General features: G+C 27.2%; 1 protein-coding gene across 4 annotated transcripts; it reads left to right on the top strand.

Annotated features, from left to right (window-relative positions):
• The first annotated feature begins 8,998 nt into the window (after positions 1-8,998).
• LOC119602258 (protein held out wings) lies at positions 8,999-102,985 on the top strand. 4 transcript variants are annotated; one of them, XR_005231327.1, is made up of 9 exons: positions 8,999-9,196; positions 10,493-11,076; positions 59,301-59,434; positions 78,367-78,483; positions 87,093-87,233; positions 88,466-88,568; positions 88,869-89,183; positions 96,057-96,634; positions 102,782-102,985. XR_005231327.1 is itself a non-coding variant. In XM_037953673.1 (8 exons), the coding sequence occupies exons 2-8, from the start codon at positions 10,845-10,847 to the stop codon at positions 96,158-96,160; spliced, it is 1,143 nt and encodes a 380-aa protein (XP_037809601.1). In that variant the 5' UTR covers positions 8,999-9,196; positions 10,493-10,844; the 3' UTR covers positions 96,161-96,530. The 4 variants fall into 4 exon arrangements, 2 of the variants coding, with proteins under 2 accessions (XP_037809601.1, XP_037809602.1); XR_005231326.1 differs by having other exon boundaries at positions 102,778-102,985; XM_037953673.1 differs by lacking the exon at positions 102,782-102,985 and having other exon boundaries at positions 96,060-96,530.
• The last annotated feature ends 7,860 nt before the right edge of the window (positions 102,986-110,845 follow it).

Genomic DNA, 110,845 nt, shown 5'->3' with positions numbered 1-110,845 from the left:
ACAAATGACGTTATAATAATGTACGTTTGTATGAATACATTTGTATGACACATTGTTAACACCATTTCACATACATATGCCGTTTGTGGCCACATTTTCCAAAACAATTAAAAACAATTTCAAATTTTTTCAAAATGTATTATAGAAAACAAAAACGAAATACAACAGTGTGTTTTCTATCGTTCGACTGAAATTAAACAAAAAAGTGTGTAACAACTTGTTGAGTGAATTATACGAATTCTTAACAAATGTTATATATTTTATATATTTTTAATAGAGAAAGTCTAGTAATGTAACCCACGCACTAATTAAATAAATGAAAAACTTGTAAAAAAACAACAAACTCCCTAAATAACTTAGGTAAATGTACCAGACTGTCTTGGGTACGGGTTTTAATACATAAAATCAAGTTCAAAACTTTTGTAAGAACTACCCAACACTCACACAAAATAAACAACCAGTCTATCTGTCATTTAGGTAGGTGTTAGATCTCGCATTAGACCACAGTCACTCACATACACATACACACTTGGATGTACAACCCACTTGCATTTTTTTCCTTAGAATCTCTTACATTTTATCTAAATATAAAACTAGAGACAAAGCGAGAAACAGAGATAGACATATTGATGTCATGACATATTTTTAACTATAAATCTTGGGTGATTAACGAAAATATAGAAGAAAAAAAAAAAAAAAAACAATACAACTGATGATTATATTTTCAAAATTGTTCATTCACTTTTATAACTTGTCTTAATTTTCATGATCTTTTATTCAACCAGGCTTTTTTTGTCTCATTTTTGTGAAATAAATTTTTCATGTGGGCTTTCCTTTTGTGTTGTTACAATTATCACAAAACCTTTAACAACAACATTTGTTTTTATCAGTTAAAATTTTTTAAGTTTAAAATTAAATTCAACTTACTTGTACCCACTTTCCACATGCATAGTTGCTTATTTTTTCTTAGTTTTATATTGTAGTTTTTGTAAATATCTAAGTACTTACTAGTATTTAATAATGTAAGTTGTTTAAGTATTTTTTTTGTGGTGATTATAGCCATTCCTGATTAGATGAACTGTACGAGTGTGTTTGTGTGTGTCTGTGTGAAGACAACTAACATGACGGTATGCCATAATAAATAGGCTTTAATGAAATTCCAATGGGGGTGTTTTATGGTCACAAAACTTCACAATCCAGTTGTGGTATGTTTGCAATATGTTGCCAATCAAATTAAATATAAATTACACTGAAAAAATATATTTGGATTTCAAAATTGTTAGTTTTATGTTAATTTCTTTTAAAGGAAGCCAAATTCTATCCAAAGCAATTTATTGAAGGGTTCATAAATCGAATTTCCCAGAGTCTCAATTTAAAAACAATAATTTTAAAATATTTGAATTCATTGTATTCAAACTAAAGGACCATCCATCGTTACCAGTAACTCTTCATTCGATCTACGTTTTTAATATTGGCGGGCGGATAGCTTAAATATTGAACATTTTGGAGGATTCGCCTTGATATTACTTTAGTAACTGACAAAATAATAGTTAGCAGCACATTTATTAGGGTATCTTGTTACAAGTTGTTAAGTGATCTTGGTTGCCTCAAAGTTGTATTACTAACAGATTGAAGTTCTCCTGAATCCCCACAATTATATTGTGATTCTTATTAAAATTTTGCATTTTGCATTAATGGTAGATAATCTTATATCGATTCTTTGTCGACATTCATTAAATTTGGTTTTGATTTTTATGTGCAGATCATTATTATCGTATTACGAAAGATCCAATATCAACTACAGTGCGAATAAAGATGCTATTTATCAGCTGTTTGATTCTAATTCGGAAGTTTTACACAAGTACGAAATTTTATTTGATCGTAAAATTCTGAAAAATAATCATATTTTAAATGAAAAAGAGTTTAAAATTCCCATAGCATTTATATCAAGTTACAATTATATTTATTTTAATAAAATCGATTTATTTTAATAAAATCGATTTACTCTCGTTTTTAAACGAGAAATTTACTCGGATTCGGTTTACAGAACAGACAGGAATTTTCAATTTATGAAATTTTATTGCATAGAATCGATTACTACAAATCGAAATCCACATCTAATACTTAAATCTTAAGAGTATGATCGAAAAACTTGTGGATTCAGATAGAGCGAAGACCCAATTGTCTTATGGAAAGATATAAGGTTATATGAACATTAATGCTGACTATTTCACTATTGTGATCAATTTTAGAATCTGTAGCAGAATCTTAAATTATATTTTTGTAAACTTTAGAAACACTGTGAGAGTGAGACTTGGTACGTTCCGAAGTGAAGAATCACAAGTTTAGAGAATGAGTTTAAGGTCACTCACTCTTTTGAAAAATAATGTTTTATTTTAACAATTATAAGTATACATTCTGGTGCTAAAGATTGATTTCTTACTTTCATTTTATAGAACTTAAGGGAATTTTAACATAATTTAGATCAACTAAATTGTTTCCAATTAATTTCTTTCTGTGCATTTACCACATTACTTGCTTCTTTTTTGTCCACTTTGCCATTTTAAAGAAGAAATACAAATAAAAAGTAAAAGTTGATCGAACATTTTTGGCATAATGAGTGTTGGTAATCATTTGTAAACGAAAACAAAATTATTTGTTGAAAACCTAATGAAACAACAGCAACAACAACAAAAACCTCATCAGCAACAGCAGCAACATATAAAAACATTATTAAATTAAATGGAAATAGCCAAGAAACAATTTTCCCACATACATTTCAACAACTCCAACATAATGGGCAAATGTTATGAAAACTAAAGAGAAAAAACAAAAACGAACAAATAATAAATATGTTTGGCATTTTCATTAAATATTGAAAAACTTAAATAAAACAAAAAAATAAATAATATTTTACACATGCTGGCGACGCACGCACTCAGTGTATGCGAGGGTACAAACTAGGAGAGCAACTATGAAAACTCCAAAAAAATAACGTTGAAAAATATTTGAAAATTTACTCAACATGGTTGCAATTTTCTAACAATGCGAATGAATACAAACGTTTTAACTAAAATAATTTTTTATATAAAAATAATACATCGAAAAAAAAAGAAAATTTCAAGTTAACACCTTATTTTAGTTCCACTATAATAAAATCTTTGTATATTTGTGTAACAGAAATGATCATATTTGTACAATTTATATTTCACTAGCACCTCGTACTTGTAGTTTTGGAATTAAAACTGAATTTTTTTGTTTGTTTTTGTTATAACAAATTATGTGTGTTGGTGGTTGGTGGCTCAACTGCTGACAAACTATCAATTTCCTTTGATGGCATTACAATGACAACCACATTTAATACGATCAGCAGTAACCAACAACTACACAAAGACAAATAAAATTTTGAATTGTACGTGTACTTTATATTCTCGCCTGCCATTGGGCCGACCTGGTCTGGCTGTCTATCTTAGTTCAGTTTTCGGTGGTGAAAAGAAGGTTGAAGGATCGTTTTTACACATAAAACAGGCGTTGTTGTTGTTGTTTGTTTCTCAACTTAAACATGCGTTTGTATGCAAATTTCGTTTATATTGCAATACGTTTTATTATTTTATTCATAAATTTTATTTTTAAAACAATAAACAAACAAATCTTTCATTCGATTATTCAAAATTGATTTATGGCAAATAGCATTTGCATGCAATTGGGTTAAATAGCATTTATTTATATGTTTACGAGAGTAGATTTCCTGTGTAAGGTGGGTACTTGACATCAGGTATGGAGAATGTGAGAGAAACTACTTGCATTCATACATACATTTGTAGGAAATAATAAGTTTTAAAGGAAATATGATACTTTTTTCAAAACGATTTTTAATAGTTTCTGTACAAAGATATGAACTAAGATATGAACTAGAACTTAACTAGATTTGAACTAGAACTGAACTAGAACTGAACTAGAACTGAACTAGGACTGAACTAGAACTGAACTAGAACTGAACTAGAACTGAACTAGATTTGAACTAGAACTGAACTTGAACTGAACTTGAACTGAACTAGAACTGAACTAGAACTGAACTAGAACTGAACTAGAACTGAACTAGAACTGAACTAGAACTGAACTAGAACTGAACTAGAACTGAACTAGAACTGAACTAGAACTGAACTAGAACTGAACTAGAACTGAACTAGAACTGAACTAGAACTGAACTGAACTAGAACTGAACTAGAACTGAACTAGAAACTGAACTAGAACTGACTAGAACTGAACTAGAACTGAACTAGAAACTGAACTAGAACTGAAACTAGAACTGAACTAGAACTGAACTAGAACTGAACTAGAACTGAACTAGAACTGAACTAGAACTGAACTAGAACTGAACTAGAACTGAACTAGAACTGAACTAGAACTGAACTAGAACTGAACTAGAACTGAACTAGAACTGAACTAGAACTGAACTAGAACTGAACTAGAACTGAACTAGAACTGAACTAGAAACTGAACTAGATTTGAAACTAGAAGAACTGAACTTGAACTGAACTTGAACTGAACTAGAACTGAACTAGAACTGAACTAGAACTGAACTAGAACCTGAACTAGAACTGAACTAGAACTGAACTAGAACTGACTAGAACTGAACTAGAACTGAACTAGAACTGAACTAGAACTGAACTAGAACTGAACTAGAACTGAACTAGAACTGACTAGAACTGAACTAGAACTGAACTAGAACTGACTAGAACTGAACTAGAACTGAACTAGAACTGAACTAGAACGGAACTAGAACTGAACTAGAACTGAACTAGAACTGAACTAGAACTGAACTAGACTGAACTAGAACTGAACTAGAACTGAACTAGAAACTGAACTAGAACTGAACTAGAACTGAACTAGAACTGAACTAGAACTGAACTAGAACTGAACTAGAACTGAACTAGAACTGAACTAGAACTGAACTAGAAACTGAACTAGAACCTGAACTAGAAACTGAACTAGAACTGAACTAGAACTGAACTAGAACTGAACTAGAAACTGAACTAGACACTGAACTAGAACTGAACTAGAACTGAACTAGAACTGAACTAGAACTGAACTAGAACTGAACTAGAACTGAACTAGAACTGAACTAGAACTGAACTAGAACTGAACTAGAACTGAACTAGAACTGAACTAGAACTGAACTAGAACTGAACTAGAACTGAACTAGAACTGAACTAGAACTGAACTAGAACTGAACTAGAACTGAACTAGAACTGAACTAGAACTGAACTAGAACTGAACTAGAACTGAACTAGAACTGAACTAGAACTGAACTAGAACTGAACTAGAACTGAACTAGAACTGAACTAGAACTGAACTAGAACTGAACTAGAACTGAACTAGAACTGAACTAGAACTGAACTAGAACTGAACTAGAACTGAACTAGAACTGAACTAGAACTGAACTAGAACTGAACTAGAACTGAACTAGAACTGAACTAGAACTGAACTAGAACTGAACTAGAACTGAACTAGAACTGAACTAGAACTGAACTAGAACTGAACTAGAACTGAACTAGAACTGAACTAGAACTGAACTAGAACTGAACTAGAACTGAACTAGAACTGAACTAGAACTGAACTAGAACTGAACTAGAACTGAACTAGAACTGAACTAGAACTGAACTAGAACTGAAACTAGAACTGAACTAGAAACTGAACTAGAACTAACTGAACTAGAACTGAACTCGAACTGAACTAGAACTGAACTAGAACTGAACTAGAACTGAACTAGAACTGAACTAGAACTGAACTAGAACTGAACTAGAACTGAACTAGAATACTGAACTAGAACTGAACTAGAACTGAACTAGAACTGAACTAGAACTGACTAGAACGAACTAGAACTGAACTAGAACTGAACTAGAACTGAACTAGAACTGAACTAGAACTGACTACTACGAATACTGAACTAGAACTGAACTAGAACTGAACTAGGAACTGAACTGAACTGAACTAGAAACTGAACTAGAACTGAACTAGAACTGAACTAGAACTGAACTAGAACTGAACTAGAACTGAACTAGAACTGAACTGAACTAGAACTGAACTAGAACTGAACTAGAACTGAACTAGAACTGAACTAGAACTGAATTAGAACTGAACTAGAACTGAACTAGAACTGAACTAGAACTGAACTAGAACTGAACTAGAACTGAACTAGAACTGAACTAGAACTGAACTAGAACTGAACTAGAACTGAACTAGAACTAGAACTGAACTAGAACTGAACTAGAACTAGAACTGAACTAGAACTGAACTAGAACTGAACTAGAACTGAACTAGAACTGAACTAGAACTGAACTAGAACTGAACTAGAACTGAACTAGAACTGAACTAGAACTAAACTAGAACTGAACTAGAACTGAACTAGAACTGAACTAGAACTGAACTAGAACTGAACTAGAACTGAACTAGAACTGAACTAGAACTGAACTAGAACTGAACTAGAACTGAACTAGAACTGAACTAGAACTGAACTAGAACTGAACTAGAACTGAACTAGAACTGAACTAGAACTGAACTAGAACTGAACTAGAACTGAACTAGAACTGAACTAGAACTGAACTAGAACTGAACTAGAACTGAACTAGAACTGAACTAGAACTGAACTAGAACTGAACTAGAACTGAACTAGAACTGAACTAGAACTGAACTAGAACTGAACTAGAACTGAACTAGAACTGAACTAGAACTGAACTAGAACTAGAACTGAACTAGAACTGAACTAGAACTGAACTAGAACTGAACTAGAACTGAACTAGAACTGAACTAGAACTGAACTAGAACTGAACTAGAACTGAACTAGAACTGAACTAGAACTGAACTAGAACTGAACTAGAACTGAACTAGAACTGAACTAGAACTGAACTAGAACTGAACTAGAACTGAACTAGAACTGAACTAGAACTGAACTAGAACTGAACTAGAACTGAACTAGAACTGAACTAGAACTGAACTAGAACTGAACTAGAACTGAACTAGAACTGAACTAGAACTGAACTAGAACTGAACTAGAACTGAACTAGAACTGAACTAGAACTGAACTAGAACTGAACTAGAACTGAACTAGAACTGAACTAGAACTGAACTAGAACTGAACTAGAACTGAACTAGAACTGAACTAGAACTGAACTAGAACTGTAACGTAATCATTAAAATGGCGGGCGGGCGATAGTGCAATTTATGATCGCGAAATTTCTGATATTTCACAAGTTACGAAAATTTTACTTATTTGTTCTTTCATTAAAGTAGAAATCATATTCTTGGCTAATACAATTTTTTTTATGCATAACCCTATTAAATACCGAACAAAACAGTATTTGAACCCAATGAAAACTTCGAATCTCGACTTATACCCAGATTTTTGCTCTGTATGGCAATTGAAATAAAACTGTTTCGCTTTGGTCTTTTATGGAAGGAAATGTCAATGTAAAATAAGATTTCAAACTATGGCTTAAGATAAATATTTTTTAAAAACATTTTGATTGGGTTCGAGTCGCTAATAAGTAAAAAATAAAATAAAATGAGATAATTAAAAAACTTTTAAGACTTCATGACAACTTAGTTGTTCAAGTATTTTTTTTATATAAAAGCAAAAAAAGAAAATACTTATTATAATACATGAGTAAAAATAAGCTTTTAATTTAATTTCATTAAGTTATTTTTTTTTTGTTCGAGAAAGTAGTAAAACTTTACGGTGTGTGACAAATCATTTTCCTTATTGGGTGAATTTGTTTTTGTGCTGTTTCTGTGTATTTTTTTAGTTTTAATTTGTTCATTGCTTTTTGCCTAAGTACAATTAACATAAATTTTAGGTAAAACATCTAATGAATCTCAGTCAATACTTTATCGAAGTATGGTGATTATTTTATGGACTGGTTAGTTTTTTTTTTTTTTCAAAATGTGTTTGTTTGGTAATACAACCATCCTACGCATTAATTTCAACAAAAAGTTAAATAAAAATATGTATAACAATGTTAATGATTGAATTCAATTTTAATCGTATTTAAGCTGTGATATTCCTTTTTAATATCCTTGCTGTTTTTTAAAGCATTATTAACAGTTACCATGATTTTACTATACAATAAGCATTTAGGAAAGGGATTTAATTACTGTTTTACCTTTGAAACCGTTTTACCATTGAGTTGTAGCTTAATCTAGCAGTAATGCCAACTATATGAATTTAAGTAGAAAATTATTTATTATATATAGAAAATTAATTATTATATTCCACTTTAAACTAAAAATAATTTTTTATTAAAAATTATTTTTTTATTTTATATAACTATCCTGCCGGTTCTGGACGAAATTCCTCACATTTCCTTATCGGGTCAATAGAAATAAATAATTCACTTTTAGTCCAATATTAAAGAACTTTCGAAAATTGTAGAAGTTTTCTTTCCTTTTAATATCTTCCTGGATCAATATTTTTACTAACTACGATTTGTAGTTCATTCGAGCAAAATACCTCAATGTAGAACTTAGTTCAGAACAATCAGTTCTCAGATGATCTCACCTATTTCAATTGATTAGGTGAAATTGCTTTAAAGCTGTCGGACGTAAACAGGAAACTCAAACACTTCTCACGAATTCATATGCGCATTCTGAACTTTTCCAAAAATTGTGTCTAGTTTTTCATAATTTTGTGAAAAATAAACACATTTTAATTAAAACTAAAATTTTCCATTTATTCAAAAACGCATTTTTATAATTCAAAAGTACCTATTTAATCTTTCAAAAACATTTCTATCAACACAAATTTCCGCTACATTGACAGCACTGCTAGTAACACACTACCAAATTTAGTGGCTTCTTTCTAACCCCTAATTTCAAGCTGTGCGAAAGAGACAACACTACTAGACTTACGAAATACAAGAAGCAAAGCATATGACGAAGAAGACGAAGAAAAAAATAACTGATCGTACATGAAAGCGAAATTTTTAGCTCACATCTTTTCAGTTTTATTTTTCAACTCTCTGGGATCGGTTATCGTAACGTAAATACGAATAAAAGTAGAAAAATCAAAGCAAAACTGATTTAACTAAAAAGGAATGAATTAAAGAAACAAAAAACAATTTATGAATTTTAAATACACCTTCAATTAAAAAAGAAATTTTCAATAAATTAAATAAGAATTTTAAAAAATAGCAAAAATGTAAGAAGAAATTGTGGAATTGTGTGGATGGATAAAAATATAGAGAAAGAAAAGAAGACAAAGTTTTTTTTTCTTTATTGTGAAGTGAAATAAATACAGCAACAACATTAAAAGTAGTACAACTAAAAATATGAAATTAGAAAAAAAACACCCACAAAGTGCAAAAATAATAAAAAAGAAATGTTTCTACAGCAAACACACCTTTAAGAATTTGAATGTTAAAAATACTTTGTGCTTTTTGTTGTTGGAAGTATTAAAAATTTTATAGAAAGAAACTGTAGTGAAATTCTTTTGACAATTTTTTTTCTTAGTTTCTTTTTCATACATTTTTCACTTTCGTAATCCGTTTTAGGCTTGTTGTTTGTATTCGTAGTAATACGTACCGTATCGTACCGAAACGTGTGAACGTAAAAACGCTGAAACAAACACACACGCTTGTGATGTTGCAATGAATTTTTAAGATGAAATTGAAAATTTAGAATATGTTCGTTCTAAGGGAAATTTTCCAAAACAAAGAAAGTCCTTTTTGTTTAAATTGTTTTAAAAATAGCATTCTATTTATAGTAAAATTTTTATGGAAATGTTTTTTAAAAAAAAAACAGCATCCTTTTTCGGTTTTTTTATTCCTTTTTTGCTGTAAATTCGTTGTAACAGCAAGAATTTTGTTTTGATTCTTTTTTACATGCACATCTTATTTTCTCTTTCTTTTCCCATTCTCTCCCTCTCATTATTATCATTACTTGTTCTCTTTTTCTCCAATGTTCTGTTACAAATTTGTTGTTGTGTTGTGTGTATGTGTTGTTTTTTCATCTTATTTTTGTTGTTGCTTTCTGTGTGTATTTATAAAGTGGATTAATCATTTATTTTACAATTTATTTTCTTCAATATTAAATCAATTTTTATTTTTAGATCGCGTTTCTTATTTATTTCTCTTTCGATTTTCTTCTTAATAAAATTTAAAGAAAAATTCAAAAAGAAAACACAGAATCCCTTTGAAACATTCCAATTCATTTTGAATGTTTTTTTTTTTAACTTTTTTTCTTTAAGCAAATGATCTTTGTTGTTGTTGAATAGAGTGTATGCATATGGGAGAGAAAAAAAGTTAGTGATTTTGGTGGGTGTATTTCTTGTTATTGTTGTTCTGTCAGTTTGCTGTGTTGGTTTCACTTACAAATTCTTAAAAAAAAAAAAACTTTGTATTCTTCTTTAATCATTCTCTAGACAAGTTTATAAACTGAATTAATAAAACAATTAATTAAAAAAACATTTTACTAATTAATTTATTTCAAATTCCAGCATTTAAAAATCTACAAATTTAACTTCCAAAAAGGAAAAGCAGAAAACAAAGTGTGTTAAATATTGAAACTTAATAAATCATTTAAAAGGAATTCTTTTGCCAACTTACAAAAAGAATTAAAAATAAAATATTTGTGCAATAATTACAAATCAAAAATTATTTGTTAAACAACTTAAGAAAAACGAAACTAAATATTAGTTTCAATAAATTTTTCTTGTAAAATTTAACAAAGTTTAAGTAAAAAACGCAACTTTTCGCCACTACTACTAAAATCGTTTAACGATACAAAAAAAATAATAAATTTTTCTTTCTAAAACTGTTAATAAAAACAATACCAAAATTTTTGTCACAATGAGTGTGTGTGAAAATAGCAACTCAGTTGTTCAACAACATCAGCAGCAAGTTCCGCCACAGCATCTGCAAGCGGCTCAACAACAGCAGCCCCAGCTGCAGCAACAGCAGCAAACCCAACAGCAAAGTACACAAAGTATTGCTGATTATTTGGCTCAGCTACTTAAGGATCGTAAACAGTTGGCTGCATTCCCAAATGTTTTCAATCATGTCGAACGTCTACTTGACGAAGGTAAGTTGTGGACTTTTAAACATATTGCAATTATTTTTAATAGAAAATTAGAAAAAAATATGTATATTAATGGCAAATAGCCAATGTTGGAACAAATATTTCGCTAGTAGATTGGAAATTTTACTATTTGAAGGAAACTTTTAGAATGTCTTTGAGAATTTCAAAATAATTAGTATACTTTAAACCCTTTTTTCTTCGGCTTTACCTTCCAACTTTTACGGAGGAGAAACTTTTAAGTTCTAACATTTCATTTGATGTCGACTTTAAAATGGCGATGTGCTAAGTATATGAAATTGATATTTGCGTTTATTCTGTGATAGATCACTGATCTATACTAAAAAAAACAGTGGTCAAACATAATTGTTTTACTTTATATAAAATTTGTGAAGTTTATTAGTTTAGTTTCGTCCAAAATGTTGTAAATATTCAAAAATTTGCCAAAAACCGATTTGTAATCGATTTGTATGTAATCTGTTCGACAAAACATTATCCAAAACTTTTCAATTATCAATATTTTTGTCTAATTTCGAAATAAAAACCAAATTTCACCACAATACGAAATGCAAAAGCAAATATTCAATTGAATTTTAAGATTTTACAATGTTTTTTATATAAAATTTACATCTTGATTTCTTTTAAAACATTCGATTATTAAACATTTTATGGTTTTTAAAAGATCTTAACATTAAAAAGAATCATTGTTTCTTATTATTTTTCTAATTTTAAAATTATATTTATGTTTAAAAATATTATAAAAATTAAATTTACAATGTAATTGTTGAACACAAGTAGTAATTTTTGTAAATAAATTAAATTTAACTATAAAAGTTTATGGGTTTTCAATGAACTGCAACTGCTATTCTTGATGTTTGTCTGTGGTAATATAAATTTATTACTTTTTTCTATAAATTGTTAACATTTTATTTTTGTTTTTTAAACATAAAATCTTTTAACAACTGTTTTTGTTTTACACATATAGATTTTAAAAGTATGTAGTTATTGTTTAGGTTTTGCTTTATTTTATGATAAACTTTTTAAATTAGTATAAAAAGTTTGTGGCAAAATTTTAAAAGTAAGATTAATATTTAATAAATCTTGATAAGAATTTTTTAGATCCAATCTTCTTTAATTTAAAAAATATACATATCTTTTAAGTTCATTAGCGTTTTTTCTGTGTTTTGTGTCACAATTTCAAAATTGATTGTAATGCAATTTATTTTATTCTTAATCCACCATTTTTTATTAAATATTTCTTACTCTTTTTGGTTAGAAATTATTTGTTGTTTTTGTTTTATTTCAATTTCAATATCAATTACTAATTAGTATGCAAGACCATGCTAGAAAACCATATTGTAGTCGTATGCTACGTTAATAATACTAATAAAATATTAAAAAAAAAAGAAAAAATAATAATAAAATAATATCAATAATAAAAGAACATCATCATTTACCATTTAGTATAAATATTTATTTAACAATACAAGTACTTACGCACTCATACATTCACCTACAAAAATTGTATTTTGTTAAATTCCTCTGCATGCCGCCTACTAACTGATCTAACTGAATGACTACTCATTACACACAGCCATACTTTGTCTTGTATACATTCAGCTAACTTACACATATATTGAATATTTATTAGAGGCAACAGCAGCAGTAGAGAAACAGAGATATAAAGAATTTATATTTAAATACATTAAAGAAAAAAACTTTGTCTCGTTGCATATGTGTGAAATACCTACATTTGTTGATATTTATTCAAATTAAATATCTTTTTTTCTTAAACGACATATCATATGAAAATGTACAACAACAATGCAAGTATATTGTAGTAATATCAAATATATAAAAAATTCTTAAACAGCTAAAAAATAACGCAAAGGAAAACCGTGTTTTTCTTCTGCTATTGTTATTCTGACCGTCCGTCTGTACGTTGTGTCTTTTTGTCTGTTTGTTGTTTTGTTTGTATTTTATGATGATCACAAATAAAAACAACAATTTTCAGTTCATTCCACCTTCTCTTTTAACACGATAGAATGAGAGAGTTTCTTAATGTAAGTTTATATTTGGATTATTGTACGTGCGTATTTTTTGAAGTTTTTTCTTTCTTATTTTCATTTACAGAACTTTAAGAGTTTTCTTTCTACATTCCAAGTTTTTAAAATTTAAGATTCCATTTCTACATATAAGGTATTTTAACATGTCAGATCTTAAGATAGATCCTTTTTCCTTAATACTCTCAAAGTGTTTTTCAAGTTGTTTTTACTTATCTACAATTACTTTGCCTATCGGTTTCCATTTCTAAGTTTTTATTGTACTTTTGTGAGTGAGAGAAAGAACGGATTCTTTACTCCCTATGATATCTCAACATTTTTGTCAAAATCTAAGCAATTATAGTTTTAAAACAATTTTATCGCACCAATGAACTATAAATATGTCCAAATTTAAATATAAATATGTCTGAAGTTGCCAACGAAATATACCTATATAGAGATATCGATCTTTATTTAATGTTCTAATAAAAGGATTGTTTTTGCCATAACAGACTTATCGACTTTGCTTGCAAAACCCTGGGACCGAATTGTCTCTTATGTAAATGATCGGGTGATATTGACAGTAATTTTAATAGTTCAGTTCTATTTCATTTCCAGTTCAGCTCTAATTCAGTTCAATTCAAAGCAATTATTTTTAAATGTTTAATTGGAATGTAAATTAAAAAAGATTTGTTTCTTTCAAAACCCTGTCCTTGGGTATTTACTTAAAATAAACGAATAATCTACTTGGTACATTATTACTTTATTTTCTTTTCTTTTAAAACTATGATGGTCTTTTACATCCTCTATTTTTGCTTTTTGATTTAAGGGCTGGCTGGTTGGCTGCTTGACTATTGGACTAGACACAAAAAGACAAACAGACAGACAGAGAAATACACCTTACGTTTTGATAATATATTTCAACTTTTGTTGTTTTTTTCTAGATCAACTTTGTCTCAATGAATTCTTGGGTTTTATAACGTTCAATGTATTCTAGTGATGCTCATAATGATGTTTATTAAACGCGTCTGTTTGTTTATTTTTTCCTCTTCCTACTCCCTTTCCAAATATTTAAATAAGACAAAAAAAATCTCTGAGCATGGGGTAGCTTCTTTTGTTTTTATTTTACTGCTTTACATTTTCCGGCTTTTTAAGGTTTATTGTATTTAATTTTTTATCTTAAAATATATTTTTTTAATACTGTTTATTTTACGATAAATTGTTGAGAAGAAAAAAAATGAACGTCTTGAAACAATTGAACAACAACGGCTGCTATTTGAAGAGTAGAGTGGGGGTCACATATACATAAACTGGAGGGTTAGGTATTTCTTGTTGTCTTCTATTACTAGACTAAAATAGAAATAGAATTATTAAATTATACGGACAGCAACAGCAGAGTTTGGCTGCTGCATTCATAAACAATCTTATTAAGTACTGAGAATAAATAGTTTAGGAGTAGGTATGTATGTATGTGTTTTACGTAGGTAACCAGAGTATTAAGTGGATGCCTGTTAGGCTTTTGTTGTAGTTGTGTGTGTGTTTTCTTGGTTTCTGTAGGAATATCACATTTTTTTGTTATATTTATATTTTGATAATCTTTTAATGGTATTTAAAGTGCCACAAACTTTTTTGTTTTAATTTAAAAATAATTTCATGTTTTTTATTATTAATTTCCTTTAGGTATTCAAAATAAGAATTTTTTTTAGGATTGAAAATCCTCTGATCTGCGACTTGTTGTTCCATGATTTGAAGCTTGTAAAGTGTCTTGCTTTTATTTTTTTAATTTTTGTTAGTTTTTCTGTTAATTTTTACTTTTTTTAAGAGAACTATCAAAATCTTGTTTTAAAAAATAAAAACTTTAAAAGTCATTCAAACTCTTGAAGCCACTAAGTAAATATATCTAGTAAAGCAAGTTTCTAATATTTGCAAAAAATAAGAAAAAACTCAAACACTTTGAAACTTAAAAGTTAAAAAACTGGATTTATTTTTCTATTTTGTTTTATTATAAAACTTATTAATGACATTTATATAACACAAAAATTAAGAATAAATAAAAATAAAAATTAAATCACGTTTAAATTGATTTAAAATTAAATATTTTTTTATTTTTTGTTAAAATTTTCAAAATCTTAAGAATTGCATATGAACAACAGATGTGTGTTTTTTCAAATATTTACTAATGATATTCCTAAAATATTTTCAAATCTAAATTCTTTTATTGTGTTGTTGTTTAGAGGGCTCAGGTAGTAGTTTATTTTGTATAGAGCCTTGCAATGCCTTTAACACCCGCACACCCGCCTGTGGTTTTGTTTTCATACCTTTTTTTCTTGAAAACGTCTCTTAATACGGCGCCTTTTTATGTGTTTTCCCATATTTTTGTCATAATGAAATACATATTTTCTGTATTTTTTGTTTCAAAACAATAAGTGTTTATTTGTGCACGCCTCTTGACAAAATGTTGTATTTTACTGTCATACAAACTAAGCGGTCAGTCAAATAAGTTGCTACAACAGATGAGTTTAGAATGTTAAGTAAATATAATAGAAATAAATAAATATTTCAATGACATTTTGGAATTTCCGCTAAATACATTTAATAGCTTAAAACGGCCTTAAATGTAACACAAAAAGATGATAACAATTTACTTCACTCGCGAATGAATAGAGAAATATAAAATTAAAGAAATTCTAAGAATATTCTTCGAGTTTTTTAATTTGCATTAAAAATGATTTAATTAATAATCTCAAATTGAAAGAAAACTTTAAAAAATTTTTTATAATAAACTTTTTAAACAATTAAATTTATTGTTACAATTAAATCATATACAAACATATACAAGTGATTGCTTAAGTAGCTCATTTTTTTAAATCTAATTTAATTTATTTAATGTCGCAATCACAACAAAAATACATTAGACTACAAACATGACCGGTTCTTTAAATTTTATTTGAAATCCCGTCATAATATCTTAATCAATCAGTCAGCAGTTAGTCAGTCAGTTGGTCATTCATTCAGTCATCAATATAACTACAAAACAACTGGTTTTTTGGTTTGGTTCGAAAAATATTTATTACTTTCAGCACCATATTTTATTGTTTTAAAGTTAACAACAATTGATTATTTCCTACAAAATAATCTTTCTTTCACGTCAAGACTTCTTCTTCATGCATTCTTTTTTTGTCCATACCCCGGCAAGTATTAAATTCATAGAAACTTTTTTTCTTTTGTTTTTAAACAAAACTTTCTCTTTTCAATTGCTGTGGCAGATTTGTTGTTGTTGATGGCGGCTTGGTTGATGATTTTGATGTTGCTGTTGATAGTTGATTGTTTGCAAAAAGATTTTGTTACTTGTGTTTTTTTCTCTCCCATCTAATGGGTTTTTCTGTTAAGAAAATAACCCAAAAAAAAAAAATGTTTGTTAAAAAATAAATAAATACTTTAAGCAAAATGTTTGTTAAATATTGACCATGATATAATTCATGTTTCTTTTAAATATCGTTTCTTCTCTTAAACATCTCCTTTGTTGTTATTGCTGGTTTTTTATTTATTTATAATTTATTTTTTTTATTTTCTAACTTTAAATACTGACACATAAAACGACGTCTGGCTTCTACTTGAGAGAGAGAAAAAAGCGTCAATGCGCTGGTGTTGACGATCACTACTCTACCTTCACTACTGATCTACATAATTTATCATTAACCCATGAATGACGTTCTAGTTCAGTTCTAGTTCAGTTCTAGTTCAGTTCTAGTTCTAGTTCAGTTCTAGTTCAGTTTCTAGTTCAGTTCTAGTTCAGTTCTAGTTCAGTTCTAGTTCAGTTCTAGTTCAGTTCTAGTTCAGTTCTAGTTCAGTTCTAGTTCAGTTCTAGTTCAGTTCTAGTTCAGTTCTAGTTCAGTTCTAGTTCAGTTCTAGTTCAGTTCTAGTTCAGTTCTAGTTCAGTTCTAGTTCAGTTCTAGTTCAGTTCTAGTTCAGTTCTAGTTCAGTTCTAGTTCAGTTCTAGTTCAGTTCTAGTCAGTTCTAGTTCAGTTCTAGTTCAGTTCTAGTTCAGTTCTAGTCAGTTCTAGTTCAGTTCTAGTTCAGTTCTAGTTCAGTTCTAGTTCAGTTTTCTAGTTCAGTTCTAGTTCAGTTCTAGTTCAGGTTCTAGTTCAGTTCTAGTTCAGTTCTAGTTCAGTTCTAGTTCAGTTCTAGTTCAGTTTCTAGTTCAGTTCTAGTTCAGTTCTAGTTCAGTTCTAGTTCAGTTCTAGTTCAGTTCTAGTTCAGTTCTAGTTCAGTTTCTAGTTCAGTTCTAGTTCAGTTATAGTTCAGTTCTAGTTCAGTCTAGTTCAGTTCTAGTTCAGTTCTAGTTCAGTTTCTAGTTCGTTCTAGTTCAGTTCTAGTTCAGTTCTAGTTCAGTTCTAGTTCAGTTCTAGTTCAGTTCTAGTCAGTTCTAGTTCAGTTCTATAGTTCAGTTCAGTTCTAGTTCAGTTCTAGTTCAGTTCTAGTTCAGTTCTAGTTCAGTTCTAGTTCAGTTCTAGTTCAGTTCTAGTTCAGTTCTAGTTCAGTTCTAGTTCAGTTCTAGTTCAGTTCTAGTTCAGTTCTAGTTCAGTTCTAGTTCAGTTCTAGTTCAGTTCTAGTTCAGTTCTAGTTCAGTTCTAGTTCAGTTCTAGTTCAGTTCTAGTTCAGTTCTAGTTCAGTTCTAGTTCAGTTCTAGTTCAGTTCTAGTTCAGTTCTAGTTCAGTTCTAGTTCAGTTCTAGTTCAGTTCTAGTTCAGTTCTAGTTCAGTTCTAGTTCAGTTCTAGTTCAGTTCTAGTTCAGTTCTAGTTCAGTTCTAGTTCAGTTCTAGTTCAGTTCTAGTTCAGTTCTAGTTCAGTTCTAGTTCAGTTCTAGTTCAGTTCTAGTTCAGTTCTAGTTCAGTTCTAGTTCAGTTCTAGTTCAGTTCTAGTTCAGTTCTAGTTCAGTTCTAGTTCAGTTCTAGTTCAGTTCTAGTTCAGTTCTAGTTCAGTTCTAGTTCAGTTCTAGTTCAGTTCTAGTTCAGTTCTAGTTCAGTTCTAGTTCAGTTCTAGTTCAGTTCTAGTTCAGTTCTAGTTCAGTTCTAGTTCAGTTCTAGTTCAGTTCTAGTTCAGTTCTAGTTCAGTTCTAGTTCAGTTCTAGTTCAGTTCTAGTTCAGTTCTAGTTCAGTTCTAGTTCAGTTCTAGTTCAGTTCTAGTTCAGTTCTAGTTCAGTTCTAGTTCAGTTCTAGTTCAGTTCTAGTTCAGTTCTAGTTCAGTTCTAGTTCAATTTATTAAATTGGTTTAAATTCAAAAACATCGGCTTATTTACCTAAAGGGTTAATCTGACTCATTAGATTTCGCACAGACGATAGAGGCGACGCCAAGTACAACTCGCATATTTTAACGAAATGTTTGTTATTTTTCTGAAACTTTTTTAACATATAATATTAATCGCATTTCTGTTATACTTCTTACCTTTCTTGAATATAAACAACAAATAAAATTTAACAAAATAATATAAAATTAAAGAAAAGAAAAAAAAAAAACTTAAATAAAATCAAAACTTGAAATACAAACATTTAATCACGTTACGTGTATGATGTGTTTATGATAAAAAGTATTTTTGTGATTTTCTACTTCTGCTCAGCTCAGCTAAGCTCCACTCTGCTCTGCTCTAAGTGGCCAAACAAACGAATGTGACTAAATCTCAAACATCTCAGATTTCATAAGTGTAGGAACTGACAACTGCTGCTGTTGCTATTCATGATTGTTGGTCGTCGGTCTTACGTATTCGTAAACAATTCTCGATACAATACAATGAGTTTTTATTGTTCCAAATTTGTACATTTTGTTGGCGTTTTGTTAATTTTTTTGTTTTTATTTCATTTTAACTACTATTTTTTATATTTGTTTTAGTTTTGTGTTTTTATTTTTTATTAAATAAAATAAAATGAAAATGATTATGATGAGATGGTTGTTGTATAATTATTTATTACTTATAAAAATGTTTATGATGGATGTGTTGTTAATGCTGTGGAACATTTTTCACCGGTTGTTCTATAAATTTTTGGTATTTTTTGTGAGGGGATTTGAAAGAAATTTAAGATCTTTCGGTTTCTTCTAATTATCGTAGAAAAGTCTGATGTCATGTTTAAGTAACGTGATTTTCGTTAAAAATTCGTTTAGGTGTCATACATAAGAGCGTGAGGTCCACGCTCTTATGTTTTTGATAGATATAAAGTGGAAACTGCAATCGCAGTTATTAAAACTTTAGAGTCTAAAATCTGTTAAGTTCTTTTGGTGTAAGGTAATGCAGAGAGTAGTTAGTAAGATCATTAAGTACATTGTTGTTGATTTCATAATTAAAACTTAAAATTTTGTTCATTTTTCATTTAAGATATTTCCTTTTAACAACCATTTTTTCTTGTCATCAACTCAACAATTTAAATTATTATTTTAAAATTATGAATTTTTGACCTAAAAATATCTAAATAAATACCAAAGCAATTGTAAAAAAAAAGAAAATTCAAAAATACCGGAAATAATAAATCTTCGTTGAAATTAGCGTTTCCAAAATAAGTTTTCATTTCAAATAAGAACATGTAATTTAAAGTAATTATAGCGTTTTCACTCTTGAATCTCTTTTTATACAAATCATTTGTAATTTCAAGAAAATACGCAAATTCACAAAATTAAATTTAAAACAATATCAAAGTACACATTTGAACATTTTTCAATATTCATCTAAAGCGAAAATAAAATAACAACAATTAATAAAAAAAAAATTAAAAAGAAAATGAAATGAAAATGAGTGTGAGTGAGTGTATATCTTTGAAGATTTCTGACACATTCACCACCGATTTTTACGATCTTGAAGACGACAACATTCATATGGATTTGAAAATAATAAAACCGGCAAAAAACAAATACAACCAACAGAAACTACTCTACAAGATAAATAAAATAAATAAAAACAAATTCAAATATATATAATTTTTAAAGAAAAATAATGATTCAACCAAAAATTAAACCCATCAACCACCCCCTTCTCCCTCATTCTCTGACACTTCGAAAAATGTAAATTGTTTACGAGTGAATTTCAAATGTGTTGTTGAGTGAACAGAAAAGTTTTGAAAATCCTAATTTTTTTTCTTAGAGAATTTAGTTTAAATTTTATTTTCCATGTTGAGAATTAGTTGATTTTTCTTTGTTTTAAAAATGGCGTAGCAATATGTTTTAGAAATAAAAATTTTTGGATTTGAAAAATGTGGTTTTATTTTTCTTATTTGGAAGATTGTAGTTAAAACAACATTATTTTTCGCCATATACTTTTTTATTGCATGTTTTATTGTGTTAAACTTTTGTGAATAAAAATAATTTGAACAATATTTTATATTGAGGGTAAAATTTAAGAAAACTGGGGGTCAAATTTTAAGATAAAGATATTTAAACGGACAATAAACTTTTCAGATATCAAATCTCTTCTCTATTGCAGTTTCCATTTGGAATTATAAGTTCAGTTTTAGTTCTATTAGTTTCAATTGGAATTACATATAAGATCAGTTTTAGTTCTAATTATGTTCTAGTTCAGTTCTAGTACAGTTCTAGTTCAGTTCTAGTTCAGTTCTAGTTCAGTTCTAGTTCAGTTCTAGTTCAGTTCTAGTTCAGTTCTAGTTCAGTTCTAGTTCAGTTCTAGTTCAGTTCTAGTTCAGTTCTAGTTCAGTTCTAGTTCAGTTCTAGTTCAGTTCTAGTTCAGTTCTAGTTCAGTTCTAGTTCAGTTCTAGTTCAGTTCTAGTTCAGTTCTAGTTCAGTTCTAGTTCTGTTCTAATTATGTTCTAGTTCAGTTCTAGTACAGTTCTAGTTCAGTTCTAGTTCAGTTCTAGTTCAGTTCTAGTTCTGTTCTAGTTCTGTTCTAGTTCTGTTCTAGTTCTGTTCTAATTCTGTTCTAGTTCTGTTCTAGTTCTGTTCTAGTTCTGTTCTAGTTCTGTTCTAGTTCTGTTCTAGTTCTGTTCTAGTTCTGTTCTAGTTCTGTTCTAGTTCTGTTCTAGTTCTGTTCTAGTTCTGTTCTAGTTCTGTTCTAGTTCTGTTCTAGTTCTGTTCTAGTTCTGTTCTAGTTCTGTTCTAGTTCTGTTCTAGTTCTGTTCTACTTCTTCTCTAGTTCTAGTTATATGTTCAGTTCCAGTGAACTTTTAAACTCTGTTTCCTAAATCTTTTGTCCATTTCCTTAACATTTTACTGTACATTTCAATTTTGTTTTTTTTTTATTCATTTATTTTTAAAAAATGTGCATATTTGTTCTACATATTGATATTTTAAGACGAACTGAAAAGAACAACAAAAACAAAAAAACATTTCATGTCTTCGTTTTGAGTGGACTTTTTTCTGTTTTCGATTTTTTTCTGAAAATTTCAACGAAAAGGCGAGAATACTTGTGCGTGGGTGTATATTTTAAAAATATTTCATTTTATTGTAGTTGTTGTTGCTTTAAATGTAGAATTTTTATGTTCATATGGAGATGTCTGATTGTTACGGGCTCTCTCACATACAACAATGTTTTAAAAGATTTCTATTATGCTCAAGTTGCAAATGAATTTGCTTTCATTCCTTTTAAGATTTTTAAGATATTTTATGTTTTTGTTTTTCTACTTGTAAATATTTTTCCCTAAACAATATGAAATATTGAATAGAGAGTGTAGAAAGAAAACATGTTTATTTTCTTTTATTTTTCTTCTAATTTATGTGATTATTTGACATTAATTTAATATGCATCAAGGGGGTCGATCAACGTTATTTGTTTTTTTTTTGTTTATGATCTTTTTCTACATGATGATGATGGTGGGACTTTCTAATTAAGTAAGATTTTGAAAATTTATTTAAATAAAGAAAAGAGACAACAAATTTTGAAATGTGTGTAGGTAGAAAATTTTGTCAATTTTTTCAATAATATTTTATTGAAAATTATTATGATGTGTGGTGATGTCTACAATGTTGTTTTTAAGTTAGTTTTTGCTTTTTTTGTGGAAACCTTTAAAAAAATCAATAAATAAATGTGTTAGTGTTCATAATATAAATCTTAAAATTTTAATTATAATTGACATTTTAAATTTTAATAAGCGGTTAATATTTAGATACACTTTAGGTGGCCAAGGGAATGTTTTTTTTTTTTTTTTTTTTTAATTTTTATATATTATTTCGATTATGAAATTAAGGTGTTTCAAATGTATTTTTTGGCATTTAAAAAAATTATATTAATTTTGTAAAAATAAGTAAATTTCTTAATATTGATTTTAGAAATTAAAAATTTTTTTATATTTTGCCTTTATACAATGAAATGGGTTTATTTGACAGTTTAATTTTACATTTTATTTGTTTATTTGCATAATTTGTCTAAAGGAATTTTCATTTCATCTGTTGAAGGCATTATTGCACTTGATTATTATGCCATGAATAGAATTTATTTGTTTAATTAAATATTTTATTAGAAATAATAAAATTTATTGTGAAAATAAATATTGAAAACCTATATTAATTGTTAAACACTTGCTTTGAATATTAAATGCAAATAAATGTGATGAAATAAAAAAAGTTATTGTTTAAACTAAAAAAATATTTAAATATTTTGTTTAAAATATAATTTTTTTGAAATAACTTAATTACTTATTTTAAAAGAATATAAAGATTTTCTTAAATTGCAAATCTGTTCTAAAACTTTTGTCATTTGCAACTCTGTAAAGTTATAAGGTTGCCATATTTATGAAATGCAAGATTGCACATTAAAGTAGCTTTCATTTAATTTAAAATTTGTTTTACTTTTCTTCTTTATAACAATTACTTAAAATAATGTGTAATAAAAGTAAGTATGACTAATTGTTTATAAATAATCGTGTATTTGTTTTATTTGTAATTCAAGTGGTCATCACAATTGAGTAATTAAATGGTGGGGTCATGTAAATAAATTTAAAAGAATTTAAATAAAATTGAAAAAAAGCTAATTTCTTTTATTTTATTTTACACATGACATAAAACAGATACAAATTGTTTTCTATGCTTTAACGATCAATGGCCTTTTTTTCTCTGGTTTATTTTAAAAAGAAAATTTTGTTAAATTTATTTTTTTTAAACTAAATTTTCATTAATGAACATTTTCACTAAACGAACGCTTGATTGGTTTTGGAAGAGGGTTGGTTGGTTAATTTTGTTGTCTTCCAAATAAGCTAAAATAACCTTTTAGGGAATTTTATTTTTGTTTTTAAACAATAAAATCTAGTCATTATAAAGTGGGTGGAGATCGTTGCCATAAAAAATACAAATAAATCCATAAAAATCAAGTCAAGCTTATGACGCGTATCATAAATTTATTTCCCCCTCTGAGTTTTGTTTTTTTTTTGCTTTTCAGTTTATTTGTTAACTGTCATTGTTTGATTTTTGTTTGCCTCAAAACCACATCAATTGAATTTCAAAATTCATTTACAATTTAATACAAATGCGGCTTGTTATTTAAATATTTATGTATATCGATGTTTTAGCCATTAAACATTGAATTTATGTTTAATTTAAAAAAAAATATAAAAAAATCTTTTATAGAAAATATTAACCAAGAGATAAGGTAAGACAGGAAGAAGTATAATAATGAAAATTACCTCAAATAATCATCGCTCGATTAATCGATCAATGATCGTTGTAAAGTTTTCATTGTTTTCTACAACAAACTAGAAAAAAAAAACACAGATGGTTTGATAGGTTGATTGTTACCAAACTAAAGCATTTTTACCTTTGTTAAAAACATGGTGTTTTAACTAAAGGTGTCTTTTTTCAATACGCATGAACTTTTAACTAAGTTTAAAGTTGTTAGGTTTCAAAAATTTATCACTATGTAAATCTGTTGCTGCAAACAACATTTTTAGTTATGTTAACATAACTTCTGTTATATTAACAAAAACGCGTTTAAATTGATTTTGTTAATAAACTTTCTGAAGCCGAAATATAATTTATTTTATTAAACTCTTACTGCTTCAATTTATTAGAATTATTTCCCTTTGGGTGACTTAATACTTTTAGCATTATTATTAAATACTTATTCTCTGCCTTTGAGAATATCAAAATTGTTTGTTTGTTTGCATGCATGTGACAGCGTGACAGTTTGACACTTTCAAAATATTTTTAGAATTCAGTTTTTTTTTATCAAATGTCATTGCTATTTCGTAACACCCGTTTTGTTATTATTAGTTTTTTCCACTTGTTGCTGTTGTTGCACTTTTTTTGCCCCATATTGCACACTTCAAAAAAAGAAGAGGGGTTTCTGGTCTTGGTCTCACAACAACATCTCTCAAACATTCCCTAGTTTATAATCACTCAGGCATATAATTGCGTCATGTCAAGTTTGTGTTAACAATTTATTGTTATACGACCGCGTTAAACAAAATGCGCTTAGATGGACCAGCAAGCAATTGGGAATGCAAATCCTGAATCAGACTAAGACCATATTTTTTAGGCCAAAAAGGTATTCAAAAATTATTACTAAATCTATTTTCTTCCAAATTCCAATTTTATTTTAAAAATTCTCTAAAATTTCCTTTTAATAAAACATCATTTAGTCATGGTGTAAAATTCCTTGAAAAGAATTGCAGCACCCAATTCAAATAACTATTTTGAAATCTTCTTGCAAATGTTTGCTGGGTTCTCTCTATGTTTATTAGTATTTGCATGATGTTGCTCCCATAATAATTTGATATACATTTTGCTTCAGTTTGTTTTTGCATTATTATTGCTGCTGCTGTTGTTGTAGTTGTTTCTCTTTTGATGATTCCATTCTTAAAATTTTTTTGCCATAGTAATTGTTGTTGCAGTGCTGCTGCAAAATGTGTATCAATTGCAAACGTAATCCAAATGATATGATACTATTAAAATAGTTGTTTAGTTTATGTGTTGTTGTTGTTGTTACTGCTGCTTTTTTATCTAGTTTAAAATTTGTTGCAGATGTATTTGTATCTTATATTAATATTTGATTACACAATAAAATTACTATATGTTTTGTTTAGTTTTCGGTACCCTATAGTAGGGCTAGTCTATAGATCATTCCTTTGATAAGTCTATTAACTATGTTTATGGACTAGTTTAATGACTAGTCTATGGACTACTCATGGACTAGTCTATAGACTAATCTAAAGAGTAGTATTTAGACAAGTCTATTGACTAGTTTATGGTCTAGTCTAGGGTCTAAAAGCTATTCTATGTAGTAGTCTATGAAACCGTCTATTGACTGTTCTATAGACTAGTCCATTGTCTTGTCTATGGACTAGTATAAGGACTAGTCTATCGACTGGTTTAGGGATTTTCCTGATAACTAGTCTATTGATTAGTTTCTGGTCTAGTCTGTAGCAAACTTTATTGACAAGTCTTTGGACTAGTCTATTGACTACTTTATGGACTGCTCTATTCACTGGTCAATAGGCTAATCTATGGATTAGTCTATGAACTGGCCTATGAACCAGTCTCTTGATTGTTCTCTTGACTAGTCTATTGTCTGTTCCATGGACTAATTTATTGACTAGTGTATGGAATTGTACAAGGACTAGTGTATGGTCTAGTCAGAGAATAAGCCTGTTGATGGACAACATTATTGATTAGTCCTTGAATTGGTTATATACTAGTTTATGTAGAAGTATATGGATCTATTCACTAGATCCATATAATATATAGACAACTTTATCGCCTGCTCATTGGGCTGTTATTTAGCGTGTGGACTAGTTTAAGTAGCGTATGGACTAGTTTATGAACCCCTGTTATAGGGTTTTACTTAGTCGAGCTTAATCGTTTATAGTTTCTTACTTGTTTCTTCAGAACCTAATTCAAACATTGCAAACATCTGTGTTTACTGCAGCATGCACTCTAATACTCAAAGCTCTAGCACTAGAATACATTTTGTTGGTATTTTTACTAAACTTGTAGTAAATACTACTTTTCTGCTATTCCATTCTATGTAAATTTTCTTTCTCTACTCTCACTCTTGATAAAAAGAAAACCTAAAATTTTTTTAATTTTCAACACTTAAAGAAATTTTATTTTATTTCAGTATATTTTCAAAATAATATTTTTAAATGTTTTTCTTTACTCAACATATTGATAAAACTATAAAAATGACAATGAACAATTCCTAAAACATGAAATTAATTAAATAATTTAAATATAAAATATAATAAATTAAAAAAAAAACTAGGTCATTTTATATACATATATTTTTTAACAATATACATAAATATTGTTTCTTTCATAATTTGCACCTTTCCTTAATGTTTAACTAAAAATAAAAATAAGTTTAAATATTTTTGTTAGAGATAAATCATTAAGAGAATTTTCGTTCTTATAAACAAATCTGAAATTATTTTCACAAAAAAATATATATTTTGTTTACTTCTGTCATGACAAATTTTAAAAATAAACATACATATAGATATTTTTTTAAAAGAAAACTAAAACAATGACTAATACAAAGGTATAAAAATAAATAAAATAATAATTTATGTTTTTTATTGAAATTAAAATAAATAGTGGTGAAGTGTAGAAAAAAAATACCCGCATTTCTCAGAACTCTTCACTAAAACCACTATAGAAAATAACCACCGCAGTTGCTTTTAATTATAAAATTTGTAAAGAATTATAAACCACCCTTTGCATATTTACAACACCCTTTGGAAAATGCACAAGTATTGTCTACTGCTTGCTAATCAATTTTAATGATTATAAAAATTTGTAATAAATAATTGAGTAGAATAGTTGCACTATACATACCCGATTTTAATTGCCGCCATTGCCTTTTTGTTGGTGTTGCATATATTACGCGTGCCACTTGGAAAACTCTGCTGGTTGAAATCTAACGAGTTTTTTTTATTTTTTAAATAAATAAAAATAGCAGGAGCTCTTAATAAATTGAAGCATGCCATATATAAATCTCTACTACAAACACCGTCAGTTTTGACCCGTCTGTCCCTGGCATTTTTTGTTCCATGATTCCATATAAAAGTAAAAAAACAAAACTCAACTGAAGATGATGCCATAATAAAAATTTCTTTAAAAAATAAACAAAACATATGGCTGAGTCTGTCTACTGGTTATAGTTTGAAAAGTATTTTTGTATATCTTTGGTTTATTTATAGGTTGTCTTAGTATAGAGACCGATCAACTAACCGACCTCTTCTTCAACGTAATCATTCATCTTCCTACATCATCAATTGAATTCTTTTTGAGTATTTTTTATTTTTGTCTTAAACTTAAGTTTCAATTTTAATTAAACTTAAACAAAAACAAACACTAATGCATAAAATAAGCACAAAATTGAAATTACTTAGAGTAAACAATTTTTGAAAAATTTGTATAGATATAGACAGATGTGCAGAAACACTGAAAGAAATTTTTTTTAAGATTTTTTAATTAAAGTTAGTACATAGTTGTATTTAAGAACTTTTTTAGAGTAATTTTTACTTTTTTAATTATTAATAATTTTTTAAATTTTTTCCTTATCTTTTTAGGTAAGTTTCTATTTACGGTTTGAAAAAATCTTCTTGCTTTGCGGTAAAGTATACAATTGTATTATTTAAGATTAAGTGTGAAATTGTTATGAAAAGCATATATATATACAAAAATCGGGTAATATCGACAACATAATACTCTACATCGATATTAATGGGTCGATTATGTATTTCGGTTGCCACTTCAGTTGCGTTGCAAGTAGCCGAAATGATGTGGATACTGGACGTTTTCAAGCTATAGCTTGGAAACTTTGTTCATAATGAATGTTTTATTCATTAATAATATTGGTCCAATGTGTTTTTCCTTGACTTGAAGCATTTCTGGATTGCCATCATTCTCTTATTGTGAAGCTGGCAACGCAACTGAAGTGTGGTTGCCATACATAATCGACCCATAAGTGAATTTCGGAGAAGTTACTTTTTTTAAAACTTTTCAACATCCCAAAGCTTCCCTATGACGCATTAAATACTATATCCCTTTTGTCCCTTTCCTAGCTAGTATACTAGTCATTATTTGAGTTCATATACTAGTTAATGTCTTAGTCTAGACAAGTTATAGACTAATATTTAGATTAGTAGATCTATAAATTAGCATATATACTAGTAAAGAGATCAGATAATAGATTAGTCAATGGAATAGTACATAGGGAACAGAATAGACTAGCCCATATATTACTGGGCATATCAATACTATATGACTATACTAGTAAATAGATTAGTCAATTTACTAGCCTCTATTCAATAGACTAATCCATAGACTTCTGTATAGATAATCCAGTCTAGTTGACAAGACCATTAACATAATATCTAATAATCACTTATCACTTAGTAGATCATTTCACAGACAAGAAATACCCTACACAATTTTATATTATTACGCACATCCCTGTAAAGAGTACTCCGCAAATGAGTAGGTCTAATCCGAATATATGAAAATATTATTGTCATGTCCTAAGTGAGGACCACGTAATCCACACATGAATTACATGGGATTACATAATCCACAAGATGATGCTATGTATGCAGTCTTGTTGTCATGAACAAAATTAACATGGTCCATATCTGCATTATATTAAACTATTAAATCATATACATATTTTAATAATATTTGCAGGGTAGACATAGTAAACTGGTGTACTGTTCCATAGATTAGGACAAATACCAATAGAATAGTCCATAGACAATGTATATGACCAAAAAACTTTGAATACATTAAATTATTATTTTTTTTTTATTTCAAGGCTTTTTTTCAAAATTTGCGACCAGTAATTAGTCGATCATGAGTTAACATTTAAAGCGTTACAAACTTTCCCACAATCTCATTATAACCTCCCTACTATATATATGGATGTATACACTATTAAGATCACAAGTACGTGTTAAAACTAAAATAAAAAATGTGCGATTTTATTTTTTGAAAAAAAGCAAATAAATCTGGAAAACAAAAAAAGTTATCTTAAACTTTTTACGGAATAAAACCATAAATTGCTGATTAACACAGAATATTTTGAAAAGTACTTCATCTGGATCAATAAGAACACTTGGACATAAATTTAGTCTCCAGAAGTCCATTTAAAACTAAGTTCACACGAGTGTTACACATTTTCTGAAATTTTTCAACGTTGTAAGATCTGGCAGCCATGTATCATAGCTTTAAGAAATATTTAGTAAAATTCTTGAAATAAACTTAAGAATAGAAATTTAGATTCTTAATCCTGTATTAAAAAAGTTACTAACGGCTTATATAAGGTTTATTACACGCTTTTTCATACAAAACCATCTATAACTTTGTTAATCATATATGGTTTATAATATTACATCGAGATCGAACTTCTTCAGAATCAAATAATTAACAATAATGACTAAGAAAGTACCGGCATTGTGGAAAAGTTCAAAGATTTCGAAGATAGCGTTAACACGTTAAATAAAAAACTTCTCACGTTCTTCTTTTTAGCTCCAACTTGTATTCACGTTTAAACAGCTAAAATACAAATAAAAAAATCATTGATTAAATTGCAACAATTTTCATATAAAATATAGCAAATTTTCTATATTTTGGCTTTTAACCGATTAAACTTTAAATAAAAATTCTCACCTTTTTAACACTTTTTTTCTACTACTTTAACTCAAAATTGTATACCTCTATAAACTGCACTGTTGCTATACAAAACAACAACAATTTATTATTGATTTCATTTATTAGTTGGCGCTCTTTTTTTGGGGGCTTTGCTCTCTCATATACACTATCAATTTGAGAGAGTAAAAAATAAATTTGTGTGAATTTGTTTTTGGGGGGATTTTTGCAAAATCAATTGAGTAGTAGTGGGTTGTTTAATATTACTAACGTTGTTATTGTTGTTGCTGTGTTATTGCCTTTTTTATTTTACTTCACAGCTACTGTTGCTTTTAGTTATATAGTTATTGTTGTTGTATTGAAATATATGTATTTATGACACACAAAACAAAACTACAAACATACATTTAATTAAGTCCCGTTTTACAGAGTGTGTGCTTTTTTTTTGGTTTTGCGCTTTTTTTTCATACATAAATGTATATAAAAGCAATAACAACAATAACAAAAGTAGGTATTATAAACAAAAAAAACTTATATCTCAAGAATAAAATGTATATATGAGTATATGATGTAGTTTGTTGTTTAGCGTGACAGACAGAAAGGCAGGCAGACGTAATGTAGGAGGGGAAGCTTTTTAACGACCGACCACCCGTTTATGTTTAGATAAATATTCCCTAAAATTCGTTGACCATTTGACTTGTTGTTTTAAAAATTTAAGTATTTATTATAAAATAATTCAACAACTTGAATTCTTTTATAAGATTTTCAAATGAAAGCCACTCAAATTAACAAACATAAATACAGATGGGAACGTTTCTTTCTTTTTTTTCAAGATTTGTTTTTACTGCTTGATTCATGTGGGGAGTACTACTTAAAAAAAACAACAACAACAACGCGCACACATACACCTTTTATACAGTATATTGTTGTTGTAATATTAAGATTATTTTTATAAGCTGAAAAGGTTTGGTTATATAGGAGAACACATGTTTGTAATTTTATTTGGGAGAGAGAATAGGCCCCTTTATTTGATAAGGTATGATAGTTTAGAAAATGTATTCATTTGAGGTTAGGGTGAATAGATGTCTTTTTTAATAAGCATTTTTTTAAAATGTAGGTCAGTGTGGCTTTTTAAAGTAATATCTGAATAGGTTAGGAGGGAATATATCTAGACCCTATGATTCATTCCTGTTGTGCGGTCCTTTACATGGAAAATTTGGAAGGCTCTTCGTCGTAATTTCGTTTGTACCGCATATGGTTTCAACCACAGCTTCTTTATTCCAAATGACCTTATGGTCAGAGCGAAAGAAACGCTCACGTTTTCAATTCAGCCCTCAGTTTTGTATTCGCCTCATTAACTTACTAGAGTACATTTCTTTATGAATGAAATTACTTATTGCCGATTATTCTCGAGTGGCGATCAGTACTATTTTTAACTTTTTATAAACAGTTTTGTTAAAAAAATCCCTTAAAACTACAACTAAGTACTTATTTATGTATTCTTTTGTTAACAGTTTAAACAATCTAAAAATAATTTTCAAGTGTCCTGATCTTCTTAATTATTATATAGATTTTATATTTCCTTAAACATTTATTTATGTTGACTTAAAGTCAATTGACAATTTGCTCCATTTTTTTTGATAACCAGGAAAACAAAAGAACACTTGAGAAATGTATACAAAACAAAAAAGGGACTTTGTTAAACATAAAACAACATTAAAAAAGAAAATAACAAGAAAAGGTTCGTTATCCTCTTGACTTTTATATACAAAAAAATTTAAATAAAAAAACAAATTTAAATCTATAAAGGAAGTATAAATTTCCAAATTGTTTATTTTATTATGATAATATAAACAGTTATGCAAACATCTTATGTAGTTAAGGTTGACCCGATTTAAATTTACATTAGCAAAGAACCTTAAAAGAGATTTCTACTTCCAAAAAAAAAAAAGACCCAAAATTTAACGAATGTTATTTAATTTATAATTATGCAAATTATTATCAAATTAGCTAAACAAATAAAATTTATGGCTTAACTAATTTTTGAAATAAATTAAAGAAAATGGAATTAATTACTAAAAATTTTATGAAATTTTGAGATAAAAATTTAACGAATGCTCCTTTCTCTAAAGAGTGAAGAACAATTTCATTAGAATTTAGAAATACATTTGTATGTATGTGTAATTTTTGACGATTTTTACAATTTAACCAAATTTTGTATTCTTAATGAATAATATTTTCAAGTATTAACTTAAATTTAGTAAACTTTTGAATTTTGTTAAATTTTTAAAACCTAACGAAACTTGATTTTCTTTAGGAAAAGTGCTTCTATAAAATGTTTGTTAAATTTTTTAATAATAAATAAATTTAAACTTACATTTAGGAAAATTTCGAATTTTGGTGAATTTTTTAAATTTAAAGAAACTTTATTTTCTTAATGAAAAGTATTTTAACAAATTTGTTTGCTATATTTGCTTAAAATATAAAAATCTCAACTTAAATTAAATAAACATTTTAATTTTGATCCAATTTAAAAACTTAACGAAACTTTATTTTTTTATCCAAAACCATTTTAGTGAAACTTTTACTACCTATATTTACTTAACATAGTTCAGTATAAACATAAATTTGAAAGAAATGTTAATTTCGTCCACTTTTTAAGACTTAACGAAACTTTATTTTCTTAACGAAAAGTATTTTAACAGAATTTTTGCAATAACTGCTTAAAATATTGATTTCTAAACTTAAATCAAGTAAAAATTTCAATTTTGATCCAGTTATAAAACTTAACGAAACTTTATTTTCTTAGCGAAAACCATTTTAGTAAAACTTTTTCTATATTTGCTTAACATAGTTCAGTAAAAATATAAATTTAATAAAAATTTTAATTTCGTGCAATTTTTAAAATTTAACGAAAGTTTTTTTTCTTAATGAAAAGTATTTTAACAGATTTTTTTAGCTACATTTGCTTTAAATATAAAAGTCTCAACTTATATCAAGTAAAAATTTCAATTTTGATTTAATCTTAAAACTTAACGAAACTTGATTTTCTTAACGAAAACTATTTTAGAAAAAAGTTTACTATATTTGCTTAACATATTTAAGTATAAATATAAATTTGATAAAAATTTAAATTTTAACCAATTTTTAAAACTTAACGAAACTTTATTTTCTTAACGAAAAATATTTTAACAGATTTCTTGCTATATTTGCTTAAAATAGTTATTTCTAAACTTATATCAAGTAAAAGTTTTAATTTTGTTTTAATTTTAAAACTTAACGAAAGTTTATTTTCTTAACGAAAAAGGTTTAAATAAAATGTTTATTATATTTGTTTTATGTAGTTAAGTTTAAACGAAAATTTATAAAAAATTTAAATTTTGATGCATTTTTAAAACTTAACGAATTTTTTTTTTCTTAACGAAAAGAGTTTTTATCAATGTCTTTCCATATTAATTTAAGTCCTTTAAGCTTAGACTTAAATTTATACATAATATAAAATTTTAATACATTTGTAAAACTTAACGAAACTTTATTTTTGTAATAAAATTTAAAACTTAACGAAATTTAATTTTCTTAACGAAAGAGAATTAAACGTTTTTCCATATTTGTTTTCCTCATTTGAATTTATAAAGAAATTTAAATTTTTGTTGCAGTTTAAAACTTATTATTTCTATGACACAATTTTCCAACCCTGACTAGAATACTTGTTGTTATTGTTGCTCTTTTTATCTTTACTTCTTTCTTTCCTTATGATTTCCATAGTTATTTAAAGATAAGAATAATAATTGCTGTTTTCGTTAAAAAAAAACACAATACCCCAAAATAATAACAACAAAATTTTAAACATTTTGTAAACATTATAACAATATTGTTGAGTTTGTTAATAACATAACAACAACAATATGACAAGTCTAAAATAACAATGTTTACAGTTAAACTACCGAAATCTTGTCTTTAACTTCCGTTACTCTCACACCCTTTCCCGCTTCCTCCCTAACGTTTTCGTTAACAATCATAATACAATTGTATTGTTAATGGTGTTAATGATGTTTGTTAGTTGTTGTTGCTGGGGGAGGTGAATATTGAAAAGGAAATGTTTATTTGTTTCAAATGAAAGAACAGGATTCAGTTTTTTTTTTAAATTCAAATTTTGTTTATTTAGTTTAAAAATCATTGATTGTTGCCATATTGACGTTGGAAGTACGGACGGACTGCTTTAAATTTTTTTATTTTTTTTTTTTGGAAATTTAAAAATTTTTGTTTATAAAATTGTTTATGCATTTATAAACAAAAAAACGTATGTACATTCCTTGATTATAGCTAGATTTTAAATCAGAAATGTTTATTTTAATTTTTGTCTTGTTTTTTATTTTTTGTTTGCATTTCAATTTGAAATTTATTTTAGGGTTTAAAGCATTTTTCCTAAAAATTGGGTCAAATAAACATACAGAGTTTATAGTTTCTTTTGGAAAAAGTATTAATGCTGAAAGACAGAGTTTTGCCAGGAAAAATAAATGCATTTTGGTTGCTACTCTGTTGATTTTCAAAACATAATGGCTGCAGGAATTGTTTATAATTTTAATATGATTTCTTGTTAGTTGTTTTGTTGAAAAGCAGTTTAAGAATCTAGAGGAAAATTTTAATTTTTAATAAAACGGAAGATAAATATTACCACTTTCATATTTAAACGGATATAACTTAACGGCTTTTTTGTAATATCCAAACTTTTTTTTAAAAATTTCTTTAGAAATTTTTTGATTTAACAAAGTTTTTTTTTATTTGGTTTAGCCGAATATATTACGTGACAACATTTCTACAAGCAAGTAACTAAATTGTTTATAGTAAAAACCATACAAAACTAATTTGAATAATAATTTTCATAAGTTTATTTGATGTTGTTGTTTTAGAGGGGGGAAGAACAAAATTTGTTTAATAAAAAATTACTTGCATGAACATGAACGTGTCCGTAATGGTTTATGACAAATTATGAAGGTATTTTATTACACAATTGAAAATTAACAAAAAATAATAAAAAAAAACAGAAAAAGACATTAAAAGGAAACTAAAGTAACTCTGAAGTATACTCGGAAGTATTTTTGTAAAAATTTTTTTAAGTGTAAACGAATATTTATTTAATATTCTTTACTTTTTACTTTTTTATTTAAACACCTAAGGTTTGTTAATTATTTAAAACTCAAAATATTTTTTTTTTAACTCATAAGAAAACAATAACCCTTTAAACCAAAATTGTATAATTTTGTTAAGTTTCTTTTCAATATTGTTTTGAGATTAAGTATTAAAACCCACGTTAAAAATATTTTTTTTATAAATTTTTTTATTTTAATATATTGTTGTTATAACTTTAAAGTACTTTTTAACTTCACAAAAATATATAAAAAAAAGTTTTGTTATAAAATAAATCAAGTCAATTGGTTGGTTTGTGTAACACCTACCTATAAATTTGTTTTTAAAAATTTAAAAGCAAAAAAGTACTCTCTATAAATATTTATTACTAGAAATTTCAATAATTTTTTTTTGTCGAAACCACGCAACATTTTTTTTTTAGAATTATTTAAGACAGTCAAGTCAGTCTGCCGGTTTTAACTTCCAGAGTTATTTTAATAAAAAAACTCCCAGTTTTAGTTTTATTGTCACTAATCAACATGATGTTTGTTTTTTTTTTTTTTTTTTTGCCTTAAACCAAAAGTATTTTTAAATTTAAAAAATATAAAAAAAAACTATTTTATTGGCGCCTACTTAAAATTTATTTATTTCAGTAAAAATCATTCATTGTATTACCATACATCACTGGTCAATTGCTATTTTTGTGGTTTATTTTTGCCACAATTTTATTCTGTACTTGAAAATTGAAACCATTTTGAGTTTTTTGTTTTTTTTTTTTTTGCAGTGGGTTTTTTAAAGTTAAATAAATAGTTTTCAATGCCATCTATAGTTGTAATCATGTTTTTTTTTCTTTTAATAAAAATGTCTTTTTAATGATAACGAAATTATTTAAACATTGAGAAAATCCCACTGGACTTACAAACCCAAACCATTTTCTTTTCCACAACGACCTTAACTCTTATTTAATTTTTGTAGCCAACACATTTCTTAAATCTGTGGTAGTTTTTTTCTTCTTTGTAGTAAAGAAACTTGTCTTTTTTTAAATTTTAAATTGAAAGTAAAATTTGAGGTTTGTTATGCATTATTTAATAATTATTCAGGAGTTTTAATACATCACAGGATTGGAAAGGTCAGTACTATTGTAAACGTTAAGTACTTTTTGTTATCTAAAAGCACCGCAGTTCCCTCACGACAGTTTTGTTCTTTTTCTAGACTAATCCATAGACTAGATCATAGACTAATCGATAGACTAATCCATAGACTAGATCATATACTTGTCTAAAGTCTTGTTCATAGTCTAGTCAATAGATTGACTGTGAACTTGACTATTGCCTAGGCTATGGACAAGTCTTTGACTAGTCTATGGATTAATCTACTCTATGTACCAATCTATTGACTAGGCTATGAACTAGTCCACAGATTAGTCCATAGACTAGTTCATTGGCTAGTCAATAGATTGGCTTTGAACTTGACTACTGCCTATGATTAATCTGAGCTAGTCCATGGACTAGTTCGTAGATTACTTCATAGATTAGACCATAAAATTGTACATATACTAGCCCATAGACTAGATCATACACAGAGGGAAAAGCAAATATACACGCCTGGTACCAAATTGACAACAAAGAGTCTGTTATTTTTCAATAACATCCGTTGTCAAAGTATATACATACGTATGACAACACTATGTAATGTTGACAACGCAACGTTGTCAACATTGCAACAATTCGTTGTTGCAATATAAATTTTATACACATCCGTTGTCTAAATGTTAACAAACGTGGTAAGCTCCCTATTGGCAACGAATTGTTTGTCAATATTGAATAGTAGACAACGGATGTGTATAAAATTTAGATTTTGACAACGAATTGTTCCAATGTTGTCAACATTACATAGTGTTGTCGTACGTATGTATATACTTTGACAATGGATGGTATTGAAAAATTATAAACAGTTTGGTGTCAATTTGGTACCAGGCGTGTATATTTCATTTTCCCTCTCTGTAGACTAGTCCATAGACATGTTCATAGAATAGTCAATAGATTAACTAGTAGACTGTTTAATAGTTAATAAACTGTTTCATGGTCGGTGTACTTGTCCATAGACTAGACAAAAAAGTGGTCCATAGACTAGTTAAAGACTAGTCCATAGCCTAAGCGGTAGTCAAGTTCATACCCTAATCAATAGACTAGACAATATACTAAACCATATGATAGACAATAGACTAGACAATAGACCAGTTCATACACTGGTTCATACATTAGTCAATAGACTGGACTAATCAAAACACTAGTTCATAGACTAATTCATAGATTAGACAATAGACTAGTTTACTGCTTAGTTAATAGACTGTTTCGTGGACTAAATAGTCCATGGATTAATTTATATATTAGTACAGTTTAGTTGCTTTTTTAAATAATTTCATTTCTTTAAACACGTTTTATTTAAAAATACATTTAACATTTTATTTTAGCACGATTTTTATATTAATGTTTCGTATTTTTTTTTTAACAAAATTTCATAAAAAACGCATTTTTTGTTCGAAACGAATAACAATTTATTTTTAAAATAGACATTGTTTTCTGTGTTAAAAAGTAAATAAATAAAATAATCTGACTTTTGTTTATGGTATATTATGGCGGACCTAAAGACGCCATTTATTATTCCTTAATGTTGTTGCTGCTGCCATCATCTACAATGAAATTTAATGGCCGACAACAGCAAACAAAAATAAAAAAATTGTTTACTACAGATTATAAGGAAACATGGCCAGTGGGTGAATAACAAGAACTATACAAGAGAGATTCCCTTCAACTTTTTGGAGAAAGTAATCTAGGAATATGAACATTTTCAATTGCACATTTTCTATTAAAAAAGAATTGGAAATTTCAAAATTATTAGTCAATATTTCTAAAACATTCAATTTTGCTTTTTTTCTAACTCTTGGTCTTTCAAAAAAAAAAAAAAGACTCCTCAAAAAACACTTGGTCTATCTGCCAGCCTGCCTGCCCAGTCATCAATTAATAAAGATTCATTGATTCACCATGGTTTCGTGGGATTTAATTGCAAATTGTTGTCACTGGTCTCAAGTCAATTTATTTAGACAGTCAAAGAGTGAAAGTCGTTTATACCATTTATAGAATCTGACAAACGCAAACTGAAAAACAACAACAAAAAAACTATAAATAAAGTGGTACAAATTTGTGGTAATTATTTGGTGTTGTTGCTGTCTTTTAATGTCATTTCATTACGTGTATTGAAAACACTAAATATTTGCTAAAGAGAGAGAGAGATAGAAAAAAATGTCATAAAACTTCATTCCTTTAAGTCGGCAAAATTTAGTTTACTTTAATAGATATTTAATTATTTAAATATGGTTAGAAAAATGGTATTAAAATGTTAGGCGAGAAAATGCTGACAACGCCCAAATGGATCAAAACTGTTTAATCAGTAACGGAATTAAGGAAAAAAAACTTAAATCTTTGACATCCTTAAATCAATCTTATATTCATATCATGTCATGTATGCATTTGAAATAGAAATTATATAGAATTAATCTAGAACTGAACTTCAACTGGTCTATACTTGAACTTCATCTAGAATTGAGTTCAAGATCAAGTGTAGAATTAGAACTGATTTAGATCTGATTTAGAACTAATTTAAAACTGATATAGAGCTAAACTAAAATTGATCTTGAACTAAAGTAGAACTGATCTCGAATTGATTTAGAACCTTTCTAGACTTGATCTAGAAACCATACAAAACTGATCAAGATTTCAACTAAAATTTAAATAGAAATGAACTGATCCAGACTTGAACTAGAGCTGATTTGGAATTAATACAGAAGTGATCAGGAAATTATCTAGAACTGATCTTGTCTTGATCTAGAGCTAATATGGAACTGATCTGGAACTTATATATAACTGATCTAAACTTGATATAGAACTGGTATGGAATTGATCTAGAAGTGATCTGGAACTTATCTACAACTGATCTAGAACTGGTTTAGACTTGACGTAGGACTGATCTAGACTTGATTTAAAACTAATATAGAACCGTTTTAAAACTGAACTTGAACTGATTTGGTCTTGATCTAGGACTTAAATATTCTTTATCTAGAACTAAATATATTAAAATTGAAATAGAAATGAACTATAACAGATCTAGACATGATCGGTAACTGAACTAGTACTGAAATAGAATGTAAATATAACTACATTCTAAAAATATCAGTTTTTATTTTTAAAATTTATTTAATTTTGTTTTTCATAATTTTTAATTGATTTTCTTTCTCTTTTTCTCTTTGCAGGTAAGAATGATTGATATTTAGCCACCATTTTAACAATAATCTTATCAAACCAAAAAAACCTTTCTGATTGGTTGAGTATAAAATAAAATTTTTAAATTTCTTAATTTATCACTCTGTATAGAAACAAAAACAAAATAATTCAAACAATATTTATAATCTAATCGTGTTAATAATTTTCATTTACTTGAAGTTTTTTATTACAAAATTTCTACCTCAACCAGTGATGCCAGGAGATTTTTTTCAGAAATCCCTACGCTTATGAGAAAAAATCCCTTTTTCCCTACACCCACTTTTTATTTTCCCTACATTTTTCCCTACACTACTTTTTTCCATTTTTTTCAAAGTTTATCTTAAAAAAATACAAAAATAACATCAAAAACTAAAATATTAGCTCCGTTTTATAATATACATATATGTATGTATTTTTTTTTAATTTTTAGGAATGAAATTTCTAGAATTTAAATTTTAATTTTTTTTTCTTTCAATTTTACATCATACAAATCTTCTAACCCTGACTCTTCAGTTAAGATTAAAAAAAAAACAATTGAAAGATTTATGGCAGTATATCGAATCGTGATAAAAATTTATTTTATGTGCCTCCAACAAAAAAATTTTCATAAAATAATTATTTTAAATAAGGTTTACTTTTGCGTTTACTTTTTGCGGTTTACTTTTATAAATTTTCAGAACATTAAATTCATTTTTTCAATCCTGAGTTACTGCATTAAGCCCCCGACTACTCTATCTATAAGGAGTCAGAATATATCGCCCTACAGGATTGGCATAATCCAAAAAGTCGTTTCAAGAAAAATGGATATGAATATTTAATGACATTTAACTATTTTTTTAATAACTTTTAAACAAATCAAGGGGTTTTAAAAATCCAGATTCAGATAGTTGAGGTTAATATGTTAATATAAATTAAATTTTTAGTTGTCTAATATTCACAAAAACGTGGGTTTTAGTTTTTACGTTTACAAAAAATCGATTTCACATCAAAAATAATAGACATATTTGAAATTTCATAAATCTATATGAAAGATTTTAGTATGTCGCATGTTTTGAAGACCTTAGTTCAAGAAAGCCGAATTTTGGATTATGCCAGTCTTGTAGCGATATGTAGGTACATATATTGTAGAAATTACAAGCGGAATTTTTACTAACGATACACTTAAAACTGATTTCATTTTTAATTTAAAAGTTTAATACATGAAAGAGTATATTTTTAGTTGCTAAAAACTATGAAATTGAAAAATCCCTACAATTTGACAATAGTAAGAAATCTTTCCCTTTTTCCCTACACGTGAAATTTTTGAAAAAAATCCCTACAAAAAGGGAAAAATCCCTACACTTGGCATCACTGACCTCAACTACTGATGACAATAAAAAACAACAACAAACTAGAAAAGTCAACTAAAAAAGTAGATAAACACTATTATAATAATAATTTGTTTGATTTTACTTATTTTACATTGTCTACACTCGAGAGTATAAATGTGTTTACATACATATGAGGGTATAAAAGCAGGCATAGGATTGTAAACATGTGAGTGAGTGTGTGATTTGTTTTTATGATAATTATTTGAAGTGATAATAAATAAATACAAGCTGATTTTTATTGGCGCAATAAATGTGTAGTAATTTTTTTACAAAGAAATTAATTAAACAATTAGAAATTCTAAACAGAAAAAAATTAAGCCCTGCAGTTGTTGTTTCTTTACAATACTCATACTCATACCCCTATAAGGAATAGTTGAAAGGTTTTTATTTGTTGCAAATTGCAAAGGGGTTGAGAAGAGTCACAAAAAGATTTTTATCGAAATATTTTCAAATGATCTTTTTTCCCACTTGTAGTTTTTCAAAACGAGAGTATGACAACATGTTCGTTTGCTGTTAATAAATAAATAAATTAAATTCATTTAATTTTTAAAAATAAAATTAATTGCATCAATAACAATTTGAATTTGCAAAAAAAAAGGTTTAAACGAATACAAAAGAGAGGGTGTGGTTTCCTTAAATTTTTGTTGTTGTTTTAAAAATAACATTGTTTAGTTTTGTTTTAAATTCTTTCCTTTTTTTCAAATAACAATTTGTTTTTTTAATTTAATTTACAATTTATCAGGCTATTGAAATGAAAAAAGGCGAAAAACGTTAAATGTTAATTACAGTTTTAATATAAAGCTTAAAAGTCTGCGAAAAATTAATTTATTTGTGGTTTCAAACAGTTCTTTAAAGAAGTGTATTCATTCACTCAAACCATCCTAAATGTCACGACTACAGGTTGATCTATAGTCAAGCCTATTGAGTAATACTCAAGACTATAGAGTGATCTATAGTCAAGACTATAAAGTGATCTAAGGTCTATAGTCTGGACTATAGTCTATAGTCTGAACTACAGTCTATAATCATGACTATACTCTATAGTCTGGACTATAGTCTATATAGACTATAGTCTGGACTATAGTCTATAGTCTGGACAATAAAGTCAAGACTATAAAGTTATTTATAGTCAAGACTATAGTCTGGACTATAGTCTATAGTCTGGACAATAGTCTATAGTCTGGACTATAGTCTATAGTCTGGACAATAGTCTATAGTCTGGACTATAGTCTATAGTCTGGACTATAGTCTATAGTCTGGACTATTGTCTATAGTCTGGACTATAGTCTATAGTCTGGACTATAGTCTATAGTCTGGACTATAGTCAAGACTATATAGTGATCTATAGTCAAGACTATAAAGTTATTTATAGTCAAGACTATATAGTGATCTATACTCAAGACTATGGAGTGATCTATAGTCAAGATTATAGAGTGATCTATAGTCAAGATTATAGAGTGATCTATAGTCAAGACTATAGAGTGATCTCTAGTCAAAACTATAGAGTGATCTATAGTCAAGTAGCAAAGTAGCCAGATTATTTTAAAGAAAAATATTAAAATTTAGAAAGCAGAAATTCATATTTGCAATAATTGCCTTTAGCTGCTTTGACGCCTTAAAATGTGGCAGGTCCTCTCCGCATTTCGATGACGATATAAATGAAGTGAATAAACCATCTTACAAACATCCATTAATATTAAATACATTTCAACTGCATTCGTACTTGTAGTCAGACATTTATTAAATATTTTTTTTTTGTTTTTGGGTTTTCGAAGTTGTTCAATACAAGTTTATGTGAACATTAGACTGACCCACAAAAAAATGTAATTGAGTTAAATCTCGCGAAATGTACCCTGTTTATTCATATGATTTTAACCAAATCATTTTGTGAAACATCAAAAGATATTATATTTTTTCTGCGAATCCGTCTAATGTTTATAATTATGTATTTTATTTTTGTTGCTGCTGTTGTTGTTTTATTTGTTGCAAAACGACCATATGTTGTTTCTATTTTTATTATTTATTCTATTTTTAGGGTCATTTTGAGTTTTTTCTTAATTTTTTTCGTATTTTCGCTTCAACACATTAAGCTTCCAAAACGTATAGTTTTGTGTGAAAAACATATTTCTGCAAATAATAAACTCTAGTGTGTTCACATTAAAAAAAAAAAACATGATTTAGTTTCATCTATTATTTGTTTTCAACATAAACTTTTTGATTTCTTTATTTTTTTATTTTGCTTTATAAGGAAATATACTTTAAAATTATTAATACGATTGTGCAATATGAAATAGAAAAAAAATTGAACTAAATTTAGAAATATGGTATTTAGTATTTATGTTTATTATGAGTAGTTTTGATTGAATATTTACGTGTTTTTTATCATTAAATATCAAAAAAATGGTGACTACATAAGGGTATGAATTGTTATTAATAAAATTTAGTTTTAAATTAAAAGAAACGGACCAAAATTAAATGAAATCATAATTAAATCAAATAAAATGCATTTAAATTAAAACCCAAGGTTACAGATATTTTATAATTTAATGTTGAAAATTTATGAAAATATATAAAATTGAAGTAATGACTATGCTTTTAAAAAAGTAGCTCTGATTCTAAGAAACATACAGTTTACCATATATTAGAGTCTGGACTATATATTGACTAGTCTATTGTATGGGCTGTAGTTTTTACTATAGTTTTTTCTAGTTTTTTCTAGAGAATATTGTCAAGATTATAGTCTTATCAAAACTATAGACTATAGTATATAGCCGTGATCCAGATATAGGGCATGTTCGTTAGGATTTTTGCTGATTTTTATCTCTTCTGGACAATAGTCTAATCTATAGACTTTAGAGTATAGCATGGACTAGACTCTAGTTTACATTCTGGACTATAGTCTAGTTTATAGTCTAGACTATAGTTTAGTTAATAGTCTAGACTATAGTCTGGACTATGGTCTATAGTCTGGACTATAGTCTAGTCTTTTATAGTCCAGACTATAGTTTAGTTAATAGTCTAGACTATAGTCTGGACTATAGTCTAGTATATAGTATGGACTATAGTCTAGACTATAATTTGGACTATAGTCCAGTCTGTAGTGTGAACTGTATTCAAATCTATGGTGTGAACTGTAGTCTAGTCTATAGTCTGAACTATAGTGTGAATTGTAGTCTAGTTTGGGCTATAGTCTATAGTTTAGTTTATAGTCTAGACTATAGTTTAGTCTATAATCTGAACTATAGTTAAGTCTATAATCTGGACTATAGTTAAATCTATAATCTGGACTATAATTTAGTTTATAGTCTGGACTTTAGTCTATTATATAGACTGGACTGTAGTCTAGTGTATAGTCAGGATTATAGTCTAGTCTATAGGACTATAGTGTGAATTGTAGTCTGGGCTATAACCTGAAGTTATTCTTTGGCCTGTAATCTGAACTACAGTCTATAATATTATTGTATGGGCTTTAGTCTACATTCTTTTGTCTATAATCTGAGCGACTAAATATTGCTGTAGTGTAGTCCGGCCTATAGTCTATAGTTTGGTTAACAGTACTGACATGAATCTGGACTATATTTTGAAATCGAGTGTGGTCTATAGCGTAACAGGTGCAGCTTTTTTCTCTGTGTAAAAAATAGGTGCAAAATTTTTGATTTCATATTATTTTGACATTGCGTGTCGTCTGGCATTTTTTTTCTTCATTTCTTGCTTTAGGGCGTCTTAGTTTTATTCAGATTTTCTTTGTTTGTCTTGAAAGACAATAATTCAGATATAAATAAATAAAATCTTAAAGAAAATCGTAATGCTGCTGCGTTATTGTTGTCAACACGTCATGAATTGAAACTTATAAATAATTGTAGTTGGTTTTGGCTGGTTAAGAAATATGTTTTGTTTTTGTTTTGGAACCTACATATGACATACTGTTGATATTCAGGGTTTTTTTTTATTGTTAAAATTAAAATAATTTATACAAACTCCCCAACAAATGTTTAGGTTAGGGAAAAATATATATCATAAAGTGTGGTTGTAATTGAAAATATTCCGCCTACTTGAAAATTTCATTAGACAAAAGCAACAATTTGTTTTGTGCATAATTATGAAATGTTCAAAACATGCAAAATATGGAAAACCTTAACAGTAGGGAGCAAAATATTGGCAAACAAATTTATGACAATTGTAGTGATCGTAGCACTTTAACCATCTGGCAGCCTAGAATGTTACACTTAGTTTGCTAAAATTGGTGATATTTGTAACGATCAAAGTTTTTAAAGTTTTGATCTCCACTGTTTATTGTAGTTTTTTTTATATGTAGGAGAAAAAAGTTAGTTGCGTTTTATTTAAATAAAAATCATAATTTGTTGTCATTTGTTTAAGTTTTTAAAAATATATTTCGAAATAATAAAACTGGGTTTATGAAAGTGTTTTTCAGTTTTTTTTTATTAAAATAAAACACGCAAATGTTTCAACATTGTTTTCTTGCAATTAAGTTTTTCTATATTTTAATTTGCATATAGTAAGACAACAACAACAAAAAACGAGATCTAATCACATTTTTTACTCTCCCATACATAAATTTCATGTTTACACTTTAGTCAGATTTTCAAAGGGTTTTCTCTATTGTTTTGTTTTTTTTTTTTTGTAGGAAAATTGTCTCTAATCTTAGTTGCTGTGTGTGGATTACTTTCTTTTTCATTTTTATCTTTCTGCTCATTAACTATAGTGGAAATTAAGAGTTAAATCTCTCCCTGCTTTAAGCTAAACCCCCTTCCCCCTTTTTTGAAAAGGATCCACATAACAAATCCACCAGAGTTTTAGTTGTCATTCATCATTGTTGCCTTGGTTTCATGTAAAATTTTATGGTTCTGTGTTTGTAGGGGGGATTATTTTGGTGTTTATGTGTTTTTTTTTTCTGTGTATCCACGTGAGTGTGAGAGTTTGTAGGTGATTAGTATTTGAGTCAAAGTATAAATAATATAATATGATGATCGTGACGAAAGTCGTTCATTTGTTAGTTTGTCTGTCTGTGACAGTTAACCTTGCGTGACTATGATTTTATTATTCTCTGCTTTGTTTCCTTCTTGTGTTTCGCTTAAAGAAAATTTATTTCCATAACAATTTTCTTTAAAATTTTTTTTCTTTAATTTCTTTTACAGCTTAAAGTCTCTGTTTCAATTATTTAAATAAATTTGTTGTTCTTCTTTAATGTTTTTGCTGTTTTTTTAATTTAATGCGGGAATTAAATGTAGGTTAATTAATGAATGTATGAATTAAAAAAAAGAAAAAGTTTATTGTTTTGAAACAAATTCACTTTTAATTGTGTTAAATAAAGTCAGGTTTTTATAGTTTGTATTTTTTTGTTGTTGTTTTTTTCTTTACATTTTAAACAATTTTCCAGTTTAAGTTCTCATGGCGTTTTAACATACATTTAGTGACGTCTGACGTTTGAGGGTACTACACATGCTAGGTTGCCATATGAAAGCAAATTTGTGAAATCTCTTGTTATTTGGGAAAAGAAGCTTAACAATTAACGTTTAGTTTCTCGTACGGCATCACTGTATTAAGACAAATTTATACAAAGTAAAGTCCTTATAAGGTTACATCAGCTGTTAAGTAACAGCTGATGGCGTTTATTCCAATGCTGTCAAACTGAATATAAACCATATATACAAAATGGAATGAATCCGCTCACTTTCTCTGAATTGGTAAATTTTGCTATTTTTCTAGCACACAAAATATCAAATAGGCTGTTTTGCAAAAAGTCTGGCATTTCTTTATATTTTTAAATTTATTTTGTTTTTATCTTTAGGAAACTTGTTTTGAAGTGTTTTTGGCATTAAAATAGATTATGCCAAGTTTTTATGTTTATTTTATAGGCCAAGTACTGTTTTTGAAATTGGCCAAATTTAAAGTTTTAAAACTTGTAAACAGTTTGAGAAAAAAAATTTAGATTTAACGGTTAATTTTTATTAATGTTAAGCTTTTAGTTTAATTGGGAATTAAAAAAAGAATTATATTTCAAGCAAAATTTATCAATAAGACTCCTATCGAAAACGACTTTTGAAGTAAAGTCTCGTAAAAGGCCTAATCCATTATTATTTCTCTATTGTTTAATTTCCTTAAGACCCCTTTTCCTTTGATTAGTTTTTACGTAAACATTGCATTTTGTTTTTCCTAAATATTCCGTCATGTTTATAATAATTTGAAAAAGCAAAACAGAAAACTAACAAATATTTAGATTAAAGCCATAAAACTGCATAAATTTCGCACACAAAATATATAAAAGAATTAATTAATTTTTAAACAAATTAAAGCAAAACAAACAGGTGTATAAGAGATATTAAATCTCACGCTTTAATATAATTTAATTATTAATTTATAAAAATATAAACAATGAATTTTTACATTTTGAAATAAAAATTAATTAAATAAAATAATTTTACTACATAATTGTTAATTAATTAAAAATAACAGTACAAAATATTAAACTTTGCAAACACATATGTATTAATTAGGCTTGTGGTCATAAATCTGTTTTTAAAAAGTCTCACACGAGTAAAGGAGTGCACAGATTAAGGAAAATGTAAACAAAGGAAAGTCAAAACAAATAGTATTTATGAGGATGCCACATTAACAATAAGGCAAGAGAGAAAGTAAACAAAACAAAAAGGTCACGTTAAATAGTAGAAGGATGCCACATTAACGGATGAAACAAATGTAAACAATGCAAAATATTATAAGATAAATGGCAATTTTTTTATAATGAACTCTAAAAATTTCCGAAAATGTTCAATAATAAAATGTAACTTCTAATATCTGTTTTAAAATTCTATAAAATTTTGTTTATTTTTAAACTTTAGTAACAGTTTTAAGTTGAATGACTTAATATGTGTTTCGGATTTTTTCAATTGCATTGTACATTTTATTAGGAATTGTTTTGTTGTTAAAAAATTTATTTATTTTTAAAATCTGATAAGCTCTTTTGTTAGTTGCTAATAATGTGTCACCTTAAAAAAATAACAAAATAAAATTAAAATAAATAAAAATTAAAGATGCGCTTCGTTTAAATGAAATAATAGTATTATTATTAGATTTAGACAAATATTTTGTAAATAAAAATGAATACAACAATCCTTTTAAACGCCACAAGTAAATGATAAGCATCATTAAATGTTTGTATTCAAATATAAATTTAATTTTTTTATTATTATTATTAACATGATTATTAGATGATGTCAAGCATATTGATTTATGTCATAAACTATAAATCATTTTAATTGGAAGGGTGTAAAATAAATTTTTGGGCTTTCATTTGTTTTTATTTTGAGGAAGTGTTGACTTTTAATGTTTTAAAAACTAATTATTATGCATTTTATGATACGGAAAATATTCTAATTTTAATGTTTTTTTTTTATAATTTTTTCATCATTAGTATTTTAAACTGGTTAATATCTATTTGATTAGTTAAATTTTAATTTAATTAAGTCATTTCAGTTCTAGTTCAGTTCTAGTTCAATTCTAGTTCAGTTCTAGTTCAGTTCTAGTTCAGTTCTAGTTCAGTTCTAGTTCAGTTCTAGTTCAGTTCTAGTTCAGTTCTAGTTCAGTTCTAGTTCAGTTCTAGTTCAGTTCTAGTTCAGTTCTAGTTCAGTTCTTGTTTAGTATTAGTTCAGTTCTAGAAGGGTTGCCATATATTTTAAACGTTTACCCAAAAATATCAAAATTTGACATTTCTTGTAAGAAAAGTGTATGGCAACCTCAAATAAAGAGAAACTGCTCTCTCAGGATCTTTTATTTTGCCGTTATGAAACAGTGATGCCAATTAAGTGATTTTGTGATATTTACCAATTTATAACAAGTTTTATTTTTTTTAAATGTCTAGTTTTTAATTATTTATTTGAATATTTTGTATTTTTTACTAATATTAAAGTTATTTATTTATTTTTATTGTTAACGCTATCTTGCCGTCTTTACATAAATAAATATTTACACACAAAACTCTGACACAATTTGTAAACTGTCAAAATAGTTCTGGTACAATTTACATAAATAAATTGATATTAAATCATTGTGAATTTGTTAAACAAACTGAATGTTAAATAATAATAAAAAAATAAAGCAAAATACAAAATAAATGCAGTTAAAAAAAAAAATGCGCTAGAAGTTATTTTTACAATAACGTTCAATTGACTTCAGGTTTTATATAAAGTTTCGATATATGTATGTAAAATTTTTCAGTTTTTCTGAAGTCTTTTCTTACGATTCAAGTAACAAGTAGTTAATTTTTAAAAATTGAATTTAATAAGAATTAATTTACAAAAAGGGTGTTTAAAGTTCGTATTAACTATTTAAAGACCTGGCTAGACATCCATTTAAAAATATTTTACTTTTTTCTTTTTGCATTTTTTTAAGATTTATGTGCAAACAAACGTATGAACAAACAAAAATTGTTTATAATGAAAAAACCAAAAATTTGGTTTTCTTGAACTGTTGAGTATTTTTTTGGCAAATGTTTTATTGGCATAAATTTGACAATTTATTGACAGCAATATGCTAATTTTAAATATTTTTAAGAGCTCACAGCTTTTTTGAATGCCTTAAACAACAAATACATAAATGAAAAAAAAAAAACTAATTTCGGTTCGATTGTAAAGATGATTCAGAAGATTTATCACACACAAAACCCTTTAATTTGAAAACTAAGAAATAGGAAATTTGTACATTACAATGTAAGAAATTTTTAAAATTAGTTCTTTTTATTTTTTAATTATTACAATTTTGATTTTAATTAATATTGAAATTTGTTTCCGAAAGTAAAATATTAGGTTTTTGTTATATTTTTTTTTGAAAATAACGTCATCTTTAAGTCTTAACTATGCGTCATATGCATGTGTATTGACTTTAAATTGAAAAACAAAGCAAAAAATTCAATTGAATTTCATTTGAAATTGCTAAAAAAACATCATCAGTTTAATAAGCCTACACACAATATTCTATAGAAGTTAAATTATAAAGTCGGGTGCCTTATTTGGTTCGTTATACCAAAATAGGGTCGGGAGACTTTGTGTGTGATTCAATTTAATAAACAACTTTAATTTGTTATTGTTAAAAGTTTTTAATGTTCGAATAAATTTAATTTCTTGTTAAATAAATCCTCCACACAAATATGTGTTTTTTTATATTGTTTTAATTCATAATTATTGTTAATGAAAAAAAAAAAAACTGAATAATAAAATTTTATTAAATAGCAGTTGGTAAATTTTTTTCCAAAACCTGACAAATTATTAAATTATTATTAACTTATTTAAAATAAAATTAATTATTATTTTGTGTTAATTTAGTAATTACCATATAAATAATTAAATTTATTTAAATTATAGTGATATTTCATAAATAAAAAGAGATTTTTTTCAGATTTGTTTGCTCCTTTTTTAATATGAAGAAAAATGCTATATTGGCATCATTTAATAAATGACCTTTTGCTCTCTAAATAAAAGTATTGTCGTTTTAAGTTTTGTTTTCTTTATATTAAAGCAGGCATGGAAAACTCAGTACTTTAGTACATTTTTTAAATACTTTTTAATCTCGAGACATACCGCCATTAGTCCATAGTCCAGACTATAGACTAGACTAGTCTATAGTCTAGTCTATAGTCTAGTCTATAGTCTAGTCTATAGTCTAGTCTATAGTCTAGTCTATAGTCTAGTCTATAGTCTAGTCTATAGTCTAGTCTATAGTCTAGTCTATAGTCTAGTCTATAGTCTAGTCTATAGTCTAGTCTATAGTCTAGTCTATAGTCTAGTCTATAGTCTAGTCTATAGTCTAGTCTATAGTCTAGTCTATAGTCTAGTCTATAGTCTAGTCTATAGTCTAGTCTATAGTCTAGTCTATAGTCTAGTCTATAGTCTAGTCTATAGTCTAGTCTATAGTCTAGTCTATAGTCTAGTCTATAGTCTAGTCTATAGTCTAGTCTATAGTCTAGTCTATAGTCTAGTCTATAGTCTAGTCTATAGTCTAGTCTATAGTCTAGTCTATAGTCTAGTCTATAGTCTAGTCTATAGTCTAGTCTATAGTCTAGTCTATAGTCTAGTCTATAGTCTAGTCTATAGTCTAGTCTATAGTCTAGTCTATAGTCTAGTCTATAGTCTAGTCTGTAGTCTAGTCTATAGTCTAGTCTATAGTCTAGTCTATAGTTTAGTCTATAGTCTAGTCTAATCATTCTCTAGTACTCTGGTTATAAGTTAGTACTCTTTTAAAATTACAATTCTCCATGCCTGTGTTAATGTATAAAAACCGCTAAATTGACTTCACTGAAAGGACTCTCATAAAGGGTTACCATATGTTTTTTTAGCGTTACCCAAAACTGAATTAAACATATAGCCAAAAATTACCAAAATTTCTGATTTCTTTAAGAAATTACATTTTTTTAATCTTAAATAAAGGTTAAATAAATACTTTGACATTCAAATAAATAAACTTACTCTCATTATTTGTTAATGATTTTAGCCATTTAATAATTAATTCATTGTATACATTAACTTACTTAAGCCGTTTTCATTTAGCGCCAACATTTACATTCTAACAAAATTAGTGTGTAAAAAACTCAAATTAAACAACAAATAAATTTACATAAAAAAACAAACTGCCGACCATGTTACTAAAATAATACATAATATTAATTTAACTTTAAAAGCGGCTACATTTTACAAAAACAAACAAATTTAAACACCCACTACTTTCAGTAAAAAATCTATACCCTATGTTTATCTAGTTATACCCCTAAAAGGTAAAATTTTAATAAAATTAAAGCGGCAATTTCATAAGAAATAAATGTAATTGAGGAAATTTTTTGCCAGGCATTTAACTAATTACAAAAGCTTAATTTTAATCAAGTCTTTCTTTGTAGTAGTTTAAGGAAAATAATGGAAACAATTTGAATAATCTAACAATAATAAATTTATAATAAAAAGGAGGGGAGAGCAATAACAAGCGGTCGGCCTACTCTGGGTTAATTAATACACATGTGTATATATTAAACGATTCATTTCAAGAAGTTAGATCACGTACATTTTATATTTAATAGATTCTTTTCTAATAAATCTTATAAACAAAAGATGCTGGAAAGATTATAATATAATAAGTGTAATAATAAATTAAAAATTTTTGAAAAATATTGAAGTAAAAACATAATAATTTTAAGATTTAAACTTTCGGTGTTTATTACAAAAAGATTAGGCCGCGTACTGGTTAAAATATTGTATTTATTTTTGAAAATTATTTGAAATTTAGTTTTGAATTAGTTTGTTTTTTTTGTATAAATTTTATTACTAAATACCTCCCTGCCCCTGGCGGCCGTTAACTGATCTTTACTTAATATTGACGTTCAACTGACCAAATACCAAATCAAAAACAAATGTATACATTAGAAAAAAAAAACATTTACAATATTTTTATGCCGCCACATGTTCAAGGTTTATGTGTGTGACACACTCTTGCCAATATGTCATAATTTAAGCATGAATTGTTTTTATGACTTTGACAATTGGCATAAACGTTTAAAAACCAACAATATTTTTACTATTAAATAAACATAAATAATTTAATATAAAAAAGCAACAATAACAAAATTATCACTACAAAAATCATTTAATCTTTAACTCTAACAGGATTAAGAAAAAAAAAAAATCATGTGTCAGAAAAAATGTACAGATTTACAGACGATAAAATAGAGTTAAGCGCCACTTAAACCCAGTTAATAAAACATTTACAAACGATGTTTGTAGGAAAAAAAAGCTAAAAGCTTTACACAAGAATTTTGTATTAAAAAGGCCAAACGCTTTTAATTTTTTCTTTATAGGAAGTATTATAATGAATATTTGACAATAAAACATTTTGATTTTGAGAATTTCAAAAAAGCGTTCGATTTGAAAGCTTTCTTTGTTAAAGCTCTGTATGCTTCCAAATAGAATATCTAATTAAAAACTGCTTTGTAAAGCTTTTGTAAAATGTTTAAGTTCAAAACGTTTATTAGCTTAAAAAGCTTACTAATGAGCTAGAAATTTCCGAAAGCAAATATAACATGTGATAAAAAAAAGCTTTAATGTATAAAACTGTTCAAAAGTTTATTCAATATGAGCACAACATAATTCTTTCTTCGGAGTTATGAAAATGTTACAAACTTCAAAAGCTCTCTGATTCTGATAAAAGAGGATAACATAATAAATTTTTGCAATCATTGAGTGAAAGCTTTTTGAGAGAATATATGAAAAGCTCGAAATTAAGCTTTTACGAAAATTTTTTATAAAATGGTCCAAATTGTATTTGATGTGATCGCTATATATCCTATTCTTTGGCATTATGAAGATGTCATAAGAATTAAAAGCACTTAGATATACATTTAGACAAAAATGCTTTGAAATTTTTCTATTTAGCTAAAAATGAATTAATTTTGTTTATTGGGTTATCTACTTGAACCAAACAAAACACCATATGGCTAACTATTACAAAAAACACAACAAAATAAAGATTTCACCTAAAAAACACTATTTTTCAATCGCTCCTTAAAAGTCTGCACTCGCCAAAAGATTAGTGTCAATGTCAATACGTTTAACATGAAATGAAATAAAAAAAACACAACTTGAAACAAATAAATGTCAAGACATGATTCAATAGCGTCAAGATAAATTGAGTATTAAATGAGCAATTTTCTTAAAAAAAATCATACAAAATAAATAACAACAATAAAAACAATTTATAACAAAATTGTTTAATAGTTCAAAAACAATTTTTTACAAACTCCATGCAAAACAGACCAGCTATAGCTAAAGCAAGTAGCTTGATGTCCTTCTACAAGGAAATAATTATCAAGTTAACAATCTTAAAGATTTACATAAGAAAACTGGTTAATAATTTGTTTTTTTTTTTTTTTTTAACAAATCATGTTTATTTCTTCAGCATAGATGGATGGCGTCTAATAAGTATTATTTTTTTTAACACCCACATTAGAAAAAATAAAAGTAAATTGAATAAACAAACAATTGAAAAATAAAAATAAATTGCTTAACATTAACTATCATATGCAAATTTCTAACATTAGGGGAATATGACAGAGATCATGAATGTTATTAAAACGAGTAAGTGAGTGAGCGAGTAACTGACAAGAGTGATCTAATGACAATTTTTAGCTGTAACAAATACCTATATGACTCCCTCATTTTGTGTGGTACTATGGTAATGTATTGCACTTTTTTTTGTTATCATTCATTAGTCAGTGCATGATGACATTCAATTGTTACTGGTTTTTAATATTTGTTAAAAATAACAATGATTTTTATTTCAATTTAAATAATCAATATTTTGATTTATTGATTGAAAGTATTTTTTGTAATGTAAAAAAAAATTCTGAAAATAAGGTGTGAAATATGTTACTAATTTAAACGATAAAATCAATTTTATTATTTTAATGTGAAAATAATTTAATTTTTATTTAAATGATTTTTTTTAAAACTTATTTATCTGCTTAATTAATTGTTTTAATTGGAAGAGTAGGAGATAAGGTTTTAGAAAAAACTTGATCGATATTGAAATTTAGTTATTTTACTCGTGTTTTTATTACTGCTGTTTATTAAAATTGTATAAAATGGAAACTTAAACACTTTGGCAACCCTTGCTAAAAGAGCGAGAGAGAGAGAGAGAAAAGACTATTTTAGTGATGCCAATTAGATTGCTTGACTAGTCTTTAAAACAGCTGCTCCTTAAAACAGTGATGCTTACAACCTGTTTGTTTTGAACTCTCAGTCTGAGAGTCTCAGAATAAGTGTATAACAAATTCACCACTATCGCTAATCAACATTTCACGTGAAATATGTTCCCTTTTCACATATTTCGTTCACTAACTTTTTTGTCGTGAAAAAATGCCCCTGTTGTGAAATTTGTTGATAGAATTTTGTAAACAATGAACAGCTGTTGCATACAAAATAAACTATTGTGAATGAATTATTCACAACAAGTTCACAATAATTCCCTTCGAGGGGAATGAAAATTTCAAGGGAACAAAAATATAACTTCTATTTGCAATAGGGGTGATATGCAGAAATTAAGTTTCATGGGATCTGTATTAGTAACACTGCTAGAAGCTAAACAATTTGGCAACACCTTCCAAGAGATAAAGTGATAGAGTGACAGGGAAGTAAGCAGTGATGCCCATTACGTTGTTTGTCTAAAACTCGCCTTATATTTACTATAATTTCTGAAGATTTTTTGATCATTATACCCAAAATAATACTGGGATTTTTTAAAATTTTACTTTTTGGAATTCATAAAAATCGTTCATTAATTTCCAAACAATTGCATTTCTTCTTGTGACACTGCCGTACAACCACTATCTGTTTCTTTAAATTCAATTCAATTTATGTAACTCTTAAAAATTTTCATCAATATTTTTCCTTATTTAAATTATCAACATTTTAAGACAACAATATAAATTTAAAAAAAAAAACACCTTCTATACATAAATTTATAATAAAAACATCATCAGATTTCAAGAACAATAGAACACAATGCAAAAGAAACTAAATATGCAATAAATTTTATAAGAAATATCGATACTATCGCACTATAAAGTGTCATGTTGACCAAGTTGAAATTAATTGTGGAACAGTGGTTGTACTTTATGGTAAACTTATTTGTCAATTAAGCTAAAACAAAATAGAATCAGAATAAACTATACCAGCACAAAATTGCATGGAAAAGTAATGAGTTAGAGCTTTTCTCTACTTATTCATAAGCATTTTAAATCATTATTTTAACAAAGTAATGACATTGGAGTTAAGTACTTACCACGCTCGCTCACAAATAACTACATTAATAAGTACTTACTAATAGGGAGAATACCCAGGTTTGTATTCTGTGTAAACAATTTGTTTGTCTCTACAGCACTCTTTAGTTATTTTATTGTGTGTCAATCAATGGTGCAAATAAAACGTCAAAATCAAGTACCTATTTGATTATAAGTAAGTCATTATAAGAGTACTTAAAAGTAATGCAGTCGGTATGCTGTAGTAATTGAAAAGTATGTTGTTGTTAAAGTACAATTCATTACCGACTTTTTTGCTGGGTTAGTAAATGGAGTACAAGTAAAGTGGGTGATTTAAAAGGGTGTATTACCTCATGCCAAATAATTTATTTATTTAACGTTTCAATATCTAAGAGACAACAGCAGCTAATGTACATTTAACAAGTGTGTGAAGTACAAAACCACTCATATACATTTGAGGTCAAATGTGCGGGTGAACATTAATCTAAAACATATTGAACATTTGAAAATTATTGCTTTTTTTTTAAACAGACATGTTTTTCTGGTTTTTTGTTGCTCTCTATCACTCTTTATTTTCATTTAACATAAAATAATTCAATTAATTTGCAACTTAAAATTTATTTTTGAAAAACTTTCAAAGAAATTCTTAAACATTGAAATCATTTTCTTTACAATTTGTGTTAGAGATTTTATTAAAGACCTGCCTCTCCCTACTTAGGAAAAGTAATTTATGTTTATAGTGTGTATTTAATTAAAATAATAAATATTTAAATATTTGTATTTCTATATGCTACGATATGATATTTTGCAGATGTTTAAAAGAACAAAAGAATTTATTAAATGTTTTTTTATGTTATGAAAATATTTTTTTCTTTTAACACTAATTGCAAATTTAATTAAAATCTTTTTTGATGGCTTAATGTGACCTACATTTTGTGCAAATTGAAAATGAGTTGCAGATTTTAGTTTAACATATTTTCGTTTGTTATTTAGCGCCATTTGTTTTAAAAAGGCAACTCCTCTTACATATTGGTTATCTTTAAATAATTTAAAAATTTATAACATATGTTTAATAAATTCAATAAAAAAATAGCCGCCGGTTAAAACAAAAACATTTAAATATCAACAAATTAATATTATAACACTTCTTTTTTATGTTAGTTATTTATTTAATAAATATTTAATTGAAAGTTAATTAAAATTACATTTTTGAACACTTAAATCTATAAATAAATCGCCGTTACATAATAAGTATATAAAAAACACTAACTTGGCAACACTTTAAATGACCCTGCTAAAGGGAAAGTGAGAGAGCATTAGTTTAAGGTTGAAATTCGCAAAAAGGAGACTAAAAGTTTGAAAATGGTATAATATGTTTTTTGTTTCATTTAAAATTAAAAGAAAAACTATTCAATTTTTACGGTGTATTAAAGTATTAATTATTTATATGCAAATAAAACATGATAGCTGTCAAAAAATAAATATTGATTACCGACTTATAACTTGTTAATTAATAAACTTTAAAAAAAACACAAACTTATTAACATTTTAACCTTTATATTACAAGAAAATTTAAAGAAAATAACCAACACAAACCGGTGCACAAATACAAGAAATTATTGAACATGTTATTAGTTAAAATTTAAAACCACGATGACCATATAAAATTCATAAAAATAAAGGAATTATTTTTACAAAACAAACAACTCCCCCTGCGGATATGATTCTTAAACAAAACGTTTTTAATTACAATAATTAATTCATAAATTGTATAGAATTAAGCCATTAATACAAAACAATGACCATAATAAATGATTTAAACTATTCAATTAAACACTAAAATAGGGGAAAAAAAACTAACAACTGACATATAGACATTTTCTTAATTCACCTGTTGTAAAGGAGGTATTACAAGTTTTCTTCTATATGACTCATATCATGTCTAGTTTAATGTCATAATTTTGCATATTCAGACCCGTTTTTTTCTTTTTCTATAGTATTAAATCAGTCTTATTAAAAGAACAGAATAAAAAACAAATACTACAAATCTAAAATTAATTACCGACACTTACAAGTTTTTTTGCAAATGTAAATTTTCATTTAAATATGGAAATTTGTATTAATGTTTTAGTTTCTATATAGATTTAAAGATTATTTTGGTTTTTTAACATTGAAATTTTTTGCAACTATAAATGGTCATTGCTATGTTTATTATTATTGTGGTATTTTTCTGTTATTTACATTATTTACCTTAAGTCATGAATGAAATATTGTTTAATAAAGTTTTAAGTTGTAAACATTTTAGATTTTCATTTGCACCAATGCAATGTCGTTTAGTGACGCGACAGACTAAAGTCTAGTCTATAAATTAGTCTAGGGTCTAGTCTATAGCCTAGTCTGTAGTCTAGTCTATAGTCTAGTCTATAGTCTAGTCTATAGTCTAGTCTATAGTCTAGTCTATAGTCTAGTCTATACTCTAGTCTATAGTCTAGTCTATAGTCTAGTCTATAGTCTAGTCTATAGTCTAGTCTATAGTCTAGTCTGTAGTCTAGTCTATAGTCTAGTCTATAGTCTAGTCTATAGTCTAGTATATAGTCTAGTCTATAGTCTAGTATATAGTCTAGTCTATAGTCTAGTCTATAGTCTAGTCTATAATCTAGTATATAGTCTAGTCTATAGTCTAGTCTATAGTCTAGTCTATAGTCTAGTCTATAGTCTAGTCTATAGTCTAGTCTACAGTCTAGTCTATAGTCTAGTCTACAGTCTAGTCTATAGTCTAGTCTATAGTCTAGTCTATAGTCTAGTCTATAGTCTAGTATAGTCGTCTAGTCTATAGTCTAGTCTATAGTCTAGTCTATAGTCTAGTCTATAGTCTAGTCTATAGTCTAGTCTATAGTCTAGTCTATAGTCTAGTCTATAGTCTAGTCTATAGTCTAGTCTATAGTCTAGTCTATAGTCTAGTCTATAGTCTAGTCTATAGTCTAGTCTATAGTCTAGTCTATAGTCTAGTCTATAGTCTAGTCTATAGTCTAGTCTATAGTCTAGTCTATAGTCTAGTCTATAGTCTAGTCTATAGTCTAGTCTATAGTCTAGTCTATAGTCTAGTCTATAGTCTAGTCTATAGTCTAGTCTATAGTCTAGTCTATAGTCTAGTCTATAGTCTAGTCTATAGTCTAGTCTATAGTCTAGTCTATAGTCTAGTCTATAGTCTAGTCTATAGTCTAGTCTATAGTCTAGTCTATAGTCTAGTCTATAGTCTAGTCTATAGTCTAGTCTATAGTCTAGTCTATAGTCTAGTCTATAGTCTAGTCTATAGTCTAGTCTATAGTCTAGTCTATAGTCTAGTCTATAGTCTAGTCTATAGTCTAGTCTATAGTCTAGTCTATAGTCTAGTCTATAGTCTAGTCTATAGTCTAGTCTATAGTCTAGTCTATAGTTTAGTCTTTAGCCTACTTAATTTACTTTATGAATTTAATGTAAAGTATGGAAAAATTAAATGAGGTAAAATGGGAAATTTACTGCTTTTATGATATCACTTCTTAAATGCATAATTTATGCAATTCTTTACATAATGTCAAAAATATAAAAATATATAATTTGAAATTGTTTAAGATAAGGATGACAATTACAAATTTTGCTTGTAAATTGCATAATTTGTACTATTATGTACATTGTTTACATAATGTTAAAGATGTAAAATTGTTTGAAATGTAAATCCTTTTTTAATTCTACTGACTAAGTACACAATTTACATGTTATTTACATAAATTATATTTTTTTCATTGTTTACATAATGTCAAAAATGACATTATGGTTCTAAATGTCAATGTTATTAAGATTTAAGCAATTCTTTACATTATGTCAAAAATGTCAAATTGTGAAAATTTTACATTGTTTACACAATGTCAAAAATGTAAAATTGAGAAATTTTTAATCTTTGTAACCATTTTCTTTAATTTTATTAATTTTGTTCTTTTTTCTTTTTTTTTCAGAAATTGCCCGTGTTCGTGCCTCACTATTTCAAATAAATGGCGTTAAAAAAGAACCTTTAATGTTGCCAGAACCAGAAGGAGCACCGGTTACATTAAATGAAAAAGTCTACGTACCTGTCAGAGAACACCCAGATGTAAGTTTTTCTATATTTTATCAGAAAATTATATCAATTATAAAGCAATGAAAGGTCTTCTAAATCCATAAGATCAAACCTTTAAACTTGAACAAGTTTTCATGAAAACCACTTAAAGAGTTTAAATCTATTGCTCTTCTTTTCTTTACAATTTTCTGAAACCTGAGAAAGCAAACAGCTTGATCTTAGGTGTATTATTTAAATGCACACCCTTTTAAACAGAAAGTAATACAAATTTAAATTAGAATTTGTTACAGTTCAATAAGTTTTCTTCTATATTAATTTTTGATTAGAACTTTTATATGCTAAACATTCTTCTGAAATTGTTTACATGTCTATACATTAATTTAGAACAATACATTTCTACTCGTGTATTGTTTCTATTAACAATACTATTGTTGTACTCAATAATCACATTTTCGATTAATTTCCGTTAATTTAAATTGACATAACTTTGAGACCGAACGTCTCTTTGGTAATTCGGTGTATAAGAGAGTTGTATCCCATTAGTTTGTATGTCTGTCTGTCCGTTTGACAGTCTGAATTGTTTGAAATTGAGTAGCTGTGAATAATTGTTGACTGAAGTTTTGTGTCTCTTACGTTTTTTTAATAATAATTTATTTTTAATGTATTTTTTTTCTATTTTGTCTATGTATTTTTTTTTGGATTTTACTTGTACATTTTGTATTAAGCTCAGTGAGTATCTAGTACACCGGAAATCACTTTAAGGTGTGTCTTCGTCGTTAGTTTTTTTCTTTTTTTCAGTTTTGTTTCTTCTTATTGTTTTAGAGTTTTTGTTGCGCTTTTTTAAAAGCACAAAAACAAAAACCAACTGATTCCAAGTGATTCTTAACGGTGTAACTTTGTTTCTATTTTTTTTCGTCTACAATTTATATTTAAATTTATGCATTTACATTGACAGTGTTTTCAAATTGTTGGTATTTATCTTGTTTTTGTTTATTTATATTTTTATACCCAGTGGTGATAGAGGGTATATATAAGTTTGTCGTTCCGTGTGTAACACCAAGAAATACTCATCTAAGACCCAACAAAGTATATATATTCTGGGTCCTTATCAAATTCTGAGTCGATTTAGCTATGTCCGTCTGTCCGTCTGTCCGTCTGTCTGTCTGTGTAAAACACGCTCACGTTAAAATTAAGTAAAGGAAATCAACCAAATTCACCCAAAATATTTATTATTATCCTAAGCAGTTTGGTATTGAAAATCAGCAAAATCGGTTCACAACGTAAAAAGTTATGAGTACAAATTTCAGACTACCTCGAAAAAAATTACGTTTTTTTCATAATTCTTTTACAGTTTTCTCAGAAACTACCAAAGATATTTCGATGAATTTTGTCACACATTATTTTTTCAGGGCAGTGATCAATTATGTTCAAAATCTTTACAATCGATCCAATATTTTCCATAGCCCCCATACAAAGGTATATATTCCCGGAAATTAGATCGTTAATAACTCCCTCAAATATATCGATATCAACACGAAATTTTGTACATGTATATATAATATGAACAGAAATCATACTGTCAACGTAGATCTCAGTCGGTCCACAATTGGTCATAGCTCCCATATAAGGTCCACTTCCGAAAATCACATAAACGCACATATTTCATTGATGAATAAAGCTATTATGATAAAATTCGAGTTGGATATATTTTGTATACATACAAATCATTCTACCGAATTTTTTACGGATCGGTCCATTATTGGTCATAGCTCCCATATAAAGCCCACTTCCGAAAATCATTTAAAAGCTCACATTTCATTGCCAACTAAAGCTATTTTGATGAAATTCGATGCAAATATGTCTAGTCGAAATATAAATCACTCTACGAAATTTTTTCCGGATAGGCCCATAATTGGTCATAGCTCCCATATAAGGTCCACTTCCGAAAATCACTTAAACGCATATATTTCATTGAATTATAAAGCTATCCGGATAAAATTCGACACAAATCAGTTTTGTATACATACAAATCATTCTACAAAATTTTTAACTGATCGGTCCATAATTGGTCATAGATCCCATATAAGGCCCACTTCCGAAAATCACTTGAAAGCACATATTTCAATGCCAAGTAAAGCTATATTGATAAAATTCGACACAAATATGTTTTACCTAAACATGAATTATTCTACGAAATTTTTTCCGGATAGGCCTATAATTGGTCATAGCTCCCGTATAAGGTCCACTTCCGAAAATCACTTAAACGCATATATTTCATTGAATTCTAAAGCTGTTGGGATAAAATTCGATTTGAATATGTTTTGTGTACGTACAAATCATTTTATAAATTTTTTACGGGTCGGTCCATTATTGGTCATAACTCCCATATAAGGTCCACTTACGAAAATCACTTAAAAGCACATATTTCATTATCAAATAAAGCTATCTTGATAAAATTCGACACAAACATGTTTTGTCCAAATATGAATCACTCTGCGAAATGTTTCCCGAATAGGCCCATAATTGATCATAGTTCCCATATAAGGTCCACTTCCGAAAATCACTTACACGCATATATTTCATTGAATTCTAAAGCTATAGGGGTAAAATTCGACTTGAATAAGTTTTGTGTACATATGAATCATTCTACCACTTTTTTCTCGGATCGGTCCATTATTGGCCATAGCTTCTATATAAAGTCCACTTCTGAGAGAAATTTGAGAAAATTCGACACAATTATGTTTTGTCTTTACATAAATCACTCTACGAAATTTTTTGCGGATAGGCATATAAAACATTGTACCAAATTTTTTCTGGATCGGTCCATATTTGGTAATAGGTCCACTTAAAAAAATCCCTTTAACGCACATATTTAATTATCAAATAAAGATATCTTGATAAAATATGATTTGTGCACATATGAATCACTCTGCGAAATTTTTCCAGATAGGCCCTTAATTGTTCATAGCTCCTATATAAAATCCACCTCTAAAGTCACCTAAGCTATTGGAGTAAAATTAGACTTGATCTTTTTCTGCATATAAATCATTATATGAAATTGTTTCATGATCAGTCCATAATTGGTCACAACTCCCATATTCTGTGTATAGATACATCATTCTGTTAAAATGTTTTCGAACTGGCGTATTAATATACATTTTCTGGACCTAATCAAAATTAGTTCGACAAAAATTTTGGCAAGTTATCTAAAAATTAGATAGTTAGATGGGTTTCAATAAAAAGTAGTTTGCTGGTGGAGGGTATTTAAGATTCGGCATAGCCGAATATAGCACTCTAACTTGTTTTGCTTCAAGTCTTTAACAAAAAAATTTGTCAAGGTATTGAAGTGCAGAAAAAAATGATTTTAATTGTTTGTCTTAAACATCATCAATCTTTTTCTTTATTTTAAAGTGCAGAAGTTAATAAGACGACCTGTTGGTTGTTTATTAGTCAAATAAATGTTCATTGATTTCAGTTAAATGTAAAGGATATTTTAAAGAAAATTTATATATTTTAAATTTTCCTTACTTAATGTCATTCTTTACATAGGTTACATAATGTAAATAATTAAATTTTTTTTTTAATTTTTATAAGAATATAACTTCTAATATAGAAACATTTTTTGTAATAAAATTTTCCACGAAATTTGCAATTTTTACCTTTTGTAGAGAATTGTAAAATAATATAATATAATTTACAGTAGGTTATTATTTATTTACATAGTTTACATAATGTCAATCATGGAAAATTAGCTTGAAAAATTAATTTGTAAATTTTTTATGATGACTATAGAATTTAATAGTTATTTACTTTATGTATACAAATTTTTACATTGTTTACCTAATGTAAATAATTCAAAATATGCCATATAAAGTAATTTTAAGGTCATTATGTAATTTTTTTGTTATTTAAATAATTCATGTAATTGTTTACATTCTTTACACAGTGTCAACAATTGAAAATTTGTTATACAAGTAGATTTTTTTTAATTTTAATTTATTAGTCATTGAATTATTACATTATTACATGCGTTGTGGGTTTATTTACATTGTTTAGACGATGTAAATAATTAAAAAATGGTCTTTAATATGGGTTTTTCGTTTTTATAATGCTGTTATATAATAGATTCTGCTATTAATATAATTTATTTAATTGTTTACATTGTTTACATAGTGTCAACAATTGGAATTTTTTGCATTATTAAGAGAAATTCAATTTTATCCTTAAACTCTAAGCAAATTATGATGTTTTAAAACATTATTTATATTGTTTACCTTACGTAAAGTATAGTAAAAAGCTACTTTTAGGTGTAACATATACATATGTAAACCTAGAAATTTTAGTAAAAAAATTACTATCCTATAGAATTTAATAGTTATTTACTTAATGTATGCGATTTTTTACATTGTTTACCTAATGTAAATAATTCAAAATTAGCAATACAAAGTAATTTTTAAGGAAATTCGTTATAAAAGTAGTTTTTTAAAATTCTAATTTATTAGTCACAGAATTATTACATTATTACATGTGTTATGGGTTTATTTACATTGTTTACACGATGTAAATAATTAAAAATGGTCTTTAATATGGGTTTCTCGTTTTTAAAATGCTGTTATGTAACAATTTTCTCTATTAATATAATTTATTTAATTGTTTACATTGTTTACACAATGTCAACAATTGGTTTTTTTTTTTTTTTTGATTTTTAAGGGAAATTTTATTTTTTCTTCAAACTATAAGTAAACTAAATGTTTTAAAACAGTTTTTACATTGTTTACCTTAGGTAAAGAATAATAAAATGTTGATTTTGGGTGTAATATATATGTAAACCTAGAAATTTTAGTAAAAAATATGGTATTTTTTCAGAAATTAAAGTTTAAAATATTTTCTAGTGTACTATAGTGCAGTTAGTAGTACTCCCCTATTTCATTTTAAATTACATCTTTTTATTTGTTTAGTTTCTAATTTACTGCTCCCCAGTTTAGTTGACAGTTTGCAGCTAAAGCCATTCATCTCTTTATTAATTGTGTCCATTTGAGTGGGGTGTAGAGAGATAAATCTTTATTTAACTTCACTTCACTTGAAAATCATTATTTTGTTTACATTGTTTTAACAAATTCATAATGTGTTTGTCTGTCTCATTATGCTTGATTTAATACTTGAAGACAATTAATCAATTTGATAATGAAATTACAAAAAAAAAAAAAAGAAATAAAAAATTACTTAAAGTCAGCCAAGCAGCCAGACAGTCGTGGAACGGACAGCAGCAGCAGCCATGTAAATCAAATAGTAATTAACATATTTATTAGTTTTTTTATTTATGTTATTTAATTTGTAACATTTTAACGGTTATATTGGGAAATAATAAAAAAAAAATAAATTTTATTTATAAAAATGTGTAGTTAACACCAATAAGAAATTTAAAGATGATTACAGTGGGAGAAAAAATGTTAATTAAAAAACTATTTCACAGTTTGCAATTGTATCAAAGCTTTCTCAAATGTTAATTTAATTTCAGTGTTCAAATTCTAAACTTTTACTCTGGCATTATGCTTTCTTCACCCACTGTAATATATAAATTTACAATTTTGTTTATTTTTTTCTTAACAAAATGTGTGAAAAATTTTAATGAAAATTCCATATTTCAACAAAATGTTGTATTTTAATTGCTGCAGTGTGTCTATGTCTATGAGCGGCCACATGTGCCTTCATACTACAATAATAATAATAATAATTATAAAGAAAAATAAATAAAATTGTTTAAACCCGAGAAATGAGTGTGTGATGTTTACAATAGCAATAGCATATTTTTACGTTTCATTTGGATTTAATTTCAATTTATTTTAAATATAAAATTTATTTTATTTTCTCAAAATACACACAAACACACTCAATTCTATAAAACAATTAAAACCTGCTAAAGTTTTCAAATTCCATTCCACTGTCAATATGGTTTTCATTTAACACAAATGTTCCAGTTTTTGTTTAATAGAAAAAATATGCAAACTACACTGAGAGAATTTTTTAAAATTTATCATTAGCCTTTTTATCGATTTTTATTTAAATTTTCAAATCATTTTTCATAATTTATTTTTTATACCTTAAGTTATTTTTGTCTGTATTTATTTTATTTCTTGCTTTATTTAATTGATTTGTTTATAATTAATTATATTATTTTTGCTGATTTTTAAACATTTTGGTTTTTGGTCTATAGTCTAGTCTAAGTCTAGTCTATAGTCTAGTCTAGTCTATAGTCTAGTCTATAGTCTAGTCTATAGTCTAGTCTATAGTCTAGTCTATAGTCTAGTCTATAGTCTAGTCTATAGTCTAGTCTATAGTCTAGTCTATAGTCTAGTCATTAGTCTAGTCTATAATCCTAGTCTATAGTCTAGTCTATTAGTCTCGTCATGCTAGTTATAGTCTAGTTCTAGGAGTCTATAGCTCTAGTCTATAGTCTAGTCTATAGTCTAGTCTATAGTGCTAGTCTATAGTCTAGTCTATAGTCTAGTCTATAGTCTAGCTTATAGTCTAGTCTATAGTTCTAGTCTATAGTTTCTAGTCTTATCGTCTAGTCTATAGTCTAGTCTATAGTCTAGTCTATAGTCTAGTCGTCATAGTCTAGTCTATAGTCTAGTCTTAGTAGTCTAGAGTCTATAGTCTAGTCTATAGTCTAGTCTTGTCTATAGTCTAGTCTATAGTCTAGTCTATAGTCTAGTCTATAGTCTAGTCTATAGTCTAGTCTATAGTCTAGTCTATAGTCTAGTCTATAGTCTAGTCTATAGTCTAGTCTATAGTCTAGTCTATAGTCTAGTCTATAGTCTAGTCTATAGTCTAGTCTATAGTCTAGTCTATAGTCTAGTCTATAGTCTAGTCTATAGTCTAGTCTATAGTCTAGTCTATAGTCTAGTCTAGTCTATAGTCTAGTCTATAGTCTAGTCTATAGTCTAGTCTATAGTCTAGTCTATAGTCTAGTCTATAGTCTAGTCTATAGTCTAGTCTATAGTCTAGTCTATAGTCTAGTCTATAGTCTAGTCTATAGTCTAGTCTATAGTCTAGTCTATAGTCTAGTCTATAGTCTAGTCTATAGTCTAGTCTATAGTCTAGTCTATAGTCTAGTCTATAGTCTAGTCTATAGTCTAGTCTATAGTCTAGTCTATAGTCTAGTCTATAGTCTAGTCTATAGTCTAGTCTATAGTCTAGTCTATAGTCTAGTCTATAGTCTAGTCTATAGTCTAGTCTATAGTCTAGTCTATAGTCTAGTCTATAGTCTAGTCTATAGTCTAGTCTATAGTCTAGTCTATAGTCTAGTCTATAGTCTAGTCTATAGTCTAGTCTATAGTCTAGTCTATAGTCTAGTCTATAGTCTAGTCTATAGTCTAGTCTATAGTCTAGTCTATAGTCTAGTCTATAGTCTAGTCTATAGTCTAGTCTATAGTCTAGTCTATAGTCTAGTCTATAGTCTAGTCTATAGTCTAGTCCTATAGTCTAGTCTATAGTCTAGTCTATAGTCTAGTCTATAGTCTAGTCTATAGTCTAGTCTATAGTCTAGTCTATAGTCTAGTCTATAGTCTAGTCTATAGTCTAGTCCATAGTCTAGTCTATAGTCTAGTCTATAGTCTAGTCTATAGTCTAGTCTATATTCTAGTCTATAGTCTAGTCTATAGTCTGGTCTATAGTCTAGTCTATAGTCTAGTCTATAGTCTAGTCTATAGTCTAGTCTATAGTCTAGTCTATAGTCTAGTCTAGTCTATAGTCTTGTCCGGTCTATGTTCTAGAAAATATTCTAGTCTATTTAATTATTGAAATTTGAAATTATTACCAACATAATAAACATGTGACAAACTCAAAGGTAGGGGGTGGAAAAAGACTTTTCCCCAAGACTTTAAAGGAAATACAAACACTTGAGATTATTTAAAAAAATGAAAAAAAAAATCTTTTTTACTGCAACGAACATTAAGCATACAAAGCCTTTAAAGAAATCATAATTAAGACACTTGTTCTAATTTACACAAAAATATCTCTGAAAAAAAAAATATAAAAAATTAAGACGACATCATCACAACTTGGGCCCCCACCAAGTGTTGACAAATTTATAAAGTAAATTTGTTTTCAACATTTAATTTTTTTTAATGTCTTCTTTAACACAAAAAATTTCTTTGTTTCAGTTTTGTGATGGAATTTGATTTATTTATATTTTTTATATATATTATTAAAGAAAGAATATGTTAAAAGACATTTTTTTTCACTTGAATTAAAAAAATAACAAAGTCATTTATATAGCTGCATTTTCTCATTTTGTTGTTTCTTTTATAAAAATACTTAAATATATTTCAAAGGATGATTTAATAGATTTAGTCAGTGTGTTTAAGATTTTTTTGACTAAATAACAAATAATTATAAAGCAACAAAAAAAAAAAACACTAATTAAGTTAAAGTGTAAAATTAGCAGGTATTTTTTTAGTCGTCTTAATGACTAATAAAATTTTAAGATTTTTTTTTATTTAAATTTTTTGCATTACAATTCTGAATTTAAATACAGTGGGTGATGAAAATGTAGCAGTAAGTAAATAAAAATTGAAAACAAAATTCAAATAAAAATTCATTTTATATTGAAAATTTTCTATGTATAATTAGGTTGGCTTTACTAATTGTTTGTAATGATTTCATTCAATGTTTTTTTATTTAATAACTTTTAGTTGTTACTATATTTTATATCTGAACTGTTTGCTGAATTAGTAAATTTTCTTCATGATTTAATTTTATATATTTTTTCTTAATATCACCACCCACTTGCCCCAAATGACACATACTCACATAGTCATTTGACAAGATAAATCATGAGGTGAGTGACGGTAAATCACTCTGTGTGAGTGACCAACCATTCACCGAAAAAAAAGTAAAGAATTATGACATTTTTATTTTAAATATGTCAAAGTTTTTGGATTCAATTCTTTGTGTGTGTTTTCTATTTTTGTATTTACATATCTCCATACAATTCAAAACATAAATTCACTGCTGCTAAGTAATGCAGAAGGTATGTAGTAGTCATTGAAAAGTATGTTAATCAGTAATGACAACTACAATAAAGGTGATAAAATGTCATTCAAACCATCAATTTTCATTTATTAACAAACACTTACAGAAATGTCAAGAAAAATTCTTTAAAAATTTATTAATTCTTTTAAAGACTTGCTAATAGCAAAAAATGTGCCATAAACATTTAGATTTTATGTTAGTTCTAGTTTAGCAAAAATAATTTCAAATTATTTTCATTTTAATTTCTTTAATTTAAATAAATAATTTTATATAATTAAGAAAAATTAAAGAGTTGACACAATGTTTTGTGAATTTGTCACCAATCCAAACAAGTAACTAGAAAACATTTTACGTCGGTCGACATATTGCTCGCTGTCCAATTTGTCATGTTAATAAAAAAAAAACACATCCCCGAATAGACCCTCAAAGTTTTTAGAATAAAAAAATAAACAAACAACAACTATATCTATTAATTCATTAATTACACACAAATTATGAAAACAATACACAAACTTAAACATAAACTAGCAGCAGCATTTTTTGGTATCTGTTAGATACAGCTACAGTTTAGACAAAATTCATTAGATGCAAATCTTTCTCTCTCGCTCTCTTGATAATTGTAGATATGTTTTAGTTATTGTAACCATTTGTTTTGTTGCAATTTGTTGTTCGGTTTTTATTGTATTCAATTGTCAACGTGTCTAGAGTATTTAACGGCTCAATTAAATTGAAAAATTCTATAATATAAATATATATCCATCCGTCCAACCAACCATCCATCCATTCTATACACTTGTATGTATGTGTTTAGCTATGTCTGTCTGTCCCTTTAACTAAATATCGCATCTGTTTTTTTATTAATACACATAACTACACGTATAAATATCTCTAGTATATCTTGCTATCTATCTATTCCTCTTAGAGATATTTAAAAATATCTATTTAGAAAAAAATTTAGTTTTGTGAATGTGTTACGAATTGTTTATATAGTCATACTGATATGATTCATAATTTCATTGCGATCTGCTGCTGCTGCTTTCGTTGTTGTCGTCGTTGTATATAATTTTTTCAAATCAAATCTGTTTGAAATTCAAAAATTACTGTGTTGAAATTTATCTATCACGCAGATACTGATTTGATATGATATGATGCCTGTGTTTAATTTGTGATGACAAAAAAATCTGCTTAATAATTATTACACGTAAAGAAATTATTGAGAAAGTATTCTATATTATAGTGATTTCGATTTTTTTTAAATTTTGAACTTTTGATAACAAACATTGAAAGGATTTTCATATACAGCAGGTATCTGAGTTGTCACTCTTTAATCACTCATAGAAAATTGTCTACTCTAAAGTCTAGTTTAAAGGATAATTTGAAGTCTAGTCTATGTTATAGTCTAAAGTCTAGTCTATAGCCAAGTATATAGTCTAATCTATAGCAGTCTAGCATGTATTCTATATTCTAGTATTATTCTAGTCTATAGTATTGTCGATTCTAAACTAGACTTTAGACTACACTTTAAACTAGAATTTAGACCAGTCTACAGACAAGACTATATACTATACTATGGACTAGACTATAGACGAGACTAAAAACCAGACTATAGACGAAACTATTGACGATACTATAGACGAGACTATGGATGAGACTATAGACTAGACTATAGACGAGACTATAGATGAGACTATAGACGAAACTATAGACGAGACTATAAACCAGACTATAGACGAGACTATTGACAATACTATTGACGATACTATAGACGTTACTTTACACGAGACTATAGACGAAACTATAGATGACACTATAGACGAAACTATAGACGGGACTATAAACCAGACTATAGACGAGACTATAAACCAGACTATAGGCGAGACTATTGACGATACTATAAACCTTGCTTTAGACGAGACTATAGACGAAACTATAGACGAAACTATAGACAAGACTATAGACGAGACTATAGACGAGACTACAGACGAGACTATTGACGAGACTACAGACAAGACTATAGACGAGACTACAGACGAGACTATAGACGAGATAACAGACGAGACTATAGGCGAGATTGCAGACTAGACTATAGACTAGACTTAAGACTAGTCTAAAGTCTAATCTATAGTATATTCTATAGTCTAGTATACAGTGTAGTGTATGGTCTAGTCTACAGTCTAGTTTATTTTATAGTCTAGAGTCTAGTTTATAGTCAAGTATATAGCCTATGGTCTCATCTATAGTATAGTCTGGTCTAGTTTATAATCTAGTCTATAGTCAATTCTATTGTACAGTCTAGTCTATATTTTAGTTTTGAAACCTTTCATTACTTAACTGTCTCTAAGTCACGTATATAGTAGGTAGTTGTTGTCATTGAGAAGTTTGATATTCTGCAATAGCAAGTGCCTGACTCACTCGCTGTCTCTTTGACCTTAAACTAGTAATTTCTTTCAGTGCATTGAATTAATTTAACAAGTCTTAAAGTAAATTATAACAATTTATTACAAGTATTTATTAAGTGTATAAAAGAATTTACATTTGTTATGTGAATTTTTATTTGATGATGCTGTTTCAACCAAAAAAAAAAAAAAGAAATATATTGCAAATGAAATGAAAGAAAAATATAAACAACCTGCTAACAAAGTTGCTAAACTTGGCAAATACATAAATAAAAAAGAATTCTATAAAACAATCGAACTCAAAGATAAAATAAAACAATTCTATAGAGACAAATTTACATATGTATGCAGATACTTGCTGCCTCATTTCGTTGCAAGTTGTTTTTGTTTTTAAGTTGTGAGAAGGTGGTGGGTTCTGACTGACACTTTTACTAGAATCACGTTTTAATTGTAAAAATAAAACAAACAAAAAGGTTGCGGGATTATTGCTGTGGCAGCAGAGTCGGCAGCTGCATTGATTAGTGTAAGCTGATGTTGTCATTACAGCTGCTGCTGCTGCCGCACGCTGCTTGCCTTCAGCTATTGTTAATGATATGAATGTGTCAATCTACTAAATGAATGATTAAGAACAATTAAAAATGACCAATGCAAAGTTTTTCATTGTAAAAATTTCAAGAAACTAAAAATTTTGTTGTGTTCAAGGGGGGTTAGTCATGTGGGGGTTTAGATTTTTATTTATTTAAGATAATTTTTTTCTAGGGAGGGGGGATGCACTTACAGGTGGTGTCATGTTTTATTCTAAGTAATTTATTAATATATATTTTGCGGCGGCTTAAATACTTTATTCTTTTTGTTTTTGTTTTAAATTTAAATTACTTAATTGTTAAAGGAATATTTTTTGTATTTAAAATTTAAAATTTTTAAAGATTTTTCTTTAAATTTCTCTGATGGAAATCGTACCATCGAACTAATAGGTCCATGTTTCAAATATTTGTTTCGATTTATTTGTTTTAGCAGTTTAATATCTCTTATAAAATACTTTTTGTAGCTTCTTTTTTAAATCTACCTAGTAATTGTTCATCTTAAGGTGTTAATTATTTAATAAAATTGTAAATGTGTTTGTAAATTCCATAATGTTTATTAAAATTTTTATATTTTTTATAACTACCAACCAGTTTTAATATTTTCGTAATATTTATTTTAACACCGTAAATATTTATTATGATTTATTTTGAACACTAAATTGATTCTTTGTGTAAATTTCGCTTTTCAACTTACAAATACATCATTTCGGTATTATTTGACATTTGTTCATGTTTTGGCGAGTTTTTGATCTAAACCGCAAAAACATCAAATGCATTTAACACAACAATCTATTTGGGGATTGTTTTAGTTTTTAGTATTATTGTACATTTTTTATTTTTATTATTTTTTGAATAGAATATCTATAAGATAATATCTATTGTTCACACGTTCGTGGTGTTTTTTTAGAAACAAAAAAAAAAAAAAAATGATAATAAAATGTTATTTCCATAGACAATTGCAGTACTTTGTATGCAAAATTGAGTTTTGAATGGGAAGTTATTTTACATTTTATATCCTGCTTTAATATTAATAATACTAAAAAAATATAATTTATTATTCTAAGTTTGTTAACAAGTCGAGAGGATGATCTTTTTGGCGGCAGATAAATGTCAAGTATTATTTTTTAATAAAATAAGTATAACAAAACAAACATTTGAGAAATTTACATTTAAATCTAAAACTGATATCGACAAAGTATACTCAAGTGAAATTGAAATAGAAGAATCGCAGTTTTTAAAATATTGTCCAATGTTTAAAATGAGTTTCACCTACTTTTCTTTAGACAACTGTTCTACAAATCTTAAAACCATTTCCCTTTAAATGTTTCAAGGTTAAGTACTAATTGCCCCAAAAAAAAGTGGTTAAGCAACAGGCAAAATGTTCTGTTTGACCCCCTGACATAATTACCGAAAACACAAAACTAAAACGAAAACAAACATTTTTAAAAACTTTAATAATTTAACAAGACTTGGTTAAAGTTTTTTTCTCTCTCTCGTTTATGGCCTAAGCACGTAGCCATATTTGAATAATAATTCAGCCAAATTGCCATATTTTCATGCATTTTGTTCGTTGGCTATGGCCTAAAGTTAACAACAACTACAACATTATGCCGCCAGCTTAAAGCCGTGTTTTTCGTTGTGGTGTTAAAGGCGCGTGCTTAGTTTAAGGTTGGTTTTACTATATTCACATATCAAGTACTTTACTTCATCAACAGCTAAACAACCATGATTTACAACCATGACTTCATTCATAACAGTTTTGTTAGCCAAAATGTAAAAAAAACTTAACGTTACAACAAAAATCCAAACGAAAACAACGTAAACAAAGTGTAAATTAACAACAAAAAATAATAATAAAAACGGAAGAATCCAAAAAATCAATTAGTTACATTTACAAGCTTTTTCTTTCTTGCCATCCATTATGTATACAGTTTGGTAAACAGCAAAGAGGAAAATTATAGCTCAAGAAAATTTATTACAACAATTTGGGTATAAATTCAAAAACAACTTCCTTCCCTTTTCATTTTATTTTCTTATAAAATTATTTTTTTTTTTAAAGAAAATGTAGTTAAACCCAAATAATTAAGAAATTATATTTTCTATATATTTATTCATTTCCGTTTGTGTATCTAGAATCAATTAATGTTTACGCCCTTAAGTCTTTAAGTATCTAAGCGTATTTGTTAGATACTTGTCTTGCTATGAGTTCTAAGTATAATTAGTGGCTTTTTTCTTGCTTTGTCTTTATAATTTTTAATGACAAATATAGTTTTTGAGGCATTGAACCGAACTTCCTTTAACAATAAACATTATTAATTTAATTTGATTAGTTTTTGTTTTTATTGCTTTTTATTTAACAAAAAGACTATAAAGCGAATAAATAGAGTAAATGATTTTTAATGAAAGGCGGTAACACTTAAACTTTAATATAAATTCAATCGTTTGGAATTGAACGTTCCGTTCTAGTTCAGTTCAAGTTCAGTTCTAGTTCAGTTCTAGTTCAGTTCTAGTTCAGTTCTAGTTCAGTTCTAGTTCAGTTCTAGTTCAGTTCTAGTTCAGTTCTAGTTCAGTTCTAGTTCAGTTCTAGTTCAGTTCTAGTTCAGTTCTAGTTCAGTTCTAGTTCAGTTCTAGTTCAGTTCTAGTTCAGTTCTAGTTCAGTTCTAGTTCAGTTCTAGTTCAGTTCTAGTTCAGTTCTAGTTCAGTTCTAGTTCAGTTCTAGTTCAGTTCTAGTTCAGTTCTAGTTCAGTTCTAGTTCAGTTCTAGTTCAGTAGTTCTAGTTCAGTTCTAGTTCAGTTCTAGTTCAGTTCTAGTTCAGTTCTAGTTCAGTTCTAGTTCAGTTCTAGTTCAGTTCTAGTTCAGTTCTAGTTCAGTTCTAGTTCAGTTCTAGTTCAAATTCAGTTCTAGTTCAGCTACATATAAAAACAAGTAAGAAAGTATAGTCGGGCGTGGCCGACCATATGATACCCTACACCAGTTATGAATATTAAATGTGATTTATTTTTCATAATAAAACATTTATCATCAATATTCACTTGTTCCGATACATTTAAGCAATTTATTGATGAAAAACTAATTTTCTGAAAGAGGCTTTATATGGGGGCTAGGGGCAAATATGGACCAAACCCGATAAAATTTTGCGAATATATTTATATTTACATAATATTTTATTGTGGTGAATTTCATCGGGATATTTGTGTTTATAAGTTAATTTGGGACATTCAAGTAATTTTCTGAAGGGGACTTTGTATGGGAGCTAGGGTCAAATGGGGCCCGATCTTTATGAAATTTGGCAGGGTTATCAAGACTTCTATAAAACTTAGTTGTGCCATAATTTATCGATATATCTGTATATTTAACATAATTATGAGCTCAGAAGCCCTTTTCGGGGGGTTCTGTTCTATGGGGGCTAGGTGAAATAATGGACCGATTTTAACCATTTTCAATAGGCTTCGTCCTTGGGTCAAATAAAACGTGCGTGCCAAATTTCATCCAATTATCTTGAAAATTGCGACCTGTAGCTTGCGCACAAGGTTTACATGGACAGCCAGCCAGACGGACGGACGGACGGACATAGCTTAATCGACTCAGAAAACGATTCTAAGCCGATTGGTATACTTTAAGGTGGGTCTAGGACGAATATTTTTGTATGTTACAAACATCAGCACAAATCCAATATACCCTCCCCACTAAAGTGGTGTAGGGTATAACTATAATATGTAAACTATATGTTGTAAAGATAATGTCTTTTAAAATAATACATCCTATAAAGACTATATTGCAACGATCACCTCTACGCTTTTACAGCTAGTAACTGTAAATCATTTTATTGTAAAACTACCTCATTGCAAAGTTCCATTACAACAAATAATGCATTCATTCCACATTAACCCTCAATTTGTAACAAACACCACAATTGTTTAGCTAAAATATAACCATCATCACTACGATCATAAATATCGTTGGTTTGATCATCATAAATGGCATTCATTAAAATATACAACAAACACTTTGATTCAAATACGTTAGAATGTGTGGCTTATAATGTTTAAATTGATTTGATCTTTGGCGCTACAAAAAAAAGCTACGTAAATGTTACGGAGCAACAGCAGCTTGATCTCTCTCACACACATTCACTCAAACACTCTCATAGATTAAAAAATAATAATTTAAAATAATATTGATTGTATGGGATTTGTAAACAAAATACAACAGGTTTATTTGTTGTAAAATAAACAATAACGTACATAATTATTAAATTAAACAAATAAGTAAATATGTTGAAAAAAGTTGGCTTAGTGGGTGGCTTGAACTTGGCTTGAAGTTAAATTAAATTCAAATGTTTTTGTTAATTTGTTGATGATATTGAGGACGATAATTTATGTGTTTTAATTTAGTTGAAATTATTTATTTAGGTGTTGTAATAAACTTAATACATGCAGTAGCTTTTTAGTTTTTTTTATTAACTTAAACACCCCACACCCATTTTTATTAATCATGATGATTTAATTATTGTATTTTTTTAATTTCCAATTTAATTTGAATTTCTTTTTATTATTTTGAAATTGTAATCGCTTTGAAATCACTCACGTTCAATAAAACAAACTGCCGCCGTGTCAAGTGTGGAATATTTTATGTAAATGCTTTTTTAAACTAGAGTTAAATGATTGATTGTAGGCAAAAGCAAAAAAGAAGAACAAATCATAATAATTGTTAAATTGGCTGCCAACAATCCTAAACTATTCAATATTGCACACATCTTCATATTTTTTTGCTATGAAAGCATGCAATGCTGCACAATGGAGGAGTTTTGGAATTAATATTAAAATATCTCTTTAATTTCTAAACTGTTTGTTCGATTGTTAAATAACAATGACTTCAAATTGAAAAGAAACAAATGTTTCCTTACTCCCGATAAGAAAAGGGTCTTACACCCCGATTTATAGCTATAAAGCCTAAATTTGAAATATTACTACATCCAACTTCATTCTTTGGTCACCCAAAGTTCAATTTTAAACGTTTTAAATGATTTTCAAAAATTTTCAATTATTAGATTTTTTTTGAAACTCCCCCACTGTGCACCAGCTGGACACAAGTTATGCTGTGTTTGATGTAAAGAATGGCATGCTTAAAGTGTTCAGAAAATAATCAAAACAACTGTCATGCAATATCTTTTTGAAGTATGAAAATCAATGGTTCATTGTTGTAATGTTTAGCAGTGCTTGAAAGGAATTTGTTCTTTAACAATATGAACTAAGTTACCTTAACGAACAAATAAATTTTCTATCAGTCGATAAACTAGTCAATAGCTAAATCATAGTCTAATTTATAGTCTAGTCTATAGTCAAGTCTATAGTCTAGTTTATAGTCTAGTTTATAGTCTAGTCTATAGTCTAGTCTATAGTCTAGTCTATAGTCTAGTCTATAGTCTAGTCTATAGTCTAGTCTATAGTCGAGTCTATAGTCTAGTCTATAGTCTAGTCTATAGTCCAGTCTATAGTCTAGTCTATAGTCCAGTCTATAGTCTAGTCTATAGTCTATAGTCTAGTCTATAGTCTAGTCTATAGTCTAGTCTATAGTCTAGTCTATAGTCTAGTCTAGACTATGGCCTAGAATAGACTGACTAGACTATAGACTATACTATAGAGTGGAATATATACTAGGCTATAGACTAAACAATAGAATAGATTACCGAAAATATCTTAATACATGAATACATATCTTTCCCTCACTGATTGAATGACTGCCTATTATTTATTGTGAATTTGCATTTATTTAATGATGTAAATCTTTGCTTCTGTATGTGGAGAAGTATGTATTAAATGCGTGTTTCGTATCACAAAGGTTAAATACATACTAGGAATTCGTTTATTGGTGGCATAATTCAGATGGGGGGTTTATTTGCTTTATTCACAACTCACAAAATTTTATTAAATTTTTAATATAATTTCAATGATTTCACCATATCTGCAGCAGCCAGCCACAGCACAGTGTGAGTAATTGATGTGTAGCAAACGATTACAATTTGATTTGTAGTCATCGATGTTTGTATTTATACTTTTACTGTTTTTGTAGTTGTTGTGTTAATTTTTGCTCCGTGTAGGCGGTTTGTTTTTAAACTCATGCATACACGATATTATATACAATATCGTGTCAATATGAAACATTTGGCCTCAGGTCAAATTATGATTGGTTTTTATATTATTTTTTGCTGCAGTCAATATTATAATTTCGTCACTATTTGTTTAACTATTATAGATTAAACACTGAGAGAAATAACCATTAGTTATCATTATTAATTTGAATTTTTTTAAAACAAAAGAAAAAAATATTTAAATCAATAACTATGATTTTTTAAATGTATTTTTAGGGTTGTTGCTTTTAATTGAAATACATTTTACAGAATTTTCTTTAGGTGTATTTATTTGGCCTGCAGTTTAGATTTTTAATATTATTTTAGCATACTTCACATGCTAATTAATAATTTTGACTTTGAAATATGTTTATTTACAGATGTTAAGGTAGTATATTTATAATTTTGCATTTTCTCAGGTTCTGCTTTTTTCCCAGTGACAGGTTAATTTGACAATTTTTAACTTTAAACACTTTTGAATATTTAAATTTTTTTATATGAACTTGTTGCAAGAAAACCTTGAATTTTCCATGGAATGTTGGTTGTTTCGTTGGTCTGCAATTATTTCAATTTAATGTTTAGACAATTTTCGAGATAATCTTTTTTTGTTGTTTTCTGTTTGCTGCTGTCTAATTCCAAAAGTTTCAAATCTAATGCTGACTTATAAATCATTTACTTAAAAAGCTCATGACATTTAAATTATGGTAACGAATCTATAAATCTATAAAATAATCTTTAGAAACTTTTTATTTCTATGTACTTATTTTTTTGTTATATGATTTATTAATTTATTTCTGTTTTTTATTGTTTTATTTGCAGTTTAATTTCGTGGGTAGAATTTTAGGCCCTCGTGGTATGACCGCCAAACAGTTGGAACAAGAAACAGGCTGTAAAATTATGGTCAGAGGCAAAGGATCAATGAGAGATAAAAAGAAGGTAAGTTTTTAACAAAAAATAGTCATAACAACAACTATAGACTAGACTATAGACTAAACTACAGACTAGACTATAGACTAGACTATAGACTAGACTATAGACTAGACTATAGACTAGACTATAGACTAGACTATAGACTAGACTATAGACTAGACTATAGACTAGACTAGACTAGACTAGACTATAGACTAGACTATAGACTAGACTATAGACTAGACTATAGACTAGACTATAGACTAGACTATAGACTAGACTATAGACTAGACTATAGACTAGACTATAGACTAGACTATAGACTAGACTATAGACTACACTATAGACTACACTATAGACTAGACTATAGACTAGACTATAGACTAGACTATAGACTAGACTATAGACTAGACTATAGACTAGACTATAGACTAGACTATAGACTAGACTATAGACTAGACTATAGACTAGACTATAGACTAGACTATAGACTAGACTATAGACTAGACTATAGACTAGACTATAGACTAGACTATAGACTAGACTAGACTATAGACTAGACTATAGACTAGACTATAGACTAGACTATAGACTAGACTATAGACTAGACTATAGACTAGACTATAGACTAGACTATAGACTAGACTATAGACTAGACTATAGACTAGACTATAGACTAGACTATAGACTAGACTATAGACTAGACTATAGACTAGACTATAGACTAGACTATAGACTAAACTATAGACTAGACTATAGACTAGACTATAGACTAGACTATAGACTAGACTATAGACTAGACTATAGACTAGACTATAGACTAGACTATAGACTAGACTATAGACTAGTCTATAGACTAGACTATAGACTAGACTATAGACTAGTCTATAGACTAGACTATAGACTAGACTATAGACTAGACTATAGACTAGACTATAGACTAGACTATAGACTAGACTATAGACTAGACTATAGACTAGACTATAGACTAGACTATAGACTAGACTATAGACTAGACTATAGACTAGACTATAGACTTGACTATAGACTAGACTATAGACTTGACTATAGACTAGACTATAGACTAGATTACAACAAAAAAATAGTCATAACAACAACTATAGACTAAACTATAGACTAGACTATAGAATAGACTATACACAGAGGGAAAAATAAATATACACGCCTGGTACCAAATTAACACCAAACTGTTTATAATTTTTGTTGACAACATTGCAATAATTCGTTGTCGAAATCTAAATTTAATACACATCCGTTGTCTAAATGTTAACAAAGGTGGTAAGCTCACTATTGACAAACAATCCGTGTCGTACGTATGGTATTGAAAAATTATAAATAGTTTGGTATCAATTTGGTACCAAGCGTGTATATTTCTTTTTCCCTCTGTGTAGACTAGACTATAGACGCCCATCAAAGAGTTCATTTTTCACACACTGCCGATGCCTTATCTAAAACCAAATCTTTATAAAATTTCGTTATCTTTGTGGACTTTTTTTTTTTAATTTGTACAACTTGACCTACAAATTTGAGTTCAGAAACAAAACAAATACATAAGTTTTTAATTTTGAAATGGAAATAAATTTCAACTCCCTTTAGTCAAATTTTAAACTCAAATAAATTTATTAATTAATAATATTTTTAAACAATTTATTAAGTTCTCTACATTTAATTAATGGTGCAGAAATGACAAATATGAAAAAGTCATCAACACTGCAAAGGTTTTAAAATTTGTTTTAATTCTGTTGCTAAGAGTAATTTTTGACATTAATTATAAATCTACGTGCTGAATAGAAAGTAGACTAAAAATTTTATGAATTAAATAATTTCAAATTTTTTAAAAAAAATTCTTATTAAATATAAAAATCAATATATGTATGATTTTTAAAAAGTGATGAGAGTAAAAATTCAGTTAAAAATTAAAAACAAGAAAGAAAACATTTAAAAAAAGAAATCATTTTATTTGTTTTCTCAGAGTTATTAACTAAATCAGATATTGACAAAGAGATTCTATGTGAGCTCTCTCTTCAGAGAGTGAAAAATAAGCTCCCTGATTGCATTTGTTTGTTTTTGTTCTTGCGTGAGCTTACGTTGTTGTGAAAGGAAGAGGAATGAGACTGAAGAGAACTCTTTGCCTATCTCTGATCTGAAATTAAATTTCTATATTTCATTTACTTTTTTTGAGAAATATTTTCATTAAATTTATAATTAAATTTAATAATAATTAATTTTAAAATATTTTAAAATTATTTATTACAATATTTTTGCCTTAAGCAGGAAATGCATCACCTAAATACATAATTTACATTCACATTCTTTTTTAAAATCCATTCCCAATTTCTTTTAAAATGTCAATTTTCATTAAATATTTCTCAAAATTACGATTATAATAATTTTTATTATGACCAAGAAGAAAAAAATAATTTTAATAAAAATTAGGTTTATCAACACATTTGCTCGAAAATGTGCGCTGACACTCAATCAGCATCCTGTACCAAATTGAAAAAGACATCATAAACGAAAAACCAAAAAACCAATGAAGAAAAAAATCATTAAAATATTTAAACATCAAAATGTTCTTAATTCTTGACTATTTATGAATCATTTGATTTAATTTTTATTTCGGATTTTTTTTTTCAAAAAATTTTCCCTCATCAAAAAAAATCGTATTTTGGCCTGCGATAAAGAAAAGAAGAAAAATATGTTTTGCAAAAAATTGTTGGCAAATTTTCCAAATATTACTAAATAAAATGGCTGAATGCATTTAAAGACTTTGAGTTATTAAATTGGAAATGTATTTCAAGAAAACGAGAAAAATTCACAAAAAGTACAGAAAATGAAATGAGACATTTTTAATATTTCTTGTTGCCATTTCTGTTTTTGCACCCACTCAAACTCATAAAAAAAATCTTTTTACTTTCTTTCGTTTTTAATATTTTTTTTTATTTCAAATTTTTAATTTGGATTTTTAGTTTGTCAACTAAGTGGATGAGTGGTCAAAATGATTAAGACGGTTGTTGTTCTCGTTTTAAATAAACTAATTTCCACAAAATTTTAATGATCTTGTAGGAATAAGTAAGAGTTTAGACTCTCCACTTTCTACTTCCTTATATAAACGTTTAAATGTTGCCAACTTTATTAGTAAGTTAACTATTTTAAATAAAAAAATTCCCCTAAAACTTAAACCTTTCAAGATAAATTGTCAAAATAAGATAAGTAAAACCCCTGTAATTTAGCAAACTGTCTTAAAATGGCAACTAGCAGGAAAAAAACTAAAATAATTTAATGCAATTTTTAGTTGCTAATAAAATATTTAGTTTATGTTCAGAATATTAAAACAAATGTGTGCTTTTTTCACAACTTTTAATTCTTTATTACACTTTGCAATTACACAGAAGTCGCAAGATTAATATACACCATTAAATTATTTTATTATTTTAAAAATTACAAGAATATATCATAAATTTTATAAGAAATTTGTTTTTGAAAAAAATTAGAGATTTTTTTAGCACGTTTTACACAAAAATGAGGTAATTAACGAAAATTTTTGTCGTAATTTTCTTAGTTTAGATATTTTTATATAAAAATGTTCAATAATTAATGAAAAAAATTGCAAAATTTTAATATTAAAATATTTATAGGATTTTAGTTAATTTTTTTACTAAATTTAAAATTTTTTTAACTTATCAACTTTTCCTTTTATTTTAGTTTTTTTTCTTCTTTCAACTGACAAAAAAGTGACATATTTTTGTTATAGTGCCAATAACTTTTACTTGAATTTCGTTTTTATAATTATATTGTTTTGTGTTGCAAGTTTAACAAGTGAAAAAGAGTAATAACATTGTTGTTTATAGCTTAACCTGTTTAGCAAAAGAATGCATTCATTGAGATCTCAAAAGGGGCTACATATTTATGAAGGTAGTGAGAACTTCATACGCTTTAGTTATGTTTAGATATGTATACCCTACACCGGAGGGTATTATGCGTTTATGCTTATGTTTGTAACACCAAAGTATACCAATCGGCTCAGAATCACTTTCTGAGTCGATTTAGCTATGTCCGTCTGTCTGTCTATGTGTCCAAGTACACCTTGTGCGCACGCACGCTGATCGCAATTTTCAAGTTAACTTAATGAAACTTGGCACAAACTCTTCTTTTTAGCCAAGGACGAAGACTATTAAAAATTGTTAAAATCGCTCCATTGTTTCGATTAGCCCCCATACAACCTTACCTCTGGATAGAGCTTTTGAGTCCATAATTATGTGAAATGTTCTAATCTCTCAACAAAAATCGGTAAAACTTAGTTTTATAAAAGTATAAATGATACCATCTATTTTTGTAATCATCGGACCTCATTTGACCCTAGCCCCCATACAAATTCCCCTTCAGAAATTGACTTTAAGGTCAAAATTCACTTATAAATACCAATAATACGATGAAATTTTGCATAAATATAAGAACTAATGACTTTAGACAGCTGACGGACATTCTATCCCAAATTTTGCTGATTTTCAATACGCAACAAATATCATCAAGAGGGAATATTTTTCAACCCTCTTTGCTTCTTCGCCTTAAAACCTATCCTGCTCTAAACAGACAGATGGACGGACTTAGCTCGTGTTATAAACAAAATGACAAATCCATCTTTGTTATACCCTACCCCACTTAAGTTTGGAGGGTATATTGGGTTTGTGCTAATGTTTGTAACGCATAATAATATTGGTCCCATAGCCACCTTAAAGTATACCAATCGGCTTAAAAGTCGATTTAGCTATGTCCGTCCATTTAAACCTTGTAATCAAACTATAATTTTAATTTTCTATAGACCCAGGGACGAATCCTATTGAAAATGGTTAAGATCGGTCCATTATTTCACCTAGCCCCCATACAACTGAACCCGACGAATAGGGCTTTCAAGTTCATAATTATGTTTAATATACTCGTATCTCGGCAAAAAGCTGCAAAACCAAGTTCTCTACTAGCCTTGATGACCCATGAACTCATGAATTTTATAATTATAGGGTCTCATTTGACCATAGCCCCCTTCAAAATTTGACTAAAATGTCCACAATTTTTTTATTCAACAATAAATGGCTTAAGTATATCTAAGGCAAAGGAACAATTCAACTTTATGCTTTACTATGAAAACTAAATCACATTTTCTTTTTGTAGGGTATTATATGGTCGGCCTCGCCCGACTATAATTTCTTACTTGTTTTAATTTTAGAATTGATTTTATCCACATCAACTACAAAAAATTTAAATCGTCCAACTACTTGATCTATTTATAACTTCCTGGTTTTAAACCCTTTAAATTTCAGTAAGATTTACTTATTTTATAGCTCTGTCCTGCGGCCAAATAAAACATAACAGTTAAAAGTGCAACAACAACAATATTATAGCAAATGTTAACTATACCTACAACAACTGCAATATTATCTTTATTGTTGCTTTTTTTGCCAATAAATACAAATTGCATTTTAAACTCATGAAACAAATGTTTAAACTCTAAAAAATTGTTTTTTTGTTTTCTCTTTAACTTACTCACGCATTTTGTTTTGAGAGAGTGTTAAAAATGCACGATCAAATACAAATGTATTGGTAATCACTATAATATTCATATTAACACGTTAAATAAGTTATTATTACAACTCCTATTACTCGAAAAATACAGTGTGGGAGAAAATTTAAGGGGATAAATATTGGAATATAATTTCCAAAACACAGTATGCATATCAGTAGTCGGCAAAATGAGAATGTATCTACAGATTATTAGTAACTTGACAAACCCTTGTTGCTTCATAAAGTGTTACATATTGTAATTATTGTTGCACATTGTAATCAGCAGTTTTCTCTCGTTCTCTGGAGACCATGTCTGCTAATCACTGATATATACATATACAACCAGGCCTACAAAAAGATGGTTATGTTTACTTACGAATAAGTACATTTATGTTTATTTTCTTCTTACATACATATGTATGTATGTATTTATGCATGTGTGTTTTCCTTTTGTAGTTTTTAATCTTTTCCATATCTTGTTTGTATTGTAAAACGTGCCGCACCAAAAGAGGAAACGACAAAAACGGATGTACAAACGTTTAAACATTTGTATAGGTTTCTCCTCTATTTCTATTTGTTAAAATTTTACTTAAACCTTTTTTTTAATAAAAATATCTATTATTTTTGAATATTTTTCAAAATAAAAACACCTAAAATTTAAAAATAATACATTTCTTTAATTTAAATTTTATGGTGAATGACAAGTCTATAAAAATGTTGTACACAAATTTTAATGATATTTATGTTTATGAAAGAAATATTACAATTATAAAAATACACTAATAATAACAATAACCACAACAACTACAAACAAGAAAACTGTCAGCAAGTTGTTTGTTTATTTGTTGTTATTGTTGCTTGAATGATGCAAGAGAAAATCTTGTCAAAAATTATTTTTAAGGTGTTTTGTGTTTTCTTCAAATTTATTTACACACCTACTCGTGTGCTCAATTTTTGTATGAGTGTTTGATGGTTTGTGAGCCTGTCAACTACATGATATTTCTTATGTTTTCCTTTTTCCCCTGCAAACACTTTCTAAAGCGAAAGTCACTTAAAAGTATATTCCCTGCAATAAGGCGATATCAAATTGCTTGTGATTTGTATCGCCAAATTATTGATATTCCGATGTTCTGCCGGGAAGAACTGTACCTAATTATAAAACACCCTTCTAACTATCATACTTATTTTGGATATTGTTTTTGTAATCTCCCAACTATCAACCAGAAGTAATTTAAACGTATACAAGAAAAAAAAAAAAATAGAAATTCTAAAGCGATGAATTTTGTTTTGTAAAATATGTAGTGTCTTCTATTTATCATCCAGAAGTGAATTAAACTTATACTTCTAGATGATAACAATTTATTGGATTTTGTTTTTGTAAAATGTATACAATCTCCTGACTGTCAACTAGAAGTGACTTAAACGTACACAAGGGAAAAAATTCTAAAGCAATGAATTTTGTTTTTGTAATATATGTAGTGTTTTCCATTTATCATCCAGAAGTGAATTAAACGCTACTTCAAGAAGATAACAATTCTTTGGATTTAATTTTTAAAATGTGTGCAATCTCTCAACTATCATCCAGAAGTGATTTAAACGTACACAAGAAGTAAATGGATATTCTAAAGCAATTAATATTGTTTTGTAAAATATGTACTGTCTTCTATTTATCATCCAGAAGTGAATTACAGGTATACTTCCAGATGATAACAATTCACTGGATTTTGTTTTTAAAATGTGTACAATCTCACAACTATCAACCAAAAGTGAATTACACGTACCCAATAAAAGAATGGAAATTCGAAAACAAGTCATTTTGTTTTGAAAAATATGCAGTGACTTCTAACTATCCTCTAGAAGATGATTAAACGTGTATAAAAAACATTTAAACTTTATGTTTGTAAAATGTGTAAAAGCTTTCAACTATCATCCTGTAGTGACTTCAACGTCTAGAGCGGGAAGATCGAAATAATAACTTAATTTGTTTTCCAGAAGTGCTTATAACGTTTCGTCTTCAAAAACCTGCAAAAGTTTTATCTTCTACATATTTAAGGAGATATATTTATTTTTGTAACATATGTACTCTCATCTAACTATCTTGCAGAAGTGCTTATAACGATTCGTCTGCAAAAATCTGATTTTGTCTCCCAAATGCTTGCAGGGATATTTTTACTGCAACAATTGTTATTGTTATTGCTATTGTTTTTGATTTATATTTTCTTATGTTAATTTTTCTCTAAAAGTGTTGTTGTGTAAAAAATAGTGTTAAAAATTATTTTGCGACAGGAAAAATCTTTTTTATTATAAAAATGTAATTTTCATTCTTTTTTTAAAGTCTTGCCAAAAAATACTTTTTACTGTCTCACATATTCATTCGTACCTAAATATACACACTTTATGCTGAACTGCACAGATGTATACAAAAATTAATTATTATTTTCCTTTGTACAAAATTCCCTCCCCTACTGCTAGTGCTGCTGTATTTTTGCTCATAAAACTTAATTTTCTGTATAAAAAGTTGTTTTTTATTTTGTATTGTCACCATTAAATGGTTGGGAGGTGGCTTTCGGAAATTTAATTTATTTCCTTTTATTATTTAAACATCTAGTAGTGAAAATTCCATTTGGTATTATAAACGAAAATGTGGAAGAAGAAAAACATTTTTAACAATATTTCAAAATAAACTACTTGTATGACAAATAACATAACAATTCATTAAGCATAATTAATTTTACTCAAAGTAATGGCAACAAATTTGTTAACAGATTTTTCTTTTCTTTTTTTTGAGAAAAATTTAAATCCTTTCAAAAACATACCTTTTAATTGACTTCAAAAAGGAAAAAAAAAGAAAAATTTTCTTTGGTTTCTTTTATAACGGCAATTGTCAAGAGTTTAATACTTAAAGAATACCCCCTTTCCTCTACAAAGGAAGGGTTAAAAAAACAGCAATTACCAGCTGGAACAAAGAATTTGCAATACTTTGTTAAAAAAGCCTTTATACTGCAACAAATTTATTAATTAATTTTTCTTTCTTTTTTTCTCCATTTGCTTAACAGGAAGATGCTAATAGAGGCAAACCCAATTGGGAACATTTATCAGATGAACTACATGTCTTGATTACCGTCGAAGATACAGAAAATCGTGCCAAAATCAAATTAAGTCAAGCCGTCGCTGAAGTACAAAAACTACTCATACCGGTAAGTTTTTAAACAGTTTTTTTTTCTTATTTTTAAAATTTTAACATTAAACTGAAACTCATTAAACTTTAACCAAAAGTAATATAACAAATTCTTTTTTTGTGATTTTTGTTCTATTTTTTTCTACCATTGTTTTTTTTAAACAATTTCTTTTTAAACAAATTAATTTTAATGCTAATAACTGTTGCAAGGAGTGTAAGAACAAAAAATGCAAGCAAAAAGTCTATATTAAAAAATGGCGGTGTTTTTGGGGGATTTTGAAAAACTAGGCTTTAGTTTTTCAGAATTCTCTATGGAGTTTACAGCTAGAGAGAGAAAAAGTGGTTATCGTTTTGGGGTTAAGAAGAATATTCTGCTAAAATCTTTTCCAATTGAAGATCAACTGATCTTCTGGTTACAATTTATTGACAATTTGTTCTATATTCAATGAGAAATAATATAAATTTCTCTCCTAGAGAGAGATGAAGCTTGTCTAATAAGAATTTAATCTGAAATTGTGACTAATCGAGGAACATGGTATCACTGATCTTTTGATCACAATGAAGAATAAACTAAATTTCTCTCCCTTGAGAGAGATGTATTCTTGTATGATGTTATCATCCATTTTAAGATCATCGTCCAACTGATCTCTTGATTACATTAATTTGTCAATTTGATTTATATTGAATGAAGAATAAACTAAATTTCTCTCATTAGAGAGAGTTAAACTTATATTACATTGTTAATAAGAATTTTATCTAAAATCTTCTACAACTGATGATCATTCTGTTAATGATCTTTTGATTACATATTATTGACAATTTGCTCTGTATTGAATGAAGAATAAACAAAATATCTCTCACAAGAGAGACAAATGCTTTAATTTTATTCAACTGAAGATCAAACCGTGTGTCACCGATCTTTTGTTTAAATTATATCGACATTTTTATGTCTATTGAACGAAGTATAACCAACATTTCTCTCTTTAGATGACACTCTAAAAACACATTTAATAAAACCCCAGCTCTGCTGATCATGTTCCTTATTTTTTTATCTAATTCTTATTAAAACAAACTTTTTTTAATTCAAATAACCCTCTTTATTAATTGACAAATTTTATTTTCATTTTATTTTTCTGACCAAAAAAACAAAATTAATGTTTTTAACCTGAAAACAAACAAAACAAAAAAACAAACAAACTTTTTTTAAAATCTCAAAAAAAAAAACCAAAACTCAAAAACTGATACTAACAGCAAGCGGAAGGCGAAGATGAGCTTAAGAAACGTCAACTGATGGAATTAGCAATAATTAATGGCACTTATAGGGATACAACCGCCGTCAAAAATGCAGCTCAAGGTATGTTGTGTAAAACGAAACAAAACTCAAACACAAACAAACAAACAAAATGCTAAATAATTCAATTAATAAAATTAATTTCTTAAAGAAATTGTAAAGTTTGGCCAAAACTTACAATTTCACTAAAGTTAATTTTCTTAACAAAAACTTGTTAATAAAACCAAACCAGCCACAACAATAATAATTAATCGGTTGTTTAACATTTTTATTTAATAAATAGTATATATATTTTTTTCCATTAATTTAAAAAAATTGTCCATACCTAAACTTTGTCCTTTTACACTTTTATTTCTCTCTTAGTTTGTGATGAAGATTGGCGTCGTGTTGTAGCCGCTGCCTCGGCTGATAATCGTCTCTTGACTCAGGCCAGTCTGCCTGGTTTGGCTCAACAAATGCGCGCCCCTACTGCTGCCCCACTGGGCGCTCCTTTAATACTGTCACAGCGCATGACGGTGCCCACAACAGCGGCGAGCATATTATCGGGTACTGCAACACCTGCTAATGCATTTGAAAATCCTGCTCATGGCATGATTTTTGCTCCATACGCCGATTATAATCTCTACAATACCGCCCTCACTGGAAATCCTTTGCTGACGGAATACGCAGATCATAGCGGTGGGTTGTTTGCTAGATAAATTTACTATTTTTTATACTTTTTTTTATTATTATTCTCACATTTTCTTTTTTTTTTAATTACTACATACATACATATATGTATTTTGTTGTCTTATTTTTATATCAATAATTTAATTTTAGTTATAATACATTTTACAACAAAACCAACAAATGCCTTAAATCAAAACATTTATTTATGGTCTTTACGAAATAACCAAGAATAATTTATTTAATTAATTCATAATTTAATGAACGTTTTACAAACATACATTTAAACAAAAACAAAATAATCATTAAAATTTCAACAGAAATTTATTTAATATGCGAGCAATAATTTTTAAACAAAAAAGCTAATATCAAACATCACACATCTAGCAATCACACTAATGTTTAAAGAAATCATGTTTATTATTTTGGAAAATTTTCAAAAAAAAAAAGGAAATTATTTGTTAACAAACTTAGTGAAATTTTTGAAAATTTGCTTTAGGATATTATTGAAAAATATTTAAATCCTTTTTTCTTTTTAAGCTTTTGTTTTGTTTACATTTTCACTGTGTTTGTTTACAAATTTTATAAATTTAGTGTTTTTTTTTGGTTTAGGTTTTATTTTAAATTGTAGTTTAGTAAATTTTTGCAATTTTTAAATTTAGAAACTCAAATTCTTTAAGAATTTGTTTTAATAGTAAAGCTTAAAGTTAAATATTTAAATGGCTTAAATAGTATTTAAAGTTTTCATTGCATTTTTTTAAATATTTATTTTATTTTTGTTTTTTTTTTTTTAATTTTTTGTTATTTAATTTTATGTTTTCTTTAGTTATTTTTGTTATTTTGAAAATAATCTCCACCTTGTTTAACCTTTTTAAAGTTTTCTATAAAAACTTTTTAGTTTAAAAGTCCGTCTGTTTAACTCCTGCTTCAAGGAACTTTCAAATCAGTGTAGACATGACTCTAAGACCATTTACGTTGGTGGTTTTTTGTTTCTAAATGTTTTTTATAGCGGCATACAATTACCCTAGTAAACTACTCTTGTAAACCTTGCAAGTCTAACTAAAAATCCTTAATTTGAAGAAAATTATAGCAAATTATGGTTTGCAACACCTGATTAGATTTGCAATACTAAATTCTATTGCAAAAAACGGCCGTAGCAATCCTTGCAAACATGGAAAAATTAACACAAATCTTGTGTTTTCCTACACTTTATCATATTTGCAAGGCTAAAAATCAAACATTTCGTGTATATGCACTTTTCATAGCATACAGCCCTAGCAATTGATGCTAATTTGGTAAATTTAACAAAGTTCTTACAATTAAATCCAACAAAAATCCGAAGACATAAACCTAGGACTCCATCGGGCTTTTTGTGCTCTCCCCTACCAGTGGCTCAGGTCGTAAACCACAGGCTACATCACTAACCAGTAACCTACAGGAAGCACACATACAATACTAGAGTTTGCTACACTTTTTCAAATTTGCTAGACTAAAAATCATTGCAAACTGGTCCAGAGAACATAGAGACAATACTGCCCTAGTAAAACCAAAATTACCAAGTAGGTATTGCAATTATGCAGCAACAAAGATAATGAGAATAAGTTTGCAATAAAACTGAAACGATATTTTTACTCTTTATAGGAAATAAGTCTAAGCATATTTGCGCTACCCTTGTAAATTTACCACAAAAAATAATGTTTACTCATAAAAGCGGTATTGTAAAAGTCATTAGGGAACATGAGACAAATGTGATTTGCTATACTTGAACAAACTTGCAAGAGATAAACAAATTCTGCCTCAGTTAAACCAAAAATAGCAATCATTGCAATTAAGCAGTAGCAAGACTATTGACAGATTATATGTCAAAAAGAAAATATATACGCAATATAATACAGAAATTATTGTATACTCTTCAGAGCGTACAAATATAATTACATTTGCTACCCTTGTAAATTTACCACAACGAATAATGTTCACTTATAAATGCCGTACTGTAAAGCGATTGAGAATCCTTAAAAATATGACAGAATTAACTTTAAATAGAAAAAAAGGTTTGCAACATTTGCAAAGATTTACTACACTTAATCAAACTTGCAAAACCAAAAATCATTGCAAACAGGTCTAGAGAATTTGGAGCAACAAAAAAAATCTTTGCAACATGATATAGAAAGAGTTAAAGCATATTTGCTACTATTGCAAATTTACTACGAAGCAGGATTTTCTTTACCTCGAAACTTTTTTAAAAATCTTTGTTTTCTATAGCTATTAACGGTGGAGGTTATTTTTATATTCGTGTGAGACGAATTTATTTTATTTTTATTTAGTTTTTATAATTTATTTATTATTTTTTAATTATTAAAAATCGATACTTGTGTTTAGTGCCATGGCAAATTTATAAGAAAATAGTCATTTTGCACCTCACTCATTTATTAAAATTTCGCTTTTTTTAATTTTAACCCAAAAGCTTTTTATTATAATAACTAGTAAATGCAAAAAAACAGCTTTAAAATTCATACACAAAACCAATCAACAATAAAATCAATTAACCCTTGAAATACATTTCAAATATGAAATACATTTCTTTAACCTTTAACCCCTTTTTTAGATAAAAAAAAAACTAAAAACTCAATTTTAGTTTAACATTTTTTTCTATATCCTCCCCATAATTTTTATAAATTTGATTTGTTGATTTTATTTATTTTATTCAAAACAATTTTTACAGTTGGTCGATATTTGCATGCTGGCTCCGTGTTTTAAAAAACAATTTATAAAAATTTTTGTTTTGTTTATTAAACAATATATTTTTTTAAAAACAAACAAAAAAACACAAAAAGTAGTTTATATTTAAAAGAAAACAGTAATAATAGTTTTATTTTATATAAAAAAACACAAATTGAAACAGAAAGAAAATCCAGCCAAGCTAAAGGAAATATTTAATTTAAACTTTAAAAAAAGAGTTATTGCTCGAAAAACAAGTAGCAACATTAAATGTATTTTATAATAAATAATAATTTTAAGGTTAGGACAAAAAACAACACCAACATTAATAAAATTTTTCAAATTTTATTTAAAAAACAACAACAACATATGAACAGGATTTTTAAAAGCAAAAGTGTTTTCTTTTATTTATTTAGTTTTAAAACATTTCTAATGATCTTTTTTTTTTTTTGTTTTTAATTTATATTTATATATAATTTTTAATATTTATTTAAAAATAAAAATCTCTTATCAAGCAAAATGAGTATAATCTAGTTGAGAACTTTTTGAATTTCTATAATAATTATTTTTTTATTTTTTAACTTGTGTATATATAAATGTAAAAAAAATTAACAAAATTCTGTTTATAGTTTTTTGTAGAATTTTGTAGAAATTTTCTTTAAATCAAAAAAATGAACAACAACAAAAGTATTTGCAAAGCTTTCATAGATTTATTATTAATTTGTTTATTTTATATTATTTTAAATGCAATATAAGTTAGAGTTTTTAAAGTAATTTAAGGGTTCTAGGGTAATTTTTAAGTTTAATTTAAGAAAATAGCCATTTTTTAAAAAAAAAACACCAAGAGTAAATGCTAGTTTTTAAATAAGTTTTTTAAAGTTTTTCTCTCAGTGTAATTTAGCATCACACGAAATACCTACCGATATATATTTTTATTCAAAACAAAAACAACATGGCAACTGTTATAGAATTAGGAAAGTGGAATCAGCAGAAGCTTAAACATTCTCCACACTTGGGAACTAAATCTTTCTTGCTTTAGTTCTCTATTAAATAGTTACAGTCTATTCGACAATGTTGGTCTATGTCCATTTAAACAGCTCTGTGAGAGTTTGTTTTTGTTTTCTATACTCAAAAAAGTTTTTATACAATTTTTTTTTTTCAATTTTTAACAAATTTTTTAATTTAGTTGTTTCATTTTTAAGAAGTCGTTTGAATTTTCCATTATGTGCCATTTTTTTGTTTACAAATTCTTTTTTTTTTTTTTTAATTTAAAAACAATAGTCAAGCAACAAGCAGGGTTAAAGCAATATAAGAATTTTCTTTTTTTTTTTTTTTTGTTTTTAATTATTTTTATTATTAATTTTTTAAGTTTAGTTTATTATTTAGAAATTTTGTTACACACATTACACCATTATTTATGTTTAAATGTTGAATCTAAAAAGGTGCTAAATTATTATTTAAGTTTAATTTTCTTTATTGTTTTTCTTTTGTTTTAAGAAGTATTGATTTTAGTTTCTTAATTTTTGAAAAATAATTTTTTAAAGTTTTTAAAGTGAAAAATGATCAAATGTTTGATATCTTTAGCGCAAAATACAAAAATTTTCTTGCAGTCAAGGAACACGACGTCATGTTTAAACAGTTCCTCCTAAAACCCCCTTTACACGTGCTCACAAGTAATATGATCTGTCAAAATTTTGTGTAGAAGAGTATGGATAGGTTAGGTTTACCATCATAACCATCATACATTGAAAGAAAATACGGATGCAAAATTTGACAGTTCTAAAACAATCAATGCGATTAAATCAAACACATACAAAAAAAGTGAAACAGCTGTTTCCACCATCTTACTTTGTTATTGTTTTATAACAATCGTGTAAATACAAAGAATATAAATCATATGACTTTTATTCACTTTTTGTCATACGGATGGAATTTCATGTTACTTTTTCATTAGACTTTACGTACGTTGTTGTTCAACGTTCGGTTGATACAGCTGTCGCTGGGTTGACAATCTTTGGACGTGTATGACTCGGGTCGTTCCGGAGCGAAGATCCAATTGTTGTGGGAACGACTTTACGTACGTAAAGTGTGATAGTGTAAAGGCCTCTTAATACCAAGTTCACACGAGCAGTTGAATTACTTAATTCGGCCTCTCAATGACGATAGTCAATTAACACGTTTCTACGACACATTCGTAATTTGTTTTGACAGGTTCATCGCCATATTATTTTTTTTTCCAATCATTATTTTGTAATGATTATGATAAATACCCTATAAAAATTAGAGATGACACTCATTCATTCGTAATTCGTTAAGTAATCCAACTGCGAATTACATACAACTTGTGTAATTCGCAGCTGAAATTTTCTATGACCAATCATGTTGTTCAGTATCTGCCGGTCCACACTAGGAAACTATTTTTGGGAAACTTTGCGTGAGAGAGAGAGAGAGAGAAAGAAATATCATTCATCTCTCTCGCGGTACGGAGTTTTTCGTACTCGGAAACTCGTTTTGTTTTGTTATTCTTCTCATTCGTTCAAAAACAAATCAATGCAATTATCACGTAGTTTCTGAAACAAAAGTTTCTATGTGTAGACATTAAGGAAACTTTAAAAGAGAATTAAGAAAAAGTTTCTCAACTAAAGTTTTTGTATGTGGACCGGCACTATGTAATTGGGGGTTGAATGATGAATAAGATGTCATCGAAGGAGTTAACGCAATTTTAACATCACACAGCTGGTGTATGCAAGGATAGCGTACCAATGTGCAGTATCCATTGGATCATTCCTCGTATTCGATTCTCTTTATTCCACCGAATTTGAGTGTGATTCGAAATTCAATCAGAAATCGAATAATATTACTATATCCCGCCAAAGATCGGGTTTAGATTACTTTGTCTTACTCAATATTGAAAAACTTGCTTATAATTTAAGATCAAAAGTCATTTTAAATCGTTGTAACTTTCGTGCGAACTTAATCCTGATCTTGAAAAGAACGGGGTCTACCAAATAACCTGAAGCAAAATCTTTGCGTGGGAAACTTTCGGTTCCATCTTTTATCTTGATATAGACACAAAGCTCTTTCTAAGCTGAAACCAAAAGTTCATCATACATCGGGGTTTAAATGTGTTTTTCACATCTCTATATTTACAACTATCTCGTTTATATATCGATCTTAAGCAAGGAATCTCCAGATATTAATGAATCAAACTCTTTTTTCCAAAATTGTGATAAGAAATCAAATATTTGATCGATTGATTGAAAAACTAAACTTTAAATCTAAAAGCTTATAGAATTTTAAAACTTGTATAGTTCTTGTTTTAAAAAACTTTCTGAAATTTGGGAAATACTAGTTAATTAGAACAACTAAATAGTAGTTTTTATTTAAACTAGAGAACTGTGTTAAAATTTTATTAAATAGTTTACTTTCTGTTTAATTTTATTAATTAAACGATTAAAAAATTTCCAAGAAAACAATAACAATAACAAAAGCTCATACAGTTTCCGTCCACAAATTAAGCAATAAAATGTTAAAGAAAAACATCAGTTGAAATAAACTAGTCAGCAATTGAAACTTAAACAATACTAGAATCATACTTTTTTAAAATATTTAAAAAATTTTTGATTAAGTTTTTTTTATAAATTATTTTTTTTATATTTAAAAATAAAACAAGTTAAAGGTTTAGAAAAATCTAAAAAAAGTATTAAAAACACTACACTTAAAAAAAATTTAAAAAGTTTGTAAACAAACTTAAGTTTTAGAAAATTTTAACTTGTTTTATAAAAAAATTATTATAAAACTTTATAAATAAATAAAAAAACACTTTTGCTTTAAACCTAACAACAACCAACCTAGAAAAAAACAAACCCAGTTAATACGTTTCATTCCAAAGAAATTTATGAAACTTTAAAAAAAATTTGAAAAATTGTTTTTTAAACTATAAACAAATTGGTTAATTAAGGCAAATTACTAGAATTTTTTTTTTAATTTTTTTTATATATTATTATATTATTTTTGTATTATTTAAGTAGTAGAGCTTAGTAGTTGTGAAATATTATTATTTTTATTTTTATGAACATTTTATTACTTTTTATATATTTATATGAAAAACAAACAAACGCAAAAAACAAATTTGAAATTTATTAATTATATACCCATGTATTTTAGTAGGAGCCATTAAACAACGACGTTTGGCGGCTAATCGTGAACATCCATATCAGAGAGCTGCTGTGGGGGTCCCAACTAAGCCAGGCTTTATAGAGATCCAATAAAAAAAAAGTGTTTTCTCTGCGAAAAAAACAAAAAAATACATAAAAGTGAATTTCATTTTTTTTTACCTAAATTAATTTTAACTAAACATTAATTAATTTTGTTTACATAATTGAGCTAAAGTTTAAAAATTTTGTCGTTTTTCTTTTAAGTTTAAAAAAAAATTAATAACAATATTGTGTTATATTTTATAATTTCCATTTTCTTTTTTATTCACACTTCATAACAAACGAACAAATCTTCTTTTTATGTTGGTGAAAAAGTTTAATTTTATTTTAAAACAAAAAAAAAAAAAAAAAGTAAGAAAAAAGCCTGTTTTTAGAAGGGGCCCCTCCCTGGCATATTGATTGTTGTAACCAAATAGTTAAATATCTCTGATGTGTGTAAAATGACTTGATTTGTATGCATTAAAAGCAAAACTATTTAACCATAATTCTTACAAAATTACAAAACTCAATTTTTACAGCTTAAAACAGGTTAGTTGTGTTTAAATTATTATTCATATATTTATATATTAATTTTTTTTAAATATTTATTTTATTTTTCTGTTTTAATTTAACATTTAACAAAAGAGACAATATGCTAGAAACTATAATTAGAAAAGGTCAATATTTTGTTTAAATTGTTAATAGTTTAGTGTTAAAATAACTAAATTATTTTAAATTTTGAAACAATTTAATAATAAATTGGTTCTTGCAGTTTTAGCCAGAGACCTTTAAACGTTTCATTAAGTTAAAATTTACTAGATTTTTTATTCTTTCTTAAATACCAAAATCTGTAAGAATAAAAAGTTCTTAACTTTTCCTTTTTCAATTAGTTACTGATTAATTATTTTTCAGGCTTGAGTTCGAATCGTAGTTTAGGTTACATTTTGATACTTTTAATTAACAATCTCACTCAAAATGTTTTATCTTTTCTAAAAAATTTCTTAATTTATTTAAAATAAAAATATTGTCCCTTTTGTTATATGAATTTTTATTTTATTTATATATATTTTTTTACGGCAATTAAGAAAAAAAAAAAAAGAAATAAATTTCAACAACACTTATATTTCTTCTTTGAGAAAAATCAAAACAAACAAACAAAAACCAGTTAAAAATTTGTGAAAAAGCAAAAAAAAAAAACTCAATACCTTAGAATCATTTTTTAATAAATAAACAAAACAAATAATTGTTTCTAAGTTGACTTGTGCCTTTGCAGAACTTTAAAAGAAAGATAAGCAAGAAAAAAAAAAAAAACAAAAACAAAAAGGAAACAGAATTTATAAAAGAACTCTATTTAAGAAAATCAAATTTATTACATTTAAATATAAAATTAGTTTTAGGTTAGTTTTTAAAAAAGTATTTTTTATATACACTTTATAATATAATTAAATTTTGTAAATGTCTCTCGTTTAGTGGAAATCTTTATATAAAATATTTATAAAGCCTTTAAAAAAAAAGCAACAAAATTTTGTTTTGCCTCAAAAAAAAAATTAACTTTTTTTTTATAAAATGTACACTTAGCTTTTAAACAAAAGAAAACAAGAAAAATAAAGGTCAATAATTTAAACAACAGACGAAAAAGCAAACAAAAAACACCCAAACTTTTTGTTTTGAATTTAAAGAAAAAAAAACTAATCCCTTAAAAAAGAAAAAAAAATTAATATTACTAATAATTTTTAAAAAAATTTCCCTTTGATTAAAAAAAAAAAAAAAAAAAAACAACAACAACGTTGGAATCTACGCTGGCCCAAGTTATAAAACACTTCGTTACCGTCCCCTTTATTTGTTAAAAAAAACAAATTTTGCTAGTTATCTACCTTTTGAGCCAAAATTGAAAACAATTTTATTTAAATTAACCCTTTAAGAAGAAAAATTAAAACCTCATTTTTTTCATAACTAATTGAATTGACAAATTAATCAACAACTACAACAATTATAATAACAAATTAGGCTAAAAAACTTAATATTAAACTTAAACTTATTTATTAATATTTGGTTGTGGTTTTTCTTTATTTATAATTTAAGTCATTAAAAAAAACCTTTTAGTTTGTAAGTTGTATATGTAAAACTCTAAAAAAAACAAAACTTGCATTTGCATTGCTTAAAAAAAATGTTTATAATTCTTCTCAACAAAAAAAAAACCTCATCTAAAACACCTTAAACATTTTCATTAAGGCACATAAATTACATCCATCCCCCTCACAAATATCCATTTTAAAACTTTCACCAAATTCTAATAAAACTTTCGTTTTAACTTTTTCATTTTAAACAAAAAATTTCAATATTTAATAAAATTATTAACAATTTTGTTATAGTGTTAGATAAAATGACAATTTCCTTGTATTGTGTTAAAGTTGAGAAAGCAAATCTTACATAATAATCAAATCTTACTTGATAATGACAAAGTTGTTACTTAGTTAGTGGCAACTTTAAGATTGTTGATATAGATCTTTATTTATTATAACTGGAGATATCATGAACCGTATTAAGGTATTCTTTATCGAATGTACTTTTATAACGAAAACAAATTTCCACATTTGATTTAAACTATTTGATATTTCTTGCTCGATATCGAATGTCATAATGTCAAAAAGTGTCATCTAAATCTTGGACAATGTGATGACAATTTCTATTACGTATTTAGCAGCAATTAGTTAAAACTTGTAATAACTTTCTGTCATTCTGAGAATGACCAAGATTTATGTCATTATTATAATGTCTAAATATTAGAATTTGACTATTGTCTTAATGACAAAAGTGTCATCTAAATCTTGGGTATCTAAATACAATTGCCATTATACACATATTGAGCAGTAATAAGTTAAAAGGTTGCATGCCTCAACTTTGTTCTGTCACATTGACAGCATAAGATTTGTGACATGACAAGAAAGTGGTTCGATATCGAATGTCATAATGTCAAAAAGTGTCATCTAAATCTTGGACAATGTGATGACAATTTCCATTATGTATTTAGCACCAATAAGTATGAAGTTGTAATAACTTTCTGTCATTCTGAGAATGACCAAGATTTATGCCGTTATGTCTAAAGATTAGAATTTGTCTCAAATGACAAAAGTGTCATATAAATTTTGGCCAATATGTTGAATACCTTCAATAACTTCTTTTCAACAATGACCAACAGGTTACTTTTTTCTGTCACACTGACAGCGTCAGATTTGTGACATGACAAGAAAGTCTTATACAATTCGGAAAGTGATCAACAATGAAAAAATGTTGACACTAAATCATAACTGAGTGTTATGACTGCCATTTAAGTGACAAAGTTAGACAAATTTTGTTTTAATTATGACAAAATTCTGACATGACAGGAAATTTAAAATGAATTCAAGCTAAACTAAAGTAAAAATATCTTCCTAAATGAAAACTTTTATAAAAAAACAACAATATTTTGTCATAAAAAACTGTGACAGTAATGAACTAAATTTAAAATAAAAATAGGTTTTACAAAATTTTAAAAAAATCAAATACTTTAACGAAAAATTTGTAAAATATTCCAAAATTTTTAATAATAATTTCATAAAAGGTCACACTCAATAACAAATAACAAATTTAATAACGAAATTTTTGGATTTTCCTTTTACTCTCCTACACAATATTAGCAATTGTCTTATCAAACTTATAAAGTTCTTTAAATGTCGCCTTAAACCAGCTTGTTTTCAACTCGTTAATATTGAAATTTTTTTTATCCTTAATTTCACACATTTTCTTCAATTTTCTTCCTTACATCGCACAAATGCAAATGTTTTTTTTTATACATAATTTAAATAATTTTATTAATACTCTCTTAAACATTTAAATAATCTAATGTTATTAATAATAATAATTTTAACTGTTCTTTATTATTTTTTCAAACAACTTTTACTTTCTTAATTTTAATTTTTTGTATGTTTTTCATAGCCAAACAGTATTTATTTAATAATAATTTTGTTTCTTAATTTTATTAATTAATAATAATTACATTTAATCTTAAAAACAACAACAACTATTTTTATATATAATAATTTGTTTATAATTTTACTTTTTTGCTAAATGATATAAAAACTAACCAAAGGCCAAGTTAACTAAAAAACAATTTATATTAAATAATATTTTATTAAAAAATATTTATTAAAATCTATTAATTTTTTTTATCTATAATTCATGTTTTTGTAAATTACTTTATAAAAAAATATTAAAACAAAAAAAAAAAAAAACAAACTTTGTCATTAAACTTGAATAAAAAAAAATTAATTAACTTTCTTTACATTTTTGCACAAATCTCAAAAAAAACCAAAAAGAATAATTAATCTAATCGAAGAAATATGAATGTTTATTAATTAATAATCATGTGTCTGTATGTGTATGTTAAAAGATAATTAAAATCAGTATTTTAAATCAGTTTTAAGAACTTTTAATTTTTCTTTATTTTAACTATATGTGTATGTTTTGTGTGTGTGTGTATATAACATTGTTGCGATTTAACCAAATCACATGTTCGAAATTTCGAATATTAACAACCTTTATCGTCGTATTGTTCGTTTAAATGTTTTTCGAAATATGTGTTTTTTTTAACTGATATTTGAAATTTTGTAGGATTTGATATTTAAAATAATTTTATTAACTTTGTAATAGAAATACTGCCTTATTCAGAACAATTTATCAAAGGTTTATAGAACAAATTTTATATGAAAAATTGTCTTATAAACCTGTAATAAATTGTTATGAATGAGGCCCTTATAGGTTTATAAAACAAATTTTCTTACAAAAATTATTATATAAACCTTTAATAAATGATTTAGAATGAGACTCTAATCTTTATTTGAATTTTTTTTAATATTTTAGTCTATTTTGTTTACTTTTTGAAATCTATATGAGAAATTTTTCTTTTCAATTTCAAATATCAGTTAAATTTGGTAACGGTTTTTACACACAAAACTAATTTAAAATTAAAAGTTCTTAAAATTGTCAAATCCATCCCAATCATGCTCATTATTAGCTCTTATAAACATAAACTGTAAAGTCTATATTAAGGCCTCATTTGCATGACAATTCGATGATAACTATATCATGACTTTCTTCGTTATTCTGCTAAAAGTTAGCAAGACAGTTTAAGGCTTAATGAGAATTGCAGGGATGTCATTCGATTTTTTAAATGAAAATTTGAAATAAATGTTGCTTTTCTTTTACTATCTTGTGAAAAAAAAGGAATGAGAAAGTTTAACTTAAATACTGAAAAATTTTTTAGTTTTTGCTCTCAGTCTTACGAGATATCAAAATATTGACTCTTAATCTATTATGATCATTAAAATTTGATTTGACGAATTGATCAAATAGTCAAGTGATCAGTGGCTGAATTATCGTATTCGTAATCGAATAAGTTCTCGTATTAAAGAGAGAAATTTCAATGACGGTAAAATGTTCGATATAAGGAATCAAAATCTGACTCGATAATTCGATACATTTTCGATAAATTTTGAAAACTTTACTGATTCAGAAACTTTTTTAAAGTTCTCTACAACAAGATCTATATTTGATCATTGTTCTGTTATATCATTCTTTCTAGACCAAAGGAATGTTAATCAAAATTGATTCAAATTCTTTTTGAATTTCGAGTCCTCATGTAAATGGCTATTGACAAAAGTGTCACTTAGTGACAATTTTAAAATCATTCAAATATAAGAAGCTTTTGTATGGAAACAAAGTTTTAAAATTAACGTAAAATGTACTCGGTATCGATTGATATAATCTTAAAAAGGACATATCTCATCAATTGTCGCTCATTACTAATAGCCCGATTCTGTCATTGTAACATGTGATTGGAATCCCTCTGTAGTTTTTGATAGAGAAACATGCTTATTGTACAAAAATCTTCCCACACTTTCAATCTACAAGAAGTAGTCTTTTGAAATCTACTTCATAAGAAATTTCTCTGCGAAAACTTTATTCAACATTTACGAATTCGCCCCTTATTGGCCCCTATTCTGCATTTCAATTCGAATCGAAATTTTCTCCGTTTAGCAACTTTGGTATTCTGCATTGCGATTCGACTCTCCGCCACATAAACAACAACTTACAAAAACGTAGGTACGATCGTAACGCAGAATACACACACTCGTAAAGCATTGAAACGAAATGGAATTGCTTTTTCTTTTTCTTACGATTCAGTTTTTTGTTGAAATACCTTTTTTCGATCGTTGCGTAACTAAATGCGTAAACGTAATCAGAATGCAGAATAGGGGTGATTAATTTCAAACAAAAATACTGAAGCCATTTAGGAACTTTATCAAAACTTAAAAGATTTTAAACGTTTTAACAATTTTTAATAAAAATTAAAGCAATATTTATTTTAAATATTTATTTTTGTTTTATAAAATTATTTAAAAACATACACCTACCTACACATGATTATTAAAATGTAATTTAATTTGTTTTCTAATACTTAATTGCATCAAATTATCGAAACATCAAACATTTAATTAATAACAATTAATATTTACTAACTCTTAACCATTTTTTTCTTCTTTTGCTCCTCTCTTCAACATGCTCTCTAACCCAACTCCCACAAAAATAACGTAAAAATAAAAAAATAACGTTTAATTGAAAAAAATATATAAAACAACTGGGGCGTCTAAAAGGTAGATGACTAAAAAGTAAAAAATTACAGAAGAAATAAAACCTGTGTTTAAGCTGCAACTACTCTGAAATTAAAAAAAAAACAAACTTCTCAACTAAAATAACAACAATGACTACTACAGGATTTAAACAACAACAAACTCAAAATCATCTTTAATAACAAAGGAAAGAAGAGTCTCATCAACAACTAAAAAAAAGTGGAAAACACTTTAAAATAAAAATCTACAAGAAATGAATCTCATTGTATTACAAACCACAACAACAAAAAATCTTCTATTAAATATTAAAGATATCTCTTTTTTTTGGTATATTTTCTAAAAAAACGAACAAAATTTTCAAATTCTCTACTTTTCATTATTTAAAACTTTTTTGCAAAATCTCTTGGGCAAAAAATTGCCTTTTTTCACTTTTTTTATATATAAAAATAAGCCTAACAAAACAACAACAACAAAAATTAATCAATATAATTGTTTTTTTATAATAATGATCATATATATTTTATTATTATAATTATATTTTTTTTCATCTTGTGTGTAATATTTACTTAATACTTTAAATATCAATTTAGTTTCATAAGTTAAAAAAAAAACAGAAAATTTAACAAAAAAAAAAAGAAACTTAAGTTTATATATTTTAAGTAAAAATATATATAAACTTGTTCTTTTTCTTCTTTAAAATTAATTTTGTTAAAATTGTGTAACTAGTTTTTAGGTTAAACTACAAAAACCAATATCCCACACATTTTAATTTTATTTTTCTGAATTAAGAAATTTAAATTCTTTAGTTAATTTAATTTACATTGGAGCGTAACTTTAAAATCTAAAATTTAAATTACAAAAAATAAGAAAAATATTAAAAGAAATTACATATTAAAAATTAAATTTTGTTTAACAAAACGCCATATTTAGTTGTTAATATTGAGAAAAATATAAAACTAAAACTCGTATAATAATAATTATTATTAAATTAAACAACAACAACAACAATTAAATAAATCTTAATAATAAATAATATTTTATACTTTAAATTTAAACAAATATATATTTTGTATATTAAAAACAGTTTAAAATAAAAATAATAAAAATTAATAATTAATTTTAAGTAAAAAAAAATCAAAATAAATTTTGCACTCATTCATCATTAAGCACCATTTTTTTTTTTTCAAAAAAGAATTTCTTTTTTTTTTTTTTAAACACATTTTCTTTCATTATTGCATTTATGGAGAGGTACAAAAACAAAAACATCATCAGAAAAATAAAATTAAATTGAAATTAGTTGGAAGTAAAAATTAATTGATTGTAAATGTGTTTTTTTCTTTTAAGATTAACAAAAATTATTAGATAAAAAATTTTAAAAACAGGAAAGTAATTTGATTTTTTAAGGGACAATTTAAGAGGTTTTCAATTTTTAATATAAATTATTTTTCTTCTTTCATAAAATTTCATTACGATCATAAAAAAACCTAATTTTTGGAATATCAAGTAGAAATTTTATTTTAAAATAATTGTCGCGAATAACTTGTGAAAATTCTTTTAAATTCGAGTTTAAATTTTCTATTGTGAATGTTCCTTGAACTATGCATTCACAATAGTTGAACTTGATTGCAACAGTTGTGAATAAATTTTGTAGTTCGTAAACAATAGTTGATTTTGTTCTTAACATTTGTTAATTGTTTACAAGATTCTATCGCGAACATTCACGACAGGAGTTCTTTTATCGAGAAAAGAATCGGAAAAGGAATTAATATGGGAATCAATATTAAGTTTAATTCTATTAGGGGTGATTAAATTGTCTACGCGTTTTGTGTGTATATTACATTACGATCCTAAATACGCTTTTGAAAGTTATTCACGCCTATTCTGCAAATCGTAAGAAAAAGAAGAAGCAATTCCATTTCTTTTCAATGCTTTACGAATGTGTGTATTCTGCCTTACGATCGTACCTACGTTTTTGTAAGTTGTTGTTTATGTGGCGGAGAGTCGAATCGAAATGCAGAATACCAAAGTTGCAAACGGAGAGAAAATTTCGATTCGAATTGAAATGCAGATTAGGGGTGATTATTTTAGTGACGGAGCTTCGAATCGAAAATGCTGAATACCAAACGGAGAACATTTCGATTCGAATTGAAATACAAAATAGCAGTGATTAAAATTGATACAAATTAAAATAGAATATAAATTATCAAAATCAGCTGTCATGTTCATGCGCCGCTTGGCCACACTTACAAAAGTAGATCTACTCTATGCTTTTGTGCTTGTAACTTGCCGCACACAACTACATTGAGGTATGAATCTTCCAGCTTAATCTATAACTGGGTAGTTATACTACGTAATGGCAACATTTGATCTGAATGTATGATTCACCTGTTTTCAAGTTTGCTCTTTTTCAGAGCTTTCTAAAACCGTCCATTTATCTAAAAGTTAATATACGTCCTATATTTTAGAATCTAATAAAGTTGTATGTTAAATTTTTGGTTAGGAATCGAAGATATCTGCTTTAAATATTTGATAGGAATAGGAAACAGGTGATCAATAAATAATTAGCTGAAACTGTGAGACTTATTATGTGGCGAACATGTCGATAGCTTTTTCTAAAATGATTAGAAAAGAAAATGGTCGGATGTGAAGTTTATAATGAAGATTGAAAGTTTAATTGTTAATTTAGAAAAACACAATATTCTGTTCATATGAAAAGCAATCGAAATGACAAAGAAAAAGGTGTTCCCACGACTATCGGTTCTTCTCACAGGAACGACTCGGAGTTCAACGAACAACGCCCAAGGATTGTCAATCCCGCCTCATCGACTTTACACGTGTCGCTGATACAACAACAAAGAACAAGTAAAGCTATTTCCGTTGAACTGAGATTTCGATTAATACCGAATCTCAAAATTTGGCCCTTGATCTAGTCTGTTGGACTTTAAAAAGTTTGATATCAAATGTAAAAGTTGTGTTTTATCTTAAGGTACGTTCACATCTATCAAATATTGAACAAAAGGATACAATCACTATTTTTTTAATGTTTTCTATTTGTTCTTACATAATTTTTGTAATAGCAAATAAGCGCCCCTATTCTGCATTTCAATTCGAATCGAAATTTTCTCCATTTGGCAACTTTGGTATTCTGCATTTTGATTCGAAGCTCCGTTGCTAAATAAGAACTTACAAAAAACGTACTTACGATCGTAATGAAGAATACACACAATCGTAAAGCATTGAAATAATTTCATTTCAATTGTTTCATCTCTTTCTTACTATTCCGATTTTTGTTGGAATACCAATTTTCGATCGTAATCGACATGCAGAATAGGGGTGAATATCGAAACAAATAAAAATGCGTTTCAGCTATATTACGTATAAATAAATAGATATTTATTTATTTAGATCACGTGATTTCATAAAATATTTGATAGTTGTGAACGTAGCAAATCTTTCAAAAAGAAATCCATACGAGTCACAAAGTACTTAAAATACAAATTTGAAAATTTTAATTTTCGTATCGAATCAATACTTGAAAGTGTTGGAAACAACGTTGCAGCATTTGATATTGATATAAATTTCCAATTTATATCAAATTTTGTTTGAAATTCGTTCGGTGGGAAATTAAGCCTAAGCTATCGCTGAGCTGAACCAAGATAAATTCTTTACTTTTTGACAGGTTTCGCGTTAATACTTGTTTTATTCCTGTCAATTTTATAAAAATACAAACATTTAGAAGCAACTTAAACTATCAAGAATGTTCCCAGAACTTTAAATAGAATTTTATTCGTGATTTTGGAAGTGAAAACGCTTGCATTAAACGCATTAACTCTTACTTTTGAAAACCTCTTTTATTTTAATTTAATATTAGAAATTATAAAACAAATTAACGGATTTTTTATTTTCGAAGAAATTCTTTTTTATCTTCTCATTAATATTATTTCATAAATAAATTTTAAGTAAAACTATAAAATACTGTGCCTTTTATAACATTGAAATTAAAACAAATGTTTAAGCAATTAATAAATTGAAAAAAAAAGTAACAAATGGAATTGGTAGCCCTAAAAGGATTAAAAGTTGATAAAAAAATGTTTCAACACAGAGCGTAGTTTCAAGTTTTTAAAACAATTTATGTTATTACACAGTTACTTAGTCCAAATTACCCCATTATTGGTGGTTTTGATAGCGAATTAAAGTTTCTTAAAGAATATCTCAAATCGAATTGAAATTTATAGTAGCAAATTGTAACATTTTAAAATCAACTGAAAACAAAGTCAAAATGTTCAACCAATAGTATATAACGAATTTTTAAAGAACATGATTCTTATATAAATCTAAAAACCTGAATGTCCTCAGAATAAAACCTGGAAAGTTAATTCGAAAAACATCAAATTAAAGTCCAATTCAAAAATTGCAAAAAAACTCCTAATCATGTATTAAATTTTATAAAAATCTCATTATTTTATTTTACATAAAGAAATTAAAGAAAATTTCACAATTTTCAGTTGTCTGAAAAACCAAAACGAATATTTTAATTAACATTTATTAACTTACTCATACTAATTATGTGCAATTATTTACTAATTACAATTTTCTTGAAAACAAAAGAAAATTTAATTAAAAAAAAAATTATTTCAGATTTTTCTTTTATTTTTCGATTTAAGTCAAATTATGAATTAAATAAAAACACATAATTTAAAGATTATTATTTTTAATTTAAGTTTATAAAATACTACAAACAGTAAAATTTTTTAAAATTATTTTCTTATTTTTTTGGTTCATTTTATTTTTTTATAATTATAATTTATATCAAGTTTTATTGTTTATATTAAAAAAAGCTTAATATAATAAAAACATTTAATTAAATAATAATAATGAAGATTATAATTATTAATACAAAAATAATACAATTTTAAGAGAATTATTAAAACAATAAATAAATCGTAATATTTATGTAACGAAACAAATATTTAAATATTAAACAAAATAATAAAAACAAAAAAGTTTCTTAAATAAATGTTTATAAAAAAAAATGAAAAATAAAAGTGTTTTATTCAAGAAAAAATTAAAAAAAAATACAAAGAACTTTTAAAACTATTTCGATGGTCTTTTTTTCTATCAACTGGACAAAGGTTTTGTTTTTTAAACTAAGAATCACTGTATTTATATTATCTGAAATGGCAGCAAAAACAAATTGTCATAACACTTTTAGCAATTTGTTTATTATGACATCCCACAGTGTTTGAAATCATATTCTATTGATATAGAATGCTATAAATTTGAACCCAAACGGTTTTCTTTAAAAAAATTATTAAAGTTTACTTTTAGGCATCAAAAAGTATTTGAGTGTCTAAAATTTCATAAAAAAATGTTTATTTCACCCCTAAAGTATGTAAAAGTTCATTATTATTATTTTTTTTTTAATAATATTTAAAATTTAGTTATTTGGTATACAAGTGCAATTCTATACTCGTATAAAAATGTTTAATTAAACCTGCAAATCTAATTAAAATTCCTTGAAACATTGCAAATATAACAGTATCAGTTTTCACACATAAAACTTAAATGGCGAATGTGATATGAGGAATTATTTTTTTAAAATTGTGTATTAAAAATACATTTTAAATTTGTACACAAATTCTATTCAATGCTATTTAAAATATTTAAAGAAGTATGAAATATTGTAGGATTTAGTTTAAACTAACATGTAATGGTAGATTCTTCTTCTTCTCCCAAAACATTTACATAACCACACACTGGGGTCACAGATAATTTATTGCAGTGTATTTATCAGAAAATATTACTCATATGCAGTGTTTGGTTTAATTTAAAACAAAAGGAAACAATACATTAACTTTGTAAGATAATACTATGGACTAGACTAGACTATAGACTAGACTATAGACTAGACTATAGACTAGACTATAGACTAGACTATAGACTAGACTATAGAACTAGACTATAGACCTAGACTATAGACTAGACTATAGAACTAGACTATAGACTAGACTATAGATTAGACTATAGACTAGACTAGACTAGACTATAGACTAGAGACTAGACTAGACTATAGACTAGGCTATAGACTAGACTATAGACTAGACTGTAGACTAGACTATAGACTAGACTATAGACTAGACTATAGACTAGACTATAGACTAGACTATAGACTAGAACATAGACTAGACTATAGACTAGACTATAGACTAGACTATAGACTAGACTATAGACTAGACTATAGACTAGACTATAGACTAGACTATAGACTAGACTATAGACTAGACTAAGAATAGACTAAGAATAGACTATAGACTAGACTATAGAATAGACTATAGACTAGACTATAGAATAGACTATAGAATAGACTATAGAATAGACTATAGACTAGATTATAGACTAGACTATAGACTAGACTATAGACTAGACTATAGACTACACTATAGACTACACTATAGACTAGACTAGACTATAGACTAGACTATAGACTAGACTATAGACTAGACTATAGACTAGACTACTATAGACTAGACTATAGACTAGACTATGACTAGACTATAGACTAGACTATAGACTAGACTATAGACTAGACTATAGACTAGACTAGACTATAGACTAGACTAGACTATAGACTAGACTAGAATATAGACTAGACTAGACTATAGACTAGACTAGACTAGAATATAGACTAGACTATAGACTAGACTATAGACTAGACTATAGACTAGACTATAGACTAGACTATAGACTAGACTATAGACTAGACTATAGACTAGACTATAGACTAGACTATAGACTAGACTATAGACTAGACTATAGACTAGACTATAGACTAGACTATAGACTACACTATAGACTACACTATAGACTATAGACTAGACTATAGACTAGACTATAGACTAGACTATAGACTAGACTATAGACTAGACTATAGACTAGACTATAGACTAGACTATAGACTAGACTATAGACTAGACTATAGACTAGACTATAGAGAGACTATAGACTAGACTATAGACTAGACTATAGACTAGACTATAGACTAGACTATAGACTAGACTATAGACTAGACTATAGACTAGACTATAGACTAGACTATAGACTAGACTATAGACTAGACTATAGACTAGACTATAGACTAGACTATAGACTAGACTATAGACTAGACTATAGACTGCTATAGACTAGACTATAGACTAGACTATAGACTAGACTATAGACTAGACTATAGACTAGACTATAGACTAGACTATAGACTAGACTATAGACTAGACTATAGACTAGACTATAGACTAGACTATAGACTAGACTATAGACTAGACTATAGACTAGACTATAGACTACTATAGACTAGACTATAGACTAGACTATAGACTAGACTATAGACTAGACTATAGACTAGACTATAACTAGACTATAGACTAGACTATAGACTAGACTATAGACTAGACTATAGACTAGACTATAGACTAGACTATAGACTAGACTATAGACTAGACTATAGACTAGACTATAGACTAGACTATAGACTATAGACTAGACTTTAGACTATAGACTAGACTATAGACTAGACTATAGACTAGACTATAGACTAGACTATAGACTAGACTATAGACTAGACTATAGACTAGGACTATAGACTAGACTATAGACTAAACTATAGACTATAGACTAACTATAGACTAGACTAGACTATAGACTAGACTAGACTAGACTATAGACTAGACGAGACTATAGACTAGACTATAGACTAGACTAGACTAGACTATAGACTAGACCTAGACTAGACTAGACTATAGACTATAGACTATAGACTAGTACTATAGACTATAGACTATAGACTAGACTAGACTATAAAGACTATAGACTAGACTATAGACTAGACTATAGACTAGACTATAGACGAGCTAGACTATAGACTAGACTATAGACTAGACTATAGACTAGACTATAGACTAGACTATAGATAGCTATGACTAGAACTATACTAGACTAGACTGACTATAGACACTATAGACTAGACTATAGACTAGACTATAGACTAGACTATAGACTAGACTATAGACTAGACTATAGACTAGACTATAGACTAGAC

Source organism: Lucilia sericata, unplaced genomic scaffold (genome assembly GCF_015586225.1).
Source record: "Lucilia sericata isolate MDLA Ls3-8-SP2 unplaced genomic scaffold, ASM1558622v1 Contig000217F_arrow, whole genome shotgun sequence".
In the NCBI taxonomy this organism is placed as follows: domain Eukaryota; kingdom Metazoa; phylum Arthropoda; class Insecta; order Diptera; family Calliphoridae; genus Lucilia; species Lucilia sericata.
The sequence above is the reverse complement of the archived record's forward strand: the minus strand, read 5'-3'. Positions and strand labels throughout refer to the sequence as shown.

What these genes read in the sequence shown, in the direction of transcription:
- LOC119602258 (XM_037953673.1), top strand. Translation starts at nt 10,845, where the DNA reads ATGAGTGTGTGTGAAAATAGCAACTCAGTTGTTCAACAACATCAGCAG. An exon ending in CAATGAGAGATAAAAAGAAG is followed by an intron (nt 78,484 to 87,092) that starts GTAAGTTTTTAA and finishes TTTGCTTAACAG; the next exon opens with GAAGATGCTAATAGAGGCAA. An exon ending in GGAATACGCAGATCATAGCG is followed by an intron (nt 89,184 to 96,059) that starts GTGGGTTGTTTG and finishes GTATTTTAGTAG; the next exon opens with GAGCCATTAAACAACGACGT.